Genomic DNA, 110,201 nt, shown 5'->3' with positions numbered 1-110,201 from the left:
GACTGGAGCAGGCGGCTTCTTGTTGATCAACTCTTGAATCTCTCCCTTGAAGTTCCTCATGAAGGTCATGAGTTCGTTCCTTGTGATGGGATCAGACCCATCAGTCGGCTGTTGCCGAACAGGCGGTGCGCCTGCTGGCTCACTTCCAGTTTGAAGATGTTCCCGTTCCCTCCTTTCGGTATGACGGGTACGTCGGGCCCTTAGGGTCCCGTCTGAAGCTGTGTGAGCTTCAACTTCAAATTCACTCTCGGTATCATGGTCCGACTGAACTTGAGGGTCGTCTAGGGGACGCCTCTCTTCAGGAGTCGGTACAGACTTGGATGCCATCTCAGAAGTACTCTCCCCACAGACGGCGCCAAATGTTTCGAGGTTTTCTGATGTCCTGCGGGAGAGTTACAATTCCGAGACTGGAACCGGACGCCTGTACCTGCAAAATAACGGAGACTCCTGGTGGTGGGAGCTCCGCCTCCAACGGTCAAGTTAGTACTTGATTAAGGAGTAATTAATGCGGAAATTAAAGTGATTGGGTCTCTCTAGGTGAGAGTGTTTAATGTAGGTAATCTGCTTTGTTAGCGAGATCAGCCGGTTATTACGGTGTGTAATTAATGTGTTTTTTCGTAATCCCCCTTAATGAGGATTAAGGTGGGTATTTATAACCTTGGGAAACGTGCCCATCCTAGGTTTAGGTTAACCTAGGGCTGATTGGGCTTCCCTCGGAAGTTGGGCCTGGATGGCCAGTTTCTCCATTAGGCATGGAGTATGCCACATGTCATGACATAATAGGTCCAAGGTGGACGAATAAGCGCGTGCCACGTGGCAAGCCCTGACAGTTCCAACTGGGGGACACTTGGCAGGATCTGATTGGCCCACGTGGCGCATTCCGATTGGTGGGAGCAAAATCCCCTAATCACAACCCACTACCATCTCTATTCTCAACCACCTTCCTATACCTAATCTCTTCCATAGTTCAATCAACCATGAAAATTAAAGTCCCAAGTTGTTATTACACTTGCAAAACTCCTATTGACACCCCCTTATTTCCACAAGACAAAGTGATGACAATCACCCTTGTAAGCTATTAGCCATTAGATCCTTACCTTACCTAACAAATCAAAATACATTCCTTAAATTAGTAAAACTTCATATAAAAAGACAATGTATAAAATAAAACTCACTCACAACACTCAAAATTGTCACAAAAATAAAATGTAATAATTTTTTTTTTTAATTTTCCAAAAAAAAAAAAAAAAAAAAAAAAAAAGAGGTGCAGAGCATAGGTATGTCCCTTCTAGAGGGGGCCAAAGCCACGTGATGATTTATAAGCTCACCCTTCATCCCACCCCCCCTTCTCTTTCTTCTTCTTTCCTTCACCTTCCCTACCTCCCTCTCTTTCTCTCAAATTCCTCCCTTTTTTCTTTTTATTTTATTTTTAAATTTATAAAAATAAATAAAATAATTTTATTTTATTTTTTTTTCCTTTTTCTTCCTCACAAGACTCTTGATAGTGGCATCCATCTCTTTTAGGGATTGGCTCTTTCTTTCTCTCTCCGGAGCCAACGACATACTACTACTTAGCTTCGTCTTATTCATTCATCTTTTCTTCCTTTTCACGTCCCATCACTTATAAATCCTCCCCAAAAAAAAAAAAAAAAAAAAAAAAAAAAAAAAAAAAACCCAATTTCACAAATATTTAAAATCATTGGAAATTAACCATTTTTTTATACATAGATCATATATTATTATGGATACTACTGGGGGTGGAACATCCGAAACCGGAGGCGGCGGCGGCGGCGAAGGATCATCATCAGGACAAAGAGGAGAGCTCACCCATGGCTCATCTAGTGGCGGCGGCGGTGGTGGTGGTGTGGATGATGGGTTTCAGTTAGTCGTATCGACTACGACATCAACGACAACCGCAGCGCCACCAAGCAGGTACGAGTCGCAAAAAAGACGAGACTGGAATACTTTCTTACAATACTTGAGAAACCACAAACCTCCTCTATCTTTGTCTAGGTGCAGTGGAGCACATGTAATAGAATTTCTCAAGTATTTGGACCAATTTGGTAAAACTAAGGTACACATCACTGGTTGCCCTTATTTCGGTCACCCTAATCCACCCGCCCCGTGTGCTTGCCCGCTTAAGCAGGCTTGGGGTAGCCTCGACGCTCTTATTGGCCGTCTTCGTGCTGCTTACGAAGAGAATGGTGGCCGACCTGAATCCAACCCGTTTGGTGCACGCGCTGTTAGGATTTACCTTCGTGAGGTAAGGGAGAGCCAGGCTAAAGCCCGTGGTATCCCTTACGAAAAGAAGAAGCGAAAACGTGCTTCTTCTTCTACTACCACTACTACCTCCACTTCCGCTCCCACCGCCACTACAACAGTGGATGCAGCTGCCAGTAGTAGTGGAGTCCTCGGAACTGGTGGGTCCGGGGATGGTGGTAGCGGAAGTGGAGATGCCGCTGGTGGTGCTAGTACTGCTGGTGTAGGTCCTCCTACAACTACTACCTAATTTTTTTTTTTTTTATATATATAATTATTTTTAATTTGACTTTATTATCAAGGATCAATTATTGTCCAACGCTGGAGGATTAAATTGTGATTATATATTATGTGAAAGCAAGCATAATATTATTTTTCTAATCCAATCTCGTATATTAATCAATTAATTAATTAATCATTGTATATACTCATCATCATCATTATTATTATTATTATTATTATTATTATTATTATTATTATTATTTTATGATCGACCATTGTTGTAGAAGATGAAGTTCCATCAAAATTCAAACATATGATCATCTTATTATCCAGGTAACAAGTCATGTTCACTTAATAACTTGTTTTATGGGGGTTTTCCTTTATTTATTACTGTATTATTTAGGGGGTTAATTAATTTAATCAAGAAGGCGTTTTCTAATTAATTTCTTACTGTATTATGTTAAACAACAAGTTTTGCAACATTATTTTATTAAGCAGTGATTTAAGGCAAGTAATGGTTAAAATAAAGAGTAATTAGGTGCCGTCAAGAAACCCAAATCATTCCATTAATTCTTTAAATTACTGCTATTAGTATGTTATTAACTGAGTCATTAAGCTCTATTTTATCATTAGACAAAAGAAATTCTCTCACATTTTGCAGCTTTTGTCGTCGTGAGTGCCTGATAAGTCTTATCAATTTACTATAAATAAACATGATAATTATACAATTATTTCCTAACTTGTTATTTTTCTTGTTATGTCAATCAATAAAAAATGTACTGCTGTTACACAGAGTATATACCTATTACTTCTCCGCATTTGTCTTCTTTCTTGTATTTTATTCTCAAAACCAATAATTCAACTTTCATATTGCATATATATAAAAAAAATTCCCTATGTTGCTAGATTCATTTTTTATTTATTAATATTATTACGAAGTACTCTGTATCTTTTATTTAATTTCCGGCCACAGTCGATCTTGGAAATGCAATGTAATAGATTTATTGTATGAAGTAGAAATTAACTTGACAATTGAGGGGTATTTTTTTTATATATACACTACGTATATGTTTGGTAAAAGGTAATTAAATGGACCATTAAGAATATATACTTGTATACAAGATTAGTTGTACTTAGAAATAGATGGAGTGTTAGTTTACACGAGTAAAATAAGTGATAATTAAGGCTACATGACATACCCAAAAAAGAGTAATCACTTGAAGAACCTGAAGTCTTCCCTTTTAGCAAATGTCAATTTCAGCAGGTGAATTGTTGCCTTGCCTCTTTAACTCATGAAGTGATCCGTGTGCAATTAGATCAAACATTAAAGTGGGATGATAGAAATATATTAAATACTTGTAAAATAATCGATAAAATAAATTTTTAATAAATTAGAATTAGCTAGGACGAACCCAACTTAATTATCGTAAAGAAGAGGGAGCCCTAACACTACATACAAGTATACAACATACATATATAAACTCGTAAACGTTTAAAATTTCCTAAACAGTGAATAAACTAGGAAAGGAAGTTGAGGAAACAGTTAGTAAGTAGGAAAGTATAAAAATCTAGTGTTTGTTGGTGCTTTAGAGTGTATCTAAAATCAAAGATGTCCCCTTTTTCAGCATCTTAATTAATCTTTCTCTTTCTTTGAAAATGGTCCCCAAGCTTATTAGATTTTCAGATGAATGAGTGAGTGAATAAGTGAGTGAGTGAGAAAGTCATCCATTGGAATACTTGCTCATGCCAAAATTCCTATGATTTACTACACGTGTGCTTATTTTTTCTCTCTTTACTACTACTACTTCAGTTTCAGGTGCCATCTTTTTTTCTTTTCTTTTCTTTTTTTTTTTTTTTTGATGATTTGTTTTTTCTTTTTATCTCCCTTTTAACTTAACCTAGTTTGATTCTCCTTTATTTAACAAATATTGGCGCTGTTTTGATTAGTGCATTAGGCATGTAATTGAGTGCATATTTTACTTTTGCAGGTGTTTTAAAATTTATGACTTTATAAAGACAATTTCGAGTGTATACAATAATATTGATGCAAAAGAAAATCTTTACCTTTGAACCTTTAATCATTTGCAAGAATTGAGTTTTCTAAAATTGTCGGAATGATAACTTAGAAAGCACCTTAAAACTTTGAAATTGAGTTAACGGACCCTTTTTTGTTTGAGTGTTAAAGAAAGAAAAAAAACCATGTTTTAGATTTTACTAGTTGTAAGTTTTTAACACGAAATATGGGCCGGGAACACTCTTGTTCATCATTCAATTTGATTGAAAATTTATTAAGGAGTATTTCTTTTACATGATTGACTTTCAATAAAAACAAAAGCAATTGTTATTTATGTTTTCTCATGTTTGGAGTGAAGATAATGGTTTCTTTTTGGCACTTTAATTTGTGCAAGAGGGTATAGTATAATATAGCATATGAATTTGCTCGCTAGTCTATTTGCTTTCTCTTTCCTACCCCCTATCTTTTCAATGACAACAACACCACAAAGAAATTAAAGAGAAACTGAGAAAGATAACAAAAGAGGGGCAGGCACTTACAAAAAGAAAGTATAAATGAAATTAAATAAATTAATTAATTTTATTATAATCTTTCCGTTTGATTATTTGTCCTTACTTTAAATTTATTCTAGTGGAAAAAAGAAAAATGAAAAGAAAAAAAAAAAAGGAGAGAAAACCATCATCTCATTGAAAAGGACCAATAGCCAACCGTTGGTTTGCTTACAAATAGTATATGCTTAATTTTATGAATTTTTCCTGTTAATAATATCTTATGGATTTTATGTTCATAATATTTTATACAAAAATGATTAGTGGCAAGACCAACCAAAGATCCCCTATGTTTATTACTAATTTTCTTATAGTATTAATTAATAATCAATTGTCCCTTCAGTAGTCCTCATCTCCTATGAAATCATGCATGCATCATGGGTATTTATTTTGCTTATTCGTACAACTATCCTCTCTACGAAAATGTACAATAATGTGTAGTTAGTAGCTATTTATATAGGTATAGCAATATTAATAATGTTGCTATATTAATAAACAAATTAGTGGAGTAGCATAGCATAGATAAGGAATAATACATTAATACATATACTACGTACGTGTCATTATCTTTCTATTTTAATTCATTTTTCGATCTTTAAATTTATGTCAATCAAAAATAACAAAGCTAGTGATATATTGTTATCAATTAATCTAAGATGTGACACGCATCAAATCACCCTTAATTAATTTAATTATTATATATAAATAGTCATCTATAATACTCCACTTAAACAAATAAACACTCGTATAGTCATAGTTTCATCCTTAGTATACTCAGGCCCAATATTATGTCTCGTCGAAAAAGATTTGTGAGAAATCAATGACAAATCTATAAATATTAGTTGGTGTATCACGATTAACTTGGTTTTATCCTGCTTTATTAAGGTTTCCTTGTGGGTTGAGCTCCTTATTTCTCTCCAAGCCTCCACTTTACAAGTTAATTGTATACAAATATAGCCTCATAAAAGTTTTTTGCAATTTGTTAGCTTACATAGTTACATACGAAGTATACACTAAGCATAATTAGCCTTTTATTTCCCTCTTCAATTTTTAATCTTTAAAAATGATGGGTTGGTGGAGTAATTGTCACATAGCCATATATGGTGATGAAACAAGGTCAAAAAAAACGAAGTTGGAAAAAAGGAGTATAAAACAGATTAAATAGTTGAGGTTGCTTCCAAATTTCACTTTGTTGGCTTATTTTAACCCTTATAACAATCAAGGGAAATGAGCAATACAAGTGTTTCTTGCACGTATGCACTTTATTTTTATGCACATTACCAAGAAAAATACTTGAAAACAAGAGGGAAAGAGAGGCATGGGTTAATATCAAGTAAGCTACGGAGTAGAATCTAAGAAACAACAAATTAAAGTGTAAACAAAAGACAAAGAAAATGCCAAAAAAAAAAAAAAAAAAAAAAGCCGTACTAGTACTATTGCTGTATTATTACTGTATTATCTGGTGAATGAACTAATGCGGTTTCTTCAATGTGGTATTGAGTGATGAGTAGTGAGTGTCGTACTGTATCATGAAGAAGCTATCTTTCTCTCTCCTCCCCCATGCTAGTAGCCTAGTAGTATTAGCTGCCTACTACTTGTGATGAAAAAGTTGAAATTGGAGGCTCTAAATTTAATGATCTTTATGTCCATGATTCTATTTATTCAGGGTCTCTGTTCCACCCAATATAGAAACGGGAATTGCACGAATTGTGTGGGTCTGGATTGCACCCGTCATTAACAAGTTTCATTATACGTAGTATTTTAAGATTATATTTTCTCCGTTTCAATAATATTGTAACAGTGAGATTTCTGTATTATTTATCACTCTTGTTTGAACTTATAATATGATATATCTAAATGTTAAATAAAATATACTCATGTGTGATTTTGTTATATTTGCCTTATAAAATACTTTCACATTGTCAATTTTTTATAATTTTTACTCTTACACAATTATAGATATTTAACATATGAAATGTGTTTTGAAATACATAATTTCATCCTTGTTAAAATATAATTGGAACAGAATAAGTATGTCACTAGAGTTGAGGAGTAAGCTTTGGCTCTCTTCTTTTAATAATGGCTTGACTATTATTAAATCTAGAAAATTATGGGTGGCATTCAAGGAATCAACAGACATTAGTGTGTGATAAATGTCTTACAAATTCAACCGCAGATTATTGTGCAATTATTAAGGAGTTACATTTTATAGGGAAATTAAATACGGAATTTACACATATAAAGAGTTTTGGGGTGATTAGTGATGAAACATAAACACTTATATGATGCCAAATTATATTGAACTAATGATGACACATGACGGTAGCATGTTGTCCTTTTGAATTTTAATAATATTATTGTCGGTATGAGTTTTAATAATATTATAGATAGATATGAAGACTGTTATAATGATTAGTGATGGCACATAAGGTGATACTTACTGTTTATGTGACGCGAAATCATATTGAAGCGTTCATCACCAATGGCAGTAATATTATAGATATAGATTTCACTTAGAATACGATTGTACAAAGTATGGTGATAGACTTCATAAACTGAAAATAGGTTTGGGCTGGATTCATTGAAAAAAAGAGGAATTTTAGCCCACTTGTAATAAGCCTAATTAATGTTTCATCTTACAAATCATTTTTTTTTTTTTTTTTTTTTTTTTGACGAGATCAATATGTTGTTGGTGTTGATTTAAAAAAAATAATATTAAATTGTCGAACCAAACTAACTAGGTATAACAAAGTATATAGTACTTTGCATATATTTTAAAATATGTAAGGAGACCTCTATCAAGTAGATTGTGACATTGTGGACTTGTATGTGGTTCGGGTGAAATAAATTCTAATTTGATTTTATGATACACGTAAACGGATTATTTTTAATATACTGTAATCATTTATGGATTATTACACATTTATCGAAGATTTATTTCCATCACATTTTGCAAAACATGAAAACGCACATTACTGTAATTCAATTACGTAATTGAAGTATAAACAAGTACTCCGTATTTAGCTAAGCTCACAATCATTCATAGAATCATAATGTGTTACTACTAACACGGACAATAAAATACGTAAAGTATGGAGCATTCTTTTGATTAAAAATTTAATATATACAAGTACTAATATATTATCAATACATTTTTGTATAGTGTACGCATACATGTTTGCATGGTCATACAAACAGAGCGGTCGGCATGTTATGCATGGTCTATTATTTTCATACGCCTTTAAAATTTGCATGCATTATTTTGGTATCTTTTCACAAGAATGTCAACAATAGTTAATCTATAATTCTACGTACATTCTTATACATTGCGTCTCACGTGTGATGGGAGATTGTTAAGTCAGCGATCATTAAGACACTAATATATCATTATCTATCTTCATACATGCAATAATTGTGCAAGTAAAGTAATATAGCTAAAAATTATAATAGCAATGTGTATGGGAATGGGATCACCGGTATGACATGAGCATTGGAGCAAATTTGCGTCTATATGGGCTATATCCATTGTTGGCGTATACCCTTATCATCAATTAACCCAATTCCACTATACAGTGGAAAACTAGTTTGAGAATTGACATATTCATCATATTTATAGACGGAGCAACATGTTAAATAAACCTGAATTTCCATTGTCAAATTAATTTAAAGATTATAAACAAAAGTCTTATTATAAGTATTTTTAATTTGACAAAAAGTATATGTATATTATTACTTAATTAAATGGGTGGCTAAATAATAATAGTCGGTGGATTATTTATTATGTTAGTCGTAACTCCACTTTTGGATGGAGTAGCTACTCTAGGTAGTACGAGTAGCTTTAAATTAGGTGTAATTTTTGGGATCCAATCATTAGCGGTTTACGGATCTTAAGGTTGACGGCTAAATTGTTCCTTAGCTACGTCGAAATTCTTACACCTTATTTCAATTTTTAGGATTGCCTGCGTGTCAAATCTCTATTATTCCATTTAACTTTTCTAAGATAGTTTTAGTTTCATTGGAGTACAAATAATTCCTTTCATTTTTAGGATAATTAGCTCTAATCCATTGTTATTATTATAAGGTAAAATCAATGTAATCGGTCTATTTTATTTATTAAGATAAATTAAAATTGAAAAAAAAAAAACACATTAAAATTCCTATATGTCCAATCATTAATTCATTATAGCAATTCAAAAAAAAAAATACAAATTATTATTACTATAACTCTGTATTATAATTCGCTAATTCCCTAGTATTTTAAGTTAATACCAATAAGATACTCTATTAGGTTTAAGAAATTGAAAAAAGAGAAGAGACAAAGAAGGAAGCAGTGGGGCAATGGATAAGCTGCAGTGAGTAGTGAGTAGTCATGTCCAACATCTCTTTCGCCTTGTCACTTATGTCATTGACGTTTGGTCTTCCAATTAAACTATTTTGTTTCCTTCTACATTTTCGTCCACTTTTTTTTTTTTTTTCTCAACTTTGGGGGTATTATACATTTTATGTATTGGCTAGTCGAGAAAATAACGTACTCCGTAAAGAATAGCACGAATTATAAGAAGAGGATTTAATCACGAAGTTCATGAATAAATTTGTAGATCAATACAAAGTTTTATGAAACAATCATAGTCCTAGAGGGTCTGCTCGAATGAAAAGAGTTAGGGATAGAGTTCGAGTGAGACATCAACCCGATGACTAGAAAAGCTTGAAATGTGAAAGTGTTACGAGTACACACTTCGGTTCAATTCGTACCACAAATTTGTTATGATTTGAATATATGCATAGCTCCTAAGTCCTAACAAATTCTAGTGCGTACCAAAATTTTACACGGAAAATACATACCGTCTATTATGGTTTGGATCAATTTGAAGGAGTAATGTGACAATTAAAAGAGAAATTAATAGGAAAAGAGGTTGGGCCCATAATAGAAGAGCATCTCAACGAGACCATAAGGTGGCGCACCTTGTGAAACACGGCATAGCTTATCAGCCTTCTGTTCGATAAGGAGTTGATGGATGCAAATCAAATACGTACAGTAATTAGTCCAGGGACCAAAACGTAGGGTAGCTTCGAGGATTAAAGCCCAAAAAAACGGAAGATGTACCAATGAAATTAGACTAAACAATAAACATACGTGCTACTGTTTCCCTTCATTTTATTGTTTTTCATAATATATGAAATTATATAATCATCCACTTGTCTTTCAATTTCCATGAATTTTTTTAGAGAGTATATCTTTCTGTGAACATAGTTGCAAGGGAAAAGATGTAGATGAGGTTCGATTTTATATTTTAAATGTTACACCCAAGAATGTAACCAACATAACTAAATGGCATCCACGAGAAAAAATGATTATTTTTAACCAATCTCAAAATAAGCTATCTTTCACAGTTTTACTTAATTGAGATAATCCCACATTTGTAGATTCCTTCATAAATTGGTCCTTAGTGACCCTAAATCTAGAGCGTAAAATATTCTATATACTTAGTATATTCGAGCATGCCTCAAAAATCACAGCAATAATCTGTGATTAACCAAAATAACCTTGATTTTGGACTATAGATGTGTCCTCTAGTATGCATCTATTCTCTTGGGTTAGGTTAACTCTTTTAAACCTTGAGGTACACTACACAGGACTAGATCAAAAGGACAAAGGGTACGAGACACTTAAGGCTCTGCTTCAAATTTATTTGGGGGGTCTATTGTCCAACTTATAGTGCAAAATCTAAGTTATAAATCACAAACAAAAAAGATAAAAACTCTGAAAATCTCATAGATCTTGCTGCTCTTTCTAGGGCCCCTCTTCAGTGATGCCTTGTTATCGCTGTTAAGAACTTTTTAACATCAACAACCGACACTCTTTGTTTTTGCCATATTGAAAATGCATAACCAAAAAAAGGAGAGAAAAGGCATACAAATCAAGCATAGAGCATCTTATTCTTGTTATCATTTGATTTGATTTGAATTTATTCATCCAGGGACATCGGCTTTTCAGTAGATAATGAGGAATATGCATTGAGCATTTAAAAATAAAAAAAATTAAAAAAAAAAAAAAAAAGGAAAAAAAAAACCCAATGATCGCGATACTGTGATCCAACAACAGACTACGTAGAACATTAAATACCTGCATAAAAATAGCACATTTACCAGAACTATGTGAATTAATCTCATATAGGCGTCTTTAACTAAATTTTGTAGCATAACAATCAGCAACCTCAGGAAACAAAAACTACCACGTAGCCAAAAAGAAGCCTTTTTCCGGCCATGTACATAACTCAACCAATCCAACAATAAATAGTATGAAAATTCATTGGCAAGGTTGAGGAGAAGATAATCTGCCATCAACTCCCCCTTTCTATTAATTTTCTTCTAGATTCAACCTATTCGTTTAACCCGGCGTTATCAATATCAGCATCACCCATTCCAGTTTCATCTTCATCTTCACTGTTCTCGTCACCACTCTTCTCAAGGTTTCCCCGACGCAAACTCTCCAACTGCTCCAGGAATAGTTTATCATCCCTTTCACTCACCTGCATCCCAAAGTTAATAATTAGCCTACGAAATACATATTCTCAGCCCTCAGAGCAGGAGGAAAAAAATTGTCCCCAATAAGGCTCACACTCGAAATCAGCAGATCAGGCAATAAAAAAAGGGGACAGGATCACCCCAAAATGAAAAGGAATATAAAGCTAGGACGAAGAAATTTACAGTTCTTGGCGCCTCCTTCACCACCAGCTTTCCCTTGTGATGTTCAATTTCTTTAGTACAAGCTTCAATTGCCTTGTGAAGGGTGGCAAGACCTTGTTCCTGCAAGGATATCCAAAACATTATTGAAGGACATATTGAGAATTAAAGATCTACAGGAAAATATCAGCCCACACTCCACCAAGGAGGCAAGGACACCTTAAAAAAAAATTGCAAGCTTGTGTTTCAGAGATTGCAAATTTTTATTTCACTTTCTTTGTGTGTGTGTAGGGGCGTGTGTGTTGGGGGGAGTCTATTCTTGTTTAAATAGGCCAAAAATATGAGCCTATATCAATAATTTGGACAGTTGAAAACTAAACAACAGAAATTTGAACAGCCTTACATAGCAAGTCTTGCTTTATAAATAACTCAACTTAAAAGTTCTTCTATATTCAAGTGTCCAAAGACCATCCAAATGTAACATAAAAAAAAATAATAAATAAATAAAATAAATAAATAAATAAATAAATAAAAGGTTAACCCTATATTGCAGAAGCATGAAAAAGCTTTCAGAAATTCAGCTAATGACATTGAAAAACCTACGTACAGGATAAGAATTGCCACAATAAAATTAAGAAAAACAAGATTATTGGTAATTGCCATCGAAGGGTCCATCCATATACAACGACTAGCAAGTAAGGTTATCACTTTTCTTAAAAGGACACATAATTTCTTCAAGATATCAAACAACATATTTTTTACATATTCTCTCCGAGATGGTGAACTAACCTTATCAAGAGTCTGAGTGGTCAAGACATAAAGTGGTGGAGCAACTAGTTTAATTTTCACAGGGCAATCTTCTGTTCCAGAGGCTTCAGCTTTACGCATAGCTTCCTGCAAATCATTATACCCATCAATGGAATTTAGAATATATGTAACAACCACCAATAGAATTACAAGACAACATTCAAAACCACGAGAGCTTATAAAAGCACATTATGGAAATATAGCACACGTGCCCTTTACCCTCAAAAGCTAGGTGAAAGAAGATGGCCATTTCTACAGCTCAGATCAGGCTCCAAAAAATAAATATAGATGTGACACAACACAGAAATAATGACTTTAAAGTCCCAGCAGTTCAAGTCATTTTGATAGAAAGAAGCTAAATGATAAATTGCGCATCTTCAACTATATTAACATATTTATCACAATACAAATTTTCATCCCCTAAATTAGTACCATAGTTAAACACTAAATGGCACAAAATCAATGCAACATCTAAAACTAAAAATCAATCTAGTAAAAAAGAATAAAAAAAAAAAAAAAGAGTGATGGAGAAAGGAGTGAAAACTGTATCAGGAACTAAAGCTGAAGAATTCATAAGCTTAAAGATATAAAGGCTTTGAAACTTTATCATCACATATCCATACAAAAAATCAGCATGTACAGGTATAACCATATAAGTGCACATCTTTAAACTCATGCAACTCAAATATTAAAAACAACCAAATCGCAATACTTGAGCCTAAAACTTCACTACTTTAAAACCTATGTAGAAGCCTCAAAAACAAAATTAACTTAAACCACACAAGTTCAGTGAAAACGAACACCTACCTTGATATGAAGCACTCCGTCAAAGTGGAAACATTTCATTTCAATATCAGCACGGATTTTTAGAGGCTGAGGAGTCATTCTTCGTCTAATATTCTTAATCAGAGAAACCTTGATCTCTGGGGTTACAGCAGGAATCACTTTTGTAACCTGCAGTAAGTGCATATGAGACCTGAACCACAATTATCACCAATGAAAATAAAAAGCGAGAAAATTTGCATACCTCCTGACCATCAGGACCGGTTTCTTTGACTTCATAGGTGAGTGGATCCAAAATAGTGTCAGGGTCATTCACAATTACCTTGAACGCCTATTTTAATGAAAGAAGTTAGAAATTTATCAAAGGAAAAAGTCATCCAGAATACAAAAAGGAAACAAAATGAAAATGCTTACCTCAAAAGCATGACCATACTTCCGATACAGAGGCCACCCTATACGTATGTATAAATCCTGCATAATGGAAAACACATTTAATCAAGCCAGCATGAAGATTCAACCATTATGTCCTATGCATAAATCAAAATTTCTTCTGCTAAGTAAAAAGAGGCAAAAACATTAAAATTGATACAGAAAAAGAGGTTAAGATCGAGAACAAATGCCCAGTGAATTCGGCAGCATGTTTATTCTTAAGTAGCTCAGAAATAGAGTATGGAGACTAGAGATTACATATAACTTAGAAGTCAAAAGGGGTATTTCCAGTCATCAAAACTAAAAAGTTATTTGAGGCATGTGATTGAAGGTTTAGCAGCTAATTAATCCACAAAAACAAAACCCAAATTCAAGCCCACTAAACAACATAGTTCTAACACTGATAAAGTGATTCATCTCCAAAATGTTGTAAATGTCACAGCAGTTCAGAGTCAGATGGACATGCATCCTTCTATTTAAGTGATTTACAGCCAAGGCTACCTTAGCTACAAAGGCCGACCTAGAAGTTCAAAAGGTGAATCATATTCCTCAAACTCTCCCCTCCTATAAAAAGACTTTGAATGTTAAAAGAAATGAAAAGAGAACACAACCGACTTCCTTCAACTCCCAAGTTACAACACATTCTTTGTCCCAAACAGAGTGTTACCATTGTTAACTACTACTACTATACAAGGATAAACAAAAAAATCTTTTCTTTCTTATAAATCTACAACACAGTACAACTTGCCCATGCTGCCCTTTCTCAAAAATTTCCAGCTCACACAACATCAGTCCAATGGAGTACAAAAGGCAATATTGTAGTTTAGATCAGACTTCCACACTGCGGGTGACTTATCACTAAATTACAACACATTCTTTGTCCCAAACAGAGTGTTACCATAGTCCAGTTGTCCACCACTATACAAGGTTACACCAAAATAAATATTTCCTTTCTTATAAAACTACAACACAGTGCAACTTGCCCATGCTGCCCTTTCTCAAAATTTCCAGCTAACTCAACATAAATCCAATGGAGTACAAAAAACAATATTGTAGTTTAGATTAGACTTCCACACTGCAGATGACTTATCACTACTTCCCAATATCCACACAGCCCATTAAACAGCAATAACGAGCACGAGGAAGCTGAAAAGGATAAATGAGAAGAAAAAATAAATCCATATTCAACTTTTCCTCAATCAGTCCATTTAGATGGGGGATATAAACAAATAAGTGCCAGGACCTCCCAAGGCCCTGACTAAAAAATCCTTTTATCTTTACCAATAGTAAAGAATACCTTATGGGACATACATTAAACAAAATTACACAATAAACTTTGTTATCATCCTTAAATCACTAACTTTAATCAACAAAGTATAACTATAGTTGCTACTAGAATCTAAAGAAGATAAAAAGAAGCTAAGGAATGATTCATTAACAAATCAATTCAATAGCAAAACTAGAAAACTTTTCAAGCCATGAGAGTAACAACCACTGCAAATTTCCGACGTGCAAATATACTTGACCCAATCAAATAACATTTAAATCCTCAAACAGAACGCTTGTACAAAATCCATGATTGAACAAACAAATGAAGCAAAACCAAAGAACCTCACGCTTAATGCACAAGAATTATAATTTAACAAAATCCCCAATTAAAACAACAAACATCATACCAGATTACCAGTATTGCTTTGAAACAATAATACATCAATAACAAACAAAATTGATAAATTCACAATAAAAAATCAAAACTAAACTCAAATTAAGAAATAGAGAGAAGAAAAATAACCTCCAAATCCATGTTCATAGTTTCGGCAACATGACGCATAATCGAATGAACAAGCTTACTCTTATTATAGCGTTCCTCACATTGAGCAATATCTTCTTCAGAAACCCTACGTTTACTAAGATCGATGTAACCCTTTTCCTTATCAACCCTAAGAACCATAACGGGTTCAGTACGACCCACCCGAATAAGACTGTTAACACTCCGAATACGACGACGAGAAAGTTCAGAGAAAAGGATCATTCCTTCGATATTGTTGTACTCCAAAAGAGAAACATACGCACCCATGTCTGCGATGTTCTTCACCTGAATCATTACCGCCATATCCACTTCTGGGTATCGAGATTCGTACATCCGACATTCCAAATTGGGGCCTCCGCCTGCCATTGATGCGATTCGGAGGAGAGAGAAAGAGGGGAAATTTGGGAATTAGGGTTTTTTTTTTTTGGGAGAGTTTGAGAAGAAGATGATTTTAAAAAGGGTGGTGAATTGTTGCTGCTGGGTTGTTTTTATATTTTCTGTATTCTTTTATGGGAAGGTTTGCGTGGGGTTTAAAAACGTCGTCGTTTTGGGGAATTAAATTTTTTTGAAACATGGGAATTAAATTTTGATTAAAAAGAAAATTAAAGGATGTCGTCGACAGCAGGATTCGGACCTGCGCAGGCAAAGCCCAACAGATTTCGAGTCTGTCTCCTTAACCACTCGGACATATCGACAACTTATTACTCTTCTTTCGTGTTTAACTTTATCTTTATAATGGATAATTTTTAAAATTAATTTTTTTTTTAAAAGATATGAAGCATATAAGTAATTTAAACTTCACTACATACTAGTCTATTTGTCTACCTTTAAAATTTGACATAAGTAGTATATAAATATATAATAGAATGTAGATTTACAAGTACAAGCAAGGGCTTGTGTTAGAATTTATTTTTCAATTTATTTTAAGGAAAATTTGTTAATTACTACCGCAAGTTAATATTATTTTGTAAATTATTACCGCAAATTAAAAAAGTTGTGAATTACTATCGCAAAAATTTTTAAGATGTCGCGATTACTACCAAACCCCCATTAAACCCAACTATGACGTCATTATATCACTTTAACCCATGATTAAAGCCCTTAACCATGACGGCATTATAGCCCTAACCATTTTCTTTTTTTGGGGGGGCTGGTTAAAGCCCTTAACCATGGTCAAACACGGGTTAAAGGTGTATAATGACGTCAAAGTTGGGGTTAATGGGGGTTTGGTAGTAATCGCAACATCTTAAAAAAATTTGTGGTAGTAATTCACAACTTTTTTAATTTGCGATAGTAATTTACAAAGTGGTATTAACATGCGGTAGTAATTGGCAAATTATCCTTTTATTAATAACCTTATAGATAATGGTTTAAATCGACTTGTTTTTAAGTTGTGTTAGACATGCATAATTTGTCTCAAAAATAAGTACAACTACTAGAAAAGTTCCCCATGATTTTAAATTTGGATTAGATTAATGTAAAAATATATTACTATATTTGATTTGGAGTTAGGCTAAGTAAGTAATAAGATGTCAAATGCAGGTAATACAATAGACAATAAACTACATTGACTTTTTCACATGGCGTAGTTCATTATCAAGGCCATTTTGCTCTTCATGATTTGGATTGTCGGAGACTTCTTCAGCTCCAACTACAAATATTTCGTCGGGAGTGGCAGGGTTGTCTTCCATTTCAGTTTTAGGAACAACTTGACTGAGTCATCACTCATCAGCCAGTCACCCTAAATCCACATTCAACTAAATCAACTAAGAATCAAGGCTCTCCATAATCAGATTTCGGAGCGTGGATGTCCTATTTTTTATCTCCGTCTTGATCAAATTCGGCACCCACCACGTGCGATTCACCGGCCACCAACTGCAATTTACCACCAACCATGTGCAATTCGATAAACAAAATGGCTTTTTTTCCATTGTTGTCCATTGAAGAGCTCCAACAATTGAAAAATTTGTAGATCTAGGGTTTAGAAATTGGAAAATTTAAGAACTAAAGAAAAGTTTGAGGAAAGAGAAAAGACATGTAGCTAGAGAGTAGAGAGAGAAGAATATTGTGGCTTTTCCGTGATAGAAGTGGGTGTTATTTTTTTAATGTAAATTGTGAGACCATTGGTATTCTGAAATAATATAAAATTAGAAGGTGGGGACCATTAGGTATTATAATATTATTAAAAATAAAGAGAAGTTATTAAAAAAAGGAAACATCTCATTTATTGCAATACAGTTGTAAAAATAAAACTTCTCATTTATTTAAACACCAAGAGAGTATTTCAAATTTATTTAGGTTTGAATATATTTTTATTGCTGAAAACATTTTATTTAAATAATCTAATAATTTTTTTCATATCTATAAATAAACTAAATGGTCCACGTGGCAGCTTTATATGAAAATTTTTCCTGGCTAAATAAAAATATAATGTCATCATATTTTCTTTGGTTTTATATTTCAAATTTAATTTCTCCTCCTCTCAATTTATCTATACTCTTTAATTTATTTATTTTTCTTCTATCACCAACTATTGGTATGCTTCATTGAACAAAATAATCTGATGTATATATTTTTTCTATTTTCCTTTATATATTACACAAGTTTAAAATCATTTTTTATTTGCTTAATTAAAATCGTATATTAAAAATTTAACTTTTATGTATATGCTTAAATTTTCATATTTGGTTTGTTCTTCTTCAAAATTAACTTTATAAAATTAGAATTTACAACTAATTGTCATGTCTCATCAATTTTTCTAATAAGTAAGAATAAATAAAATATATACTCTATATTTAAAAAAAAATTGTGCATCGCACGGGACTAATCTAGTATAGTACATATTAGTTTAACTAAACCTGCATATTATATAAAATTTGATAATGACATAAAATTTCTAAAAACATCATATCATATTATATATTATATATTGCACGTATATGCGCAAACAAATACGTGTGTTTTACATTAATATATTTTTTTGGAATTTTAATATTGGATTTCCCATTAAAACTTTATACTCCATATTACTTATAACTGCAATTACCAACAAAAATAAACTTTATATTATATATTACTTTTTTTCATTTTCCGACAACAAATTTCAGCGAGAAGGGCCTATTTGTTATTTTCCTTCCATAATAAAATCATCACTCTCGTATATATTAACCAACCCTCTTCTTCTAGTAAAAACTTGATAACTTGTTATTTGGTATGATTTTAGGGTACTTTTGAACCTTGTTTTCGTGATTATTCGACATCAAAGTTCATTATTTATCCTATTTTTATACAAATTTTGTACCATCCATGCTTCATGGGTTGTTTGTGTTTTTGATGTAATGTAGCTATTTTTAGCATTATATATGGACGTGATCAAGCATGAGTGAACAAGGAGAAGGGAAAGCTTGGTTGATAGAGCAATTAAGAAAGAAGGATAAGTGCCTTAAAGAGAAATGAAAAGCTTTTGGAAAGTTTGGGAAGGATTTTTGCACTAAGGTCAACTTCAACTGACCATAACTTTTGTTCCACTCAACATTTTGAAGTGATTCAAATTAGAGATTAAATTTCATCTCAAGAGCTTTCTGACGACTGGTCACATGCCTTATTCTGATGAGTAACAAAGAAGTTATAATCTTCCAAAAATAAGTTGTTTCGCCAGAAAAGAGTTGCACGTCCGTGCCAATAAGTGGCACGTCCGTGCAAGTCACTACACGTCCGTGCCAAATAAGGCACGTCCGTGCAAGGTCAGGCAGTAGCTACTGGTCGTATTTTAATAGGTCTGCACGTCCGTGCAACCTTTGGCACGTCCGTGCCGACCTGTAGACGGGTCGTTTCCTCGTGTTCTCCGTCCTTTTACTTGGGGGTTATATAATACCTCTTTGGCTTCATTTGTAAAAAAAAAAGATCTTTTACAAGAGTTTTAGCTTAGGTTAGGATTTTTAGAGAGAGAAACTCTCATTTTCTAGAGAGAGAAAGTGTGAAAAACTTGTTGAAAGCTTGGAATATGAAGAATTGAAGGAAGGAAACTTGAAGATTTGATTATTTCTTGCATTATCAATGAGAATTTCTTACTCTCTCTCTTATTTTATTGCTTTAATTACTTATTTTTGTATCTTTTTTAGTTTTATTACTTGTTTATGTTAAATTAGTGTTTGGATTCATGTTCTTAGTAGTTTACTACTTTAGTTTTGCAATTTATAATGATGTGTGAGTAGTTCTTTTACTTGGGATGGTTGAAACCATTGATGAATTCACAAATACTTGTTTGCATGTGTTGATTTAGCTAATGTGGGATGTTAATTAGTTAAGTTTAAGTGGTTTCATTGTTAGTTCTTGTAAGTGGCCATTGCTAGAACTATTTATCTAAGCTTTCTCAACGAAGGATCGAGAGATGAACTTGAGTTAGCTCCCTTATGCTTAATTGACTTGAAATGCCATGAGAATAGGAATTTCCAGTCAAGGGAATGTTTATGTCATCGTGATAATGCTTTAACACTTGTTTTATGCTTTGTAACCACGAGAGTAGATTGTATTCATAACTCAAGTAATCCCTCTAGCTTGAGAGAGTAGCTGGATGCCTTAGATGACTTCCCCTAATTTATCCCCAAATTGCTATGTTTTGTATGTTAAATTGTAGTTTGTGAATGACTTAATTAATTGGTGGATACCTTCCCAAGATCCTTTTTATTATTGTTTGTAGTTTTTCATTATAACTCAAAACCCAAAAAGACTTAACTTAGCTTATCACAAATCGATACTTGTTAGTGCTCCCCTTAGTCCTTGTGGGATTGACCCTTACTTGCCCTTTCTACCCATTTGAGAGACCAAGTTAGGTTTTTATCTTTGGTAGGCTCGACGACGGCCTATCAAAACTCAATCTTAAAACCTAAATCTTTGTGAAAAACGCAGATTGAAGAAGGAAAAATGATTTGGTTTTTTAGATTGAGCTTTTGCAAGGAAGAGGAAGGTGGTTAATACATACGAGGGTGAAGATTTTTTTTGGAGATAAAATAACAAATGAGGGCCTGTTCTCTTATGTTGAAATTCAGTTCAGTTCAGTTCAGCTCAGTTCAGTTTAGTTCAGCTCAGCTCAGTTCAGCTCCTAATTTCCTTCTCTTATAAAATATTCATTTCAGTTCAGTTCAGTTCAGCTTAGATCAGTTCAGTTCAGTCAATGAGAACAGGCCCTGAGTCCCACTTACCAGAATCAGTTATCGTAAAATGAAAAAAAAGAAACAATTTAAAATTAGGGGTTTTTATAAAACTTTTTAGCAAGTAGGTTTTAACAAATTTTCCTGAGTAGTTTTTGACAATTTTTCCTTAGATTAATGTAAAAATTGGTTGAATTTAGATTGGATTTGAACCTGATGTCTACCAAATTACGAGTATACTAGATATGATTTGAGGTAGGCCAAGTTATGAAGTAAGACATCTAATACGAGTACCAATAGACAATAAATTGGATTGACTGTTCGTGCCAATCTGAGACATTACAATTTCAATTGCTAATTTAAGCTGAAGTAATTAAAAAATATCTGTTGAGATTCTGAACAACCTTCTTCCACACAACGAAACTCACAGACTAGCAAAAGTACAGCTGGTTTACATAGACAACATTCACGAATTTAACAAATTCTGCAACAAACGTTATATACAGCATAAACGGTACTTCATGAAAGCCTTTATGGCTTCTTGAGGCAAAAAAAAAAAATTTACATGATAACATGATTTAGACCATCAGATCCATCCACGATTGTATGAAGGACCACATTTTCATTAAGGGTGTCGCCTTTATGGTCTGTTCTGTGTAGGAAACAAGGTGAACATGACTAGCCTTCTTTGTAATAGCACTTGCAAAGGATACCACATTACAGGCACTAGGTTGTGGTCCTTTGTACGCTTTACATATGTAGGTTATAAAGTCTTCAAAATCCTAGAACATATAGATTTATACAAGAATTAGTTATTCATTTTCATGAATTTAAAAAAAAAACCCTTCAGTTATGAGGACAGAATAATGGACATTTCTCACCTCAAGGAGTGGTTTTCCATCCACAACAACCCAAGGCACGTATTTATGCAGAGGTTTGAGGGCATCAGTTAGAGCTGCGTACTTTAGCCCAAGCTGCATGGAACTTGATATGTTAAATTCAATCAACAGAAGGCAGAAACAATAGAAAATACATAAACAGCTACCCATAAAGCATATACCAAGGAAACCGAAAACAGAAGAGCAAGACTCCAAATTACAGCTCACTACAAAAAATAATTCCTTCCAACAGTATAAAACTGAGAATTTAAGGTGTTTTTATCAATTCTTCATGTGTCAAATTAGATAGTACGCATTGTTCTTTAACTATATCAAATGTTAGCCAGAGTAGAAAGAGCTGAACAAAAAGATAAATTCTTATAAAAGCCTTCTTTAAAACCATCAGAATATTCATTCATAGAAGAATACACCAGTAACACCACCATCATCACCACCAAAGCCTTATTACTAAAGTCACAGAGTTTACAACATGAATAGATAATTTTTCTCCTATGGTCATCCACAAAGATCCTCTTCTAAGCCCACTTTCTTCATGTCCTTTTTAACTCCCTCCATCCAAGTCATCTTTGATCTTTCTCGGCTTGTTTGAGATCTCCATCAAGTCAATTAGACAACCCTTCACCTTCCTTATATCATCCTCATATCAATATCCGCAACTCCAACTTTCTTCCGAATATCATCATTCCTTCATAGATCTCTTGATGAGAATAAATAAATGAAAAACTTCAGAACACATGTAACTTTTTATTTTAATTTTTTTTTTAACCAACTGTTATTAAATTTACTAAAAGAGAAGAATGAAGTTTTATAAACTTCTTATATTGCTCACACACGCATGGCATGTGTTCTTAGTTTGTCAATATAAAAGGAAAATCACCTTATCTTACTGGTTGCTTATTGATTGATCATGTAGAGTGAAATAAGCATTTAATCCATTGCAGTTACCTAAATGCCTCTAACGAGGCTCTTGGTGGAGTAAGAGCAGTTTAATCTATAATGAATTTTGATTGCTTTAGACCCTAATAATTTGGAATACATTTGATTTAAATTCTACAGTATTTACAACATACTGTATTTGTGTATACGCATAGATATCAAAGGCATGTAAATAACAAAAGTTGGACTAAAGGTGGCAAATATTTCCATGCTAAAGATGAAAACTGAGAACTAACGTATAGCGCAAAAATAAGGTATATTTTGGTTTATACTCGTATTAGCAACACATGCTAGCACGAAACAATGAAAATTTTGCCCCATAGAAGACTGACCTTCTTTCCAGCTTCACTCTTGTAACAATCAGTAATAGGTTCTGGATCCAATCCCAATTCCTTGAAACAAGTTTCCCACTGGTAGTACTTACCCTCATAAACAAGACTCTCAACGCAAGTAATAAACGGGAAGTGGTCATCCTGCCAAAGAGTTTGATCCACAACATAAATTAGCTTCTGTTTTACAGAAAGCAGATTCTTCCATCCAAGAAGACACAAATCAAGATTAGTTTATAAAAGAAGTGCAAACTTTAAACAAAATGGCTAAGATACATGCAAATCACACTCTCAATTACCTACATGCTCTGATAAGAAACAATTCAAAACAATTGGGCGTAGCAAGCGCAAAAATTTAAACAAAATTATCCGAAATTGGTCTATTTAGATGAACTCCCACCAGCCAAACTTCACAAAAAAATGCAGCTATTGAACTCAGCAGTCCCACCAGATTAAATTCCATATCATATAGTATCAATTCAAATTTAGACCAAAACTGATGTTATTATCTCAAATTGAAACATTTAAACAAAAACATTGATATATAAAATCAAACAAGACAATTTAAGCAAAATGATGTGAGCTATAAGTAGATGAAACTACACCAAATATGTATATAACTATATATTTCAAGAAATACTTCACAAACACAAACACAAACACAAACACAAACATGCATATCTACCAAATTCTAAAGTGTTAAAAGTTGTATTAAAAGTACTAGAGAAATAATCCGAAGAACTATATACCAACTTTAGGTTTGCTAAAACTAGAAATATTAAGCAAAATCAAACATTAGTTGCATCAATCAACGAGTAACAGAAATCAATATTTGATTTTGCCAAGCAATGCTAAATTAACCCTAATTTAAGAAATGTTTCAAATAATTTCAAAGTATATGATAAATTAGGTAAAATAAAGGCAAAAATTATTAGGAGAAGAAAATATACCAGATTAGGCCAAGCATGAATGGCACAAGCTTCAACAATATTAAGCAAACATTCATTAGGACCATGCTGAAATCATCATTAATCATCAATCAAAACCAATAAATCACCATTAATCAAATTCAATTTTGATAAAATCGATAAAAATAAAATTAAAAACGAAAAAATGTTGAATGAATCAAACCTGGCAAGTAAAGGAATTATTGGAAGTGAGCTTAGCATTGCCCCAAGGAAAAAGGCGAAGGTCAACGATGTCGATTATACCGTTTTGGAAGATGATTGCGAGGTCGTTGATGATGAAGTCAGCACTGTACAGACACAAGCTTTCGTAGTACAAATCTAGTTTCACTTTTTCTGCAGAATTTGAAGTTGCTGGGCAGATTTGGGTGATTGTTAGGTGTGTGAGGAGGAGAGAGAAAATTCTTCGAAGATTTGGAGACGCCATTTTTGGATGAACTGAGGATTCTGGAAAAGATTTAGTTTTGATTTTGAAATTTGAGGGTTTTTGATTGATTTAATTATGGTTTTGTTGCAATGTGGAAGAAAGAGAGACAGAGAATGGAGGGAAAATGAACTTCATCAGGTTGTGGTGAACCTAATTTAGAAAATGGGCTGTATTAATACTTGCCAATTTTTTTTGGCGGACGTAGATTTTATTGTATACTCAGGTGTACATAAAAAGATATTCTGACTAAAAGGAATGAAAGCTTAGATGTGGGTTTGTAATCAATTGGTGATATGATGGTTAAAACTAAAAAGAATGGTGATAAATATTCAGCAAATTCTATCATACACTCGGGTGTCCCTAAAAATTATGGGAAATTATGTATTTCTTTAGAAGTTGCATTGGAAGTTTAGTTAGAGTAACGAAAGGGATCATCTTTCATTTGCGTGCCATACTAGGCACATTGCCACATAGTTCATTCATCTTGCATGATAGGCAAAGTAACCATCCTAACTTCTTTAACCAATCTAAATGTTTGAAAAGGATCAATGTCTTCAATCCAATTAAGTGACATACTCAAAACGTACAAAGTTGTGAATAGGTGTAACGGTTACTAACTCAAGATGATTATTGAAATCATTGAGAACCTTGGACAATTCAGGGTTAAGAGGATACACAAAGTTATGAATGGCAACAATGTTGGCCGGAGGACATGTACACCATTATCTTTAATTTACAAGCAACTTTTAGCTCATTATACTGATATTGGTATGAATTACATCTCACTGATCAACCTACCTTATCTCGAAAAGAGATCATTACATTAATTACTCCATCTACTAAGATCAGGGTTATACTGGTGCCAATACAAAACAATAATTCAATAACACTCTAAAAACGGACAAGGTTGTTATTAACATCTACATGCCTAGATGGTAATAGACATTGAACAAAAACCACCGCGATGTCTTTTACATAACAGGGTTTGATTTATATCATTTGATCAATCCATGATGTTATGGTAGACCAAATATTCACCAGGAATTGTGTCTTTGCAGTCTGTTCTGTGTAGCAGACAGGATGATAATGATTCGTCTTTCCTCTCAGAACACTTGCAAAGGATGCTTTCTTGCAAGCACTAGGTGGAGTTCCTTTGTAAGCTTTGCATATGTAACTGGTAAAGTTTTCATAATCCTATAACATAGAAGGAAAAAAAAAATGATATTAATCATCCTGAACAAAGAAATGATGATGACACAACACAACTTATGTACACTCGGACAGTGTTGTACATGTGCCTGTGTGTACGTTTATGAAACTTACAGGCCGCGACATAGAATTTGCAGTATTGAGGACAGCAGAAATGATAGTTTCATAGTTCTCACCTCAAGAAGGGGTTCTCCAGCCACAACTACCCAAGGCACATATCTATGAGGAGGTTCGAGTGCAGCAGTTAGAGCTGCATATTTTAGCTGAAGCTGCATACATGAAGCTTGATGAGTTAATTTCTGATTACATTTACAGACAACCTAGCAAGAAACTGTGAATATAGGGAACCAAAGATGACTGACCTTTTTGCCATGATCGCCATTGTAACAACTAATAACAGGTTTTGGATCCAAACCCAACTCCTCGAAACAAGTTTCCCATTGGGTGTACTTGCCCTCAGAAACCTGACTCTCAACACATGTAATGAATGGGAAGTGATCTTCCTGTAAAAGAGTTAGATTCGGGTTATAAATTAGTACAAGTCCTCTAAAATGTTTGAGACGGTTGTAAATGATACATGTATTACATACTCCGTATTAGATTTCATTCTTCAGCTGCTATAAATTGGATCAAACTTACAGGATCATGATGATATATACCTTCAATGCAAACATAACATAATCAAAGTAAATTACAAGCTCAAAAGAGATTTACCAGATTAGGCCAAGCATCAATCGCACAAGCTTCAATTGTATTAAATCGGCATTCATTAGGACCATGCTGAAATGAAATCATCAACAAAAAAAACAATTAATCAGTCTTAATAGTATTCTACGATAATTTACTCCCTCCGTTTCTAAACAATTGATGTTTCAGACATTTTCAATTGCACTAAAAAGTTGAATACAGTCATACAGACCTGGCAAATGAAAGAGTTGTTGGAGATGAGCTTGGCGTTTCCCCAAGGAAAAAGGCGAAGATCAACAATATCAATCAAACCATTCTCGAAAATGATGGGTAGCTCATTGAGGATGAAATTGGCACAATAAGGACACAAGCTCTCATAATACAAGTCTAAAGGCACCTTTTTCGCCGAATTTGGACTTCCTAAGCACACTTGAATCACAGCTAAGTATGCAAGAACATAGAAACACCGTCGCAAAATCAAAGCCATCTTTGTAAAAACAGAGAAATTACAAAGTATGGAGATCAACTAGGTAACATAATTACATCAGTGTTGCTACTTATATTGATGTTTGTGGATGTTAGGGGAGTAGAGGTGGCAGTGTGAGAATCTTTCAGATTTTTTTGGCCCACTTTTATAGTGTTAGTTTGAGGAATCTTTGTGGTTTAAGTATAGTACACATAAGATTCAGATATTTGCTTAGGTAGTTTGATTTGTTCAGCTGATTTTTTATAATTAGTTGAGTGGATAATCATAGTAGTTTACATCAGATGACACTAATTTTCTGACTTTTATTACAGCATACTGTAGTTTTTCCAAATGTAATTGTCTTTATTGATTGAATTAGAGACATTGCAAGACGTGTTGGACTCTTTGATGGCTACAGATGATGATTCGACCGATTGAGATAAGGTGGATTAAGGCAAATGAACTAGGCCAGATTCTGGGTGAATCTAGTCGGAAAATTGGGCTGATGCTGTTAGCTGATGTATGGTAACTTGGTAAATATTAAGTGGTATCTTATCAGTTTGGGCATTTACTTTTGTTACTTTTGCGGACAGCATGCAATAACGACATTGTTTAATCCATCATAGGCCAAAACGGTGTTGTTTCGGTGCATCTCAGCTAAAATTTTTTTTAGGATACACCTCTACATGTGTTAGATCAACTAAAGGTCTGCAGGTGCAAAACGTTTCACGCTCCCTGCATATTTTTACTAAATGGAAATTATTCCGACCATTTTCACATCCACCGTAGAGAATTGAGTAGCAATGAAATATATTTCCAGTTTATGTTTATGCTAAGAGAGAGTATGATTTTACGTTGAGCTGAAGAAACCTTATTCCACTATCAAACAAACCTTATTCAACTATTGAGATTTTGAACCTTATTCCACTATCAAAGAAAACCTGCAGTGTTAAACTGGTATACGGACACAGGATTAAACAAACATTGCTGTAACTGCCAAGAAAAAGCCATATGAAATTTGACAGTTTTACACAACATATAAAGTTCGTTAATTACATAGCAGCTATATGCCTCCTATGATTTCCTGACACCAAAACAACCACTGTCTTTACATGACAGCAGGATTTATATAATCTAATCCATCCATGACGCTACGAAGGACCAAATTTTCATTTGAACGGGGCCTTTGGGGTTTGTTTTCCTTATCAGACAGGGGGAGAGCATGAACTCCTCCCTTGAGAGCACTTGCTAAGGATGTTTTCACGCAAGCAGTAGGTGGAATCCCTTTGTAAGCTTTGCAGATGTGACTAATGAAGTTTTCATAATCCTATAACATAGAAAGTTCAACAGAAGTTATTATAACTTAAAAGTTATTAATCGTTCTGAAGAAAGAAAAAGAAGATCAGTAAAAAAGAATAACAGAATTGGATTTACTCACATCTTCAAGAGGTTTTCCATCAACAACTACCCAGGGCACATATACATGAGGAGGTTTGAGTGAGGCAGTTAGATTTGCGTATATTAACTCAAGCTGCATGGAATTTGGTCAGTTAAATTCAGCCAATAACCCAAGGCAGAAACAAAGAAGCCCCAGTAGAATAATCGCCAGCTTAAAGTTGTTTATAGAGTACGAGTAACTTCTACAACTAATTTTCTTCTGCAAATGTGGCTGTTCTAATGCTAGCCATGGTCAAAATGATTACACATTCTAACAGTCAGTCACATACCATCTAATAAAATCTACCCTATCCATCAAGGATATATAACATTTATATTCAGATGAGAGATGTATGTTTACTTAAGATAAGAAAACTGAAACAGGAGCTATGACTCTCGATATTATTCACATCCAGTATAACACTGATTCTTAACTCCAGAATAGAAGCAAGCTTCCAAGCATGATAAAACTACGAGTAGTTCAGCTGCTTCTATTATTCTTCGAACTCTCAACTAGAAGTGTACATATGACTATTCGTTCTTACAGATATGCCAAACAGTTGACAGAATAGAAAGGGTTGAATAAACAGGTAAATTTCAATAGCATGCCTTAAAAATTTCAGAATATTATTCCTTCATAACATCCTGATAAGAATAAAGGGAGCACATGCAGCTTGCAAGCTCTAGAGTATATCTTGGCACATACATTTGGCTTGCTTGCATCAAGCTATTTACAGCATATAGGAATTCCCAAAATACCAAGATTTTATTCAGTAGAAAAATGATACAGAAACAATATAAACCAAGATATGATTTCTCAAGATCAATAAAACTACAAATTATCCACATGCGCCTTGACAAGAAAAGGAACTATAAAACTTCAAACTATACAAATGTCATCACCGTCACTCAAATGCATATCACGAGGCTCCTGATGATTACAGCAGAGTAAGTAATGCTCATTGCTCAATCTACAGATTCCATACTACTATGCAGCCTTAAGTCAGTGACATGGAGTAAGTTCTATTCTTTAGGCCCTGATTGATAGGAACACATTTGGCTAATCGACTATCCAATATGGTGAAATACTCTCCAGGAAATATAAGTATAAAGGAAGCATACATTGCAAAGTGAAGGTTAATTCTGGATTACATGAACATGACAAGCTTGCATGAAACAAAGATATAGCACAAAAAAAAAAGGCTAACCTGTTTTCCACCTTCACCCTTGTAACACGTATTAACAGGTTCTGGATCCAAACCCAACTCCTGAAAACAAGCTTTCCATTCCTTGTACTTGCCCGCGGAAGCCTGACTCTCAACACAAGTAATAAATGGGACATGGACATCCTGTCAAAGAGTCAAATCCGCATGGTAAGTAAGATGTTCAATTACATAAATAACATTCAATTTACTACACCAAAAGGCACAATTTTAGACTGCTGAGAAAATGAATGCAAAAACACATTCACTTGTCTGCACAAAAGATACACTTTGAAAATAATAGGCAGAAGAACGTAGAAGAAATTTAAGTACATAGATAAATCAGCAGCTTATAAGTGAAACTCAAGAAAATTACAATGCTTTATTTTACTTCCACAAAAAAAGGCAAAAAAAAAAGAGAGATTACCACGTTGGGCCATGCATAAATGGCACAGGCTTCAACAGTATTAAGTAAGCATTCCTTAGGACCATGCTGAAATGAAATTTTAAACATTTAGCAAAAATTAGAAGTAAAAGAGTGGGGAATAAAGGTAGATGAAATTAGACCTGACAAGTGATGGAGTTATTGGAAGCAAGCTTGGCATTGCCCCAAGGAAAAAGGCGAAGATCAACAATGTCCATTAATCCATTCTCAAAGATGACTGGGAGTTTGCTCATGATGAACTTAGCACTGAATGGACACAAGCTCTCATAGTACAAATCCAACTTTACATTTCCCACCGTATTTGTATTCCCTAAGCAGATTTGAATCATTGATAGGTATGCAAAGAGAAAGAAACAGCACTGCAGAAGTAAAGAAGCCATTGTTGCAGTCAATAGAACAGAGGATTTTGCAAAGAATGAAGAATGGAGGAGATATACCAGTACTGGTATTTATAGTGTAAGAATGTTTCAGTTTTGTTTCCCGACATCATTTTCCACTTTTGGAAACCCCCAAGGTTTGAAGTGTATCACTGATGTTTTAAAGACCATAAATTTGTTTTTTGTCATTTTTGATCGAGTGACTTATTTTAGGATTAAGTTCACATCATTAAGCACTACTATTCTGACATTTATAGCACAATTCTTCCCACTACTGTGTTACAGAGTGAATGAGGAAATTGCAAGACGTGCAGGAATGTTTCACTGACACTTATGTTCTCCTAGTGTATTTATCGGCTATGGTGTAGGAATCAGGGTGAATAATAGTGCATAAGAGATATGAACAGTTTCTAGTGTGTGCATTCTGGTGGAAGTACCATGCAGGCATGCACCCTCCGATAAAAGAGGTGCACACACTAGTCATGCATCAGCATGGTGCATAGCCTGAGGGTTCAAGAATCACCTTCATACTTTAGAATGTACTCCTAGATGCATGTCATCACAAGAACAAAATTGGACTATATTACTGTAAATGTTAAATAATGGCAATACATACAGTAATACAGTATGCAGGACTCAGTAAAATCTGATGAGACTTGTAATAGTTTATTTTTCATATCTCTAATGACATACAGATATGAAAATTAAACTATTACAAGTCTAAAGAGTAATGGGGAATAATGAAATTTGACTTACACCCATATCTCTTTCTTTAGAAATAGGAATAACATTCACTTTTTGACAGTAAACGCAGCAATGGTTAAAAATAATAAAGAAAAGAAAAAACATACCATGCATCCAGCATCCTCATGGAGAAATAACGTTGTAACAGCATGCCATTCATCTTCAAATTACTAAAACTAGAACTAAAATAAGTGGAAGCTGATGAAATGTAATGGTCCACTATCTTCTTCACAAGAATCGTATCTATTTTCAACAAGAGAACAATAACATGTCATTTTCAATATTTTATATACCAAATAAGAGCATACCTCCTCTTTCCTGATTGAGACCCTCTTTCAGGAAAGCTAATATCTTAGTTAAGTCTTAAAATAACACTATTTCACAGTAGTGCAATTGTTGAGATAGTGAGATGTTATTCTCGGAAAATCTATCTCCAAAACTGAATGCACTATCTCATAGCAAAGAACAGCCTGTACCTTCTAATAAACACTGGGAATGTTGCACACTTATACATATCACCGATATTGGCTTCAAGGAGTAATGGAGAACTCTTATGCTACTGTTCTGTATAAGATAGAATAAATTATATACACAGCTAATGATGAAACAGAGAGCAGAGCATAGAGACAGATCAGGCAGCAGAATTACTCGATGAAGCTGTATGCTTACAATACATACAGCTTATGCTACTGTTCTGCATAAGATAGAATAAAAAATACACAGCAGGTATCTGATGAAGCAGAGAACATTTGCACCAAAAAAAAAAAAAAAAAAAAAAAAAAAAAAAAAAAAAAAAAAAAAAGAAGCAGAGAACATAGCGTAGAGACAGATTTGGCATTAGAATTATTTGATGAAGCTATATGGCCACAATAGTCATATATTTATTCCTTATGAGTTGAACTCTCAAATGTTAAGGCCCAATACAAGTTCTAGTTCAATCTAGGGTTGCTAGAACACCTAGTACAAAATCATATTACAGTATACAAACACTTGGCTGTAAACTGCATGGCTTATTAAGACATAGCTTCTGATCTTAGGGCTAATTAGGAAAGACTCTAAAAAGCATGTTCACGATAAATATCCTTTGCTCTTTAAACTCTCAACAGACTCCTTGATTATTTGCTCCATTGGTATGAATTGAAGACCTAAATCAATCAATTTCTTTGATGCATCTTTGGCCCTCAACAGCCCCGGCTGTGTATCTCTTGGAAACCTGTACAGATGGAAGAGGGATTGAGGCCTAAATTTTAAATCTCATGATAAAGAAAAGGCCAAAAGGGGCCATGATGTTAAGCAACTGCTAGGTACTAATAGGTAAAGCTCTAGATAGTTGTAATATTACAAACTTGCGATACAAAGATTACAAACTCAGGTTGCAATCCCAGATCGTCAAGACCTAGATTATTATCACAAATTTAGTACAATAATGCTTGCCTGACAGTTGAAAAGAAACAGTAAACAAGTTACTTTAATGATAGTAAAGGAAATTACCTTGGCACATTATACTCCGGTAATAGCTCTGCCACTTTGGCAGCAAAGTCACCATAGTGTGATATAGCTTCCACGCACAAGTGTCTTCCAGTAGCAGACTTGTTTTCATATACTAAAAGGTGTGCCAGGGCCACATCCTTAACATGAACAGATCCCATAAAGAAATTTTCATATGTTTCAGTGCAGCCTGCAATTTGGAAACACAAAAAATAAGTATCTTGACTGTAAATGGAGTATGTATGAACTGAAATGCAAGCAGATTTGAATGATTTTCCCTCATTACTTTTGCAGAGTTTATTTTAAAAAGACAAGTTAGGTGGACTAAAATTTTCGATTAGTTTCATTTTGTACTCCATAGATCATAACAAAACAAATTATACTTGAAAAATTGTGAGAAGACTGATGCGGAAGAATCTCTCCCAAGTCAATATTGTAAAACTAAAAGACAATGTATAAACTAGAGCACCTTAAGCTTTAAACTACAAAGCAGTTGTTTCAATCACCTTTATAGGGGTATGGAGTACTACTCTGTATTGAACATCAATATATATATATATATATATATATATATATATATATATATATATATATATATATATATATATATATATATATATATATATATATATATATATATATATATATAGGGTTGAGATCCAATGAGAAGGATCTTATAATGAGAATAATGAGAAGGATGAAATGTGCATTTATTTTGAACTAAATGTGCATAAATTTTCTCCTAAATGTGCATATTTGATTTTGGACCTGATACTTTTTTTGCAATTTCTAGAAAAACGAGAACTTATGCACATTATGTGAAAAAATATGCACGTTCAATTTGGGTCAAATTTTTTTTTTTTTGGCACATTTTATTCAAAAAATATGCACATTCAGTGAAAATTTTATGCACATAAAATCCTTCTCATTTTAAAAAACTTCTCTCTCTCTCTCTGTGTGTGTGTGTGTGTGTGATATATATATATATATATATATATATATATATATATATAGGGTTAGAGATCCAATGAGAAGGATCTTATAATGAGAATAATGAGAAGGATGAAATGTGCATATTTGATTTTGGACCTGATACTTTTTTCGGTCATTATGTGAAACTTATGCACATTATGTGAAAAAATATGCACGTTCAATTTCGGTCAATTTTGTGTGTGTGTGTGTGTGTGTGAGATTTAGAGAGATGCTGTATTTGATCCATCATTTTCAAGGGATGTAAAAATTACTGAAAGATGACTGTCAAATAATCAAATAAGAAGAAAAAGCTGGAAGACAACATAGGCCTAAACTATATGTAAGATTTTGAAAATATCTAGCAATTATTACCCTGAATATAGTGAAGAAGCACTACACTGTTTGTATTTCACATTTTCACATGGGTGAGAGAACAGGCCACATGACAGTCCCAAGGTTAACCACAACCACGTTCAAACCATTCTCTTCAGCAAACTCTTATGTTCCTTTTTACTTCCAATGACTCAGAAGTGGATGCAATAACTAGAACAAAGAGTTCTATTCTTAATAATAATTATTATAAAATCTATATATTTTTAAAAAAGAATAATAAAAAAACACTTTATAATTGACCTTCTCTTTTCCTAAACTTAGGGGTCCTTAATCTGTGAGAAGGATACTTGAAACACAAGCAGATTTAGATGCTTCCTTTCTAATTATTGTCCTTAATGTTGACTTACAAGCAAACCTAAGTTTGAATTTCTAATGGTTTTCAAATCCAAAACAACCTCACGTAACATCCCAGCAGTGCAGGGTCTAGCAAGGTGTATACAACATTAATTCTTCAAAAAACAGAAATCGTGTCGCTACACGATTCACAACCTCGCATTCACACTTAATATAACAATTGAACCTAAATCAGGCCAGAAGCATGATTTGTGAAGGTCACTACTCAAGATAAACATTACTCAATAGAGATTGTCGAGTTGGTCAAATATGAAGGGAAAATTAGAAGATATAAAGCTGGTGAGTTACATGTAAAATCTGGTCAGATAGATATCATTACCCTGAAGAAGGCGTAGTATCATTAGCATACTTGCATTTAACGTGGGTGGGAGAATTGGCCCCATTACAGTGCCAGGATTTACCACCACCATGTCCAAGCCATTCTCCTTAGCAAACTCCCAAGCTGCTTTTTCAGCCAATGTCTTGGAAAGTGGATACCACAACTAGAACAAGAAATCAATTTTTGTTAGCACAAATACACAACACCGCCAAGAACCAATAGGGACATGTTCTGTTGCAGTCGAAAGTAAACATATATCCGAAACTAAGAGATGTTATAACAAAATAGAATAACCAGTAGACTTGACTCTTGAGTAGAAGAATCACCTTAACAACCTAGATACTCAAATCTTTAAACCAGACACGCAATTTTCATTTAAGCATTGCTCAATGTTTTTTACAGCATTATTAAAATCTAAAACTCCAACAGATCCATTTAATCAATAACCACTTTCACAGATACCAAAATTTCATTTACATTGTATCAATTTTGTTTGATTTTAAATTCACAAACAATATTGCATTAACACAACAAAATGACCTATAGTCTAACAATAATTTATACTTTATACCATGTAAACGCATATATGCATAATCAAACTGAAATAACATCATTGTAAACCCTAGAACTATCTTAACAACTCTGACCATAAATTTCAAAGCAACCATTGAGCTTACATGACCGGAAACACGGTCATCATAAAGTCCAAATCCGCAACTATAATATAATTGAACAACTAACTTAACTAGTAGCATTAACACACCATAAAAGTAACAAATCATTTGAATTGAACAAATTTAACAACTATTATTAAAATTAAATAAATTACCTCATTCTGCTTACAAAACTCAACATCAGACCAACAATCTTCTCCCTTAACAACATCAGCAGGCCAATTCGGACTCGGCGTAATTGCAGAAATAGAAGAAGTCAAAACCACACGCTTTACACCTGCCGCTTTCGCAGCTTTCAGTACATTATTCGTCCCTTTAATTGCTGGATTAAGCAATTGCGTCTGTTTATCACTCAAAAATATAAAATTTCATAAGTAGTTAATCAAATATCAATAAAATGAAACAAAAAAAAAAGGAAAATCAAAATCAAAACCTCAGGATCATGAACTTGATCGACAATACACGGGGAAGCAAGGTGAAAAACGCCGGAGACACCAGAGACGGCGGCGACAATGGAATCGTAATCGAGAAGATCGATTTGGAACAATCGGAGACGAGATTCAGCGCCTTCTAGAGCTTCTAGATGCTTCGTTTCCTTCTCATCATCTGAAAATCAAACAAAAATCTAGTGTTAATTGACGAAATTCAAGAGTTGATGAAATTGAGTGATGAAGAAGAGAGAGAAAACGGAACTGAGGTCTTTGACAGTGGCGTGAACAGTGTAATTGCGAGAGAGGAGGAGAGAGACTAGCTGTGACCCAATGTAGCCGCTACCGCCGGTGACGCATACCAATTTATCGTCGGACATTATCGCTGGGATGAGTATTAAGAGTGTGGTTGTTTCGAACTTGTTTGTTAGTTCACTTAGAAGGTGACTAGGAGGTGGTATAATTGGGATAAAATTAACGAGGCAAAATACATTTTTACCCTTCATGAAATAATGAAGAAAAAGAAATATGAGTAAGGGTAGTTAGGTAAATAACTAGTGCACGGAGTAACTGAGTAAGTGTTCATGTCAAATTGTCAATTGTATGTAAAGTGTCGTTAGCTATGCACATCACTCAAATTCTACTAGATACTTAATTTTTTGCCGCAAGCAGGCGAATAGCAGCAAATGTGACATGTGGGAATGTGGTAGTCGTTACAATTGGGTAGATTGCATGGAAAAAGATGTACGACATACAAGTATACAACACGGGTATAAAGAGTTGGAATAATGACGAATAATTGGAGTACTGAGTACATAGATCACTTGTGCTTTTACCAGATGCAAATAGATCACGGTAACGGGTAACTCCCATGATTCTTCAAGGTAGTTGTTACATTTCCATTACCTAAACTTGCACCAACATCACTTGTCCTTTTGCTTGATTTGTTTTGTGCTTCAATTTGCAATGTCTGTAAGTTACCGCATTTGAATGCTTGAAGAATATGATTTAATATGGTGAGCATTCAAGAAACTTTATTTCAGTTGTACTAATACAATGTCACAAGCAAATACTTAGGGCAATACCTTCATCTACAAAATAAAATTGGTATGCCACTAATTTAATTTAGTATAACATTAAAAATATGCTGAGAAATTATAGGAATTATGAAGTAATATATGTTAATGATTTCAAGAGAATATTCAGGCTAAGATGCATAGCAAACTATAGAAATCGGCAACTACCTAACCGGGCATTAGCCCTTTAGTACAGAGCAATCTGATGCATATTGCTCAGCAACATGCTGTTTAATCATTCATATCTCTCCATCACCTTCTCTATGGCAACTGAAAATGCAGCAAAGCCAGCACAACCAATGCAAGCAGCTTGAGGACCACCTAAAATATACATGGCAAGGGTAAGTTACAAAACAAAAATTAAAATCATACCAAGACACGAGAGATTGTTATATACACCCAGGAATACAGTACACCCAAGGATATTTGGATACTTATTTGTTCATTTGATGATAAATGAGTAATTATCATCGAAATGAGCAAATAATACCCTTGGTTGCACCTTACACCCGGATGCATATAACGATTTCTACCAAGACACAACTACATCATCTGGTATTCGATAGATTGAGCATACTCCAGTGAAAACAAAAAATTCTAAGAGCAGTAATAATTACAACGGAAGACATCATTAGTATGTGAACTGAGAAAATTACAAGTTCAATCATAAATCGCATAACCTCTTTGCTGGATCATTTCTTTCCTCCTACAATCAACTCTTCATTGGACTCTTCCCCCCTCCCCCTTCTTATATAAATCCCAGCCACACAACAGAGAACCGAGAGGACCAGCAACAACAAGAATCTAAGTAGGATTCCTTATAGCAAGTATAGGAAATCAAGTGTATACCATGTTACCCAATATTCAAGAGAATCAAGTCTAATAAAGGGGCTTGTTACATAAAACTATAAAAGTAGTGAGTGTAAGATGGAGGTGCATTGATACTATAATAGAAAATATGTATCACCTATCTTAGAAAAACTAAGAACACACTGAACCCAACAAATATACAACTAGTAGTATAAGATTGAGGAAGAATGAATGAATGATTATTATAATAGAAAATATGGAAAGTATCACCTATCTTAGAAAAACTAAGAACACACTGAACCCAACAAATATACAACTAAACTCAGTGAAATCAAAGTAAAAAATATAATGGCATCTACATAAGGGACCGCGGGAGGGGGCTGAGAAGAAAGGGACTCATTTAAATGCCACTTGAGCACTGAAACCATGTCTCTTAATGGCAGCATCCAGCCTCAGGTTCCCGCTGCAGGTGGGGTTAAAAAGTTGGACCCAGCATATACTAGGGTGGGGACTTTCCATAGCATCAGGTAAAAATATTTATCAATTTTATGTTATGGGTAATCAGGCACCTAAGAAATCATCTAGAACCTTCGAACAAGTTTTTGTACTGTTTTTTAATGGCATGACGCATGAGCCTCATAGGGGAACTTGTTTGATAGTTTTATGAAGTATGTACTCCTTCCAAATCATGAAACAATGAAATACACATTATAAAATACTTCTTCCGTTTCTTTATAGATGTAACACTTCCCTAAAATGGTAATGTCACCAATAGTTGCAACATGTTGGGTATAGCCTAAATTATATAGGCGCATTATTTTGATAGAATATTGTGTATATTCTAGAAGCTTCTGAAATGATCAAGCAAGATCATTACTTGCTCATGATTTCTCTAGAATAATAACCTACTTGAACGTTCTAGAGAAATATTGACATGGGAAGCAATTAAAATATAATACATGGTTCGTGAATTTTCTACAATATCATGGATACAAGAATAATAATGAAAAAAATTCTAGAATCTTTCGGCCATCCGCCATTTCTTCTAAGTTCCATCTACAAATATGAATATGAGTCATGGGCATTCAAGACCTACACATTAAAAGATATACCATACACACTAGTCTTCCTACATACTACACCTCCTTGTACCATACACCTCTCTACGAATCCACTATTCTTATCTTTGCACTACTCCTTTATGAGTTCTTATAGTGAGAGTTCTCTTATACTACTCATCGGTTCTTGTACTCTCCTATTTTCATATAGTGGATTATTTTGGGTGCTCGTCGTCGTGGAGTTTTTTTGCCTATATTGAGCATTTTTCCCATGTTTATCTTGCTTTTATCTTTCTCCGAATTATTTTATCAATCGCTACATCTGCTTCCGCTATGTGCACTCACAAATTCTAACATGTACACTATAAAAGGAAGGTTTTAATGGTGAAATTATACTGTTACCTTTATTTAAAGTTCATGGCCAACTTGATTATACTCCTAACAACATCTTAACCCCATTTTAAGTGTATTATATCATGTGAGGTCCACTGATCTTAAATATCGTAATATAACGTGTGTTGCAACTATAAAGAAACGAAGGAAGTATGAATGTTTATTGGTGGACCAAGTCCAAACACTTGTCTTTTTGGTCAAATAAAAAAGGATGCTACGAGTAACAAAGAAGTTGTTGTGCTGCAAGAGCCCCACATAAAAATAACAATCAAGGTCAGAACCTAAGCTCAGATAAATCTAATAATAAATTTGATTTAACATGTCACTACATGAATCAAACCATCATGCATACACATAATAGACATTCAAAGACAACTCTATCACTGAAATATATAACTATATCAATAAGATTCAACAACATTTATTAAACAAGTGAGTGTAAAGGATATAAATGCTGATATCAAACCTTTTGCTGAAATTGCACCTCCAGTCACACATCCAGCGATCACTGTATTTGTAGTGTCATGTTTCGCTCGATACTTCAATCAAAGCAATAATTAGTCTCTAATACATTTGCATGTAAAAGTCACTCATGATTTATTCTCGGATAAGAAAGTACCTTTTCAACAACACATTCCGCAGCTGAGAAAACACAGCCCATCAATGCAAATGTCTTGCAATTACCCCAACTCCTTTGACCCATCTGTTTTGCTGTATAAGCAATTTGCTGCCTAGCTGTCATTGTATCTTGCATGATGGGATTATCCAATGCCGCAAAAAATATCCCCATCATCACCCCAAGCCCACCTCCTACAAAATTTCCAAAAGGAGCAACAACACCATAAGATTCAAGAAAACTTAAGTGTGAAGTGGCTACATAAACTATTGACTATTGAGACAATATACTTTTATATAAGATGGAAATGATAACAAAATCAGTGTTCTTTCACAAACTAATGTCCTAGCATAATCCCAACTATTTTTATATGTAGAAAGTACACATTTGTTTCCACCCATCTACCACATTATTCCATAGTAACAAAATCACGCCCATTGAATCATTTTTACTATATCACATACTCTGTAACTCATATCATTATAATCTCAATACAAAATTAGCCATTGGAACAAACAGTGTCAAAAATGAAACATGAGATTGACAAATTTGGTTCAAGAATTTCATCATACACCTGGTGTGCATTACCATTAAAAACCCAAAGAACTTAACTTCCCAATAAATAACTGATCAAATACTAAAAGCAAAAAAAAAAACAATCCCAAAATGCCATAAAATCCAAATATTATAAACAAAAATTAAAGATATGAAATTTAAGAATTGTACCCATTACACCACTGACGACACTGCGAACAGCGCAGTTATTCCAGATGTCTTGGCCATGAACTTCTTCAGCGGTAGGAAGGTGAATGGTTTGTATTTGGGGTTTTTGTATTGGTGGTGCTCCACTTGGAGCGTTTGTAGATTCAACTTCCGAGTTGCTACTCATTGATGCTTCGATTTCACTCAACTCAGTTCCGAGTCAACTCAAGAATCATGGAATTCCAGAAGAGGGCTAATGTAATTACCTTCTTTTAATCAATTGTTACTCGGTAATGGAAGAATGATGAAGATGGTGCTGCTTGCGCTGAGAACGAGCGCAATTCAGCAAAATGTATTTCTTCCGAAAAAAGAGAGAAAGAGAAAGCGCGAGATTAGCCGACTACCTTTCAGGTTTCAGACGGGCTTGGGTAGTTGGATATTCGGACCGACCTCACACGAGTTACTGAACACGAAATTATTTTTGTTTAATTTGAATTTAATTTTCGCTCAATATAAATTAATTTAACCTGAATTGAAATTATTTTTAGATTTTTTACTTAACATTATAGTAACTTTTTTTAAGATGAAGTGATTGGGCCTATATTGAAATAAGAGTATGTCTAGAGTTAGGGGTGTTCAAAAATATCCGGTCCGGAATATCCGATCCGAATATTCGATGATCCGATCCGAAATTTCGGATATCCGATCCGGTTTTTTAAGGTTTCGGATATTTCAGATCGGATATCCGAAAGAAATTCAGATTTTCGAATCGGATCAGATCGGATATCCGAAATTGAACAGCCCTATCTAGAGTAATATGGCTTTTATTTTTGACTAGATGATACTTTATCGCAGTGGTGGTGGATTTGAGAATTTAGATATGGGAGTATGAAAGTAAGCTTTACTAAAAAAACAAAATAATATGTGAAGCATTATCATTTTTTGCAAACCAAAATTTGAGTTATTAATTCAATTTATTATGGTACTAGTCTTTAAATGTATGATGCACCCATCCATGGACAAATGGACAATGTGTATAAATGAGTAACCAAATTTATGGGTAAAAAAATGAACAAAATAACTACATAAGGGATTAAGGGAATGGTCTCTTTGATCAAGAAAGTTGCACCCATCCATGGACAATGTGTATAAATGAGTAACCAAATTTATGGGTAAAAAAATGAACAAAATAACTATATAAGGGATTAAGGGAATGGTCTCTTTGATCAAGAAAGTTGCACCCATCCATGGACAATGTGTATAAATGAGTAACCAAATTTATGGGTAAAAAAATGAACAAAATAACTGTATAAGGGATTAAGGGAATAGTCTCTTTGATCAAGAAAGTAATAGTTTTTAGAGACCGGTAATATGCTACAACCGGTTATAGCTTATAGACTTTATTATCAATTTTATTTTTCTTTTGGGTAGATAGTAGAGACCTAAAGTGGGAGTACAATTGTACCTCTATTAGTCTATGCTAGATCCCCCTCTCCTACGTTAAGAAATTCACACCCTAACTCCCTAGGCATACTTGCTCAGCTACCAAAAAAATTCAGTTAATAACTCTTGGGCCTTGGTCCTCGGTCCTCATTTTATTTGGTCATTTGACTCAATTCTGTTTCACGTTATATATGCGCAAATTTTAAGATGCACCATGGTGCATCTAGTAATAATAGGTGCACCAAGCCGATACTTTTGAACATTTAGTAAAAAAATCTGAACAATTGCAAATTTTGAACATGTAGTAAAAATATCTGAACATCGCAAATTTTGAACATTTAGTTAAAAAATCTGAACAATCACAATGCATCACACCTATACTTTTGAACATGTAGTAAAAAAAAAATCCGAACAATCGCGAATTTTGAACATTTAGTAAAAAATCTGAACTATTTTGTAAAAAAAAAAAATCTGAACAATCGCAATGCACCAAGCCTATACTTTTTAACATTTAGTAAAAAATATGAACAATAACAAATTTTGAACATTTAGTAAAAAAATCTTAACAATCACAAATTTTGAATAATTGAGAGTCAGACAAAGTCAGACAAATTTTAAAAGAAGTTTATCTGACTCATAATAATTCAATAGTTTTGTAACATAAACTGAACATTTGTTGTATACAAAATGAACATTTTTTTATAAAAAATGAACATAAAAATTGCATGTTTATGTTCAATTTTTGTGACATGTTTATATTTTTTTACTAAATGTTCATTTTTTGGTAAAATGTTTAATTTTTTTAATTAAATGTCCATAAATATATACGTAGTGCACCATGGTGCACATAATACTAATTGATACATATGAGACTTGATGGACTTATTCAAACAAGGCCCAAAATAGAAAATTGACACCTAAACGATACTCGTACTTCGTAACTTCGCAAGTATGAAACAGCTTAATTTTACAATTACTCGTAATAAGATGATATTATTGGTAATCCAATCAGTAATCAGTTCACAAGACATTAAAGTTATTCCATATCAATTATTGAAGTCGACAAAATAAATAAATGATCATGATGAAAAGTTGAACTTAATTATTCCATTACTAATGCAGCCTATATAGACTTTTTTTTGAAAGAATGCAGCCTATATAGACTAACACACTATTATTTATTATTATTATTAAACCGGTCTAGTCCATTGATTCAAATAGAATTATCCTGTGTGATATTTTGACCTTGTAGGACAAATATTCATATTAACTATTAGTATAAGAATAGAGATTATTTCCTACCTAATTAAATCTCAATTAGACTACGCTAGAATGAAATGATCTAAACTCCATATACACCCTTCCATCCCAAGTAGCCAACCAAACACTCTTACTTTCTCCGGCCATCGGCGTCACCCTACTTTCATTACTAATGGAGGAAACAGTAGAAAACAAACGGTGTCACGTGGTGGCGATGCCATACCCTGGGAGAGGGCACATAAACCCCATGTTAAACCTCTGCAAACTCATCTTGTCAAAATCCAATGATGTTTTCATCACTTTTGTTGTCACTGAAGAGTGGCTTGGCTTCCTCAGCTCCGAGTTCCAGCAGCAGCCACTTGCTAACTTCCGATTTGCTGCACTTCCACAGGTAATTCCCTCAGAAGCTGGCCGAGGTGCTGATGTATTGGGGTTCATAGAAGCTGTACTCACCAAGCTTCAGGACCCCTTCGAGTAGCTACTTGATCGGCTTGAGCTGACTCCAACTGCCATAATCTACGACGTGATCATGAGTTGGGTCATCAGAGTTGGGAACCAAAGGGATGTACCAGTAGCGTCATTAGTTACTGTATCAGCTTCATTTTTTACTGTTCTCTCTCACTTGGACTTGTTGGTCCAATATGGTCATATCCCTGATGCTTATATCTCAGGTATTTACTCTATTTAGAAAACTTGACTATGTTTAAATCGCCCAACTTCATAAGAACTTTCTTATCTAATCTGAATTGGTCAGATTTAATTTACAAACATGACTTTAACACATTAATACTTAAGATAAACCATTATCAAATGAAATGTCATTGGTCTGATTTAATTTACAAACATGACTTTAACACATTAATACTTAAGATAAACCATTATCAAATGAAATGTAATTGGGTTCGTAATAATGTGCCATCAGATTTAATTTGGTCTAATCTTATAATTTCATTTTTGAAATAAACATATATTGGTTAAATGATTTGAGCTAAACTAAGCCTTAATAATACCTCTCTAAAAAAAAAGCCTTAATAATACCAATATTATTCAATGTACACTAACATTACTTCAAGCAAAATGTACACAAAAGATTTTGTAGAATTAGAGTTCTAACAAGTCAATTTGCATGCTAGAGAGAGGAAATGAGGTAGTGGATTATATTCCGGGACTTCCCTCAGTAACTCTTGCGGACTTACCAGCATCCTTTCAAGGAGATGCTGGAAGGAAGGTGATACAACAAATGTTGGAAAAAGATTATCTGATGAACAATGCTCAATACCTTTTGTCTACATCCATCTAGGAGTTTGAAGAACACGCGATAAATAGCCTGAAAGTAAGATATCCATCAATATCACTCTACCACATTGGTCCAATGATCCCATACTCGAGCCTGGATAATAAAACAGATGAAACCAACTCTTATGAAGATAAAAGGCTTGACTACTTCCGGTGGCTGGATTCTCAACCAAGAGGCTCAGTATTGTATATATCTCGAGGAAGTTTTCTATCGATTTCAAGTGGTCAAAGCCAAGAGATAATTGCTGGGATTAAAGAAAGTGGTGTTCGATTCCTGTGGGTAATACGAGATGATAATGATACCTCAAGCTGGAAAGATGACATTAGTGATCAAATGGGATTCTTAGTACCATGGTGTGATCAATTAAGGGTGTTGTGTCATCCTTCTATTGGTGGATTTTGAACGCATTGTGGGTGGAACTCTACTTCGGAAGGAATCTATGCTGGTGTTCCGATGCTTACTTGTCCTATAGCATGGGATCAGCTCCTTAATAGCAAGATGATAGTAAATGATATGGAGATTGGATGGAGTGTGATAAAGAACAATCATCTTCAGAAGGGAGGGTTAGTCACTCGACACGAGATAGCAAAACTTGTAAGAGAATTTATGGACCCGGAAAATGACGAGTGAAAAGTGATGGTTAACAGAGCAAAAGAGCTACAAAATACCTTCAGAAATGCAATAGTAAATGGAGGTTCTGCTACATCTGATCTTGAGGCTTTCATCAATAGCCTCCCAAGTAAAAGTACAACGTTAAAAGCATTTTCCTAAGAATGTCAATAATAAATCAAATTTTCAATAAATTGAATTTTATAAGAAAAGCTTTGTACTTCTAAATACTCCGTATGAAAATAGCTAGCTGGTTAATAAGTCAATTTGTTCAAAACAAGATGCTGATGTACTACAGATACTACAGAATATCATATTTTGAGAAATAAGGGTTGAGTACGAGGTTGCATATGTATGATTATGTTTTGAAAATTGATTGCAGCTACTCAGATTTTTTTAAAGCTTAGTATGAAAGCATAGTCTCATCACAGAAAAAGGTTAATTGCACCTACTTGAGCATCTAAGCTCCTCCAGATCCCATCCAAGCACAATAAATCAACTAGTTTAGCACAGAAATAGGTTGTAAGATGTGCATATGATATACTTTCATGTGAACTTCACATTAAACTTAGAGTTGAGATGATCTTGAGACCTTTTACACATTTCCACTTAGATTTACGAGGTGAGTACTGACAAAGACATTCCAATATCCTAAGCATACAAACTTGCTACACATTTAAAATTTACCTGCAGGTTAAGGAATCAGTCATCTGAGCTATAATCACTAGATTCGGGCAAGATGGGAAGAGCAGCACAGCAGAACGACTCCTTGTCTTTGAGAAGTAAATAACTTCCATCTGAATTCCACTTTAAATCAACTACAGTGAAATGTGGCAGAGGATTGCTTACACAATATGCACCAGAAGGGGTCCAGATGTACAGATGCGAACTTCCTGTACAAAATGCAAGGCGGCAAGATGTTGGGTTCCAAACTGCAGCTTTAATGGGCTCCTTCTGCAGCAATATGGCAGCCAGTTGAAGTTGCTGCATATCCCATATCCAGAGAGTAGTTGGAATGGTGTCATCACGTGTATAAATATACTGGCTATCGCTGCTCCAAGCCATAAGGCCTGCAACAAGATTGATAATGAGAAATATTTACCACACTGAACTTCAGTCAATCGTGGTCAAGATTTTTTTCCTCATTTGAAGCTTTGAGTGCTGAGAAAATTAATGGTCATTACTCATTATTCACATTACTATACTCCAATGAATTTCTTGGCACAATTTTTATGTGTAATCCTCAAACAAGGAATCTATTTTGGATCCCTGTAAATGTAAATCTATTTATGCCATGTACAGAAGACCAAAAAATGTTCACAAAAAACAAACGATTGTTCAACTTTTTACATACAATGTATGAAATCAATATACAGTCAACAATTGGTAATGATGAACAGTTGAACTTTATAGACCTAAATCAACAAGTACTCTGTAGGCATTAATGAAGTGGAAATAAAGACAAGCTAGGAAACAATAATTTTTTAGTGTTGCTGAGTATGCTGATTAATTGGATGATGGGTTGGTAGACTTAGAACTATATTTAGTATACATAATATTGTATGTACTTCAATATACTTGATCGTTATAGAATGGTGAACGAGTGAATCAGGTTAAACTATGAACCCAAATATGCCTCATAAAATCAAAATGTATACATGAAGGCATGTCAGCCATCAGAAAACCCTAAGCATGCCTCATAAAATTCTTCTGTTACTTCTCTCGTATAAATTGCACATAAATTAAATATTCAGTTCGGTTATATAGAATAAAACAGAAAAAATGATCTTACCAATGCCTTGTTTTGGGTTTGGTTTGTCCATGGCAGGCTTCTGAAATGGCAAAGTAATTGGTAGATCTGCTACTTCGTACCTAACTCCTATTTGTCTTTCTGAAACATCTGCATCAAAATAAAAGGCTAGTTACTAGAAGAAATGACAAATCCATGCTAAAGCTAAGAACCAAATAAGCTCCAACCTAAACTTTTAATATGCTTTTTCCAAGATAAGGAAGTTTTCATGGCATTGCATAGAAAATCTCAATATCATGATTAACAATTTGCAGGGTGGGTCACATCTCATATGCAAGCAGAGATCTACCAATAAAGTGCCTATAAGACGTAAACCCTAATACAAAAATAACTTAAAATAAAACCGAGGTAAAAGCTAACACTTAACATTCAACTTTAAGATTTAATTTGAACTCTGAAACCTCTCCAAGAACAAAAGCGGGAGAATTAATTTCAAAAATAGCGTATGTCAGAACTACACTTCAGGTCCCAAAGAAGAAATGAGAAACATAGATTGGACTGAAAACAACAGACTTGCTCAAAAGTTCTAAAGCCCAAAAAGACGAGAAAGACAAGCAAAAGGAAAGGAGTATGGAAGAGAAGAAAGTGGGTAATCTGAGTATTGTATTCCAGGTGTTATCTGCTGACACTTTTAGATATTGAGTGTCACATATTCGAAATCATTTTGGGACAATAGGCTACTACACCACAACAGACAGTTAAAAAGTAATCCATCGCTTATAGGCTATATGCTTATATCACGTTGACACATCTATACTCAATAGGCTCTTCTGAAGTCCTTTTGAATGTTCTCTAAGCAGAAATGTAAGATGTCTTAAGAACATAGCTCGAAATGAGAAAGCTAACTTACCAAAATTGCTGTCATAAGGATCACTGCTCAAACACAACCCAGCAATATCAAGCTGAGGCTGCTCATCTTCCTCCTGAAAATGACATTTACAGGGACACAGATAAAAACAGTATCCAATGGAATAATCATCCAAACACCTAGAGTTAGGAAATAGGAATTGAAAAGAGAAGGTTATAAAAGTAACCTTAAAGACGACTGCACAAGAGGAACCACGAACATTAGGCAAATGCATAAACTCAGCAAAAGTTTTCCATGTAAGACGATTGACAACACGCAGCATCTGATCATAGCTTCCAATAGCAAGAAATTGACCACAAGGAGACCATGAAACACTCTTGACACCCAAACCACTTTCATATGCCTGGTACTTCAATAAACATCGTCCATCAGGCGTGTATATCAGGACCTGTACAAAGTGATTTCCATTAATATGAACTCGATACTAAAATAAAATAAAATAAAATAAAAGGTAATTTGACATGGCTTATAATCATCAGTAATGGAATAACTGTATCCACGTACCTTGTATTCAAGAAGTGAATCCCAGACAACAATAGAACTATCATCCGGTGACCACTCAACATCAGCCAAATCCAATGTGTCAACAGCAAAAACACCCATTATCTCCCATGAATCACAAGACAACAGATTAACGTAATCCTTGCAATCACGTCTTGTGCATACTGCAGCAAACTTGCCATCTCGGGTAAATGAAACCCCCTTGACAGGATGCTTTGGCCATCTTACATGTACACAAGCAGTATTCAACAGTGACCAAACTGTCAACCTCAACTGGAAGTCTGAAGTAGTGAGTATGTGACGACTGTCAGGACTCCACCTAGCATAGGCAATACCAGCTAAACCTTCATCTATTTTACATGTCCATTCAGGTTGAGTTATTGACCATACTTGTATTGTTGGTCTCTTGTAGAGACCACATAATATGTATTCAGAATCAAGAGCCCACTGAATGTAGCTTATCTTATCTAAGCATGAAAACAATTGCACCACCTGTACAGAAAGAGTGATACACATTCCATATTTAGTAGAGAGCAAAAATATGAGTAACAAATTAGAAAAATAGCAGAAACCTCAGCTTAGGATTTACACCTACCTACAAGAGTAGATGACCAAATTTTACACAGAAAGAGATCTTATAATAAAGAATTGTAAAGCGGCTAACTGCTATAAATGATTCAAAAAATACTCCCTCCCTTTCATGATATAAGGTACACATACTTCTCAAAGTTGAACTTGGACGAGGTAATTCTCTATAAAATTAAAAATAAATTTCTATGTGTGTTTTTACAGTTTTACTACTATCAAAATATTTAACAGAAAGTAGAGGCCTAGGTTTGACTTCAGCGAATATAGGACTTTGGGTGCCTTGCTTTATGAATTGGAGAGAAGAAATACCCCCAGAAAGAAGTTAGAAATCTATAGAGTGATGGCAATATAATAAAGTGTGCTTTCAGGGAAAATGTTAAAGGTCAAACAGAAAATGCATAGCTTAGATTCTACAGGTCATTCGCCAATTACCTAATACTAATATCATGCCATATAGTTAGGTAACATCTAGGTTCTGTTCAAACAAGATTAGAGAACTTAAGGATGTTACTTGTATTAAACCTTTCCAGAAAACCATTGCTTACAGTCTCAAAATTTTGCAATAGTTTTACTCCATGGTACAGAACTACAGATCAATCCATCGAGGTGACACCAAACGTTGCATTGTTCATACAGTATTGAGCTTGAGGCCCATACGTGTGTTGTGCGCATGTAAGCAGTCTCAAAATGGAATTGGGATGGACTATATATTAACCTAAGGATAGCACAGAGTAGTATAAACTCTTTCCATGTTCTAAGTACCCTTCTAAGTTAGTAACTTTTGATGATAAAGTGCATTGTGATCAGAATTCAATACATGCGCAAACAGTTTGAGGAGACAAGGAGCTACTATACATAAGTCTAAACATTAGTATGCAGAATTGTAGAAAGGAAAAAATAGCAATTTGACAGTAATAGCACCTTAAAAGACTGAGTGTCACGGATCACCAGACGATAATCAACTGCAGCAGCAATGTAGCGAGCATTGGGAGAAAAACAGCACGGACCTGTCTGCTTATACGAATCAGTAAACTCCATTTTCCTGAAATTCAATCACAATTACAATGTTCAGATATCACTGTGTTCGAACCAGCAAAACTTCGAATACACAACCAGGTTGCAAGCTGCACATTATAGTAAATTAACCGCATTTTTACAGCAAGGCAAATTATAACCCAGATAATTATGAAATAACGATCTAACTATCTTATAACAAACACAGTATTGCAGCAAAATTTACAAAAACAACTTTACATTTATACCTAAATCTCAATACACGTTGACCTAAAATCTAACCCCCATTGTATAATACATTCTACATTTTTACCTAAATTAGTGTTTACCACATTATAATTTTAAACAATTCCTACTAATTTGTATCTTACATCATCAATAATACATCATTCTACACAAATCCACATTCCAAATTTCAAATTCCCAATTCAAGCTAACTAGCAAAAACAAATTCAAATAAGAATTGTGATATAAAATCAATTTCAATTTGCAGGAGTAATTGTGAGCTTAAAACTTGGATCCGGTGAATAACAACCAAATTCCGTCAAATATTGGTATGAAGATAAAACCCTAACCTGTGCAATGCCGAAACCAACACCAACAAAGGGAGTGTGGAGGTGTCTGGAGGATTAGCCAGTTATCCGGTGCTTGTGACGGAATTTCGCCGGTGATGGATGTCTGAATTTTACAGAAACGATAGTATGAAGATGGAGTGTGGTGAACTGAGCTTGGGCGGGTTGGGTTGGATTGGGGGAGTTTTGAACTTCAAAGTTAAAAACCGCTAATTACAGATTTACAGTGATAGAGTACTTAACACTTTACAGCCAAAGTAGCTTTTTCTTTTTTTTTTTTTTTTTAATGGTGGACAAGTATTTTAAGAAAATTATTGTACATGCTCCATCTTTCCCCTTTTGGTAGTCCTTATATTTCACTGGAATTAATAAACATAAATAAGAATAGATAAAGTATATTGAAAAAGCAAATTGACATTAGGTATGCAAAAAAGTAGAGAAGGAAAGTAATAAAATTACATGGGAAAACAAATTTACATAGGAAAGTTAAATTTGCACAAATATTGTTGTAAATTGGAGGGAATTTTGGTAAAAATTTAATATTAACGGTTGTTGGAAAAAGCAAATGAGGTGAGAACATCTTAGCTTGGGACTAAAATTTGTCCATAAAGGACTATCAAAAGGGGACGGACGGAGTAGTATAAAAGATTTTCTTTTATATTTTAACTTCGTATATTGCAAGAAAACAAGATGGATGTGACTAAAGTCGGTAAGGAGAGAGAAAATATGGGAAAATATTTTTTATTAGTGATCTCATTCTATATTTAGTACTCTTGAGTCCTGACACGCATGTCGATACAAAACTTTAACTAATAGTAATATGTTTAATTATCATTAACTAAACATTATTATAATTTAATATTAAGGGTTTGTTCTAATTTATTGAATTGAGTTGAACTGGACTGATTGGAGCTAAACTAAACTAAACTGAATTGTTTATGAGAGAAGGAAATTAGGAACTGAACTAAACTGATTAGAGCTGAATTGAACTGAAATAAATTGTTTATGAGAGAAGGAAATTAATGATTGGATCTGAACTGAACTGAAATTAAGTTGAAGAAAACAAACCTAACTATATACTCATTGAGACGATACTAACAAGTACTCATTTTGTACAATTTGCAAACATTGGTCGAAGCGTGTTTAGTGAATAATGCCAAAATCCCCAATGAGGCACTTGAAAAAAAAGGAGGGAGTAACTTGTAAAGTGTTCTGGGACGGACGATAAGAAAAAATTATGTCAAGTATTTTGTTGGGACAGAGATAGTAGCATTTTCATGAATAAATACTTTGTATTAACCAATAAATTTCATTTGATAAATAAATTGTAAAAAGAAACTGTTATTTGATAACAAAATTTGTATACATAAGGGTTCGTGAAAGACCTGAGTATCACTCTTTGCTTGTACTACAATACTGTAGTGAATTAGAAGGGCAAGAAAATGACAGCCAAAGCTTGGAGTGGGCTGAACTTCATACTGGAGGTTTTGGATTGGTAAGTTGCTTTTGAGTTCGACTTACCCCATCATATTATATTACAATTAGATAACTTTCTAAATCAAAATACTTCGTAATTTCATAAACTAGATTGTATCCGTGCTAACGCACGGTATATAAGATGTGGAAGTTATTAGGAAAAAAAAGAAAAAGAAAAAGTGGTAGTTATTTAATTGGAGGTTATAGCCGAGGGGGAAAAAAAAAAGAAAAAAAAAAAAAAAGAAACTCAAATGCATGAGATTTGAGAATTGGCTTTTTGAAGGGTTGTGGTTGAATCACTATGCAATTATATAAAAGATTAATCTAATATGCTTATATGAGATTCAAGATATTCTCATGTAGAGTTTATTTTCTTAAAAAGAAACTTCCTTCGTCCCTTATGCTACTTCATTTTTTTCACGGGAATTAATGAACTTATAAATTCCTTAAAATCCAAGGATTGTGAAATACAAATATGATTATGAGGCAAGAGAGATATAGAGAGAAATAAAAGGTAGCAGTTGGTAAGAGATGGAAAGAGAAAGTGTTGAAAAATGATGTCAAAACTCAAAAATACAAAAATAAAATAGTAAAAGAAAAGTGATGACAACTAATAAAAAAGAGGGAATAGACTAAATTCAATGCAATCCAAATTAAAACCATTTTGTAAAGTTGAGTTTAATCTGAATTAAAATTCGTTTATTTGAATCCAATCTGATTAAGAATTCAGTAAATTATTTAAGTTAAAATTCGTTTCAGCTACATCATCTATAATTTGGGTGCACCAAGAACACAATCTTAAGCGGGTGCAATAGGCTATGACCTTGGGTATAGCCCACAACCCAAATTATAGATTTGTTGTAATAAATTGCCGATGAAATGTAGTTTTTTATACAAAGTATCACATATGATAATCTATGTCCTATTCATGAATTATATGGGCTTCGGTGTGAGAAATAATATAGATTAGAGGATACGGTCATGTATTGTTTTTCAACTCTAATGTCATTTATTTTTATTTCATGTACCTAAACTTATAGACGTTGTAGTAGTTCATTGCATGGATGACACCACTTGCCCCTCGACTTTACCAAAAAAAAAAAAAAAAGTATGGATAACACCCTTACACCTAAGTCATAATTGGTGTTATTGAGACCACTTTTACTAAACCGGCTAGTGCTAAAATGCTTGAGCGCCTATCAGGGCAAAGTATATGACAAAGTGTGACAAAATTCAAAAACAATCGGACCAAAGTCACACGGTCACGCCCACACCTTTATTAGCATTAAAAATTCACACAAAAAAAACTCACACCCCTTTTAATAAAAAACATCAGCCAAAATTCCAAAACGAATTAATACATTAATGATTAAGTAAAAAAATCCACTGTTTCTCTCTATGGCTCTACTTCATTACAACCAGAACTACCTGGGTTTTGTGGCAAAATTGCTACTAATAGCAACACTCGCCGTTGGAGTAGAAGCCATTGGAGTGAATTGGGGAAGAAACTCATCACACCCACTTCCACCTTTGAAAGTTGTGCAACTTCTTAAATTTAACAATGTCACAAAAGTTAGGCTGTATGAAGCTGACCCTTTTGTTCTTCAAGCTCTTCAAGGCTCCAAAATTGAGGTCATTTTGGGTATTCCAAATTCATTGTTACCCAGGTTAAATTCTTCTTTGAAGGTTGCTCAGAGCTGGGTTCATGATAATCTTACTCGCTATCTCTCAGATTCTTCCCCTAAAGTTCGAATTCAGTATGTTCTTTCTTTCTATTTCTTGCTTTATTTTCCTTTTTGGGTTTTTGTTGTTGTAAATTTCAGATTTTTGTTGTTTAATTTGAGAAATAATTCATGGGTTTTTATAATTTATGTGAATTTGTGTTTTTTCAATGTTCTGTTTCTTGTTAGATTTTGTTCTTTAGTGTTGTATTTTGCTCTGAGTTTTATGCATAATTTGTGGATTTTATGTTCATTTTGGGTAGAAGATAGCTTAAAATTGGCGAAAAAATGGGATTGATGTAATGCAAAAAGCAATAGTAATGTTTTGAGTGAGTGACAGCTAGATGGCATTGCAAACCACTTAATTAATTAGATACTAAGATGAATGATTGATTAATAATTGTAGGACTAAGTAATTGTTTAGACGCGTTTATCCGTTTATTGGGTACAAGTGTGAGTATGTTGTCGACTTGTACATTGTAAGGTTGGTTTTAGGATGGAAGCTCGTTTTGCCTGTGTGGGATGTTCTCTCATCCCTATTCCTCCATTTCTAGCATTGATATAAGGCACATAATAATGGCGTGTTGTAGTGATGATATAGTGTTAACTGTAATTTAAGACATGTTTCAACTTGGTTGGTGTGCATTTTTCCAACCACATATAATGCTTCATGACTCCCCCACCTATTGTTCCTTAAAAAATGAAGAAGCATCGCTATGATTTTGAAGGGTAATTATATCACGTAAGACAGTGTCACGGTGTGTGTGAATTTGTTGCAACTACGATGTTGGTTTTTCATTGGTTTAATCACGTACCCATGTGCATTAGTTGTGTCTCATAGATTGCTATAAATGTATTTTCTTTGTAGCCCGTGCCATAACCATGGCCACACTCTAACTAATTACTTGGCTGATAAAAGAATTGTGGACGATTGGGCACACCGTGTTTTCTCAATTTGTGATCACTAGACTTGTGATGTTGAATTGTGATGACACTAGTTGTGTTAATATATATGCTTCTTGAATAAACTATATCCATACTCCAGAGTCTCGAATGATGGTGTACTTTGTAAGGGCACCATTCTGTTTACCCATACCTCTAATGAGTGTACTGTCTCAGCTGGGTTGAGGGTATAGGGCATGGATTGGGTTCACTGGTTCAGACTTCAGATATAGTCTCATCCTCACCTGCAAAGACTCATACAAGTTACCTGCTGAACTAGTGCAGTAGTGCTCGACTCTGTCCCAAAAAAGAATAAACTAGTGCTCGAATAGCGAATACAGTCCTTTTGAACTTGTTTAAACTAAAATTACTATGCATCATGCAAGGGCAGAAGGCAGGAATTTCAAGGTCTTATGATGCAATCCAAACACAATTTATCCATCACCAGCTTCTAAGATTTATTATCCACTGGCACTCATTATCTTCAAACTCTTGGTGCATCCTAGGCAGGGTCCTATAGAAGCATTGGATTGACAACATGTTACATATGGTGTTTGCTTTTAAGATCATTAATTGTTCACTTTGTAAAAGTAGATTACTGTTGATTTTGCACTTGGCTGGACAGTTTTACTAGGAGGAAACATTATTAGGCTTTGCAACTGAATGTTATCGATAAACATAATAAGACTAGTGGCATTTTAAACTTTAAAGAGAGAAGTGGATGCTGGTACCTGTAGATGGCAACTGCTAAGACATCTTGATTTCTCAAAATTTCAGTGATGCTTCTCTTTAGGTTCTCTGGATTAGTTTGTGCTAGACCAAATCGATGCGTACTGTGTAATCCCACCAATTGGTTAGCTGCTTAAGATATTATAAATCGGAGTGTTATGTTCTATTGTTCTTTTTCTTTATGTTTCCTCTTTATGTGAGTGAATTGCTGTCCTTATTGACTGATCGCTGACAGGTACATTGCTGTTGGGGACAGTCCATTTCTGCAATCTTATGGTGGGCAGTATGTTCCTTATGTTGTTGGTGCTTCCATGAACATTCAAGCAGCCTTAACTAAGGCAAACATAGCAGACCAGGTAAAGGTGGTCATTCCATGTAGTTATGATGCCTTTCAAACAGAATCTGGGTTGCCTTCTAAGGGGCACTTTAGGTCTGATCTCAACAAGACCATGATCCAGCTGCTTGCGTTTCTGTCTAAACATAACTCACCATTTATGTCAAGCATATCTCCCTTTCACCTTTTCCAACAGAATAAAAACATTTCCCTTCATTTCTCCCTCTTTAAGGAAACTTCTCACCCTCATAAAGATGGAAAAAAGGTCTATGACAATAGCTTTGACTTGAGCTATGATACTTTGGTAACTGCAATGTCAGGTGCTGGCTTTCCCCAAATGGATATCATCATTGACCAGATTGGATGGCCCACAGACGGAGTGGTTAATGCCAATTCCTCCACAGCTGAAACATTCATGAAAGGCTTGTTGAGCCATCTTCGTAAGAAGTCAGGGACTCCATTGAGGCCCCATAAACCACCAAAAGAAGCATACATTCTCAGTCTCTTAGACGAGGATCAAAAAAGCATTGTTGATGGTGGTTTTGAGAGACACTGGGGAATTTTTACTTTTGACGGACAAGCTAAATACAACGTTGATTTTGGCCAAGGGTCAAGAAGCCTCGTAAATGCTCAGAATGTGGAGTATCTCTCTGCCAAATGGTGTGTTGTGAATGACAACAAAGATCTTAGCAATGTTACAGCAAGTGCCTTAGATGCATGTTCCAATGCAGATTGCAGTGCCCTCTCTCCTGGGGGCTCGTGTTATAATCTTACTTGGCCTGGGAACATTTCTTATGCTTTCAATAGCTATTATCAGCTGCATGATCAAAGCCCTGATGGCTGCGAATTTGGAGGGTTAGGTCTGGTTACTACTGTTGATCCATCTGTAGATAATTGTAGATTTTCTGTTCAACTCCGGACTGCATACGGAGGTTTTCTCCAAGTGCCTTCGTCAATGTACTTGATTCTTTTGTACATGGCAGTATTTCTGATATGATTATGTAGCTCCAAAACTCATAACTATGGCAAGCAGCAATTTTCATCAGTTTCTATGTAGCTGCTTCCTAGAGATTTTGTTAAAGGAGAGCAAGCTTAAAATGACTGTTTAGGCTCCCCCTTTTGCTTTGCTGTTTAGGCTGGGTTAATTTATCTGAGTTGGTTGCAAGTTTTTCTGTCCAAGCTTAGAATGACTGTTGTACATTGTTATTTCTGATTTCTTTCACCCTGTATAAATCACAGCAGTGTTGAACATGATGAAAGGAGGACTTCATTGGATCTTGACAATATGCGTTCTTCCAGTAATATTCTCCAGTTTTGATAGTTAGCCTTTTCATGAATAATTTTTCTCCATTTTCTATGAACATGTGGACCGGGGAGAACCATCGGTTGACAAGGGTACGTGTCTAAGACTCTAAGTGATAGATTTGACTATTTAGTGAAAATTTTACATGATATTGACCCAAAATGAAGAGTTAGGGCTTGTTCTCTTATGTTGAAATTCAATTCAGTTCAGTTCAGCTCCTAATTTCCTTCTCTTATAAAATATTCAGTTCAATTCAGTTCAACTCAGTTCAGCTGAGTTAGTCAATGAGGACAGGCCCTTACAGTGTCTTACTCATATTGTCTTACCCATATTTAAGATTTAAAGGTCAAAATATAGAGTCCCGTTGTATAAAAGAGAACAACATACTATAAATCTTTGAGAATAGCAAAGCATTTTGCAAATAATGTTTAACCTTTAAGATTGTTTTATTATTGTTTCCTTCATTAGAATTACGATTGACTTTGACAAAAGCAAAATCCTACGTATGTAATAGTGTTGCAACTTTCATTTCATAATTCATTAATTAAAATTATTATTTTTTAATTTATTTTTTACTTTCTACATAGTAATATCCATTGAAATTTGACTAATTGTTTTTTAAAAAAATTAAAAATAAATAGACCTAAAATACTCGTTTAATTTTGTACCAAAAAAAAAAAAAAAAAAAAAAACAAAAACAAAAAAACCAAGGGAAAGTTCAAGAACAAAAAGACCAAAAATATCTGTAGAATTCTCTTAACTTGGCTGGTCTAAACTGGAAATTTTGTTTAAACCCAAAAAAACGCTGACTCGACTCATTTATCTCTCTCTCTCTTACCCTAGAACTACATCCTCCTATAATCGCCTCCTTCCCCAACTATTACCAATTTTCCGCTTCTTTTCTCTTTCTCTCTCTACCTTTTCTCTAATTTTCTCTCTCTAGTTTCTATTCTAACTAAACCCTAGATCTCGTCGCACGATGTACGGCTGTGGTGGTGAATCCAATCCTCCTCCTTCCGGAGGCGGATACGGCGGTGGTTATGGCGGCGGAAGCTATGGAGGCGGTGACAGAGGTGGCGGATATGGCGGTGACAGAGGTGGCGGTTATAGCGGTGGGAGAGGTGGTGGCGGTGGTGGTGGAGGAGGAGGTTATGGTGGCGGTGGTAGAGGTGGTGGTGGTGGATATGGCGGTAATTCTGATAGTCGAGGTAATTCATTTGATCTTTCTCATAATTTATTGTATTTTCGATTATTTTGTTGATTAGATAATTGTTTTGGTTAGTGTTGCTGTTCGCTGTTGTAATGTGTGTAATTTTGTGATTGTGTTGTTTGAAGGTGGTGGATATCAAGGAGGAGGAGATCGAGGCAGTCGTGGAGGTGGAAGAGGCGGTGGTGGCGGCGGCGGTGGCCGTGGAGGAAGTGGAAGAGATGGCGATTGGCCCTGTCCTAATCCTGGGTAATTTTTATTTCTTTTTATTTTCTTTGTTTTGAAATTTGCATACAAGATATTAATTTCAAATTGTTAGGCTATAAATTTAGTTATAGGACCTGGTAGAGTGTGAGACTGTAAGTATAATTTGTATTGCTGCGAAAGTTAGATCTTTATTCCACAAAGTAAAGTTGCTTTGTTTATATGTATTTGAATTTTGTTCTGAATCTGGCTAGCTGTTGAAATTGGTGATATGCGGAGTATATATGTTTGGGTGTTTTTGTTGTATTTGATCTTGTTAAAGGTCGATAAAAAAATCTCTTTTTCTGTATTAATTTTGCTGGACTGAGATGATGTTTTAATATTTGTTTTACAAAAGTTAATTTCGTAATTTTTGAAGTTTAGCAATTGAAACTTAAAATTTTGTGTAGTTGTGGGAATTTGAACTTTGCTAGAAGAACTTCTTGTAACAAATGCGGGGAACCTGCTCCTGCGGGTGCTGGAGGCGGTGGTGGTGGGGGTGGTGGTGACCGTAGAGGTGGGGGTGGAGGTGGTGGCTACAATAGAGGAGGCAGTGGAGGATATAGAGGTGATAGAGGGGATAGGGGTAGGGATTATGACGGTGGAAGGGGTGGAGGTAGGGATAACAATTATGAAGGTGGAAGAAGTGGAGGTAGCAGAGGTGGTTCTTATGGTGATGGTCAGGGTAGAAATGACAGTGGATATGGCCAGGCTCCCCCAGCTGCACCTTCTTATGGTGGAGCTGTACCGAGCCCTTATGGAGCAAACCCTGTCTATGGGAATGATTCTGCTGTCCCTCCTCCTACAAGTTATACTGGTGGGCCTGGTTCCTATCCTCCATCATATGGAGCACCAGCAGGTGGCTATGGTGGTGATGCTTCTGGAGATTATCGTGGTGCTGGCCGCGGTGGACCCCCTAGTGGTGGCTACGGTGGTGGTCAAAGACAGTCTAGTGGTGGTTATGGTGGCGATGCTCCTACTTCTGCTGAACCTCCTAAAGTGAAGCAATGTGATGAAAACTGCGGAGATTCATGTGACAACTCCAGGATTTATATCTCGAATTTGCCACCGGATGTCGCTATTGAAGAACTTAGAGAACTTTTTGGAAGCATTGGAATTGTAAGATTTGTTACTGTTGTTATCTATAGTTTAAATGTTCCTTTGCTTGTTTTTTAATTTTCTTTTTTTATTCTGAATTTTGTTTGGTATTTGACTGTTTACTAGTTCTGCTATAAATTAGAGTACTAATTGCTCTCGCCCCTCACTTTTCTGCTAGATTTTAACACATTCTCATTCTGGTGTTTTCCCATCCTTTTCTTTCATATACTGTATGGGCAACTATTCACACAGCCCTTTTTCCAAAAAATATCTGTTGAACTTTCTGCTTCCTTAATTTTCTGATGCAGAATTTTCTCTTGGTGTTTCTACAAGTTCATGGGTTTTTTTTACAAACATAATCTTTAGTTTCAGGAGGAAGTGTTTTTCATGTTAATGTTATACATTTGTCAATATTCTTTTAGCGGAATCAGAGATAATATCAGGGGTTAGAATGATGGATCGAATATGATACTGTAAATGTGATGAGTTTTGATGGCATTTAATACGTCCTTCGCCTCTGGTTTGGATTTCATGTATCTATATACATGTATAAGAGATAGCTGAATAGTAGCCTGGGACAGAATGAGCATGTTAAATCCAAATTTTATAGAATTGGTGGTTCTAATAGTTAACATCTTGTTTGGTATTCAGGTTGCAAGAATCAAGCAAAAGAGGGGCTACAAGGATCAGTGGCCGTACAGTATAAAACTGTACACAGATGATAGTGGAAAGAACAAGGGTGATGGTGTTTTGTCATATGAGGACCCATCAGCAGCTCATTCTGCTAGGGGATTTTTTAACGGTATGTTGGGACTCTTGGGAGTCAATGTCTCATTTAATCTATCTTCGAGTTTGATTTATTAGTTACTTGATATGATTTCTTTTGATATAGGCTATGATATCAGAGGGCACAAGATCAATGTTACAATGGCAGAGAAGTCTGCTCCAAGGGCACCTCAATCTTTTGGGTATTTTTCTTTGCTCAATTTGACCATGCTAATATGCTATTGGTGAACTGACTTGTATATCTAAATGGGATCCTCTTGTGTTTGCTATTGATAGTGATTGAAAATTAGGTGGGATTTGGGTCCCAACTTAACACGAAGTGTTGCGTTTTGATGCGGTCGTCCATTCCCACCTTACATTTTGTTTGTTGGTGCGTGTAAGCTTTTGTTATTTTTCAGGGAGCTGATTTCATTCTGTTCAATTTTGTTGAAGATTAGGGATAATCTATCATTTTTAAAATATGTGAGAATGTTGGCAATACTTTAATTAAGAGGGTGTTTTGAAGTGTTTTGTTTATGCATAATGACATTCTTGCTGTTTGGTAATTACATAATTTTGTTTACAGCCTCTTGAATGACATGTGCTGAGTTATTCACTCAGTCAAAGGGGCTTGAAATGAGTTTTTATTAGGCTTATTTAGAATGTGCTGCTAGAGTGCTAGCATCTTGTGGACGAATATATTTCTTGCCTGTGTGATCAGTTATCGCTTCTCTCTCGTTATCGTATGTATTCTCTTGATTATATGGTTTTTTGTATGCTGTAAAAATGTGTCCTTATTGTAATGTTTTCTTCTGTACTATAGAGGCGGTGCTAGAGGTGGGTATGGAGGTGGAGATCGTCGAAGAGACTATGGAGGTCCAGATAGGCATTCTCATGGTGGAAATCGTTCTCGCCCATACTGAGAATTTCTCGAGCATATTATGTACTAAGAAAAAATGTTGTCTTGAGGAATTTTATTGTAGTCTCGCTGCGGGGTTGTTCCCAAAAGGAGATAAAGAGGTAGGTTGTTCACTTGCTTTGAGCAATGCCCCTTTACTCCTTTAGTAGTTTACTTCGAGGGGTTTTTTTCTAGGGTTGGGATTGATTTGAACTGTGTGACTGTCTTTTATAGAGGCAAGTGGATAAATCTCAAAATTGCTGCTATGGTAGTTGAACTTTCAGGTGAGTGCTGCTTTATTGAGACTGCATATCTTTGTTTAGAAAATTTAGTTAGTGGATTTTCTTTTTATCTTTAGCTTATAGTGAAGACTTAGATTGCATTTTTGAGTTGATTTTAAGGTTTGTGAGCGCAGTTGTTGATTTTGCTTGATACGTGGGGAACTTTTTGGTGTCACTGTTAGTTTTATATTTTGCTGGAAACTAATTTCAAGTTTTTGGTAAGATTGATAGGACTAGATAGCAAATTCTTACAGATGACAAGTGGAATTGGAAAAAAAATATATTGAACTGAGAGCTTGCAGTGACATTCAGTTGGCCCTTGAATTGTATTTGTTGGTTTTGAGTTGAAATTGGATCAAACTCAAGAGATCAGCCTCCGAACTACATCCGTCCATGCTTTTTTGTTCAAAGTATTATTGATGTTCGTTTCTTGATAGTACATACACTACATAGTTATAGGTTGTGTGCTCTTAGTTCTCTTGTCAAATTATTGTTGGTTTGCGTGCTATTTTAAGTAACTGGTAATAACAACTTGAGATACAAAGTAACATCTATCTGGCGCAAAGCATATGGAAGATAATGGAGTGATGGGCTTGAAGACTTGGCAGGTCTAATGCAATCGTGTTTTGGAGTTTGCTTGGTGTCCTCTTGCTGCTTTCAGACATGCTCTTTGGTTGCCAAACTTCTTTAACAAAAGCGTAATAGGCATAAAAGCACTAGAATTTTACTTTTGGAGTTAGTTTTGTGCTGAATCTAAACTGTAGAACTTTGTTTAATAATCATTGTATAACTGACTACAATAAAAGGTTGATATTAATTAGCTATAGTACATTTTGGCTTCCTTTCAAGTTTCAATGCGTCTCATTGCTTTTACTTCCATTTACAGTTTAGTTAGTTCTCTTCAATTGTAGTTTATGTGGTTCTTATAAAGTGGGCGGTGGTATCAATTAATTGAATTGTTTGAACCTACAAAGTACGTACACCATAACAAAATTTAAATAGTGTCTTGTTTCAAAAAAAAAAATTATTTAAATAGTGTCTGATTCCCTCTAAGCATAGTTATGTAAAACTAAATTTCTATCCTTAAAAGTTAAAACTGAAATAGAGTATATCGTCTGTCCAGATTTCGTGACCCAAATTGAAGTTACAGCAAAAGAATTGCTAAAAACCAATAGTCAAGTTAAGATACCAAAAACAGTTTCCGATGACCGATTTTGGTCACTGAAGTTGTAAATTTGAAATGTATTACAAAGGGTGATGAAGTAGGGTTATAATTAAGAATGAGCGAGGGACAGAGTAATGTCCTGTTTAGTTCGCCTTATATTTGCTTATCTGAACTGATTTTATCTGGTCTGATCTGAATGTCAAATTTGACCAAACTTTAACCTTAAATATATGATAATTTATACGGAAAAAATAAATCAAGTAGGGTCTTGTTAGATTCGTAATAATATAATATGTATTGTATTAATATGTGATATTCAGAATTTTTTTCATCACAAAATTAAAGATATTTAACGATAAAAAAACTGTACATAAATGATGATCTGACCTGAACCTGAACTTATTTTTTCTAATCTAATCTGAGCTTATTATTGTTTTCCATTTAGCCATTTTGTATAATTGATAATATGGTCAGAAACTCAGAACCTCAGAGGTCTCCTTGATCCATTAGTTGGGTAAATAAACAAATCACACATCCTATTGATCACGCACCAAAACATTTTCACATTTAGAATGATTTCTTCCATGCTTTTACAATGGGAATCTAAACATGTAAAGCGTATCAACAGATTATACCTTCTATTACAAAATTACCCGGACTTGTTTAATTGCTGACTCGAGATTACAGTAAAATTCTGGCAGTCATTGAATATAATGGAGTGCATACGACAGAGAAAGTTACTGCACATCCAAGAGTAAACCTAATGGAGGCAGGCTGGCAGCTTCAATCATTGGAGCAGAAAGTTTGTTCTCGCCCAAGTTGAAAGGTCGAGGGTGTGTGACTTACTACCTATATTCCCAGACCGTTTGTCTGGTTTCAGCTTAAATCTGTTTACAAGGTCATTTACTTTAATGGTTAATGTTTGCAGTTAGCCTTAAAACAAATGAGAAGGCAAGTCGCCAAATGGAATTATCCTTTCCGTACATGGGGCTGTTGTGCATCAAATGGATCGTGACTACATGGACGTCCATACAGAGCCAAGGAGGCACTGTCCGCCATTAGTTGTCCCTGAAATATAACACAGACTGTGACTTCAGATGATGTTTACCGTGAATAAAAATATAATAATGCCTTAGAGCCCTCAAATCATTGCCAGCCAAAGAAAAAAAAACTTAAGAAAGTCATTAACTTGTCTATAAAGTAAAAGATGCAAAACACCGTCAAGCAACGTTGGAAATGCAATACAAGTTGGGTGTAGTTTTTCAGGTAACTTTCGACTTTGCTTATGCTACAAAATATAAGATGACATGACCTATAGAGTTCCTACAAAGCAGAATAAATTATGCTTTACACCAGCCATGCTGTTTCAGAATCATCAACATTTGCACTGTTCAGTGTTGAGGCATTAGCGAAGAAAGCTTATTCACAAATAAGCAACTTTATACCCTAAAGTCCTAAACACAATGGGAAAGGAAACATATGTCATGGGTTCAAGGCTTTCCCCTCATTGAGATGGACCGGTCAGTCAGGCACAGGAATCTTTCCAATAATAATGTTACTCACATTGCCACAGTGAGTTTTCAATGATATTGTCCACTAGAATCAGACACATTAATCACTAACGACAATAATGGTTGTAAGTTAAACAACCCACTAACCCCCCCCCCCCCCCCCCCCAAAAAAAAAAAAAAAAAAAAGCTTTCATCAACCACATCATTACCAGCATCTTCCCTAATATGTTGGGGTGCCTAAATTGCAACTCTATCTCATTATCAAAAGAACCATGAAGACATGAACTAGGTTTGGCTCAGTCAAAGGACCCTTAGAATCCTTCAAAGTCCCTAACACAACCATTTCACCCACATGATTATTACCCAAACCAAATCCACTTGACACCTTCATCGTCCATTTTCTTGTGGGGTTCCCCCTTCTCTCTTAAGCTTAGCACCAAATCGAGCTGAACATTACCCCTATTCTCTCATTGCTGCTTATCCTTTTCCGCCGTCTAACCCACCCAAATTATATAAAAGGTGGATTTCAGAAGTCTTGAGGGATTTTGTGCTTCATTAAAGCTGTAGCTGGTTGTAGTTCACTAGTTTACGATTTGGGGTTGTAGCCTTGTAGGTTCTTCCTCTCCCCTTTCAACCTTTCTCTCTCCTGCCTTCATACAAAACTAGGAGCTGACAAAAAAAAAAAAAAAAGGGAGAAAAAAAAGAGGCAACTGATAAAGCCTAGGTGTCGACATTACAGAGTCAATAAAACTTATCTGTCCTTGTTATAAGAGCGAAATATCCATACCCTTCTCCAAGTAACATAGGACTCTGGTTTTATTCTATTCAGCCGAGTAATAAATTTCCCTCATATGAACCAAAAAAAACTTATCTGTCCTTGTTTAAACTTACAACTCAATTGAGGTTAATAGTTTAAATAAAATGAACTTGGAAGCATTTATTTAAGCTACCCAAACTACAAGCTTCTTGACCCTTAATCGAACTTTTCACCAATCTTTTGGTGAAAATAAACAAAGCTAGAATAATGGGCCTTCCTGTATTGTGGCATTCCAACTCCACTACTCCACTCAATGACATTATCTGTGGACAGTTAATTGACTCAATTTTTGGTAGTCCATTAACCAATAGCAGGGTATTTTATAAGCACTCTGATTACTCTTAGTCTCTTACAAATCCTGACCTCAAAAGCACAATTTGGACTTTTGTTCACCTAAACTGACTTAATTCCTATATACATCAGTCCAACCAAATTTATCATGAATAAACTCCACTAAGGCACCAACCAATGATTTTGCAAACTGATAGTTTCTTTCTGAAAGTAATCCTGAGGATAACAGCTATTATTATTTTAAAGTCCTTCCAATGTGACATAACATCAGTCAGCTATCTCCTAAAGTAGCTTGGGCAAACTGATATCAAAATGAACACAGCTTCATAGAGACATGATTGTTAATTAATAATGCTGGCATACCTGATGCATGGAATACTGAACAGAATAAGGACCTCTTCCGTAAGCCATACTACGACTCTCATAGTTTCCCGTGTATCCAAGATCTGTACATGAAACACACATACAGAAATTATCAGAACATGTAAATACTACTTGTGGAACTTTGCAGCATTTAATTACAGTGCATAGATTGCACGGGTAGGACACTCTTCAAAGGTACTGTGAGGAACTGCATGCCTGGATTTGAAGCAGCAGCAGCCGCCCTCACTCGTTTCTCAGCATTAGCAAGCTCAGCACGTAGCATCTCAATATCATGTTGCAGAGAATTCATTTTCCTGTCCATTGCTTCATTCAGTTCAAGGTTAGCTGCCCTAGTCTTCCTTTCGAATTCTACTGCAGCTCTGTTGATGTCCCCAATATTCGACCACGACAAGAAAAAAGAAGAGCTTATTTTAGACAATCCCAAACCTTAAGTCGAACAAAACCTAACTTGATGAATCATGAAATTCTCAACATAAACTTATTTTTTCAACTAGAGCATAACACTTAAAACACTTTACAATCCCATAACTGCAATTCTTTTATAGTAAAGAAACCACTAATATAACCCACATAACTTTTCTAAAGTGCAGCCAACTAAAAATCATAGTCAAACCAAAACAATCCCACAATCGAGTGAATTTCAACTAGCTTAGTTGGTTAAAGTCTCGACGACCTTTGATCAAATTCGCAAACATAAGCCCAATTTCACAGAATTCCTAACAAACCCTTTTCCATTAAAACATAATAGTAGTTCATTAAAAAAACATGCAAATGCTTTAAAATAAACAAAATCCCATACACAATTCCAATTTCACAAGTATCAATCAACTTTATAGATGAAATTAGAAAGCAATAAACGAAATTCAATGAGAAATCAAGATTAAATTACCTTCCTTTCTGCAGCTCTTGCTCCATTTTATCAACATAAGCCTGAATCTCAGGCACCTGAGAAGCATCCATCTTAACCCTAGACAATTCAGTATCAAGAACCTTTAATTGAGCAGTAAACTGAATCTTACTCTCAGTCAATTTCTGAATATCACCAATAACTTGGGTATGCTCAGAATTTAGGGCCTCAATGGCGCGAACCTCGGTCTCTAATTTGAGGGACTTTTCGTAAAGCTCCTTGATTTGAGATTCTCTCTCCTCCCTGAATTTTCGAGCGGCGGCCGTTAGTTTCCGGAGCTCCTGATCGGCGGCGGCGAGTTCTTGCTTGAGAGTCGCGTGCATTGCTGACATTTCTTTCTGGTCGAGAAGGAGGCCTTGGATTTCACGGTAGTGCGCGTCATATGCGACGGTGGTGGGGCTCGTGAGTGCGGCTGTCTTCCGGCCATCTTTGTTTGTGTTTCACCTCTGCCCCGTTGTGGCTCTTTGCCCTTCTGATCAACTGACCAGAGAGAAATTTTGGCTTCAGTTTAACCATCTCTCTTCTTTTTTGCGTTTTGTTTGATGAGTTGTTTTAGGACAGATAAAGTGTTGTACTGGACATGGGTCGGACCAATATGAATTTGGTATAACTGGGTATGAACTAACAAACCTGTTAGGGTCTGTTTTGATGTACTGAATTGAGTTAAACTGATTGGAGTTGAATTGAATCGAATTGTTTATGAGAGAAAAAAATTATGAACTAAACTGATTGGAGCTGAACTAAATTGAACTGAAATTAAGATGAAGAAAACTGACCCTTATTGTCCCAAACAAAATATGAGAGACGTACTAATTGTGTACATTATTTTCAAAAGCTTGTCATCTGACAAGAATGCGGAGTGCATGATGCATTGTCTTATGAGTAAACCTGATTATTATTAGCAATTTAACTAAAAAAACTAAGTATTTTTCAAGGGTTATTGGCTTATTGGCATACTATATATACCAAGTTGTGTATGTGTCTCTTTAATGATATTTTAAACCCCTAGGGGAAATGAATAACATACGATAGATTTTGAGGGGAAATATTTGTAGTGAATCGATTTGACCAAGCAAGCTTCGAGTTCTTGTATAAAAATTTACCCTAAATGTGATAATTATGTTTTTGGTAACAAAAGTTTGGTATAAGGAGGCTTTTTGAGAAGGCAACAATAGTATTGGGGGTAGTGGCACTACATGTTATTATTGGCCCTTCATTGAAATCATCCAACCTTACGCAAAGATGCGAGTCAAACACAGAAATACTAGCAATACACCTTCTCATTTTTTGTAACACATTAAATATATTTCTTAAGATAATATAAATACAAGTATATTTGGAAAATCTTGATCAATATACTTTGAATCCATATAGCAAACCAGCTAAGAATCTAACATATCAAACTACTACATCAATCAATCAAGATCATAAAATGAAAAACCTAAAGCTCATCAATCAATTAATGTGTTCATCATAAACCTATAGATATACACTTATACTTCTAGACCTTGAGGGTCTGTTTACATTTAATTAATTTCAATTCAGTTTAATTCATCTCTTAATTTCCCTCTCTCATAAAATATTCATTTCACTTCAGTTCAGTTTAGCTCTAATCAGTTCAGTTCAACTCTAATCAGTTCAATTTAGCTCGGTTCAGTTTATGTAAATAGGCCTAAGTCCAAACAAATAGGCCGAATTTGGAACTAGGCCGATTATTATACTACGTAATCCCTTCGGAGCGCACTCATGCACCGCACCAAAACCTATATCAACTGCAATCGATTTCACAACTCACAATTTTGCTGCATTCATTTCCTTCTCTCCAAAAATGGCGGATATTTTCCTCCCTAACCACCAACTCTCTCTCTTCTTCTCCCAATTCAAACTCAGAAGGTTCTTCCTCTTTCAACATTACAATATACAGTACAATATTATCGATCAATTTGTTAGTAATTATTCTATTGCAACAATCATCTTACACTATTTTTTTATTTTTTATTTTATTTTATTTTCCGAATTTTGGTTGCAGATTTGATGATTCTACGCTGCGAATTCTGGAGTTGATTCTATCATCAAAGGACGTGAAGTTATTGCTCGATTTTCGAAGTAGATTGAAAGAATATCTTAGGTCAGAATCTCTCATTGTCATCCACGAAGCTTCAGAAAGATCAGTCGAACAAAAGCTATTGATTCTCGATTTTCTAGTTCGTGCTTTTGCGATCGTCGGTGACGTTGAGGTTTCCCCCTTTTTTTTTTTTTTTTTCCTGAATTTTCTTCACAATTTTGTTTATAATTTTTAATTTTCAGTTTCGTTGTTCTTGAATTTTGATTTGTATGTTTTGATGATGATTTGATGCTAAGTTGTCCTAAATGCTAGTTTTGAAATCGTTAATTTTGACCTAATATGAATGATTATGTTAAATTCCATCAAATTATGAGAATTATGTTGTTGTGAATGTAGAGTTGCTTGGCTGTGAGATATGAGGGTTTAGTTATGCGTGATTCGTGGACAATTAATCATCCGGAGCTGCGAGTTTTATGCTGTGAATGGATGAATTTTGCTGAAGATGCCTTTAACAATGATTTTTACTCGGTCACTGCAAAGGTGATTTCTCTAAATTGAGAATTCTACAATTCTGATGGTTTATAAAATGATTATGATGCCTTATTTTTACTGCTACTTGTACACTGCAAATTGGATTAAATGCACCCATAGTTCGGTGTGCAGTGGCTGTATGCCTGTATCTGATTGATAGCTTTAAGACTGCCTTTCGATTGACTAGTTATGATTTATTTGCCTTAAATGTGTGGAAGTAAGAATAGTGGACTCGGATAGCTCTTGTTATTGGCATTTTGGTTTGAGGTGAAGTATAATTTAACTTTCTAATAACAGAAGTACCTGTTTATTATGAGCAACAAAAATTCACTGTTGAGCTTTCATTCAGCAAGTGTTTTTGTATTAATTTAATACGTAGAGTACTCGATTTTTTTAGTCACCACATATATTTCAGGTTGTAGTGGTGTACATTAGTACAGTAGTCAATTTTATGTTTTACTTGTACACCTACCACAGTGAGCATCATGATACTTTGTACCATCTAATTTAGCAAAGAACAAAATTTCACAGTGTTGGTTTATTAGCTTTATCTAGAGCTATCTACTCAGGCAGTCAGGCGGGTTGCCGGGTTGGATTGGGTTGGGTTTGGCTTGGCTCGGTATTTGATAGCTCTAGCAGTATAGCCTGTATTAAATGCTCTACGCCTCTACTTATAATATCCAATAGAAACTACCTAAATATGTCATTGATTAATAATACCTGATCATCAGCCATATTTTTGATCTTTTTTGAATTTTCTGCTTCTTAATAGGCATGTGAATATGCTCTTTTGTGTCTTAATGTCAAAAGTGACTTCAATTGTGACAATCTCTCTGAAAGTGCGAGTACCATCAATAGAATACAGAGGCTTAAGGACACTGCCATCAGATTATCTACTTGCCATTCTGGTAAGCTTCATATATGCTCATGTGTTGTTTCATATTTGGAATTGTCCTGCACTCCTGCTTGATTTTTTGTTGGCATGGGCCCCATTGCTAATCCTGATGGATGGTTTGTCGTTTATTTTTCAATTGATTTGTGTATAGTGACTAAGCTTGTGAATGAATGCTTCTACCCACCAACAACTTGGGGTTTGAGATCCCTCTTCTGTATAGACAACTAACAATTGGCTCATTGGTGTATCCTCTGGCTTTCTGCAATCCCATATATTGTTTTAATTCTCTGTGGTCCATACACCTGATAGTCTGATACCGTGAGATAGGGCCAAATATTAAGCTTCTTCAGACTGATAGAGAACTTTATAAAGTAATATGATTGATTGTCCTTGGTTTAAATTCATTCACATGGCATTTTATTTTGGGTGCAAATCTGCTGCACTATATACCTTCTCTCTTTTTTGCTTGATCATTGTACCATTTAATGCCCCCTTTTGCTATTACAAGACATCTAAAATATTAAAAATATAACCCTTGTTAAAGTTGTTATCTTAGAAGCTCTCCGGTCCTTTGATTGTTACAAGGTTTGCAGAGCAAATATGTAGAGCTCTTAATTCAGCAGTCCAGAACATATCTCCTGAACAATTAGAATAAAGCTCCACAGGCCAAAGGATCCCCTGCAATATTAGATTAAGGTACATGCCGCAGTCTAATTATGTACTTGGTTTATGGTGCCTATCACTGTTCATTGCTAGGGAAAGTGAATTTTAGACACTAAACAGAAGATCACACACAAGATTTCTCCTGACTTTTTGAAGTCTTATCTGAAGAAAACATAAGTTAGTCTCCCTGAGCTCCTGGGTTCCATTTAGCAGAAAAACCTGTAGTTAATAACTCTCTTTTGCAAGTGGAAGGGCCTTGAGCTTCATACTAGATAACCTTCAATCAAATAGGCAAATAGCATATGCCCTTTAGTATAGTTTTCATACAGTAGTACCTGTTTGTGCAACAAGTTCTGTGATTTGGCAATGTTATATACTTATATAGCAACAGCTTAAATCATAGGAACATCTGGTGCCTGGTGGTCTGATGGCCTGTACCAATATTGCTCTATGTTGGTGGCTGTCATTTGTTCCTTGTACTGCATAGTGCCATAATCTCAATGGCTAAAGACTATGCCACTATGGGTCTTAGAACTTCTCTTATAGTGGAAAGGTGCAATCTGATTTGATTAAAGAGCGTAAAGTATCCCCCAAGTCAGCCTATACAGCTCATGGCTTAATCAGGCTATACAATGGGCTAATCACCAATTATCTTCTATATGGCTTTTCCTTGGCCATTTGGAACTAATGAAGTTCCACGGTTCCACCATCATCACTAATAATTATTTTGAGGCTATGGTTGCCACAAATCAAGGACATGCTGTTAGGCCTTGGTAAGGGCCCATAATAGGAAGAGAGACTACTAGCACTTAAGCCTAGTAATATGCTAACCTAAAATCATATGGTAAGAGGAGTAGCCCACAAACCTTAAATGCTAGTCACTTTTCTAATCTTCCGACATGGAACAATACATCTTCACATAGGCATGGAATTCTCAACACATGCTTGACTTTAGATTATGGAAAGCTTATTGCCAACTTTTAAGTCCTACAGCCAAAGCACAGTAACATTGAAGGGAGAAATAAACTGGTCCATTATCAAATATCTTGATTGTCTTGTGGGGGCCAGCATATTCCTTCCCCAGTGCCTAGGGTTCTGCTTTTGCCCATTTTTTTTTTATTGAATTTAATGCTTTTGCCAAAGTTAAGAAAATAATGGATTTCCTCAGTGAATGAGGATTCTAGAGGATAAAATGTAGTCTTTTGTGCACTGAGAAATGAGGCTATCGGCATCTAAAATTCTAAATGTGGCTCTAATGAGGCTTCATATACTAGTATTTTTTATTTCCTCTACCATATTGTCTAATTTTTTTTTTATAGGTTTTCATTTGTAGTTGATATGTGTGTGTACATATATGTATGCATATGAATGTATGTGTACACACGCGCCCATGTGTGTTATATTGTTTTCTTGGGTCTTTTTGGTTGCTTTTGGGGCCTCGTTTTATCAGTAACACAAAAGGTGCTTAATTATGTCTGCTAGAAACTAGAGTATGCTGAATTATTTTTCTTATGAACTTAAAGGAGTTCTTTCGTGGGAGCTGGTTGATAGCTAGGCCTCTTCAGATTATTTTATTCTTCATTGGTCCATAAATTTTCATTGTTTCACTCAAAATCATTGAAACAAATTTCATGAATTGCAGTGCCCTATATGTGAGGTTTGGTTTGATTGATATTTGAGCCAGAATTTGTGCATTGATATGTCTAGAATAAGATGTGCCAGACCTGGGCAATAGTTCATACTGACCAATATAGATAGTAATAACGTTCATATGTTTTATTTAGGATGAGACTATGTAGGATTTCTTTGTTGTTGTGTAGTTTCAGGCTAGTTGCTTAATAACAAATATAATTATGTATAATAGTACTATAATTTAGTTAGTTAAGGGCCTGTCTGAACGTTGTTATTTAGTTAGAGTATTGTTTGGTCATATACAACCAACAGAATTGCAGGTTTGTAGTTTATCTGCCTGTACCATTTAAAACACTTAAAGTCTTAAAGTTACTTATTGTGGTGTTTAATCAGTTCAGGGGCAAGCCACAGAGTACATGAAAAAGAAAACTTTGTGCATTAAACAGTCTTCACTTTCTAAAGAGGCAAAATGTACTGCAAGCATAAGCTTTAGAGATGGGATCAAGCAGCAGAATGTACGTAACTTGTTGCTTTTCAAAAATCAGTAGCAAGCCCAGAGGAATTTCCAGATTTCAGTTATTGCAGAACAGGTCCTTCCAACTTAGTCTTCTATTATAATCAACATAAATGTTTGTCGGCCAGAACAGTGGTTTAGATGTTTATCTTAGAAATGGTGTGCGGTATGCATTTTCATATAACCAGCTCATTTCCAATGAAGTTGATGGTTTATTGTTCGTTGACTATTGGATTATAATGGACTGATCTATCTTAGCTCATTAAACTGCCCTGCGCTCGCACTTCTCATTAATTTTGAAGTTGTAGACAACAGCTGCACATTGCACCAAGGGTTAACTAGAAACAACCTCTCTATCATTTAGATTTAAGATTATGTTGCATACATCCAATTTAAGATTATGCCTAGCTCTATTCTCATATTATCACCCTTTCTTACATCAGAAATCACCTAAATATGTTTCAGTTGTAAATAAGTATCCATAAATTCATCTGAAACACGTCCATAAGAATTTATGTTGCATTTAGAATTTAAGAACTAACACTCAACATGGTAACATGTTGAATCTCATTCTGATTTGAGAAAAATCTAATCTAATTTGGAAAAAAGAAATATTTAATTTTCAGCAACCATGTGCACAGTTGTTTTGCTTGATACCGAATTTTTATTTAATATGCAGTTGATGCAGATTGCGGTTTGAATTAGGATATGCTTTCATTGGGAACCTGTTGACAAACTCTGGTTAAGCAGTTGGACTGTTGAGGTGAGTTGGCTTTCAAGTTTTCCAGTGGTGAGTAATTTTATTGTAAACATTGCTTGTACTCGTAATTTTTGCATCAATTAGAAAATGTTTAAGTACTCAATTTTCAAGAATCGAATCTTCCATATCACCAAAGTGCATTAAATGCGTGCATTGGACCTATCATGGATTCTTCTTCTCTTATGTAGTGAGAGATGTCTGTTTTTCTTTTTACCTTGTTCAATGAATAAATAATACACTTAAGACAAGCTAACTTTACAAGGTTCTAAACCTGTTTTTTCCGTTTTTTCTCTTCTTCCTAGAGCTTAGGGGGTTGAAAACTTAGACCTGAAATTTCAGGTACACTTACCTCTAATAAATTAGGGAACACGCATTTCATGGCATTTGATTAGCCATTTGAGCATACATCAAATGACATGGCTAGCAATATGTTTTGATTTTAATTTTTTGCAATATGTATACATCAAAAGAGCATATGTCAAATTAGGTTTAAGTACATCAAATGGAAGAACATATGAAGTATACTTGTTACGTTTGTAATGAAGTGATGGTTTGACCAAGTAGTAGTTGGTGTAGTTAGTAGGGGTTTCAATTTATGAGTTGTGACCTTGGAAGTCATAAGTTCAAATATTACTTCAATTTCAGTTCTTGGGGATAACCACTTATTTCTTCCCTCTCATTCCAATGGCTTGGCTTGCAATATGGATTGATTTGACCTACAATAGATTTTAGTCTACACAAATACTTCCTTATTACCATGTAATTGCATACATCTATTTAAGAAAAGGTTTTTTTTAAAAAAAATTGCTCATGGTTTAAAACCTACCCGTATTACAAGTTCCATTTTATGTGACTAGGTTTTACATTTGATCTTCTATCCTATCGGATGTGTTGAAAATAATAGAAGTATATAAGATGGGATACAAGATAAAGCATTATTTGGACTTATGATCTTATTGTAGTTAAACAATTTACCAAACTTTACGTTATAAACATCAATAGACGCTACAGTTATTATATATAGGATGAGTGTAATCCAACTTAGTTACATTAATGTTTTTCTACAGCTTATACTTTTGGAAATATTATGTGCTATAAAATGTCACATTTCTCATAATCTATATATCAGGTCAGGATATACCAAGATTTTCGGTTATCTTTTCAATAGCTATTCTATATGAATGTTTCATTATTTTGTATGCCTCCATTAATTCTTGAATATAATTAGAATTGAGACATTTCAATTTACAATGACCATTGTGGAATGAGTGTTGTTTTTCTTGGAACAAAAGATTAGAAAGCTTGGAATCATGTGAACTGCATTTAATGCTGCATTGTGAGTAGGTTTTAGGGTTCTACAACTTTGTTGGTATGTTTATAAAATTACGAGTATAATCTTATTGTAGTGACATTCTAATTTAATAATCCTTGGACCTTTGTTTAGTGTTCGATCTCGTTGAATGGTCTACGTGAGTAATATCTTGTACTAGCTTGTGAATATAAATATATAACGGGTTTTTAATTATGGATTTATTCCAAGGGATTTTAGAGAAAATCAGAGGCTTTAAAAGCAACTTCTCTGAGTCTTGCAATTGTTTGGTGAAAACTGATTTGTTTTGAACTTGGAAGAACTCTACGGAGTAGTATTTTTCAAAGTCCTTAATTAATACTATAAATGAAATAATACTGTATATTTGTATAAAAACAATATGTTACCATTTTCAAGAAATTTGCTAAATAGTCAAGTAAACTTGGAGGGCATTTCTGATCCTCATGCATTTGTATTGAAACACTTGTAAAACGTGTCTAATTGTTGGTTAGGGCTAACATTTATCCAGACTTTCTATACTTGCACCATGTATTGGCAATAATCCACATTGAGTGGTTATTGTTGACCGATTCTATTTTTTTTTTTTAATTAGATATAATTACTCTCTTTGAAAGAAGTTCATGAAATTGGGAATTGTTTTGTATCTTCCCGGAAGGAACAAATATACAAATGATAGCTAAAAAACACACTTGTGAATTGGTATAAAGGTAGGGGAGAAGACTAGAAGAGGGGTATGTAGGAAGTGATAACAACACAACTGTCTTTGACATGCATAAGCTTGGTACACTTGCATCCTATGATTTAATTTTCAAGGGTAAGTTGGGGGGTGAAGATGGGTATGTATGAAGTCATTACACAATTGTTAATGTGCCAAGTTAGGGGAGAAGAGGGGTATGTATGTATGAAGCGATAACATCACTATGTCTCTGGCATGAACAAATTTGGTACATTTGCACTGTAGAAAAAATTTATTCTCAAAATATCACCAATATGTTGTTGTACGGAGTAATGTTGAGAGTAAGTTGGAATTTTAATTAAATGATGATAAATTCAATTACGAACATGTAAGTGGTTTTATTTAATAGACTCTTAAACTTAAAGTTTTACTATACCTTCTTGTTTATTTATTTGTTTATTCAATTACAAATTAAGTAGTGGACAATTAATTATAAAAAGCTTTTGTTAGTTGTGATGAATCCAAATAGTGATACTTCTATATAGACACATAAATTCTAGATATTCTTCGGTTTTGTAGTTGTTTATAAAACAATGACTACCTCGTTTTGAATAATGAAATAAACTATAGAATCTTATCCCGAAGGACCCAAATACCCACAAATTTTGACAATGTGTTAGCTTCTATAATGTTGGTCTGATGGCAAAGATCTTTGATAGAGAGCATAAATAACATTGTGATACGTGATTATGATTGACGTGAAGATGTGAATGTCTGCCAACAAACATTCACGTCGATCCCATTTTTCACTCTTAATTGTGACTAAGCTAGCTAGGGTTTTTCTTAATCCCACCTGCTTAATTATTAGTTAATTATATGTTTTACATTATTTGTTAAGACCCAGTTGCTCTGTTTCATTAATTACACCTCTTACTGTGTTTTTAAGCTGTACTTTTTATTCCATTTTTTCACGTGTATGAGAGTAGTTAAGGAAGGAAGAATAAAACTAGTCAAATGGGAACGTGAAATTGAAACAATTGCATGGATGCCAACCTATCACGCGCCTAGGCGGTGGTCTTCTATTATATATGCTAATTGACCTTTTTACCCTTGCTAATCTTGCATGTAATGTATGGAGAATACAGTTTATTAATCCTATGCTGTACTATCAAACCCTCCTTAATCAATTAAATAATCTGATTTATGTCCCCCTTTTAATTTTATACTACGTAGAAGCTGTAAGAGAATTTTATACTACGTAGAAGCTGTAAGAGAATACAGTTTATTAATCCTATGCTGTACTATCAAACCGTTGTATCGATAAAATTGGTTGTAAATATTTACATAAGGATTTCTGCCTGACTGCCTCAACCTCAGCATTATCCTTCCATTGAGGGTTGTTGTACGTTTAATCAAGCTCTCCTTTCTGTATACATTTTCCTTGATATTCTAAATTTCTAATTTGTCTTTAATAAACTCTGTTTCTTAGTTTGAACCTTATTTTAATATAATTAAGTGGGATCCATTCAACTCTTAGACTATAATACAGTCTCCTCTTTAATTAAGTACTATAAATATATGTTACCCAGGCTCATTTTGCTTCTATATCATATCCCTGTCTTTTTTTTTTTTCCCATCAAACTTCATCATCTGTCCTGCTACAGACTTCTCTTTTTTATTTTCTTTATCAAAGGTTAAGCTCCTATAAGCATGGGTGGAACTGGAAGTTCACCTTGTGCGTCATGCAAGTTGTTGAGACGCCGTTGCGCAAAAGATTGCATCTTTGCTCCTTACTTCCCTCCTGATGATCCTCAAAGGTTTGCTCTTGTCCATAAGGTCTTCGGAGCAAGCAATGTCAGCAAAATGTTGCAGGTTTGACACCCCCTCCCTTTCTGCGCAAATTAGAAAAGAACAATACTAGTACAAAAGGCTCAAGTAACATATTTTTTTGGAAGATTATTGTCACACCAATTAAGATGATTCTTGTTTATGTTATCTTTTATCCTAAGCATTTGTTGTTTTCTTTAAAAAATCCAGGAACTCCCAGTTCAGCAAAGAGCTGATGCAGTGAGCAGTTTGGTATACGAAGCAAATGCAAGGGTTAGGGACCCGGTTTACGGGTGTGTTGGTGCAATTTCATTCCTACAAAACCAAGTTTCACAGCTACAAATGCAACTAGCAATGGCTCAAGCAGAAATATTAAGCATCCAAATGCATCAAGACCCTACGACAATGTTACTTCAAAACCAGATAGAATTTCCAGACGATAAATCGCTTCTATTAGCAACTAGTAACAACTTCAGTAATCTCCAGCAGTACCTTAATGATTTTGCTGCTTCTACTGGTACTGGCAATGTAATTCAGGACCCTCTGAAAAGAGAGTCCCTATGGACATAAATTTCCCCCCATTTTCTTGCAATCAAAAATTAAGTGCATTAGAAGTACTTGTTAAAAGTTTAGCTTTTTATTTTTTTTATTTTTTTTATTTTTTATTTTTCGCTGTTGTGTGAAGTAGGGCGATCCTTTGACTTTTTCTCATGCCTTAACATCTTCCTAAAGGCAGGCAAACGTGCATACAACGTATAATCCAAGGATTAATATTTAATAGAATCAATTAAAATAGTGTTAAGATAACAATGCAAATTTGTAATTATAAAAAAGTTGCAGGCGTTGAAGTTGGTTTGAAAGGGAAAGTATACAAATTAGAACATATGAATGCATGATTTATTATAAGAGTCAATATTAAGCAATTGCATGTGGACTGATTGTAGAGTAACATGGGTTTTATAGGAATTTTCCCTGTAATGTAGAATTAGTAAGAGTCAATAAGTCATCGATCTCCACTGTTTAAAAATTTAAGTGAAGCTCATGGCTAAGCCGGCTGTTTCTTTACGTGTTAAGTTCACATGCTCTCCTTTACTAATTTACTAGAGTTGGCCACCGAGCCGGATTAGCCCGACCCGACCTAATCGATCCATCCAAGTTATGAGTTCAGTCCAAGTCAAGGCTCGGGCCTGGAATAGTCAACAGTCAAAGAATTAATAGCTTATACTTTTCCTCCTAAATACAGTAAAAGAATTCTCACACTTTTAAATCAGCATTGTACATTTACAATACCTATGGTAAGACTAATTAATATTGGTTGTGAGCTCAAACCTTATACGTACTAAACTTTTATCCATACTAGGTTAGATCCCGTGCATGATCGTTATATATTAATATATAAATATTATAATCATAAATTAGTCAAGGAATAATAAAAGTATGTGATATGTTAAATTTTAATTGTAGCTTCTAATACACAATTAAAAATAAAGTAGGCAAAAAATCCGAGCAATATTTTTTTGTTGTAAAACATATCACAAAATATTTTTAAGAATATAATATTTGGTTTATAGTTGTCCAATTTTCTGTTTTAGAAAAATTATTTGTGAAATCTTTTTTATTTTAAATATACTACATTAATATGGAATATGAACCGTTAAAAAAAATGGAGTATGTACAATAAATAATATTATTTTTGAAATTGATTTGTTTCCATAATTAATAGATTTTTTATATTAAAAAATAATTAATAATTAAGGACACACCAGTGAATGACACATGTTATTGTTGGTGTGTCTTTTAGTATATAGTATTGATTGATTGATTGATGTGTATAAAAAAAGTTTTCAGCTTGAGGCATCGGGCTGGGCCTGTTTTGAGACAAAAAGGTTGTGAATCCAAAACCAGTGAATGGGCTTTTGCAAGTCCAAATATGAATATCGAGATTGGGCCGGAAGTTAATGCCCAAACTCGGCGTAATCAAGCCGGGTTGCATATGATCAGCATAAAAGCGAAAGGAGACCGTGTGTATCATAAGGTCACATCAGTCCAGCCATTATTAATCAGGTGATAAAAAAAATTTTAAAAAAAGAAAAGAAAAAAAAACAGATCTAAAGGACAGTTAATAAAACGACGTTCACAAGAGATGGAGACATGCAATGCATTTTAAATTTTTTGTACCTAATGCTCAAGTGTATGTGCAATTACATCATGTTGACATTCACTCATACAAGTTTTGAATTATAAAATCAGTACTTGATTAAGTAATAAGTATATGACTTCAAGATTATGATATAATCCAAATTATATTACTATTATTCTTGAGTATGCTGAGTAATATGTTACGGAGTGTCATGCTACGCACTTATCTCTTATTGTACATTTACTATACTTTTACTATCAAGATATTATGTAAAGTGAACAAGCAATCTGAAATTGTCACATGTAATTATATTTTTTTCAATTTCTAATAAGTCGGCATTAATACATAAATTGAACATTTTAGATCATAATCTACCTCAATTGGATCAATTGCTTGTAGTATTGTAGTTGTTGATGTTTCGTACGTACGACTTCAAGTATTATATTCCAAGTCTTTGTCACGTGAAAACTCATGTTATTGCCGCATAAAAGAGTTTTTGACCTTAACTAATTAGAAGATTTTTGGGTTAAGATTTTGAGAATAAGTCGACTAAAGTTTGAAAATAACCCAATATAATGATTATAAATTAAATTTGCTCCGTGTGAAGATGTATGATCTTCCCTCATCGCGATGCAAAATTTGACTCTGCATTAAGTTGTTAATATCAAGAGCTTGCAATGAATCAATAATATCAAGTTCTTTTGAAAATTAGTTACCGCCTCTATCTCATACCGAGTAATATAGCGGTCCTATGGCCATACCAGTAGTATAAAAAGAATGATTAAAACTTCGTAATTATAAACAACATAATCATGTTATTAGATTTGTGTCAATTATCTTAATGCGTGGTTTTATAACATCAAAAAATTTTAAAATTCCACATGTTAAATTTATATGAAACCTGGTAAAATAAAATTAATAACAATATCGTCATTTTAGTTGAATATAATCAAACATGAATCTGAAATTATTAAAATATTTGATAAAGCATCTCAACCAAAAAGTCTCCAATGGCCCAATCTCTAAAAGAATTATGTTGACGTTATAGCAACTTGTTTTGCATAATGGATGGTAGGAACGGTAATAATTTTATGTACTTCCTTTGCTTAGAAATAGATGCATTGCAAACTTGCAATGAATCAATAATACATACTACTATTTAAATTTGTTCCTCTCTAAACAATAAATTTAAAAAAAAAAAAAAAACAAATAACTGATGACTGAAATTTGGGACCATTATTTGATAGTTAATGAATTTAACATGGTATTTGAGTCGGTTAGTTAGGTGAGAGGCTATAATATCTAATCCTTATTATTGAACACTTTACATGGGATGAGTTATGTTTAAAATCCATAAAGACATTGCTAGCCAAAATATAAAAATAAAAACACATAAGTTGCCCCACATTAATTAAAGATAGGGAGAACAACAGTATAGAGGTTTATAATTCTATTTTTTTCGTGCTGACTAAATTGAAGGTAAGCTCAAACAGATATATCATATATGGATAGTCGAATATGTATTGGATTAATTTCTTTATGTCTTTAATTGTTTGCTCCATAATCTTTACAACTTATATAAATAAATTAAAGGGAAACTGGAAAAACTTAATGACATACATAGTAAAATTATTACATAATTATTATTATCCCACAAATTTCATCTTTGTATTTTTTTTTTCAGAAAAATAAAAAATTTATTTTATGGTATAACTTCATTATTTGGGCATCCAATCTTTGCATAAAAAAAGGGACAATCCTCATTAAAGAAAATGGTACATTTGGGTCTTGTTTCCAAGGACAACATGACAACTGAGTTAACACTGACTTATAGTCTAAGGTGCACCCTTGTGCACCTTAAATAGGTGTAACAACGTAGCCCAAAAACCTAATTACACACACCTAATTAAAAAAAGCCTTAAAACTAAAAAACACGGAAATTGCAATACACCCACCCACACCCAATAAATGTAACGTCATTTCCAAACTCAAAAATCTTCTTCTTTTATATGATTTTCTCTCTCCTCTATTTCATTCTTTCACTAAAAAACTGCAAAAACTTCAATGGACATTAGGAAAGAGATGCAAAATCAAAAGGATCCTCCCCAAAAAGGCTATTTTATGTAAATTTCACTTAATTTTGTTTGAATTTATATGATTATCACTTAATTTTGTTTGAATATTGTTCGAAATTTATCATTGGAATTGTCAAAAAAATTAGTGAAATCAAACGGATATTTTATGTTCACATTTCGAAATGCATATGTTTATATTTTGAATTCTTATGTTCATATTTTAAATCCGTTTGTAAACTTTCTTAAATGCTTATATTCACTTTCTAAATTCATATGTTCATATTTTTTTATGTATATGTTCACCTTCTAAAATGCTTAATTATGTTCATACACATTCAAAAATGAACCAATGCATATGTTCATATTTTGAATTCATATGTTCATATTTTTAATATTTATGAATTAAGATGCATATGTTCCATAATCATATTATTTTTATTTCTTCAATTTTTTATGTTCATAATAAAATTTCTTATATTCATAATAATATTTTATATGTTCATAATGTAAATATTCATAGAAAATATTTGTTGTTCTCATTAAGTCTGTTTATGCATATCTTCTCTCTCTTAAATGCATATGATCATATTTTTTACGCATATGTTCACCTTTTAAATGATTATATTCACTTTAAGGAAACCAATGCTTACGTTCATATTTTGAATTGTTATGTTTACTTTCTGAAATGCATATGTTCATATGTTTTATGATTATGTTCACTTTCTGAAAAGCTAATGTTCACATTTAAGGGAACCTATGCATATGTTCATATTTTGCATGATTATGTTCATTGATAAAAAAAATGCAGAAAATCAAATGATATTGATCGAAGCTAAAAAAAAATAAATCAATTCATATGAATTCAAAAAATCAAATAAACAACCAATTTCATATTGTAAGTAACATATTCAATCGTTAAATCGAAAAAAACGAGAAAAATAGAAAGAAAGAAAAAAAAACAGAGGAAAAAGGAATCAAAGAAGAAAGGAGAAAATATAGAGTATAATTTGTGAATTCAAATATTCATATATACCTTAATCAATCGAAATTAAAGCACAAAATCGAAATTCACACAAAAATTCATACTTAATAACTATTTTCATGTTATAAGAAACAAATTCAATCAAAAAAGTGTAAAAAAGGGGGGAAATAAAAAAAAAACAGAGGAGAGAGAAAATAAAAAATGAAGGAGAAAAATAAAGGAGAAGAAACCTAATGTTCATTTTCTGAAAAGCTAATGTTCATATTGTGCTGTTGTTACACCTATTTCTAGGTGCAGGAGTGTGTACCTAAAAATAAGTGACTCGTGTCGTGGCTTGGGCTTCATTTTACCCACGTTTAAGTTTTTAGTAATTTTGTACATTATTATTTTTACCATCACTTTTATTGCAAAAAGGGCCAACACTTAAATGGAGGCCCACTAAGAGGCCTTTTTGTGGGCCCAATGACAGCTCCTCCATGCTGTCATATCTCAACCAATCACTACACAGTAAGCCCATCTATTAGCCAATCAATAGAAGATAAGCTGCCACGTAACCATCCAAATTTAATTGACTTTCTTCAAGATATTTTTATACTTATATACTATATCACTCCCAAATTTTTGAGGACATTTTCCTTCAAAAATGAAGAGAAGTAGAGAAATGAGGTTGAGTTCTTTTCTAAAGAATCCCAAAAAAGAAGAGCAACAATTAGTACCTGAAAATTATGAGAGTTTAGAAGAAATTAAAGGGTTTTTGGGGATTAATAATATTGAAGCAAAAATTGAGGAACAAGAAGAAGATCAAATTGTGGTGAATAATTATGAGGAACATGATTATTTTGGGTGGGATTTTTTGAGTTCTAGTTGGGAAAGTGAGGAATTATTGCTCCCAAATGATCAAGAGATTAAAAATGAGAGCTTTAATAATTATAGTATTGGTAGTGTTAATGATGATGTTAATAGTCATGTGAAAAGTGAAGGTTTTAGTAGTCATGTGAATGTTGAAGAGTGTGGGAGTGTTTATGGATTTTGGGATGAAAATGTTATGGAGGATAAGAAACCAAGTTTGAATCTCAACTTGAATTATGAAGAAGTACTTGAAGCTTGGTCCAATCGTGGTTCTCTTCAAGCTCATCATCATCCTTCTTTTTCTGTCTCGAAAGATCATTATGTTAGTATTTCTTATCTTTTATACGGATTTTAATGCAAGTACATATATGAAATATTCTCATGTTTCATGTTAATTTTATATTTAGAAATAGAATGAAAATGTCGTAAAGACATCATGATCAATCGTGGAAAAACAATAACTTAGCTAACATTATCATACTTGCTAGCTAGTTAAATAGTTATAGGTAGTACCACTATACCACAAATCAACTACATCGTGCATGTTAGTTAAGTTTCATTTGTTATGGAAATACTTTATCCCAAATAAATATTTGCTTAATTTATCTTCCTTTTTGTTGAATTGAACACACACATGAAAACCAGAAAGATGTTCATTGATGACTTAATACTAACCATTTCACATAATATAGATGGGAGAGGTGCCGAATTTAGAAGATGAAAAATCAAGAAGAGAAACAAGTGTGCTTCGATACAAAGAAAAACGTCAAAGTAGACTATTCTCTAAGAAAATAAGATATGAAGTCCGCAAACTCAATGCAGACAAAAGACCTCGACTTAAGGTACATTACTAATGTTCCTCGTCATATAATTTAGAACATTTTTCATGAAATCTTCACTACATTTCACATACAAATATACAATCTTGGTATATTTGTTATAATTAATATCTGTTCGTTTTTTTTGGTTTTTTTTTTTTTTGGTTCTTGCAGGGTCGTTTTGTGAAGAGGGTATCTGATACAAGTATATAATTGTAAACTCTACAAGAAATTGAAATATCTTCACCAGAAAAAGATATTTTAGCATTATTAAAATAAACTTTTTTCTGCTGATATGTAATTTATATTTGTACAATTCTTACTTTATGGAAAAATCAGCACTTTTTGGGCATAATCTCCAATAGATTTTTTATTACAATAGGATTTGTGGACGGTGGACCAGACGTCCTGCCTCAATCATACTTTTTTGACCTCCATTATCCTATTGCATATGGCATTTTCCGACCTTATTGGGGAATTTTGCTTTTACATACTGTACCTTTTTAATGTTCGCAAAAATTTTCTGTCAAAAAAAATAAAAATAAAAAAATAATGTTCGCAAAAATGAATGTCCTCATCAATCATCATGGTAAAAAAAAAAAACTTACCATATATGTCTACCATCTGATAAGTTAAAATCAAATTTGGTCTATATTATGCTATAAGATTAGGATTTTGGTAAGTATGAAGTACAATTGTAAGTGTCTTATACTTGAGTTATATCATTGTTTAAGCTTCCAAAAGCTATGATATATTGTAGATATTGATCAATGCACATTATGATATTAAAGGGTTTAAGGGTAGGTCTTATTATTGATAATAATATTTGTACCTATCAAATGCGTTATAATGTTGAAAAATTCATTGGCTTTTAAAATCATTTAAAAAGTGAGTTGATAACAATGTTAGAATGATGGTAAAGGAAAGAAGAGTACTCTATTAGGCTTATCTGATCTTATCTGAATTTGTTAGACCTTATTAAAACTTATTTTAGTTGTAATTCGAACTTGGACAATCTTTATCAAAAACTTATTTTTCCCGTACTAAACTTATCTAAACTTATTAGACCTGAAATAAGAAGAAAAAAAAATGAATAGAACAAATAGCCCTCAATATCTTACATTATATTAGTTTATTGTCACCTTTTGTATTTTAATTTGTAGTATAAATTTTTTACAATGATTAGGCGATTATTAATCTATTGAATTTTATAGTTTTAGATCTTGTTAGATTTAAATTTAATTGCTGAGGTCCACATAATGAAATAAATAAATGCACATATAATAGATGGAAAAGTACTCATATGAAGGAAGGAGAGAAATAACACTCCAAATATTTTTGACAACAATGGCTCACATGATGCACTTCCACTCCCACCTTTTTTTATTCATCAATAATTACCCAATAAATCTAATATGTATATAACTGAAAGGGGAGTTTTTTCCCGAGTTTTTAGAAACTCGCGTATGATCTAATTTTTTCAGTACGCCATGTAGGATGATAAATTTTAGTGGTAGACAATTAAATACTAGATTATTAATTTCTTTTAGAATTAAATAATTTTAATGACACGCAAACAAAATTGGCGAATGAGATTTTTCAGTTTAAATTAATTAAATATAAAATATTATCTTTTGATATAAGGAATTTTACTAAATATATAAAAAAAAATTAGCATATATATATATATATATATATATATATATATATATATATATATTTTAAAAAATTCAAACAAAACGTGCATTGAACGGGCTTCATCTAGTATCTACTATAGGAGAGATCAGATGATGACATGGTAAAAAATTTCCCTCCATATATTTTCTTTTTGATTTTATTTGTTTTCAAATCTTCTAAACAATATTCTATCACTTAAGATAATTTTTCCATTTTAGTTAACATATATTTTCGTGAAACGCTAAACATCGCCCACAAATTACCACATAAAGCCCACAAATATGTTATGATTTGACCATTATGCCCTTTTGCTAAAATTGAGATAATCTCGGTGTAAAAAATGTGGAGCCGTATTGGCTCGTCGGGGGAGACCGGATGGCAGGCCGGAGATGCGGGGGACGCCGGAGGTACGTCGTCGTCGACGGAAAACGAGGTAAGTGACCGCTAAAATTCACGGTTTACCGTCGTAGTGGCTACGGCGCCTAGGATGGACGCCCAAACCGTAGCCTGGACGTCCAAGCCGGACGCCAGAACCACCAGAGTGGCGTCCAGGCTAGACACCCAGACCACCTGAGTGGCGTCCAGCCCAGACGCCCAGACCACCAGACTGGCGTCCTGGGCAGACGCCACTCCACTGGGTGAGGCGGCCCTGCCAGGCGCCAGTCCAGTGGCTGTGGCAGCCCTGGCAGACGCCACCTTTAATAATTAATTTTTTTTTTCTTTTTTGATTTTGTTGTTGTTTTTTATTTAATTTTTTTGTAAAAAAAAAAAATCGAAAATGATTTTTTAAAAAAATTCGAAATGGGTTTTTTGTAAATTAAATTTGAAAATTTGAAATAGGTTTTTTTAAAATTAAATTTGAAAATTCGAAATGGTATATTTTGAAATTTAGTTTGAAAATTCGAATTGGGTTTTTATAAAAATTAAGTTTGATTATATATAATTATGTTTTTTTTTTGTGTTAATTCTGTGGAAATATAGAAATTAAATGTATTATCCGTTAAATGTATTTATTGTAATATATAATTGATGCAGGAATATGGTGGAGACGGAAATGATTACAGTGGGATATTTGGACATGATGGTCCATTCGAAGAAGCTCAACAGGCGATTGATTGGGCAAAACAGGTTGCAATTACAGCTGGATTTTGCTTGGTAGTAGCAACTCATAAATCTCAACGGGATGGTAGAATGGATCGCATTTTGAGATGTGACCGTTATCGCAAAAGAGAAGAAAGAGATTTTCGTACAGCCACTCGGTTTGACACAAAGCGGAAAGGTTGTGGGTGTGAGTTCAGAGTAAAGGTTCGACAACTACGGAGTCGTGACGGTTGGGAAGTGATAGGTTACTCTAAATGGGGGTATCACAACCATGAGATGATAGTATATGAAGAGGGTCATCGACAACTGAGCGGCTTAAGTCCTGCTGCGAAACTAGTTGTGAAAGAAATGAGTGATGCTCAAGTGAAGCCTGCTAAAATATTAGCGTCTGTGTTAGAGAAATTTCCAGAAGACCATCCAAACCGAAGACATATCTACAACGTCAGACAGCAACTCAGGTTTGAACGGTCAGAGGGAAGGAACCCTATACAGCAGCTGCTACACCAGGCACAATCACGTGGTTACCTGTTCTGGTTTGATTCTGATGAAGATACAGCGGAGGTGACTCATCTTTTCCTTGTGCATCCTGATTGTGCTGATATGATCAAGTCTTGGCCATTTGTGATTTTGATCGACTCAACGTACAAGACAAACAAGTACAAGTTCCCTCTGGTTGAGATGGTTGGGATGGCTCCAACGAACCAGAACTTTCTGATTGGTCATGCAATCATCAGGGATGAGACGGCTCCAAGTTATTATTGGGTGTTGGAGAAGCTGAGAAACTACATCGGGCCTAATGTTCATCCAGCAGCCATCGTCAGCGACTGTGAGGGAGGTCTCTTTGCCCCCATAGCAGAGCTGTTTCCCGAATCGAACCACTTATTGTGCACATGGCACATCAACAACTGCGTGAAAGTGAAAGCCTACAACCTTTTCAGGAAGAATTTGGAAATGGCAGAGAGATTGGTGAATGGTAAGTGGCGGAAGATCCTACAGGCTACCACAGAGGAAGCGTATGAGCGAGCATTGGCTAACTTCAGGGATTCGTACCAGTTGTGTCCGGCACTGGTGGACTATGTGATGCATCAATGGGTCCCTCATAGGGAAAAGTTTGTCAAATATTGGACAAACCAGGTACTTCATTTTGGGAACACTACAACATGTAGAGTTGAGAGCGCTCATAGAGCTACCAAGGACTGGATTGATTCATCGACCGCTGCTTTGGATACACTGTTCGCTAGACTGAACAAGTCAATTGAAACTCAGAAGAACGACATCAGGAACTCTCTAGAGGACTCCAGACGACGACATGGTACGATGTATAGCTATTTTATATTTAAGATTCTCCATGGTCGTGTGTCGCACTACTGCTTGGGGTTGATTCTCACGGAGCTGAACAGGGTGAGGGACTTGGCTGACGAAGTGTATACTCGGTGTGGGTGTACTATTTTAGTAACTCATGGATTACCTTGCGCATGCACCATTCATCGCGTTATTACAGAAGAAAGGGCGTCGTTACATGTTGATCAGGTCCATTCATTCTGGAGGACGCTTATTATTGGTGAGCATGCAGACAATCAAACGGCCGACCGTGAACAGGAAGAGTTGGAGCAGTTCCGTTCGATGTACGACCGAGTGTCCTCCAGCCATCCTTCTATTATTCGTGACGCTACTCATGTGCTTCATGACATGTTCCACCCGTCTAACTTAGATTATGAGGAACCCGAAGGAGTTGACCGTCCTCGAGGTCGACAGCGGCGGAACAGGAGTGCGTTTGAGTATATCCGTGGTCATGGTCGTGGTCGTTCTCGTGGTCGGACATCGTCATCTAGTCGTAGTTAATCTTCATCGTCTGTGAATATGCCCCTGAGAACTGGTACGTTTTGGTTGTTTTTATTGCACATAGTTTTAAAGTGTTACTCCTGTCTTCTTAACTGTCTATAATTAATTATTTGGTGAATAGGAAGAAACGATGTTGATCAGTTTCCGTACAAGGAAAGGATACCTGCGATCATCATGTCGTACGTGGAAGGGTGGAATGATGTAATCGGAGATGGTAACTGCGGATTCCGGGTCGTGGCTGATGTTTTTCAAATGGGCGAAGACAACTACGGTTTGGTGCGTGAGTTGATGTACAGCGAAATTGCCTCTAACCGAAATATTTATCGTCATGTGTACGAGGATGACTTGGATGGCGCTCTCCGACGTATCCGGTGGGGAGGTGGACCTTGCGGCGAAAATCATTATTTTGACGCGCCCCTAGATCTGTTTGCCGTTGCAAACATTTACAAATGCGCAGTCATGCATTTCGGCCTGGGAGTGCATAGTCAAGCTTATTATCCTTGTACCACGGTTCTCCCTTGGCGGTCGCGTGAGACTGTCACCACACCGGTCAGAGAGCTAGCTATTGCGTTTCTTGGGTCGTCATACAGACATTTCATCCGACTAGACATGTCAACCGATTTTCCGGTGCCACCGATTATACCTCGGTGGTACAACATTCGCACAGCGAGCGTAGAGGGTTGGGATGCGCTATATAATGACCGGATCCACGAATGGAACACCCTAGCTGCATTTTAGTTTTTCTTGTTTACATTCTTTATTTGTAATCTTATTTGTACGTTGCTCTTTTAATGAGAACATTAATATTTTATATTGTATTGCTTACTGCATTCTATATGTTGCATGGGTAAGTTGCGCGGATCCACGAACGGTTATATCAAAATTTAAAAACAACACTGATAATATGTTTAAGTTGGAAGCTAAAAGAACAATCTAAAATGTTACAATTTCACAACATAATGTCCAAAATAATGTTCTATAAATAAAATACAATAACCATCAGTAATCCCTCCTCGACGACGACTCCCACTGCGCAAGGGTATGTTCCAGACTATCAACAACAGCTCTCCCTGTTGCACTCATGCTGTCCTTCTCAAGAGAGAGTTTCTGAACGTCTTGCATTATCTTTCCCATCCACTGCATACAATAAAAAACAGAAGATGAAATACAATAACAACAAATAAAACTTAATTAAAAGACAACGATAAATATAATAAAAGACATACCGCTTCCGTGGCAGTAGGCGGTGGCACATAATCATCATCGCTGTGGTCGAGATCAGCGATCAACCTCGGGTGCGAATACCGGTTGAACCATTCCATGTAGTAATGGTCACACATGGGAGTAACCCCAGAGGGCGGCCGCTGCAACTCCGCTGTCCATAATCGAGCCACCATCGGAAACTGGTCCCACGTCCCGGTCATGATATCCGGCCATTCCACGACGTACTCCCTCGACGATGCAGGTCGGACCGCCTTCATCGGGCACGCCGGGGGAGGAGGGACAACTTGGACAAATCCAAGTTGGCGAAGACATCGCTGGGGCATGTACGCTTCGACGATGTCACGATACTGAATGAGTCCCGTGTACAGGGTCCTGGGTACCCTAACACTAGGGTTCGGGCCGAAAGGCATCCAGTTCACCTGTACAATTACAACATATAAAATATAATAACATGAATATAATATGTGCAAATAATAAAATGTAGACTCTATAAATAAACGTTACCTCTAAGGGGGACAGCCTGTCCAGCAATAACCGTATCGATCGGAGGCGGTCAACGGACTTCTTCTCCGAGCGGGGACTCCACGCACAAGCACGCGGCATCCCCTCATCAATAGGAACTGGGTCACGATGTGGTCGCAATGCAGGAAAATACTCGTATATCCAAGTCTGCAATAGAGTCAGACACCCAGTGATACCTGCCGCGTCAGCCCGACTCGCAAATCCTAGTTGGCGATACAAATACGCCAACGTAGCCGATCCCCAGGAAAACTGGCCTACACTGTCGGGGTCACACGCCTCTACGATGTCGCGTGGCCTGAGCTTGTTTCCGCCGCTCTTATCCGGAAACAAGGTACATCCGAGGAGTAGAAAAACATAAGCACTCAGCTGTGCGTCGGGCGTCCTACGTGCACTCGGGTACAAACACCGCTGCAACACAGATGCGATCTTCACACCTCCGTGTTCCCAAACACCTAGCGCCTCGGTGTACAGTGCAGCCCTTGTCCACCGCCAACAACTCCGCCAACGAATCTGCCTGATCCGCATCAGCCACAGCACAAAGTCGTTTACCCTCAACACGAATCCCCAGAATGGCCTCGACGTCATGTAACATGATCGTCATCTCACCGAACGGAAGGTGAAAAGAGTTTGTATCCGGCTGCCATCGCTCAATGAAAGCCGTGATCAGCGTACTGTCAATCTTATCGTGCATGGTGGCAGGAACGTGCTTCACCCCAGTGCCCTCCAGTCGCTCGAACATCTCGCTCTCCGCCGGCCAGGCCTCAGCCCATGTACGCAAAAAACTACAAGTCTTTTCCCGGGTATGACATTTCAACAACCCCGTAACTGAAGGCCTCTCCTGGTCCTCCCAAATACGGGCAGCTATGTGTCCTAGAAAGCTAGGAATCACACTCCCGTCAACAGGCCCACCGGGCACCTCACTCCTAACAACCCAAGAATCATTACCCGCCCTCGACCGTTTCCTGCTTGCCCCAGAGACAGTGGACGCAGATGATGTGCCAGATCTACTAACAAATCTACCACCCCTACCCTTACGCACCTCCACCATATGCGTCTCGTACATGTCATCAACCCTCTGACTGAATGGACCGTAATCATCATACGGTCCACTGCCATCGTCCACATCCTCATCCTCATCTGCGCCCTCCTCCTGCTCCTCCTCCTGGTCACCCTCCTCAGCATCATCATCGTCATCGTCATCCTCATCCCGACGGTGGATCCGTTCTCTACGAACTGAGGCCGAAATACCACGGGATCTGACATGTCTATGCCCCGACCTCTCCACTGAATAACTTCTACTAAGAAGCTCTATATTCTTCCCCCCACCATGACGACCCTACACAAAATTTTAAAATATATAAACATACAAAAATTTATACGATAAATAATCATCATCGCAAATCAAATACACTAAAAACAAACAAATAATAGTAAACAAAATATAAACGTAGAAAAAATACAACGTAATTGAAAAAATATATAAAAATAAACAACAAAATATAAAAACAATTCAAAATTATATTACAAAAAAAAAAAAAAAAAAAATTTAAAAACAATTTTTTAGAAAAATTTAAAAAAAAAAAAAAAGGGGGGGGGGCGCCCTGGCTGGACGCCCAGCCGGCGGTGGTGGCGCCAGATGCAGACGCCGCCACCAGTTGGCTGGCGTCTGGGCTGGACGCCACCGCCACGGTTGTGGCGTTTACAGACTAAACGCCACAACCGTGGCGGTGGCGTCCAGCCCAGACGCCAGCCAACTGGTGGCGGCGTCTGCATCTGGCGCCACCACCGCCGGCTGGGCGTCCAGCCAGGGCGCCCCACCGCGTTCACGGCGGTTTTCCCCCTTTTTTTTTTTTTTTAAACAAAATATACCTTTCCACCTTGGGACATCCTTCCCTCCGCCGCCGCCGCCACTTCCTTGCCTTGCCGCCTCGACATTGCCGTTATTTTGAATTTTTTTTTTTTAGAGAGGTTGAAAGAAGATGAGCAATGAGAGTGTGAGTGATGAGAGTGTGAGTGATGAGAGTGTGAGTGTTTTTTTTTTTTTAAGGTCAAGGGCAATTTAGGGAAACCAAGTGAATTTTGTGGGCTTTATGTAGTAATTTGTGGGCGATGTTTAACAAATCCCTTATTTTCCAAGTCACCAATTTGTTAACGAGTTGAATTAAACGATCACTAATAAATAAACAACTCATATAAAACAAGTTATGGGTTTACTAATTGAACCAGGATTAAGGGCCTGTTCATATTTACTGAATTGAGCTGAACTGATTAGAGCTGAAGTGAACTGAACTGAAAATAAGTAAATATGAACAGGCCCTAAATAGCTACATAGCGTAAACACATACTCCGTAATAGGTTGTAAAGGAGTCAAATAAATAATGACTAACGTGTTAGGACTTATTCAGATCGTTTCAATTTCGAGTTTAGTCATTTTTGGTAGACCTGATCAAGTCGAACCCAACTCGCAAGCCTGATTTTGGACAGTTTGTTCCGGCTTGATTAATTAAAAAAATTGGGCGGGCTTGGGAAATCAATTTTATGCTTTTTTACTTAATTTTTTTAGCTTGGCCCGAAAAGCCCGCATGGCCCGGGTAGTTTGGACGGGTTTGGGTTCATATATTCTGGCCCCAAGATTGGCCCGACCCAATAAAAGGGCTTAATTTTTTGCTCTCGGCCCAGACCAAACCCATTCATGCCTAAACTCAGCTTGGCCCAGCCCAGCCCAAACCCATTCCTGCCCAAACTCAGCCTGGCCGGTAATTACATAAGTGATATCCAAAGCGCATTTCCATTACATAAAAGCCCAAAAAATGGCCCACTATACCAAACAGAAGGCCATTATCATAAAACCCGAAGTATCAGAAGAAACCCTAACCATTTAAGCCCCTATTTCAATTGTTAGTCGAGACCAAAACCCTAATTTCACCATTTCTCTACTGCAGCAGCCATGGGTAACTCTATCTATCTCTTTCTTGTTCGAATTTGCGCAACAATTTTGATCATTGTTCAATATGATAACTGTGAATTATGATTGCAGTTTCAGGCTCAGGAGTAATGGCGAAGAGAGTGGTCGTGGATGCCCGACACCACATGTTGGGGCGTCTAGCCTCCATTGTTGCAAAGGAGCTTCTTACTGGGCAACGCGTTGTTGTGGTTCGTTGCGAAGAGATCGCACTTTCTGGTGGTCTTGTGAGGCAGAAGATGAAGTACCTTCGATTTCTTCGTAAGAGGATGAACACTAAGCCTTCTCACGGTCCTATTCATTTCCGTGCTCCTTCTAAGATCTTCTGGCGTACTGTTCGAGGGTATTTCCTGCTTTTCTCTTTTTGTTGGATTCTGGATTTAGGTTTTTCCATCTTTTTATTTGGTATTTTATATGCTTGATTGATACATGATGATATAGGATTGCTTCTATGTTTGAGAAATGTAATTTGTTTCATGAATTATTTTGCGATTTTACACTTAATTTGTTTATGCTTGAAAATTGGATGTGAATTTATTTAGCTAAGTGTGATGTTTAGAGGATAGAGTACTTATTTCTGCCTGTTTTTGATTTAATGACTAAATCCTGTTTTTTTTATTTTTTTTAATTTTTTTTTTATTTTTATTTTTTTATTTTTATTTTTAATTTAAAGATGACGCATTTTGTTGAATCAAGTTATTAGGGCTATAATTCTGATTGTTGTAGATTAAAGTTTGCCTCCAAGATTGTTTATCTCATATCACAAATTGCTACATTTGTTTTTCTGCCACATTATTAAAAAGCTTTTATTACTTGAAATACACAGTAGAAGAAAAAGATTGAATAGTGAGATAAAATATGGTTGGATCGTCTCGTAGATTAATACTCTTATGGTTGTAGAGGTTCTGGTCTCCTTGTGATTAGAGTTTGATTTTTTGTTTAGTGATCATCGTTTGTGGTAAATGGTAATGATTGTGAAATTGCTTGTTTAGTATGATTCCTCACAAGACAAAGAGGGGAGCCGCTGCATTGGCAAGGTTGAAGGTGTATGAAGGAGTTCCCCCACCTTATGACAAAATCAAGAGGGTGGTTGTTCCCGACGCTCTTAAGTGAGTTGGTTTATTGTTTATTCTTTTTTTTTTTGAAAGAATTTATTGTTTATTCTTATATTGTTGATTACAGTTCGTAATTTGATTTTGCTGTGTCAATTTTGGGTTCTTTAAGTATTGACTGTATCATTTGTTGGGGAAATTCAGGGTGTTGAGGCTTCAAAAGGGTCACAAGTACTGCTTGCTTGGCCGTCTATCAAAGGAAGTCGGCTGGAACCACTACGACACCATCAGGGTACGCATATTTTTTATTAGCTTTTGTCGTTTATCTTTTACTTTTTTGCTTGTTGAACCTCATTTAAATTGTTTTTTGGCTCATGTTTAGTTACTATCATGTTATAATTGTGGTGATTTATTATACTTGGTTGATACATAGACTTCAATTAGTTTCTATTGTGGACTTCAATTAGTATGTATTTGAATTGATATTTTTGCCCCCTCTATCTGCTGATGCTTACTAATGAGGCGTTGTTTTAATATACACATTCTCTAATTTAGGAACTTGTCTGCTTGAAGTTTAGAATTTTATGCTTGCATGACTTGTTTGCTATGATGGAAACCTTGTTATGATATTTGATCTCATCTGTTCTTGAATTCTGGAACTATGAACTAAATCTGTCTTTACTTGCTGTGTTGGTATTTCTCTGCTGATTGTTGTTTTTACTTGCAGGAGCTTGAGGAGAAGAGAAAGGAGAGGTCCAAGGTTGTTTACGAAAGGAAGAAGCAGCTAAACAAATTGAGGGTGAAGGCTGAGAAGGCAACTGAGGAGAAGCTTGGTTCCCAACTAGAAATTCTTGCACCAGTCAAGTATTGAGGATAGAAGTTGATTGCTTCCAGTTTGGTTAAACTAGACAAATTGAGTTGTTTTATACTTTTATGTACTGCCATAGTCTTAAATCATTTGTGTCATACATCCATCATCTTTGTTATCGTGTTTTTTGGCACTAATTTTGATTTTGTTGGCCACCTAATATGATGAATGTAGGTCATTTGTTGTGGTGCGTAACTTTTTTGAGCATATATAGTCTCTGTTTTACGTGAGTAAATCTTAATCTAGCTTATCTTAGGCTAAGAGTTTGTCAAGACCTAAACTTAAACCTTGGCTTTTGCTTGTGAAGCTCCAATTTATACCTTAAGCAACATACTACAGTTTGACATATGTGCTCCTAGACTAAATTTACAGGACAAGCAGGCTGCAGAAGTGTAGTTAACAAGGATGTTGGATTTTGATTTTGTTGGACTCCTTTCCCTTCACTATGGATCTGGTAGACACTGTAGGCTGTAGAGAATTGTCTAACTGGTTATGAACTTATGTTAGCTTCACGCACAGCCACAGCCTTCCCCTCCCCAACCACTACTATACAACGGTTACAACCCGTCTCCTTACCTTCCAGGCAAGCAGGTTACTCGCACATGCTTATTAGGAGGGCGAAGAGGGTGGATCTGTGGAAGAAACAGGTTACTTGCACATGCTTATGAGGAGGGCAAAGAGGGTGGGTGAAGTTCTTTAATTCTTTGCCAAACGAGCTCAACTAACTACTATTATGGGCTTATGGTTCTCAACCTCTATCATAGTGACTAGTCGTAGTATGTGGGACTACACTACTAATTTTGCCTTTAAATTATCCTTCGGTGTACTGGGTGAGCAGGTCCTTACATGTGCCTTGTTGATTCATAAATTGCACAAGTTTAGCATGAGATGCATCTTTGAAAGTTGGTTAGAGCCTCTCATAATTTATTCATCGCAAATTGGGTAGAGCCTTTCATTATTCGTAGTATGAACAACTCCGCCAACAAAAACCGCCACATGGTGGCGATGCCGTACCCCGGCAGAGGCCACGTAAACCCCATGCTAAACTTATGTAAGCTTATCCTTACAAAATCCAATGATATCCTCATCACTTTTGTTGTCACTGAAGAATGGCTTAGCTTCCTCAGCTCTGAGTTCCCACAACCACCGGCTAACTTCCGGTTCGCTTCACTTCCTCAAGTCATACCTTCTGAAATAGGCCGATCCGGTGATTTTCCCGGGTTCGTAGAAGCTGTACTGACCAAGCTTCAGGACCCCTTTGAGCGGCTCTTAGACCGACTCGAACCGCCAACAACAGCTATTGTTTACGACATGATTTTGTATTGGATTGTCGGTGTTGGGGATCGTAGGAATATTCCGGTGGCAATACTTGTTACGTTCTCGGCTTCCTTCTTATCTGTTGTTTCTCACTTCGACTTGTTGATCCAACATGGTCATTTCCCCGTTCATGTATCAGGTAACTTTAGTTGTAATTTTTTCTTTTACATGGTCTATGTTAGATAAAGTATGTCTAAAATTGAAGTAACTTTTGCTGTTATTGTTTTCTGTCTTATAAGTTTTGTTTATTATAACGGTTCAAAGAATAATATTGCATACCATAAGTACCCTCACTTGACAAGATTAATCTGTGATAAGTTGAAGCCACCAAAACACTCTCTCAATACTTAGGCCCTGTTTGATTCACCTTAATTTTGCTGAACTGATATTATTTTTACTGAACTGAACTTATTTTTACTGAACTGAAATTATTTTTACTGATTTTCTATTATAATTCTTTTTTAAGAAAACTGAATTTTACTGATCTGACCTTATTTTTACTGAACTGAAATTATTTTTACTTAATAAGAAAAATTGAACAAACCTGAATCACCAGAAAAAAAATTGAGATAATAATCAATTAAAAAATCGATCAACTAGATTACGAACAGAAAAATTGGGAGTAAGCGAAGATCGAGCTCAAACTTAGGCCCTATTCTCTTCACCTTAAAAAAAATAATATTAAGTAAAAATAATTTCAGTTCAGTAAAAATAAGTTTAGTTCAGTAAAATTAATTTCAGTTCAAAAAAAATAATTTCAGTTCAGTAAAAATAAGTTCAGTTCAGTAAAATTCAGTTTTCTTAAAGAAGAATTATAATAAAAAATTAGTAAAAATAATTTCAGTTCAGTAAGTAAAAATAAGTTTAGTTCAATAAAAATAATTTCAGTTCAGCAAAATTAAGGTGAATCAAACAGAGCCTTAACAACAAAATATATACTAATTTTCTTTCAAGTTTTCAACATTAGAGGGCTAACTTGAACATTTTGTATAAACTAGAAAGAGGAGATGAGATTGTGGACTATATTCCGGGTCTCCCCTCAACAACTATTGCGGATTTGCCAACATTCTACCATGGAGATGGCAGGAAGATATTACACCGTGTACTCGAAGCAGTTGCTGTTATGGGCAATGCACAGTATATTCTGTCCACATCTATCTATGAATTTGAAGAGCAAGTGATAGATTGCCTTGAATCAAAATTTCCTATTCGAATTTATAACATTGGTCCAATGATACCATACTTCAACCTTAGTAGTGAATTAGTTGGAGATTCTAACAACGAGGAGTACTACTTCAAGTGGTTGGATTCTCAACCAAGAGGCTCAGTGTTGTACATTTCTCAAGGAAGTTTTCTTTCAGCCTCAAATGATCAAATCCAAGAGATTGTCGCGGGCATTAAGGAGAGTCGTGTCGAATTCATGTGGGTAACTCGCGGTGATAATTCAAGATTCAAAGATGGAGACATTAGTGATCAAGACGGAATTTTAGTACCTTGGTGTGATCAATTAAGGGTGTTGTGTCACCCTTCTACAGGAGGATTTTGGACGCATTGTGGGTGGAATTCGACTTCAGAAGGTATATATGCTGGTGTTCCTATGCTCACTTGTCCTATATTTTGGGATCAAACTCTCAACAGCAAGTTCATTGTGAATGATTTGAAGATTGGATGGAGAATGATAAATAATGACGCGGGAAAATTAGTTTCAAGGCAGGAAATAGCACGACTTGTAAGAAAGTTTATGGACCCTGAAAATGATGATCGAAAGGAGATGGTTAGAAGAGCAACAAATTTCCGTGATACTTGTAGAAAGGCAATTTTCGACGGAGGTTCAGCTGCTTCTGACCTTGAGGCTTTCTTCAACAAAATTGGTAATGCATAAGTAAAGTTATGACATTATGAGGTACTTATTATATTGTCCTATGCTTGTTTTTATTTGTAGCAAATATTAAAACTAAAAAGAAACGGAGAAGGAAGTATTTATATTAAGCAATTGTTGAGTTGTCATATATTCCGTTATTTGAATGCACAAATACTATGAATAGCTCCTCAAACTATATTAAAGAGAATTGTAATGGACAAAAACAATTTGTTTCATTTTAATTGATTTAGTGCTTGCTTTTGGATTCTCAAAATCTTAAAATTAATACCAATAAGGTAAAGATAAGCTTTGAAAACAGAGGAATTTCTAGCTTGATCAATCACTGCTATCCACCACTGATGATGCATGTGCCATCAGCTCCCTAGAAAACAATGCAGGATCAACATCGCGTTCTGCCCACCTGCCACAGTAATGGCAGCAGTCGCAACACAAAGTATATATATTCGACTATTCAGGCAGTATCAGTTAGTAAAGAGTAAGGAAGTATGCATACTGCATACCCTGACACTCCATCTGCAACAGCTATAGCTCCACCGCCATGGCTGCTTATGAAAAAACATCTTCTCCTCCCCTTTCAATCTACAAAGGCAGAACTATCATATCAATTCCCTTTCATAGGCTATACAAAGAATTGAATGCCGCGGGAAAAATAGAAAGCAGCAAAAGACTTAAGAAGACTACCTACATACCTTGTTTGGATGAGGTATAAGATGTGTTCCAACACAAAGTGACATCTATGACCTATGAATAATCACAATTCACAATCATCAGATATAATAACATGTAATTCTGCACTTTTATCAACTAAAATACCACCAGGTAATGACTTTAAATTAGTTGATGCTTTGTATATACAATTCATAAATCATAACTACTGAAGATTTCCCTAACCTATATATTATTGGTCATAATAAGGTTTTACTAGTACAAGTAACAACCCATCACAAATTTGAAATAATATCAAGCTTATATTGAATAGAATCAAATGAAAGACTCTTGTAAAATACTCAAAGAATCATACTAGACCATGAAATAGTACTAAGCATCATCCAATCTCATAAACTAGCAAGCTCAAACGGTAAGATTTAATGAAAGAATTGTGTAGGATTTGATCATAATCTTTTCTTGTTTTCCAACTAACAGTTATATGCTATACAATATGATAGTTTAAACAATTGAAAAAAAAAGAATGTATAAATAAGAACATTACTTGATAGGATAAGTAACTTGAGATGAAAGAGCAGCAACATTAAAAAGTGGAAGCAGGGTAATTCTGTTGCCTAATGATAGTTTCGTCGCTTTCGTTGGTAATAAAAATGATCTCAATGAAGATCTGAATGCACTGCTACTACTTACCACCATTTTTCTCTTCTCCTTTTCCTTTCTTCGGTAAATCTCTTCACCTTATCAATCTTATGGACTCGTTTCTTTTGGGGGATAAGCAATGCAGATAACTTTGAAATTATTATTATTTAGTTAATAAAGAAAGAAAATGTTATCAATAAGCACCAGTGGTCTAGTGGTAGAATAGTACCCTGCCACGGTACAGACCCGGGTTCGATTCCCGGCTGGTGCAATTTTTTTTCTTTCCCCAACATTTTTGACTTTTTTCCCGTACAATCCAAAATTTGTATATATACTTTACAAGACTAGCGATACATCACTAATGTGAAATAAAAATCGGTATTAAAAGCAAAAACAACTTTTGAATACATGAAGAGAACATGATTTTTACAATTTTACTAGACCATTGATATACAACTAAGGTGAAATAAAAATTAGTATTTAAAGCAAAAACAACTTTTGAACACATAAGAGAACATCATTTTTTTTTTGGGAAATAAGGGTCATAGATGAGGGCATACAAAGTAATACCTCTGGTCCAAATTACTCGCAACTTTGGAATATTTTATACCTCACAAATAATACCCCAAAGTTGCGAGTAATTTGAACCGGAGGTATATATAACTTTTGAAATTATGCAAATTGCTTATTTTAAGAACCAATTTTGAAATTTTGTGCCTAGCCTTTGCCATGTTTGGTACAATTTTGTTAGTAGAGCTGTCAAAATTTGACTCGACCCGAAATACCGACTCAAATCCGATTATTAACCGACCCATCTGAACTCGAAAAAAATGGTGACCCAAACCCGACCTGAAACCAACCCTAGACCCGAGTTGACCCAAGTATGTGAGACCCGAATCCGAACATGAACTGATTTGGAGATGACCCGACCTGAATGTAATTCGTAAATTATTGACTTGAACTGAACCCGACTTGAACCGAAATTGACCCAAACCCGTTTTAACTCTTCAACACCCGAATTTAGCCCGACTTGTTACTAACCTGACCTGAATTCAACCTGGCCCGAATTTAACCCAACCCGTTACAAACCCGACCCGAAATCAACCCGACTTGTTATTGACCTGACCCAAATTCAACCTGACTTATTGACCCGACCCGAATTTTACCAGACCTATTACTAAGCAGACCCAAAAATTCATCCCAATCTGTTATTAACTCGACTCGAAATCAACACGACTTGTTATTGACCCGACCTAAATTCAACCCAAATTGTTCCTGACCCGATTTTAAATCACCTTAAATGCAATTTAGATTTTAAACCACCTTATTATTGTTGATCAAAGCATTTTGTCTAGGGAGACCAAGTCGGTCCAAGCCAGCAAAAGAAAGGAGCATCATCCTCAAATTTAGGAGTTAAATATAATATATATTTGTTGTATGGTCAAAGGAGATAATTATCATCCTAAATTATAGACTATAATTCCGTAGTATATTGCCATATATATTATAGTCAAAGGAAATAATTAGCTTGATAAAAATGATAATTATCTATTTATAGTTAGTTGAACCCGAACATAACCTCACTTAGAAATGACCCGACCTGATTGTAACCTACAAATTATTGACTTGAACATAACCCGACTTGAATCCAAAAATGACTCGACTTGAAAATTACCCAACCTGATTATAACCCGCAAATTATTGACTTGAACCGAACACGACTTAAACCCGAGAATGACTCGACTTGAAAATGACCCGACCTAATTATAACCCGTAAATTATTGACTTGAACCGAACCCGACAATTACCCTAAATCCGTTTTAACCCATGAAAACCCATATTTAACCCGACCTAATGTTCACCCGACCCGAATATAACCCGACCTGTTATTAACCCGACCCAAACCCAATAAGATCTATGACCCGACTAAAGCATGACCCAACCCACTCTTACCGACCCAAACCTGACCTGTTTACCCAAATTGACAACTCTACCCGAAACCTCCAAAATTTCTCAAAAAATGTGAAATTCAATTTTGGAATTTTTCGAATTTTTTTAGCCCCGCAAATAATAATTGCCTAAATGTTTACCATAGTCCTTAATATCCTCCGGGAGTCCTATTGGGTGAGTGGAACCTTCCAATTTGCATTTAAACGACCAATTTACCGGTTTACAACTTGTACCGATTTCATTAACTCAAGCCTACCAAGAACATTAATGACAACAAATAATGATCATATATGGTTCGAAACAACATTATATGACCCCGAGACATATCCCCTAGAATTTCAAGACTTTAAGACAACGGGCCCCGAAACATCCAAAATTTCTCAAAAAGTGTGGATATTATTAGCCTTCAATTTTGGAATTTTTTTGACTTTTTTTCACCCAGAAATAAAAATTGACGAAATGTTTACCATGGTCCCTTATATCCTCCGGGAGTCCAATTGGGTGGGCGGAACCATCCAATATGCCTTTAAACGACCAATTTACCGGTTTACAACTTGCACCGATTTCATTAATTTAAGCCAACCACGAACATTTATGACAACAAATAATGATCATATATGATTCGAAACGGCGTTATATGACTACGAGATGTATCTCATAAAATTTCAAGAATTTTCGACACCGGCCTTCGAAAACTCAAAAATTTCTCAAAAAGTGTGTATATTAGCCTTTAGTTTTGGATTTTTTTGACTGTTTTTTTACCCGGATATAAAAATTGCTGATATGTTTACCATGGATCCTAATACCCTCCGGGAGTCCAATTGGGTGGTTGGAATCATCCGATTTGCCTTTAAATAACCAATTTACCTATTTACAACTTACACCGATTTCATTAATTCAAGCCTACCACTTACATTTATGACAAAAAATAATGATAATATATTGTTCCAAAGGACATTATATATATGACTCCGAGATTTATTCCCTAGAATTTTAAGACTTTTCGAAACCGGACCCCAATGACTCCAAAATTTCTCAAAAAGCGTGGATATTAGCCTTCAACTTTGGAATTTTTTAACTTTATTTCGCCCGAAAATAAAAATTGCCGAAAAGTTTAGCATGGTCCCTAATACCCTCCGGGAGTCCAATTGGGTGGGTGGAACCATCCAATATGCCTTTAAACGACCAATTTACCGGTTTACAACTTGCACCGATTTCATTAATTTAAGCCAACCACGGACATTTATGAAAACAAATAATGATCATATATGGTTCGAAACAGCATTATATGACTACAAGATGTATGTCATGAAATTTCAAGAATTTTCGACATTGGCCTTCGAAAACTCAAAAAATTTCCAAAAAGTGTGGATATTAGCCTTCAATTTTAGATTTTTTTGACGTTTTTCACTCGGATATAAAAATTGCTGAAATGTTTAGTATGGACCCTAATACCCTTCGAGCGTCCAATTGGGTGGGTGGAATCGTCCAATTTTCCTTAAAATGACCAATTTACCTATTTACAACTTACACCGATTTCATTAACTCAAGTCTACCACGAACATTTATGATAACAAATAATGATCATATATTGTTCCAAACGACATTATATGACTCCGAGATTTATTCCCTAGAATTTCAAGACTTTTCGAAACCGGACCCCGATGACTCTAAAATTTCTCAAAAAGCGTGGATATTAGCCTTCAAATTTAGAATTGTTTAACTTTTTTTCGCCCGAAAATAAAAATTGCCAAAAAGTTTAGAATGGTCCCTAATACTCTCCGGGAGTCCAATTGGTTAGGTGGAACCATCCAATATTCCTTTACACGACCAATTTACCGGTTTACAATTTGCACCGATTTCATTAATTTAAGCCAACCACGAACATTTATGACAACAAATAATGATCATATATGGTTCGAAACGGCATTATATTACTACGAGATGTATCACATAAAATTTCAAGAATTTTCGACACCAGCCTTCGAAAACTCAAAAATTTCTTTAAAAGTGTGGATATTCGCCTTTAGTTTTAGATTTTTTTGACTTTTTTTCACCCGCATATAAAAATAGCTGAAATTTTTACCATGGAACCTAATACCCTACGGGAGTCCAATTGGGTGGGTGGAATCATCCAATTTGCCTTTAAATGACCAATTTACCTATTTACAACTTACACCGATTTCATTGATTCAAGCCTACCACGAACATTTATGACAACAAATAATGATAATATATTTTTCCAAACGACATTATATGACTCCGAGATTTATTCCCTAGAATTTCAAGACTTTTCGAAACCGGGCCCCGATGACTCCAAAATTTCTCAAAAAGCGTGGATATTAGCCTTCAATTTTGGAATTTTTGACTTTTTCACCCGAAAATAAAAATTACCGAAAGGTTTATAATGGTCCCTTATATCCTCCGGGAGTCCAATTGGGTGGGTGGAACCATCCAATATGCCTGTAAACGACCAATTTACCAATTTACAACTTGCACCGATTTCATTAATTTAAGCCAACCACGAACATTTATGACAAAAAATAATGATCATATATGGTTCGAAACGTCATTATATGACTACGAGTTGTATCTCATAAAATTTCAAGAATTTTCAACACAGGCCTTCGAAAACTTAAAAATTTCCCAAAGAGTGTGGATATTAGCCTTCAGTTTTAGATTTTTTTTTGACTTTTTTTCACCCGGATATAAAAATTGCTGAAATGTTTACCATGGACCCTAATATCCTCCGGGAGTCCAATTGGGTGGATGAAATCATTCAATTTGCCTTTAAATGACCAATTTATCTATTTACAACTTACACCGATTTCATTAACTCAAGTCTACCACGAACATTTATGATAACAAATAATGATCATATATTGTTCCATGCGACATTATATGACTCTGAGATTTATTCCCTAGAATTTCAAGACTTTTCGAAACCGGACCCCAATGACTCCAAAATTTCTCAAAAAGCGTGGATATTAGCATTCAATTTTGGAATTTTTTAACTTTTTTTCTCCCAAAAATAAAAATTGCCGAAAAGTTTAGAATGGTCCCTAATACCCTCCAGAAGTCCAATTGGATGGGTGGAATGAACCTTCCAATATGCCTTTAAACGACCAATTTACCGGTTTACAACTTGCACCGATTTCATTAATTTAAGCCAACCACGAACATTTATGACAACAAATAATGATCATATATGGTTCGAAACGACATTATATGACTACGAGATGTATCTCGTAAAATTTCAAGAATTTTCGACACTGGCCTTCGAAAACTAAAAAATTTCCCAAAAAGTGTGGATATTAACCTTCAGTTTTTGATTATTTTGACTTTTTTTCACCCGGATATAAAATTTGTTGAAATGTTTACCATGGACCCTAATACCCTCCGGGAGTCCAATTGGGTGGGTGGTGTTTGGGGGTAAAAATACCCCCTATATGTGAACCAATGCCACCTCGACACGTGTCCGCAAGCTCAGCGCTCAATGAGCCAATTAGAGCATGACACGTGTCACTCAATAATAGAAGGGTGAAAATGGGCTTTAACCCACAACCCTAGAAACCATAAAACGGTGGGAAGCCAATCTACTTAGGTTAAATAACCTAAGAGGCACATATCCCAATACTCTATAAATACTGATCATTACATCAACTTTAGGGGATCCAATTCTCTCTCCAAAGGTAATGCCCCCCACAATTACCCTCTCTTCTCTCTACTTTCTCTCTGAAAAAAATTATTTTGATCACTGACTTGATCGTCGGAGGCGGACCTCCGGCCCCCCGGGGTCCGTTGTTTTGCAGGTGACCGGGCCATTCGAGTGTTGCATTGCAGATCTGTCTCCCGCGGGACGTACACGCCCTTCACTCGGGTATGTACAAAAAACCCCAAAACATATGGCGCCGTATGTGGGGAGACACATCTGTAATGGCCCAACGGTAGTGGATCACCGACTCAAGAGGGGAGCCTCCTTTGGGAGGCAGCAGGCGTCATGAGGCCAGATGTCAAGTACAGCAGGCGTCGTGAGGATGAATGTCGAGAGTCGGGCGGCCAAAAAGGCCTGTCAGACTAAGTCATGCACTTTTGAAGGTTAAAGGGAAATGCCGTTTAATCTAAGTTTTATTAGGGGAGAGACGGCTAAATTGGCCAACTCCGCTATTTTAAACCGACTCATTTAATGAGTCCACCGCGTGCTATTCATGATTGATAGTTTGATACTATCAATATCATATATATTAACAAATATATATATGTACATGAAGTAACCAATTGTATTATTATATACATAATATTATACAATTGATTTTCAAGAGTAAACTCTTGTAATTAGTAGGGTACATGCATGCAGCAAGTGTATTCATGCATTTCCACACTCTAATGTTTTGACAGCTAGCTTTTTCATTAATTTTGTTCACAAAAGTCCACTATCTCATTAACTAGTGGAACGAGTAATTCATCTTCATTTGCAATATAGAGCAGTTTGCTTACTTGTATAAGGATGGATGATTAGATGGAAAAGCAAATCACTTGTGTACAGTAAGCGGCATCTACAGAGCCACTCAAACATCTAAGCAACTAGTTCGTTGCTAGTGTTGAAGTAGGACAGCAGCCGTTATAATAATCAAGTGAGGCGGTTTTACAAGCAGACCCATCGCAAGTACAAGATTTCTTTGTTGAATCATAAGTAAGGCGGAGATTTTGAGGCCAAATTGCGATGGCCAAGTAACCAACCGGCCATGTATGCTACGCAACCAAGCCTAACAAGATGCAAGCAAGGTCGGTGACATGCTAGCCAAGCATTTTCTTGTGCTAGCATACACAAGCGACCAAGCATTTTCTTGTGTTAGCATACACAAGCGGTTCTTGTGTTAGCATACACAGAAGGATCTTGTGCCGGCTGCCATCATCTTTTACATAAGTGCACTCAAGTGGCACACATCCATGGTCAGCATCACACAACTGTAATGCAGGCGGCAAGGGGCAGCTTTGCTCCAATGGTGTCAGCCGGTGATAACTAGCAACGGTGGCTCCCGGTCAGAGCCATGAACGGTGCATCAATTAAGCGGCTGCCATGGCTGTATTGTGCTTCAATTTATACCGGCTGTAAGGAAAGATTTGCTCACTAATTAAGCCCGGATGTGGGGCTATTGCCTGCCTCAATTAAGCGGCTACTATGGGTGCATTGTTCTTTAATCAAAGCCGACTGCCGTGGTTGCTTTGTTCAACCTCAAAGCCGGCTGCAATGGATACTATATTATTGATCATTATTATGATTCAAAAAAAAAAAAAAAAAAAGGTCTAGCTGATGTTCTACCATTTTGTATGAACATACAACTTTGGTGAAAAAAAAAGGAGAGTTGCTCCATTATTTATTCTTGCCTTAACAAGTCAGACTCGACAATTATGGTTATCAAGGATGGCAGCCGGTCGACATTATTAATAGTGTCAGCCGATCAGCATCATCAAACATATCAGCCGGTCAGCATTATCAATGGTGTCAGCCCGCCTGCGTTCGATTGTAATCTTGAACAAGCGGCAAGAAGTGTTTGGTGTATGCTTGGCCTAAGTAGTAATATTCAAGGCAAACGACTGTGAGTATCAATAGGGTAAGCCGGTTACCATCATCAAATATATCAGTCGGTCAGCATAATCAATGAGGCCATCAGACAATTACGGGGCTACTTTGCGCTCCTACAAAGCACAGCCGTAAGGGCTTTGTTCTTCAATTAAGCTGGCTGCGTGGCTACAATATTCATCAATTATACATCAATTAAGCGGCTGCCATATCTGTTGTGTTAACTCCACTCGGCCGGCTACCATGGTTGTCTTGTTCAACCTCCAAGTTGGCTGCTTGATTGTGTGATTAACACAAGCGGCAAAAGGGTGTGTGAAAAATGCTGTCTATATATTGCTACTCCCCGCATTATTCTCAATTGAAGCACACAGTCGGCATTTCCACGCATGTTGAAATACAAACGGCAAATCAAGCCAAATAAGAAAGCATGAGTCAGACGGCTCTATAGCTAGCTCAGGGGGTATTCATTATCGGCCTTTGCACCGATCAATCAAACGGCCCAAGCTAACTCCAATACAAGCGGCGAATATGTCGACTCGTATTATAGCAGCTGGTTACCATTATCAATGGTGTCAGCCGGTGATAGCTAGCAACGGGGGCAACCGGTCAGAGCCATGAACGGTGCCTCAATTTATCCCGGCTGTAAGGGTAGCTTTGCTCACCAATTAAGTCCGGATGTGGGGCTATTTCCTGCCTCAATCAAGCGGCTTCTATGGCTGCTTTGTTCTTTAATCAAAGCCGGCTGCAATGGGTACTATATTATTGATCATTATTATGATTCAAAAAAAAAAAAAAAAAAAAAAGCTTAATTGTTTGATTAGTCAGGCGGCCCGTATGATTAAGCTACTGCATATCCCCATGATAAAGAGTGAATAATGTCTAGTATCATGGGGAGCATGTGTATTTTTATTTAGTGTGTACGACACCTACTGTAATAACTTATCATGCTAAGTTTTAAGGAAGCAAGCTGCAAGCTTATCTAATACTTTGAGACGGTGCAACGTCAGGCGATACCTTTTATCAATGTCGTCTAAAATATTGGTGGAAAATCTCTCTTTTATTAAACTAGACATATGCCGCCCATAGAGCTTTTGAACAAGTGGAAAATAAAGCCTTGATTTCGAAAGGAGTAATTTCTCTTGAAAAAGAAATTACCCCTTCCGAGGGGCTAATGTTTGGGGGTAAAAATACCCCCTATATGTGAACCAATGCCACCTCGACATGTGTCCACAAGCTCAGCGCTCAATGAGCCAATTAGAGCATGACACGTGTCACTCAATGATAGAAGGGTGAAAATGGGCTTTAAGCCCACAACCCTAGAAACCGTAAAACGGTGGGAAGCCAATCTACTTAGGTTAAATAACCTAAGAGGCACATATCCCAATGCTTTATAAATACTGATCATTACATCAGCTTTAGGGGATCCAATTCTCTCTCCAAGGGCAATGCCCCCCCACAATTACTCTCTCTTCTCTCTACTTTCTCTCTCTGAAATACATTATTTCGATTACTGACTTGATCGTCGGAGGCGGACCTCCGGCCCCACGAGGTCCGTTGTTTTGCAGGTGACCGGGGCCGTTCGAGTGTTGCATTGCGGATCTGTCTCCCGCGGGACGTACACGCCCTCCACTCGGGTACGTACAAAAAACCCCAAAACAAGTGGAATCATCAAATTTGCCTTTAAATGACCAATTTACCTATTTACAACTTACACCGATTTCATTAAATCAAGCCTACCACGAACATTTATGACAACAAAAAATGATCATATATTGTTCAAAACGACATTATATGACTCCGAGATTTATTCCCTATAATTTCAAGACTTTTCGAAACCAGCCCCTAGTGACTCCAAAATTTCTCAAAAAGCGTGGATATTAGCCTTCAATTTTGGAAATTTTTGACTTTTTTCGCCAGGAAATAAAAATTGCCGAAAGGTTTAGCATGGTCTTTAATACCCTCTGGGGGTCCAATTGGGTGGGTGGAACCATCTAATTTGCCTTTAAACGACCGATTTACCGATTTACAACTTGCACCGATTTCATTAATTTAAGCCAACCACGAACATTTATTAAAACAAATAATGATCATATATGGTTCGAAACGACATTATATGACTATGAGATGAATCTCATAAAATTTCAAGAATTTTTGAAACCGGGCTTCGAAAACTAAAAAATTTCCCAAAAAGCGTGGATATTAGCTTTCATTATTGGATTTTTTTTTTACTTTTTTTAATCCGGGTATAAAAATTGCTGAAAAGTTTACCATGGACCCTAATACCCTCCGGGAGTCCAATTGGGTCGGTGGAACCATCCAATTTATCGATTTACAATTTGCACCGATTTCATTAATTCAAGCCAACCACGAACATTTATGACAAAAAACAATGATCATATATGGTTAGACACGACATTATATGGCCCCGAGATGTATCTTATAGAATTTTAAGAATTTTCCACACTGTGCCCCGAAACCTCTAAAAATTTTCAAAAAGCGTGTATAATACCCTTTAATTTTGGAATTTTTTGACTTTTTTCACTCGGAAATAAAAGTTGTTAAAATGTTTATCATGATCCCTAATACCCTCTGAGATTCCAATTGGGTGGGTGGAACCATCCAATTTGCCTTTAAACGACCAATTTACCGATTTACACCTTACACCGATTTCATTAATTCAAGCCTACCACGAACATTTATGACAATAAATAATGATCATATATGGTTCCAAACGACATTATATGATCCCTAGATTTATTCCCTAACATTTCAAAACTTTTCGAAACCGGGCCCCGATAACTCTAAAATTTCGCAAAAAACGTGGATATTAGCCTTCCATTTTGAAAATTTTTACTTTTTTTCGCCCAAAAATAAAAATTGCTTAAATGTTAATCATGGTACCTAATATCCTCCGGGAGTCCAATTGGGTGGGTGGAACCATCCAATTTGCCTTTAAACGACCAATTTACCGATTACAACTTACACCAATTTCATTAATTCAAGCCTACCTTG

The 110,201-nt window shown here is 35.3% G+C and overlaps 14 protein-coding genes, 1 long non-coding RNA gene, 2 other non-coding genes and 2 pseudogenes across 21 annotated transcripts; 10 read left to right on the top strand and 9 right to left on the bottom strand.

Moving 5' to 3' along the window:
* The first annotated feature begins 1,070 nt into the window (after positions 1–1,070).
* LOC110684184 (protein LIGHT-DEPENDENT SHORT HYPOCOTYLS 5-like) lies at positions 1,071–2,684 on the top strand. The gene has a single exon (XM_021860593.1). The coding sequence runs from the start codon at positions 1,742–1,744 to the stop codon at positions 2,507–2,509; it is 768 nt and encodes a 255-aa protein (XP_021716285.1). The 5' UTR covers positions 1,071–1,741; the 3' UTR covers positions 2,510–2,684.
* Positions 2,685–11,185: 8,501 nt separating this feature from the next.
* LOC110684183 (eukaryotic translation initiation factor 2 subunit alpha homolog) lies at positions 11,186–16,140 on the bottom strand. The gene is made up of 7 exons (XM_021860592.1): positions 15,539–16,140; positions 13,732–13,788; positions 13,562–13,648; positions 13,342–13,488; positions 12,517–12,621; positions 11,752–11,850; positions 11,186–11,573 (listed from the first exon to the last, which is right to left on the bottom strand). Exons 1-7 carry the CDS (start codon positions 15,920–15,922, stop codon positions 11,424–11,426), a joined length of 1,029 nt encoding a protein of 342 aa, XP_021716284.1. The 5' UTR covers positions 15,923–16,140; the 3' UTR covers positions 11,186–11,423.
* Positions 16,141–16,169: 29 nt separating this feature from the next.
* TRNAS-CGA lies at positions 16,170–16,251 on the bottom strand. Its single transcript has one exon. It is a non-coding gene; the product is annotated as a tRNA-Ser (tRNA).
* A 4,740-nt stretch (positions 16,252–20,991) lies between these two features.
* LOC110684182 (gamma-interferon-inducible lysosomal thiol reductase-like) lies at positions 20,992–26,866 on the bottom strand. 3 transcript variants are annotated; one of them, XM_021860591.1, is made up of 5 exons: positions 26,391–26,866; positions 23,821–23,886; positions 22,874–23,014; positions 21,588–21,680; positions 20,992–21,488 (listed from the first exon to the last, which is right to left on the bottom strand). In XM_021860591.1, exons 1-5 carry the CDS (start codon positions 26,643–26,645, stop codon positions 21,285–21,287), a joined length of 759 nt encoding a protein of 252 aa, XP_021716283.1. In that variant the 5' UTR covers positions 26,646–26,866; the 3' UTR covers positions 20,992–21,284. The 3 variants fall into 3 exon arrangements, with proteins under 3 accessions (XP_021716283.1, XP_021716281.1, XP_021716282.1); XM_021860589.1 differs by lacking the exon at positions 26,391–26,866 and adding an exon at positions 24,002–24,530; XM_021860590.1 differs by lacking the exons at positions 20,992–21,488; positions 21,588–21,680; positions 22,874–23,014; positions 23,821–23,886 and adding exons at positions 24,944–25,456; positions 25,648–25,740; positions 25,834–25,974; positions 26,186–26,251 and having other exon boundaries at positions 26,391–26,839.
* Positions 26,867–27,506: 640 nt separating this feature from the next.
* LOC110684181 (gamma-interferon-inducible lysosomal thiol reductase-like) lies at positions 27,507–30,534 on the bottom strand. Its single transcript, XM_021860588.1, has 5 exons — positions 29,831–30,534; positions 29,691–29,756; positions 29,270–29,410; positions 28,063–28,155; positions 27,507–27,951 (listed from the first exon to the last, which is right to left on the bottom strand). The coding sequence occupies exons 1-5, from the start codon at positions 30,086–30,088 to the stop codon at positions 27,733–27,735; spliced, it is 777 nt and encodes a 258-aa protein (XP_021716280.1). The 5' UTR covers positions 30,089–30,534; the 3' UTR covers positions 27,507–27,732.
* Positions 30,535–31,644: 1,110 nt separating this feature from the next.
* On the bottom strand, positions 31,645–36,003 carry LOC110684179 (cinnamoyl-CoA reductase 2-like). Its single transcript, XM_021860586.1, has 6 exons — positions 35,723–36,003; positions 35,463–35,635; positions 35,185–35,370; positions 34,356–34,518; positions 32,321–32,507; positions 31,645–32,042 (listed from the first exon to the last, which is right to left on the bottom strand). Exons 1-6 carry the CDS (start codon positions 35,961–35,963, stop codon positions 31,898–31,900), a joined length of 1,095 nt encoding a protein of 364 aa, XP_021716278.1. The 5' UTR covers positions 35,964–36,003; the 3' UTR covers positions 31,645–31,897.
* Positions 36,004–36,461: 458 nt separating this feature from the next.
* On the bottom strand, positions 36,462–40,573 carry LOC110684180 (mitochondrial import inner membrane translocase subunit TIM22-4-like). Its single transcript, XM_021860587.1, has 4 exons — positions 40,137–40,573; positions 39,414–39,604; positions 39,261–39,333; positions 36,462–36,854 (listed from the first exon to the last, which is right to left on the bottom strand). Exons 1-4 carry the CDS (start codon positions 40,297–40,299, stop codon positions 36,769–36,771), a joined length of 513 nt encoding a protein of 170 aa, XP_021716279.1. The 5' UTR covers positions 40,300–40,573; the 3' UTR covers positions 36,462–36,768.
* A 2,223-nt stretch (positions 40,574–42,796) lies between these two features.
* On the top strand, positions 42,797–45,076 carry LOC110684177 (annotated as a pseudogene).
* Positions 45,077–45,257: 181 nt separating this feature from the next.
* Positions 45,258–50,672, bottom strand: LOC110684178 (WD repeat-containing protein WRAP73-like). The gene is made up of 7 exons (XM_021860585.1): positions 50,078–50,672; positions 49,410–49,530; positions 47,904–48,392; positions 47,566–47,787; positions 47,382–47,454; positions 46,514–46,621; positions 45,258–45,791 (listed from the first exon to the last, which is right to left on the bottom strand). The coding sequence occupies exons 2-7, from the start codon at positions 49,524–49,526 to the stop codon at positions 45,424–45,426; spliced, it is 1,377 nt and encodes a 458-aa protein (XP_021716277.1). The 5' UTR covers positions 49,527–49,530; positions 50,078–50,672; the 3' UTR covers positions 45,258–45,423.
* A 2,132-nt stretch (positions 50,673–52,804) lies between these two features.
* Positions 52,805–56,553, top strand: LOC110684176 (glucan endo-1,3-beta-glucosidase 9-like). Its single transcript, XM_021860584.1, has 2 exons — positions 52,805–53,307; positions 55,178–56,553. Exons 1-2 carry the CDS (start codon positions 52,949–52,951, stop codon positions 56,271–56,273), a joined length of 1,455 nt encoding a protein of 484 aa, XP_021716276.1. The 5' UTR covers positions 52,805–52,948; the 3' UTR covers positions 56,274–56,553.
* A 740-nt stretch (positions 56,554–57,293) lies between these two features.
* Positions 57,294–61,926, top strand: LOC110684173 (transcription initiation factor TFIID subunit 15b-like). Of its 3 annotated transcripts, XR_002503745.1 has the most exons (8): positions 57,295–57,787; positions 57,915–58,035; positions 58,440–59,148; positions 59,779–59,929; positions 60,020–60,095; positions 60,716–60,912; positions 61,025–61,074; positions 61,680–61,926. XR_002503745.1 is itself a non-coding variant. In XM_021860583.1 (6 exons), exons 1-6 carry the CDS (start codon positions 57,559–57,561, stop codon positions 60,813–60,815), a joined length of 1,386 nt encoding a protein of 461 aa, XP_021716275.1. In that variant the 5' UTR covers positions 57,294–57,558; the 3' UTR covers positions 60,816–61,919. The 3 variants fall into 3 exon arrangements, 1 of the variants encoding a protein (XP_021716275.1); XR_002503744.1 differs by having other exon boundaries at positions 61,025–61,926; XM_021860583.1 differs by having other exon boundaries at positions 57,294–57,787; positions 60,716–61,919.
* A 747-nt stretch (positions 61,927–62,673) lies between these two features.
* Positions 62,674–66,679, bottom strand: LOC110684174 (annotated as a pseudogene).
* A 1,216-nt stretch (positions 66,680–67,895) lies between these two features.
* On the top strand, positions 67,896–72,515 carry LOC110684171. Its single transcript, XM_021860581.1, has 5 exons — positions 67,896–68,039; positions 68,176–68,383; positions 68,608–68,751; positions 69,515–69,650; positions 72,326–72,515. The coding sequence occupies exons 1-5, from the start codon at positions 67,975–67,977 to the stop codon at positions 72,478–72,480; spliced, it is 708 nt and encodes a 235-aa protein (XP_021716273.1). The 5' UTR covers positions 67,896–67,974; the 3' UTR covers positions 72,481–72,515.
* A 612-nt stretch (positions 72,516–73,127) lies between these two features.
* LOC110684172 (LOB domain-containing protein 12-like) lies at positions 73,128–78,026 on the top strand. The gene is made up of 3 exons (XM_021860582.1): positions 73,128–73,209; positions 76,906–77,084; positions 77,250–78,026. The coding sequence occupies exons 2-3, from the start codon at positions 76,923–76,925 to the stop codon at positions 77,607–77,609; spliced, it is 522 nt and encodes a 173-aa protein (XP_021716274.1). The 5' UTR covers positions 73,128–73,209; positions 76,906–76,922; the 3' UTR covers positions 77,610–78,026.
* Positions 78,027–82,859: 4,833 nt separating this feature from the next.
* LOC110684170 (zinc finger protein CONSTANS-LIKE 16-like) lies at positions 82,860–84,394 on the top strand. Its single transcript, XM_021860580.1, has 3 exons — positions 82,860–83,407; positions 83,778–83,927; positions 84,078–84,394. Exons 1-3 carry the CDS (start codon positions 82,880–82,882, stop codon positions 84,114–84,116), a joined length of 717 nt encoding a protein of 238 aa, XP_021716272.1. The 5' UTR covers positions 82,860–82,879; the 3' UTR covers positions 84,117–84,394.
* Positions 84,395–93,101: 8,707 nt separating this feature from the next.
* LOC110684168 (60S ribosomal protein L13a-4-like) lies at positions 93,102–95,346 on the top strand. Its single transcript, XM_021860579.1, has 5 exons — positions 93,102–93,220; positions 93,307–93,574; positions 94,224–94,340; positions 94,488–94,575; positions 95,011–95,346. The coding sequence occupies exons 1-5, from the start codon at positions 93,217–93,219 to the stop codon at positions 95,152–95,154; spliced, it is 621 nt and encodes a 206-aa protein (XP_021716271.1). The 5' UTR covers positions 93,102–93,216; the 3' UTR covers positions 95,155–95,346.
* A 133-nt stretch (positions 95,347–95,479) lies between these two features.
* On the top strand, positions 95,480–98,477 carry LOC110684167 (UDP-glycosyltransferase 87A1-like). Its single transcript, XM_021860577.1, has 2 exons — positions 95,480–96,607; positions 97,467–98,477. Exons 1-2 carry the CDS (start codon positions 96,118–96,120, stop codon positions 98,348–98,350), a joined length of 1,374 nt encoding a protein of 457 aa, XP_021716269.1. The 5' UTR covers positions 95,480–96,117; the 3' UTR covers positions 98,351–98,477.
* Positions 98,394–99,744, bottom strand: LOC110684169. Its single transcript, XR_002503743.1, has 3 exons — positions 99,561–99,744; positions 99,040–99,091; positions 98,394–98,929 (listed from the first exon to the last, which is right to left on the bottom strand). It is a non-coding gene; the product is annotated as an uncharacterized LOC110684169 (long non-coding RNA).
* A 111-nt stretch (positions 99,745–99,855) lies between these two features.
* Positions 99,856–99,926, top strand: TRNAG-GCC. The gene has a single exon. It is a non-coding gene; the product is annotated as a tRNA-Gly (tRNA).
* Positions 99,927–110,201: the final 10,275 nt, after the last annotated feature.

The sequence above is a fragment of the Chenopodium quinoa genome, unplaced genomic scaffold (assembly GCF_001683475.1).
Source record: "Chenopodium quinoa cultivar QQ74 unplaced genomic scaffold, ASM168347v1, whole genome shotgun sequence".
Taxonomy (NCBI): Eukaryota; Viridiplantae; Streptophyta; class Magnoliopsida; order Caryophyllales; family Amaranthaceae; genus Chenopodium; species Chenopodium quinoa.
Note: the sequence above shows the minus strand (reverse complement) of the source record. Positions and strands in the feature narration are given on the sequence as shown.

Excerpts from the sequence above, each read along its gene's own strand:
- LOC110684184 (XM_021860593.1), top strand. The coding sequence starts at position 1,742 with ATGGATACTACTGGGGGTGGAACATCCGAAACCGGAGGCGGCGGCGGC.
- LOC110684183 (XM_021860592.1), bottom strand. The coding sequence starts at position 15,922 with ATGGCAGGCGGAGGCCCCAATTTGGAATGTCGGATGTACGAATCTCGA. Across the intron at positions 13,649-13,731 it reads AGTATGGTCATGCTTTTGAG|GCGTTCAAGGTAATTGTGAA; the intron begins GTAAGCATTTTC and ends TCATTAAAATAG. Across the intron at positions 11,851-12,516 it reads CCACTCAGACTCTTGATAAG|GAACAAGGTCTTGCCACCCT; the intron begins GTTAGTTCACCA and ends ATATCCTTGCAG.
- LOC110684182 (XM_021860589.1), bottom strand. The coding sequence starts at position 24,262 with ATGGCGTCTCCAAATCTTCGAAGAATTTTCTCTCTCCTCCTCACACAC. Across the intron at positions 23,887-24,001 it reads ATAATTCCTTTACTTGCCAG|CATGGTCCTAATGAATGTTT; the intron begins GTTTGATTCATT and ends TGATGATTTCAG. Across the intron at positions 23,015-23,820 it reads TTCATGCTTGGCCTAATCTG|GATGACCACTTCCCGTTTAT; the intron begins GTATATTTTCTT and ends ACTCTTTGGCAG.
- LOC110684181 (XM_021860588.1), bottom strand. The coding sequence starts at position 30,088 with ATGGCTTCTTTACTTCTGCAGTGCTGTTTCTTTCTCTTTGCATACCTA. Across the intron at positions 29,411-29,690 it reads TTTATGCATGGCCCAACGTG|GATGTCCATGTCCCATTTAT; the intron begins GTAATCTCTCTT and ends ACTCTTTGACAG. Across the intron at positions 28,156-29,269 it reads AGGGTGAAGGTGGAAAACAG|CTTGAGTTAATATACGCAAA; the intron begins GTTAGCCTTTTT and ends AATTCCATGCAG.
- LOC110684179 (XM_021860586.1), bottom strand. The coding sequence starts at position 35,963 with ATGAAGGGTAAAAATGTATTTTGCCTCGTTAATTTTATCCCAATTATA. Across the intron at positions 35,636-35,722 it reads CGCCACTGTCAAAGACCTCA|ATGATGAGAAGGAAACGAAG; the intron begins GTTCCGTTTTCT and ends TTTGATTTTCAG. Across the intron at positions 34,519-35,184 it reads AGTTTTGTAAGCAGAATGAG|TTGTGGTATCCACTTTCCAA; the intron begins GTAATTTATTTA and ends TTCTTGTTCTAG.
- LOC110684180 (XM_021860587.1), bottom strand. The coding sequence starts at position 40,299 with ATGAGTAGCAACTCGGAAGTTGAATCTACAAACGCTCCAAGTGGAGCA. Across the intron at positions 39,605-40,136 it reads TGTCGTCAGTGGTGTAATGG|GAGGTGGGCTTGGGGTGATG; the intron begins GTACAATTCTTA and ends GAAATTTTGTAG. Across the intron at positions 36,855-39,260 it reads AGGTGCAATTTCAGCAAAAG|GTGGTCCTCAAGCTGCTTGC; the intron begins GTTTGATATCAG and ends TGTATATTTTAG.
- LOC110684178 (XM_021860585.1), bottom strand. The coding sequence starts at position 49,526 with ATGGAGTTTACTGATTCGTATAAGCAGACAGGTCCGTGCTGTTTTTCT. Across the intron at positions 48,393-49,409 it reads GTGACACTCAGTCTTTTAAG|GTGGTGCAATTGTTTTCATG; the intron begins GTGCTATTACTG and ends CTTTCTGTACAG. Across the intron at positions 47,788-47,903 it reads ATTCACTTCTTGAATACAAG|GTCCTGATATACACGCCTGA; the intron begins GTACGTGGATAC and ends CACTTTGTACAG.
- LOC110684176 (XM_021860584.1), top strand. The coding sequence starts at position 52,949 with ATGGCTCTACTTCATTACAACCAGAACTACCTGGGTTTTGTGGCAAAA. Across the intron at positions 53,308-55,177 it reads TCCCCTAAAGTTCGAATTCA|GTACATTGCTGTTGGGGACA; the intron begins GTATGTTCTTTC and ends GATCGCTGACAG.
- LOC110684173 (XM_021860583.1), top strand. The coding sequence starts at position 57,559 with ATGTACGGCTGTGGTGGTGAATCCAATCCTCCTCCTTCCGGAGGCGGA. Across the intron at positions 58,036-58,439 it reads TGGCCCTGTCCTAATCCTGG|TTGTGGGAATTTGAACTTTG; the intron begins GTAATTTTTATT and ends AATTTTGTGTAG. Across the intron at positions 59,149-59,778 it reads TTTTTGGAAGCATTGGAATT|GTTGCAAGAATCAAGCAAAA; the intron begins GTAAGATTTGTT and ends TTTGGTATTCAG.
- LOC110684171 (XM_021860581.1), top strand. The coding sequence starts at position 67,975 with ATGGCGGATATTTTCCTCCCTAACCACCAACTCTCTCTCTTCTTCTCC. Across the intron at positions 68,040-68,175 it reads TCCCAATTCAAACTCAGAAG|ATTTGATGATTCTACGCTGC; the intron begins GTTCTTCCTCTT and ends TTTTGGTTGCAG. Across the intron at positions 68,752-69,514 it reads TTTACTCGGTCACTGCAAAG|GCATGTGAATATGCTCTTTT; the intron begins GTGATTTCTCTA and ends GCTTCTTAATAG.
- LOC110684172 (XM_021860582.1), top strand. The coding sequence starts at position 76,923 with ATGGGTGGAACTGGAAGTTCACCTTGTGCGTCATGCAAGTTGTTGAGA. Across the intron at positions 77,085-77,249 it reads ATGTCAGCAAAATGTTGCAG|GAACTCCCAGTTCAGCAAAG; the intron begins GTTTGACACCCC and ends TAAAAAATCCAG.
- LOC110684170 (XM_021860580.1), top strand. The coding sequence starts at position 82,880 with ATGAAGAGAAGTAGAGAAATGAGGTTGAGTTCTTTTCTAAAGAATCCC. Across the intron at positions 83,408-83,777 it reads CTGTCTCGAAAGATCATTAT|ATGGGAGAGGTGCCGAATTT; the intron begins GTTAGTATTTCT and ends CACATAATATAG. Across the intron at positions 83,928-84,077 it reads ACAAAAGACCTCGACTTAAG|GGTCGTTTTGTGAAGAGGGT; the intron begins GTACATTACTAA and ends TGGTTCTTGCAG.
- LOC110684168 (XM_021860579.1), top strand. Across the intron at positions 93,575-94,223 it reads TTCTGGCGTACTGTTCGAGG|TATGATTCCTCACAAGACAA; the intron begins GTATTTCCTGCT and ends TTGCTTGTTTAG. Across the intron at positions 94,341-94,487 it reads GTTGTTCCCGACGCTCTTAA|GGTGTTGAGGCTTCAAAAGG; the intron begins GTGAGTTGGTTT and ends GGGGAAATTCAG.
- LOC110684167 (XM_021860577.1), top strand. The coding sequence starts at position 96,118 with ATGAACAACTCCGCCAACAAAAACCGCCACATGGTGGCGATGCCGTAC. Across the intron at positions 96,608-97,466 it reads TTTCCCCGTTCATGTATCAG|AAAGAGGAGATGAGATTGTG; the intron begins GTAACTTTAGTT and ends TGTATAAACTAG.